Source organism: Medicago sativa, chromosome 8, assembly GCF_051527215.1.
Source record: "Medicago sativa cultivar Bolivia chromosome 8, Bolivia_mono, whole genome shotgun sequence".
Taxonomy (NCBI): domain Eukaryota; kingdom Viridiplantae; phylum Streptophyta; class Magnoliopsida; order Fabales; family Fabaceae; genus Medicago; species Medicago sativa.
The window spans coordinates 16903423-17047601 of record NC_140756.1 but is presented as its reverse complement, the minus strand read 5'-3'; the positions used below and the strand labels follow the sequence as shown (position 1 = coordinate 17047601).

Here is a 144179-nt window from a genome sequence, read left to right as displayed (position 1 = left end):
TACTTATTTAAGAGACCAAAGAGTAATTTTGCTTAAAATATTATTAAAATTACAAAAATATGAATTTAATTTTTTTAACAAATTAAATATACAGGTTTTACAAAGGATGTTTTTTCATTTACATTTTCATATACTCCCTCCGTTCCTTTTTAAGTGTCGTTTTAGAATTTTAACACAAAAATAGCGAAGTGTATTTTTGCACACTTTCTTCTTATTATACCCTCATTTTAATCCACTAATGATTTCCTATTTTCTTGCACACACTTTATCTTTTCAATAAATTTAATATATAACAAACAATTGTTAGTTACTACTCATTTTCTCCAACAAATTCCTATTTTTTGCGCGCTTTATCTTTCTCTCGTAACAAACAATTTTCAATTTTCTAAATCTTATGCATATTTCTTGAAATTTTTAACAAGTACTACTCATGTTATTTATAGAATTTTAACTCTTCATAGAACTATTATCATAGGTAACAAAATTTTGTTTCAATTTGAAGATAACAAGAAACAAATTTTGTTTTAAAATAAAAAAAAACAAACTTTGTTTAAAAAAACAACTGAAGTTTTTCAAATATATAGCATTAATTAGTTTTATTGAAAAATATAAGAATAATTGACAAAAGGTGTAATTGAGAAATCATACCGTTAAAATACCAAAACGACAGTTAAATAAGAAAGAAAAATTCACCCTAAAAAGACACTTAAAAAGGAACGGAGGGAGTAATATTTATTATATTTTTTTAAAAAAAAGAATATTCATTATTTGTTCCCTAAATTCATACTGTTAAAATACCAAAACGACAGTTAAATAAGAACGAAAAATTCACCCTAAAAATACACTTAAGAAAGAACGGAGGGAGTAATATTTATTATATTTTTCTAAAAAAGAATATTTATTATTTGTTCCCTAAATTTAAAGGTCCACCGATGATCTCCTAATTATATATATGAGCTCTCTTTTTTATGTTTAAGGTAATTGTTTAGTGGTCAATATACTGAAATTGAAATTATTATTTCAAAGTAACAACTTACACATTTTACTATATATAGCTTCTGGTATATTCATAGAATATTTTTACTATGTTTAATTTTTTATGTTTAAGGTAATTATTTAGTGGTCAATATACATGTATAGTTTCTGATATATTTATAGAATAATTTTTTAATATGCTTTAATTTTAAAATGGTACCACACACACACTATATCCTATTATAAAAAATATCCATTTAAAATTAGTCAAACCCAGAAAAAGAAACAATTAAAATGATATGAATTAAAATAATAATTTGAATATTTGTGCATATTCAGTTTTCAATAATAACCTTTTTCAGCATTCTCCCTCTACATATAAATAATTATAGATTCTCATCACATTATCCATTGCAAGATATATATCACTTTCATCTTCAAAATTCTAGCAAGATTATAATGGAATCTTCATTGAAGATGATTTTCAAGTTGGTGATATTGCTCTTTGCTATTGCAAGTACTTTGGTAGTAACAGCACAAAGTACTCATCATGATGATCATGATGTCATTGAAAATGCACAAAAATATTCACGTCCATATCTTGGTCATGGTGAATTTGGACATCAGCTAAGATGGTGCTGCAACAACATTATAGGATGGTGCTGCAAACAAACAGTATAAAATCCAATATGTTATTCTCCTCTTGTTTTCTAATAATCTATTCTTGTCCTGATGAAGTCACATCCAATATGTACCAATTGAATTTATAAGATTGAATGATTAATTGATTTTCGTTTTCTTCTATTACTAGTATTATTTTTATTTTTCTATCAAAAAAATGTTTTTTTTTTTCATTTTTCTAGATTCCTAAGCACACCTTTCTCTATCTTTTTTCTTTAACAAGCAAAATATATTATTTAATCTCCGCCAATTTTTTAATTATAAAAAAGAAAAGAAATTAGATTGGGGAACATGAACTCTAATTTCTACCCCATCTTCAATCTCCTTCTTTTCCTTTCTCTTTTTTCAAGTCATAACCATTATCTGAACAATCATCTTCACCATTGATTCTCTGAAATCTCCCTACAGATTCATTGATGACTTCACAATTGTAAAACTATCCGAAGGGCTTCTCCACGTGGCCAATCCATGTTTGTTTGTTCCTCTGTACTCCCTCTGGTCACATTTATTAGCAAAAAAACACTTTTTAGGTTCATTGAATACATAATGTATTTGGTCAATATATAGACCAAATACATTATGTATTCAATGAACCTAAAAAATGCTTTTTTGCTTATAAATGTGACCGGAGGGAGTACTTTCTTCTAAATCTTGACTTTTGGTGACCCTTTTACATTGTGTATTTTACATATGGTTTTTGTTTCTTTCTTCATTGCGTAGTTTAACTAGAAAGAGGGGAAAGAGTGGAAGATTCATTAGAACTACTAATGAAAGGTGAAGAAGGAGAGATAGTTGAAAATTCATTTGACAAGATATAAGAACAAAAACAAAAACAAGATGTCAATGAAGAAGAAGTTGAAATAATTTTTATATTGACTTAAAATAATTAAAAATATGTGAACAATATTTAGAAAATTGACAATTGTTTGATATGAGAGAGAGTGAGAAAAAAATTAGAATTTTTTGGAGAAAAGATAATAAGTGACAAATGTTTGTTACGAGAGAAATATAACATTAAATTTATTAAAAAGATAAAGTGTGTGCAAAAAAATAGGAATGTATCGGTGAATTAAAATGAGGGTATAATAAGAAGAAAATGTGCAAAAATACACATCGCTAATTTGATGTTAATTTTCTAAAAAAACACTTAAAAAAGAACGGAGGAAATATATAGTTAATCATTTCTATTGTTTTAAAATAATATTAATCATTTCTATTAACGACATGAAAAATGAATAATCCAACACACACGCGACGTCACTATCACGTACGTCATTAATGAGATTAACAACTCTCTAAAATTGACGGGGACTAAAAAAAACTCATAAATGTAAAATATGGGGACCAAACTAGTGGTTTTGCACGTAATAATAGACTATTTAATCACAAGTAGGGCTGACAATGAACCAAACCAACTCGATTACAGTTCGTAATTCGATTCGACAGTTGATTCGTCGAACTTGGTTCATGAACCAAATGAACCGAATTTGAGCTGAAAATTAAGTTCGTCAACTAATTGAGTTGAACTTGAACTATATGTAGCTTGACTCGTTTGGTTCACGAGATGACTTGATTATATATATATATATATATATATATATATATATATATATATATATATAACACTTAAATTTTTTTTAATTTATATATAATTGACTATATATATAATACTTTAAAAACTAAGACAAACACTTAGCAATAATAGGATAAAAATGGGTTACTTTAAAATAGTCCTGCATCGGAACATGCATGAAAAATGGACGATACGATTATCTATCTATCTATATATCTATCTATCTATCTATCTATATATATCTTTGAATTTGAAACTTGAACTATTCTTATGCAAGAGTTTTGATGATGTGGCATGTATAAATGAGCTTCAATTTCTCATTATCTATTGATTGAAACTTTGCCACTCTACAAAGAGTTCTTTCACTATTTTTAAACCAATTCAATGTCTAATTATATAACTTCTACAACGAAAAACTGATGCTTTAAATTAAATATGTAAATGTATGTATATTTAAAAGGTTTCATATGATTAGACCCATTGTCTTCTTTGAGTAAAAAAAAATTGTTGCTCTTATAACTTAATATTTAAAAGGTTTGGTTTATCTCCACAAAATGGTCATTAAATCACAACCGATGCAACTCTTGGTGGAATTTACAAGTGGCTTTTAAGAGTTTATTTTTGAAGGAGGATTTTCAGATTTAAGAATTAAAACTACTTTTTTTTTACAACAAGAATTAAAACTACTTAATTATCGTGTGTAGTTTTAAACAAAATATCGTTCCAAGCCAAAAATTAATTTAATAAAATAAAATTATATTAGTATATACAGACATTTATCAAAGAAACGAAAGTAATTTTTTTTATGTGATCTATAAAGTATTTTGACCCATGAGCTTAAATATGTTTAAGACCCACCAATTATTCTAACACATACATAGTTATTCAAAGGTTCGATCATAGAATATATGATAAAAATTCTTTTAATGAACCAATCGTTTTCACATATAAAATCTCACCCTCCATTATTGAATTATGAAGAAAAAAAATCGCATAATTTAACTTCTTTCCATTTTTCACTAACATGCAATTCTTAGATGAAACTCTTCAAATTCTTGGTGATACTCTGGAATTTAGTTTTGTTGTTTTTGTTTATCTATCTTACTCTTCACATATATCTTGATTATTCATATACTACTTTTCTACCTTTCTTTTTTATTTTCTTTTATTGTCTAATATATATGTGACTATTTTTTTCGTGTGAACAAGGAGAAAAGGAAAATATAGGCTTCTATTTTTGCTTTTGTTGCACCCTTGATGCTCGGAAAGCCTTAGAAAAACGATAAATTTATATTAATACTTGCCTATATTGAATTAAATTATGTAATTTGTATTGCAATTGTTTTATGTAGTAAATTTTATAGGTTTTTTCTAAAAGATAAATTTAAATTAATTACTTTAATTTTTTAAGTCATATTAAATTGACAACAAGTTGATGTTGCAGACATTCAATCAAAGGATGACAGACCACGATGAATTTAGGAATATAAACCATGTGTTTTACTTTTAAATATATGTTGTATACAAAGTGTTTGTGATCTATTTGGATGTCATGAGAATGATAGAAACTAAGTGGGAAGTAAAAGATTTTGAAGTTGTCATCCATGTTGTGATATGGTTATTGTAACATAAGAATGATAATGATGGAACTCGACTATTTGGTGATTTTGTCTCTTTTTCTCTCATATATATTGAAAATGCAATTCATGTGCTTATATAACACTCTTTTGGATTTTCCTATCATTTTTAATATTAAGTTAGAATTATGATTATGTGTAACTATTTGAAAAACTTTTCACTTACCCCTATCTAACAATCTCTAATATTAATGTAATTAAGATTCACTTACATTAAAAACTCACTAATCTTTACTTCATTAATATATATATATATATATATATATATATATATATATATATATATTGTGTGTGATTGAATAGTACTAAAAAAAATCTCATCTTAAAATAATAGTGATGTATTCTCACTATAATAGTGCTATATAGTAAACCTTAATAATAAAAGAAAAAAGTCAAACAAATATATTGGAGAACATAAACGTGATCCAAAAAAAAAAAAGAAAAAAAAAAGATTACGCAGAGTGACATGGAGGTAAACTACGTTGTTGACTAAAAATCTCCGGACCAATTATAAAAGTCGGAGTAGAATCCCAAAGATGGACGTATAGGAAACTTTAAAAGAAGCTAATTTTTCAACACAAGAATAAATCTTTTTAATAAATATGAGAGACCTTAAATAAGATAGAAAAACAAAAGTAAGCACTTACGTCACATTGAGTAGTTTTCAAGAACATGATAAATGCGTAGTTTTCAAGAACATGATAAAAAAAAAGGTACTCTTATATAATTACACTATTAGGATAAACTATGACATGTGTTTAAACTATTATAAGATCCATCAAAAATCATATTCACTGTCCATAAAATATTTACATAAACCTACGATGTAAATCATGACGACTTCTGATATTTTTAAACAATACACATATTATTAATATAAATCAATATTAAACATAATCGTATCACTATATTTCAAAAAATATATATAAATCATTTGATCAGGAAAAAAATTACAAATCATTGAATTATATATGAGTATGCTTATCACAATTTTTATTTTCTCATTTGTAAGAAAAAAATGCAAGCACTATTTTAATCAAACCCGTGCAACGCACGGGTTATATACTTAGTATATCTTTGTATCTTTGTAATAGAGCCTTGAGTTGTTCCTAAGCTTCTATTGTGCTGATGTGGCACATCTAAAATAGCTCCATTCTTATGTAGTTGGTGTCTTCTTATATTCTTTAGTTAAGTGTTGTGTATGATGATGTTATTCATTCAATTATTACATTACATTAACGTGAGATTTTAATTCATAATATATTGTTTACACTCCTTTGCTTCCTTCACATTGTAACCATTGTAACATTGAGTGTCACTCTCTATAATTAAATTGTCCCGAATATGTATCATTGCCTTTTAATGTTTTATCCTGCATACATCTGATTAGTCTTCCAATTCAACAATAATAATTCAAAACGGCAGAGTGAATTATATATATATATATATATATATATATATATATATATATATATATATATATATATATATATATATATATATATATAGACACACACACACACACACACACAAGACCTCTCTACATATGGGCATGTACAACTTCAACTGAGGGTTGTGCATATTACAGAAGAATTTTTTTCGTTTGTGATCTCATTGTGGGTCTTCTTTTCTTCAGATTCAACGAGTGAAACTATTTCAGTTTTAGCTTATACTTTTAATAAAAATTAGAACCTAACCATTCATATTTGATACATAAATATTGCCTTTGCTTCCGAAATTTTTCGCTTATGTGGTCTAATTAGTATTTTATATATTGTGTATTTTCTATATTGATTAAGCTTTAGTTTTCAATGGAGTGCAAATAGATTGGTAGATCAAATCATATAAAGTGTACGAGGATCATATACTGTGTTTGAACAAAAGTCGAATGTTAGGAATAGAGGCAAGATCATGTATGTATAAGTTTTGGGTTGTACTTATTTGTATTTATGATGTAACTTTTTTGGAATGTAAGGTGATACGAGGCGTTAATGAAAATTCTCGAAGAAAAAAAAAACATTGATTAGGCCATAAATATTTGCTAAGCTATTTCATTTTTATAACTTTGGTAAAATGCTCCAGTAGGGACGTTTTGGTAGTATTATCTTGAGAAGGGAAAATTTTCCTCATACTTCTGACTATACCATACCAAGAGGTTATGATTATCTTCAGTTCAGTTTGTGATATGAAAAATATCGTGAAAGTGTCCTTCAATATGTTATTAATGGCTTGCATGATTTGTGAAATATGAGCTTGATTTGGTAATTCAATGGTTTCACGAAGAGGATTCCTACGTTTGGGGGTGCCTTTTTTAAGTTTTTTTTTTTTTAGGGAAGGTGCTTTTTTTTTTTTAAGTTAAAAGTCATCGAGATTTTTTGTACTCTTAACGTATGATTTAAAATATTCAGATATAATTGTCACAAATATGTACTCTTAATGTATGATTTAAATACAATCAGATGTATTCGTCACAAAAATACAATAAAATGTATTGTATGATATTAATTACTATGTGTATATTGAAAATGTAAACAAGAATTTGCTGTGGTTGTTTTTTTTTTTTTTTTACAAGAATTTGCTGTGGTTGTTAGAAATTATTATAAAAAAATTAGAAAAATATAATTAAATTTGATACTTTTTTTTACCAAATTAAGATTGATAGTTCTCTCAGGTAACAAACAGTGTTTTTTTTTTATTTTTTAAATAAGAATCCAAAATTATATTAACTATTATAGCATAAGAGGTGCAAATAATAGAAAAGAAAAGTTACAAAAAATTACAAGAGTCGCATAGAAAAAATGCTGCAAAAACCATGAACATCAAGAAAGCTTACAATCAAGACAACTAAACTAAGAGGATTTATCCACTAATAGTTCAAATTGTAACAGAAGCTTTTATATTTAATAACAATCATACCACCGTAGAACAACTCTTAAAAAAGGTTAAATTTCATTCGTTGTGGTGGCTTAAGGCTAATAACACCAAGTTTGTGCATGACACTCAGTTGTGGTGGTCGAACTCTTTGATATGCCTGGGTATCGACTGACTGTAATTTGTAAATATTGTATGACTGTTTCTTTTGTGGGGTGACCGTTCGGTACATCTTGTTCCGAAGCGGAATCACTGCCGGTGTTAATATATTCCATTTTTATGTCTTCAAAAAAAAAAAATTTAGCTCTTATCCACCATCAAGCATGGATTTTCACTCTGTTAGTAATGTGCGGTGAAGATGATACTTAATGCCCAAAAAGCAAATTGTTTTGCTCTATACGCATACTTCAAGCATAAGCCAACCAAATGACTTGGAAATATTCTCAAGACTCCTTTTCAAAAGAACGAAAAATATAAAACATTTGCAGTAATATGCGAATTCTATTGAAAGATGTTATATGATTGTAATAAGATAAAATATAATTTATCTCTTCAAATTAATTTATTAAATACTATAGAACACAACAAAAATAGATATAATCATGGGTTAATATATGTCTAACCCCATGTAATATTAGTTTACCTCATGTAATATTCTTTTTTAGATTTTAACCTGTAATTTGAAGATTTTTTTTTTGTTTTGGAGCTTTATGAATTTTGACTATACAAAATCGATAATATTGCAAGGGGTAAACCAAAATTCGCTCAAATTTCAAGATGCAAAAATACCTTAATTTTTTAATTTTATGCCATGAAAGTACCTATAACTTCTAAAAATTATTATATTTTTATTATATTTATTTTTGATAATTTTTTTATTATAAATCAATATTGAAAATAGTCACAATGTGATGTTATAAAACATGTTTTTTTTATTATAAATCAATATTGTAGAAATATTTTAATCAAACCCGTGCAACGCACGGGTTAGATACCTAGTGTATAATAAGAGAAACGTATGACATAAGAAGGCAAAATTGGATTTGGTGGATGCATACCACGGTTAATTACTATGTGTAATAATAGCTAAAAAAAAATTGACTTTGAGTTGTGTGGCTCAAGTGACTTTACTCATTTCCATACCTAAAGTTATGTGCTTTGAACAAACGAATTGAACCTAATGAGCTGAACCAAACTGTTCGTGAACTTTAAACGACCCAAACTTGAGCTGAAAAAAAAGTTCGTGTCAAACTCGAACCGAGGTTCGAATCGAGCCAATTCTTAATGAGTCAAGTCGAGCTCAGACAGGTTTGATTCGAATCGACTCATTTCCAGCCCTAATCACAAGGAAAACACGATTGATCAGTTGCTGAATAAAGTGAAAATTCATTCATATTGGTTCTGGTGCCTATTTAGGCATCCATTAATTCAGTTTTCTTTGTTCTTTATGCGTAAAGACCTTGTTGTAAACTTTAGTTGTTTTCTTTGACACGTCTTGTGTGAGAGAAACTTCTACTTTGTTGTTAATATATTTCATTTTTGCTTATTCAAAAAAAGTTAAAATGAGAAGACCTAAATTGACATCATTTAGCAAATTCAAATATTAAAATGACTATCTCCCCTGATCTTTTATAATTTTTTTTAAATCACTGAACAATCAAATTCAAATATTAAAATGACTCTCTCCCCTAATCATTATTATAATTTTTTTTAAATCACTGAATAATTGATGTATATCAAAAATCAAATACATCAATCATTTAGGGTATGTTTGGTACTGCTGAAGCAATAAGGAAAGAAAGCAAAGAGGAAAGAAAGGTTGTTGAAAATCATTCTTTCCCTTGCATGGTTGCATTGTCAGAGTGGAAAAAAAGTTTAATTATTGATGGGGCCCACGTGTTAAAATTTTCCGCTCAAATGAGGGAAGAAAGCTTGGCATGGGTTACAAAATGGTAAAATTACAATACTGCTGTTATTTGAATAAAAAAATTACAATGGCATGTGCTTTCTTTTGTTCATATGTGACTTTGGTGGCATTCAACATTTATTATTATTATACATATATACACCCATCCATTAACATTTTTTCTTATAAATTAACGGTTAATAAAATAATTCCCATATAATATTATGCTACTGTTAATTTATTATTTGTTTTTTTATTAATATATATCACTTTATGTAATAGTACAATATCAATTTTTAATGTAAGGATATTTATGTCATTTTAATAAACATAGATCTATCTTTTCTTTATCTTTCTTTCCTCTTTCTTTCATACCAAACGGTCAATTAATTTAATAAATTTAAAAAATAAATATTAAGTTCTAACAATGACATGAAATATATTTATTAAAAAAAAATATATTCATATTACAAAAGTAAAGTAAGAGAATATTCTATATAAACAAATAAAAATATGGATAAGGTAACATCAAACAATAAATTAATAAAAAAATTCTCCTAAAACATAAAATTGAATAAAAATTTAGTTTAGGATTCCCCACGTGTAAGTCTCCTCACCACAAGATGAAAAGCAAGAAAGGTCAATCAAATCAAGATATAATTTTGGATTTGATGACGACGACCCATTCAAAAAATATGTGCCTCAAGTCCTCAACATAAAAACACAGATCGACACGTGTCCTATCAATGGACCCCACAACATAAAAACACAGATCGACACGTGTCCTATCAATGGACCCCACAAGATAACCTCTCAATTCTCAAACACTACATTAAAATAAACCAATGGCTCATATATTTCCACGTCACCCACCAGTAACAACCCTCTTTTTGATTTGATTTGATTTGATCCTTGAGAACAAAGAAAGATTCTTCAATAAAGAAGATATTTTCAGCGTTTTTCGCGGTTTTGAACTTCAACTAAAATTCACCTAATTTTTCTCTTGATATTTTTATTTTATCCACCTAAGAATGAGGTGAATTTTAATTTTCTTATACTATATTTTTTTCTTATGATAATTTTGAAGTTTATGTTTTTTAATATTGATGTTGTGTATGAAATGTAGCTTATTGGAGAATGAATGAAGAAATTGAATTAATAAGAAAAATGAATGAAATAGAAGAGAAGAAGAAAGAGGATGGTGTATTTAAATGGGAAATGTTTCTACCAAGAAAAAATGTTACTGTTCTTCTTGTTGAATCTGATCGTGCTACTCGGAGGTTAATTACTTCACTTCTCAATAATTGCCATTATAAAGGTGAGTTTATTTTTCTTCGTATTGTTGGATTTTACTTAGTTTAGTTATTAGTTTAATTGTTTCTGTTTTTTATTTAATTTCATGGATTGTAAATATGAACATTTTTATAGCACCGACATTTCTGATTGAAGAAGTTAAATTCGGATTCCTCGCAGTCGAGGACACCGGTTGCCGGTTGATCTTGACTGTCCAAAACAAATGTTTGCATATTTTAGGTTAAATTTTATAATTGAAAATACTGAGTTTGAATTTGGACTGTCTCATCTTGATCGAACGGCCACTGATGTGCCAATGCGGGTCCCTTTGAGTTTCTGAGACCGATTACAATGATAATATCAATGTCAGATGTGAATGTGATTCATAGTTCTAGTTTCTAGCGTTGCTTGATGACAACAGAATTCCAAGGATGTTTCTATTGAATTTTCAACCTGTTCGATTTTTTGTAGCTGAAGGCTAATTTATTAATGGTAATATTATCTATGTAGTTATTGCGGTTTCTAATGGATCAAAGGCATGGGAGATGATGAAGACGAAGGCAATTGATATTGATCTCGTATTAACAGAAATGGAGTTGCCGGCTATATCTGGATTTGCACTTCTTTCGTTAATTATGGAGCATGAAATTGGCAAAAACATCCCCGTTATAAGTATGCTTATTTCGTACTTGTTGCCGTTTATTCTTAATTTTGATGTTAGAAAGATATAGATCATAGGAAATGAACTATGATAATCTAATATCGTATAAAAAATATTGCAAGATATTTTATAATATTCTTACACTGCTCCACAAGTTAAAGCTTATGAAATTTTAAGCTTGTTACAAATTATCCTTGAAAAGGGAAAATGTAGCAGTCATGGCAATGACCTGAGATTCATGATTCATAGAAATCGAAGATATTCTAACAGTTTTCGCTCATGGGCATGCAGTGATGTCTTCTCGTGATTCACGTAGCACGGTAATGAAGTGCATGTGTAAAGGTGCAGCTGATTTTCTTATCAAACCTGTCCGGAAGAATGAGCTTACCAACTTATGGCAGCATGTCTGGAGAAAGCATGTTGTATGTCATACTTCTGAATCTTTTTTTTTATGTATTTCCTTCTTTGATCTTGTCCTAGAAATTTAACGTATATGTACTTGTGCTTGTTTTAATCTCGGTCGTATGTTATTTATACAGATTAACAGGCCTCTCCAAAATACAACATCTGCACAAAGTAACCTTAAAATTGCGACAGAAGACAATTTTGCTCGCAACCAATCGACTGATTCTGCTTCTGTGGCTTCCTCACAGAAAAATGATGAATGCAGTGAGAAATTGAGCAAGTCTCAAGTAAGTTCCACCTATAAACTCATCTCATAGTGCAATCTAAATGCATCATTTTTGGTAGACCTTATGTGTTCCGTGAAGTGATTAATGTTTAATTTAGCTTTTTTTGGAATTATACCCACACTTTTCTCTCTCTGCTTGGCTTAGTAACATTTGAAGACATATTTACAATGCATCTCCTAAGTCACTTAGCTTAAGGAAAAATTTCTTTCTACATAAGGTTGCCTTCATTAAATTTCAGTTAGAAACTATAAGTTTTTCCAATTCGTGTGCAGAGCACATGTGCAATGCCATTTTCTGATGCTAAGAATGTATACATGGATAATATGCAAAAGCCCTGTCAGACGAAGAGTTCTGTGAAATTAAGCAACATTGATGTGTTGGAGAATGCAGAGTCCAACAAAATTGAAAGTGGATCAACTAAGCATAATGATGAAACAGGAGGTATTGAAATTTCACTCATTTTCTTCTTTGGTTAGAATTATTGTTAAAATTAATTAACAACTTTTTACAATTACAATTGTTTCATCTTCTAAGAACATTTACTTAAAGAAATCAATTACATTTGCATTAGAAGCTGCATGGTGTAATAAAACTTTTAAATTGACAGATTCAAGGCTAGAACAAGACTGCGGTACTGCTGAAATTGAACCCAAAAGTGAAATATTTAGAGCTGAGTCAAGCAGAGAGAACCCTGATATTGATACCGAGATACGTGGATGTAGTAATGAACTGATAGAACCTTCTAGCAGAGCTGTCGACTTGATTTCCACATTTGGGAATCTCCATATGCCCACTAAGGAAATCCATTGTACTAATGGGGATAAAGAAACCAAGTTTGATTTTGAAAAAGAACTGGAGCTTTCTTTAAGAAGTGATTTTTCTGGCAACTCATGCAAACAAGCAAGTGAAACAACTGAGGAATGGCAAAGATTGAACCACTCAGATGCTTCCGCCTTTTCTCGGTGAGCTCGCCCTTTTCTTTTCACATTTTTAGTTCTCAATTGATATGAAAACACAAAAGCAGGTGCAGTATACATGATTTGATCTGAACTATCAAGAAAACAAATGAGTCAAAAAATGGAAGTTTGTCGTAATTTCTGTTCTTTGTCTTTCACTTTTACTTTGTTTTTTCTCGCTCCTAGTCTTCTATATCTAGGTAAAAGCTGATTATTAAGTGATTTGGTCTAAAAGATAATTGTGAGAGCCTTAGTATGGTTTATCAGAGCAACCTAATTATGGTAAATATAGCTATGCTTTTAAAGATTAAAGAGATAGCAGTGTTTTGCCTTCGTTCATCAGCAATCAAAGGAATGCAGTGAAAAGACTTTGTTAATTAATGACTAACTGAGACAGTCTCCCTTAAGTTTATGTATCAAGTCATCTTTTTACTAACTGTTTAGATTTGATTTTCAGCTTGTATTATTGCATGATGAGAAATCAGTATATAATAATTCAATTTAATAGTATTTTTCATATAGCTTTACTCAAAAATCAACATGCAATATTATTCTTCATGATTATAGTTTTTTTTCTTCTAATAATGACTGGCAAAATTTCTACATGCAGGTATGTTGGCAGTAAGATGTTGCGGCCACTTCTTCAAAACTCCAATTGGAATTCTAACAAGTCTCACGAACTATCTGTAGTTACTGCTGGTAATTGTTTTCAGTATGCTGGCTCAATTAAAATGGAAAATATGACCACTGCAGTCATGGCTCAGTATGAACAACTTGGACTCTCAGCTGATAATGTTTTCCATCACATGTTGACTCCTAAATCAAATTGCCAAAAAGAGAGCTCTCCCTTTCCCTCAAGTTCCTCCTCCCAGTCCAATCCTGAAAGTCACAATTCAGAACATCATCATAATTGCTGTTATGACGCTAACTACAGTTTTCACAACCAAAACCTTACTAAAAAAACTGATTTAGATCATGCAGTGCATGATTCTCCTAGTGCTGGTCAGGGTTTTGGCAATGACTTTTGTCATGCTTCAAATCATATTAATAGTCGTGGCAATGTCGGAGAGGCTATTTCAAATGCGGTTACTAAGAATTCAAGAACTTCTAGTGATGGTAGGTGCTATAATCATAGTAATTATGATTATGATTGTGATGATGATGATGATGAATTTAGATTGAGTGATTCTCATCGCTCCAGTCAAAGAGAAGCAGCTCTAACAAAGTTTCGATTAAAGCGAAAAGAGAGATGCTTCGAGAAAAAGGTACTATGACTAGTGGTATAGCTTCTTTAGGAATTTGCTGTAGATGTGTATCTATGATTCAATTAGTTTGGGAACTCCTATATCATGTCTGACTACAGATCTCAATGCTCTGATTCGTTGCACAGGTTCGATATCAGAGCCGGAAAAAACAGGCAGATCAGCGTCTTCGGGTTAAAGGGCAGTTCGTACGCAAAGTACAAAATGATGATCATCCAAATGTAGATGCTAGTAGTGGTGATCAATGAAACTTTGCTCTTTTTAACTTACATTGGTATTAAATTACCATTGACTTTAGCACTGATTTTTGCTCACAAGGATTAGATTAGGGGGGAAGTGTGTACAGTGAAATAATCTGTTTTTTCTTGAAGCAATAGGCAGTCCTAAAAGCAGTAGTGAGATACCTAAAGGGTACTGTTAAACATTCCTAGGGTTTTCTTCTGGCTTCTTTCTTTTTCTTCTGATTGATGCATTTAGCTTTTGAATTGTAAATATTTAGTGGGATTACTCTGCAGTTTGATTGCAGCTGTTTATATCTTTTCTTGGTTCAACACTATTATGGTCAGGTAAATTATATAGGGTTTAGTTTCAGTTTGAAAATATTCAGTTAAGCACCTGTTGTTTTGTAATCTTGAACATGTTTAAACTCAATTGACACTTAAATACATCCTCTCCTGTTAAATAAATTTGAGATGACTTATCAAGTGAAATCAATTTTTACACAATTTTCACATAAGATTATGTGAATTTTTAACCTGAATATCCATTATTCAATCTGGTATTTCTTTTGTACTAAAGAGGTGCAACATGGCAATAAACATAAAGTATTTTCTAAGCTTGCATGTGCTTGATAACCATTATGCTGCAGCTGCAATTCAATTCACTCATGTTAAAAAGTGATCCTTCCAAAAATTAGTGCAGGGACTTTTCAGAGTGAAAGCATTAGTATATAATAATGCAATTGTGGGACGAAATATGTTTTGGAAGTTTTGGAACAAGACAAGGCAATAGTCCAAGCTAGGACCAGACATAAACGTGTAGAACATGCATCAGTGAAAGGCTCAAATCCAGCCACATAGCCTTGCTCAGTTATTCTCTTGGGTCAATCATACCTGGTATAGTCTCTCTTTGGGTTCATTCTACCCTTTTTCTCCATTTTTGGTATTTCTTTTTGGTTGTGAAAAGTTAAAATAAATAAAATCACCACCGTCATAGCTTTCACATTTTACTGTTACTAAAAAGAGAAGGTATTTCTGCTAATGTTAGCAGACAGGGAATTTGGCTCCACATGTGATTCTTACCTTGAAAAAAAAAAATGAAGCGTAGTCAATTTTTTTGTCTGTTTTCATGACAGTTGTCAAGTGGTACTTGGTTCCCTTAAAACCTTTTTTTTCTAAAAACAAAAATGGATAGAATTTTGCTTCCAAAAGCTTAAGGGAGCTGGATCTCAAGGGCTCACTAGGGTCACAATGGACGAGTATGTAATGCTAACAACGAGAATTGAACTCACACCATTGTGTTATACGAGTCAACTCCTTACTTACCGACTGAAGCAATCTTTGTTGGCCGTAAAATATTTATTTAGGAATAACAAGTAATATGTTATAAAAATATAGATTAATGAAGAGAAAGAGAGAAAAGTGAGAGAAGTTGTATTTTCTTTTATGTATGTTTCTCTTACAAAGCATCCTATTTATAGGGAAAAACAGAAGAGCATGGTAAGTGTAGTGGACATCCACTATAATATATTTATAACACTCCCCCTTGGATGTCCACAGAAAATATGCCTCATTAAAACTTTACTAAAATAAAAACTCAGCGGAAAAAAAAATTCTAGTGAAGGAAAAAGAGTACAATATCCTTTTGAGTGTGAACTGCCTCGTTAAAAACCTTACCAGGAAAACCCAATTGGGATAAAACCATGGTGAAGGAAAAAAGAGTGCAGAATACATTTATTTTTCCCCCTCATGAAGACAAATATCTCTTAGACGGCGAAGACCAATTCTTGATACAAGTTTCTCAAATACATTACTTGGGAGTGACTTTGTAAAAACATCTGCAAGTTTATCACACGAACGAATTTGTTGAATGTTGACCTCACCATTCTTTTGAAGATCATGAGTGAAAAAGAATTTTGGAGAAATATGTTTTGTTCGGTCTCCTTTAATGTATCCTTCTTTCAACTGAGCGATGCATGTTGTATTATCTTCGTAAATTATTATTGCATCCATTCTTCCGGAGGATAAACCACAATTCTTTTGGATGTGCTTAATCATGGATCTTAACCAAACACATTCTCTACTTGCCTCATGTAATGCTAAAAGTTCCGCATGATTTGATGATGTTGTTGTTATTGTCTGTTTCACAGATCTCCATGATATTGTTGTATCTCCACTTGTAAACAAATAACCTGTTTGTGATCTACCATGATGAGGATCTGACAAATAACCTGCATCTGCATAACCAATTAATTCTAGTTTGGGTACTTTAGGATAAAACAAACCCATATTCATTGTACGTCGAAGATAACGAAATACATGTTTGACCTCATTCCAATGTCTTTGTGTTGGTGAAGAACTGTATCTTGATAATAGGCTGACAGAAAAAGCTATATCTGGACGCGTAAAATTAGCAAGATACATTAGTGCTCCTATTGCACTAAGATATGGTACTTCAGGACCAAGTAGTTCTTCACCTTCTTCTCGAGGTCTGAAAGGGTCTTTCTTTACATCCAGGGATCTAACAACCATTGTGGTAGATAATGGATGAGATTTGTCAATGTAAAAACGCTTTAACACTCTTGTTATGTAAGCTTCTTGATGCACAAGAATCCCGCCATTTAGGTACTCAATTTGTAATCCAAGACAAAACTTTGTCTTTCCTAAATCTTTCATCTCGAACTCTTTCTTTAAGCAATCTATGACTTTTGGAAGCTCTTCAGGAGTTCCAATAATGTTTATGTCATCAACATAGACAGCAATTATAGCAAATTCATTTCTAGATCTTTTCATAAAAATGTATGGACAAACAGAGTCATGTTTGTATCCCTCCTTTAGCAAATATTCACTGAGGCGATTATACCACATGCGTCCAGATTGTTTTAGCCCATAGAGAGACTTATTTAATTTTATGGAGTAGTCTTCCCTAGATCCTGAACTATTTGCATCAGGCAAGTTAAATCCTTCAGGGATCTTCATGTAGATGTCACTATCAAGTGAGCCATACAAGTAGGCTGTAACAACATCCAACATGTGCAAATTGAGCCCTTCATGAACTATAAGGCTAATTAAGTATCTAAAAGTAGTTGTATCAACTACAGGTGAGTATGTCTCATCAAAATCAATTCCGGGTCTTTGGGAAAACCCTTGAGCAACAAGTCTTGCTTTGTATCTTGCAACTTCACCATTCTCATTGCGTTTTCGTACAAACACCCATTTATATCCAACTGACTTCACGCCTTTAGGTGTTCGGACAACAGGTCCAAATACTTTTCTCTTATTAAGAGAATTTAATTCTGCTTCAATTGCATCTTTCCATTTTGGCCAATTTTCGCTTTGTTTACATTCTTTAATAGACCTTGGTTCTTGATTCTCGTTATCATTTATCACATTTAGCGCTATATTATATGCGAAAATATCGTCAACGTTGACTTCATGTCGGTTCCATTGTATTTCATTGGTGACATAATTTATTGAGATTTCTTGATTTTCATGTATTTCAAATATCTGATTAGGTTCCTCTGGAACTGAAATATTGATTATGTCAGAAGGCTCTTTTAAAATTTCTATATCCTCGTTTGGACCATCTTTTCTTTTAGCTCCTTTTCTTGCTCGAGGATTTTTATCTTTGGAACCGACTGGTCTACCACGCTTCATGCGTGGTTCAGACTCATTTGCAATTTTAGATTGTCCAACAGCGACATCCATTTTTATTGGAGCATTAGCAGCTGGTATATATGATTTAGTCACACATTTTGGATTAGTGAATGCATTGGTAATTGATTTGCTAAACTTTGCAAATGAATTATCTTTTGAACTTCCGGTTCACATTGTTTAGTTCAAGGATCAAAATGAGATAATGAAGATTCATTCCAACTGATCTCTTTCTTTAGCTGCATTTTCTCTCCCCCTAATATCGGGAAATTTGATTCATCAAAATGAAAATCAGCAAATCGAGCTGTAAATAAATCTCCTGTTGTTGGTTCGAGATATTTTATAATAGATGGAGATTCATATCCAACATATATTCCTAACCTTCTTTGAGGACCCATCTTAGTGCGTTGTGGTGGAGGAATTGGAACATACACCGTACATCCAAAAATTCTTAGATGGGAAATATTAGGTTCTTGACCAGAAACTAATTTCAAAGGGGAAGAGTCATGATAACTTGTTGGCCTGATGCGAATCAATGTTGCAGCATGCAAAATTGCATGTCCCCAGGTGGAAATTGGGAGTTTGCTTCTCATGAGAAGTGGTCTTGCAATTAACTTTATACGTTTAATAAATGACTCTGCAAGTCATTTATTAACTTTTGTGTATGAACATGTGCTACAGGATGTTCAACATCAATTCCAATGGACATGCAATATTCATTAAAAGCTTGAGATGAAAACTCAGAGGCATTATCAAGGCGTATTTTCTTTACAGGATAATCAGGGAAGTGAGCTCTTATTCGAATTAGTTGAGCTAGCAATCTCGCAAATGCCTGGTTGCGAGTTGATAATAAACAAACATGTGACCATCTAGTTGATGCATCAATTAAAACCATAAAATATCTAATTGGTCCACATGGTGGGTGTATTGGCCCACAAATATCACCATGTATACGCTCTAAAAAATTTAGAGATTCGTTTTCAATTTTCATTTGTGATGGCCGAATTATCAACTTCCCTTGTGAACAAGAGGTACATGAGAATTTATTAGATTGAAGAATCTCCTGGTTCTTGATGACTACAAGAATTTTCAATTATTTTTCGCATCATTATATATCCGGGATGGCCCAACCGGTCATGCCAAACAACAAATTTATTATGATTTGTAAACTTCTGGTTTACAATCACATGTGCTTCAATTGCACTTATATAAGTGTAGTACAAACCAGAGGAAAAGGCAGGTAACTTTTCCACTACACTTATTTTATCCAAATTATGTCTCGCTATATAAAGATATTCAACATTTCCTTCATTTCTTGTTTCAATATGATATCCATTTAGATGAACATCCTTGAAACTTAGTAAATTCCTATGAGACTTGGGAGAGTATAATGCATTATTAATGTTTAAATTTGTTCCTCCACACAATATCACATTAGCTCTTCCGGAGCCTTCAATTATTTTTGAACTTCCAGATATAGTACTAACACCGGTTTGTCGCTTTATCAAAGAAGATAAATATTATTTTATCCTTGAAAATTGTATGAGTTGTTCCACTATCGGCGCGACACATATCTCCATTATTGAGGTTAATGTTAATACTCATTCTATCTAAAAATGAACAAATAAGACATAAGTATAAATGTAAGAATTAGATAAGTGTAATGACTAGCAATGACGGTTGAAAGCGCAGTTAGAAATAAATGCAACATAAAAATATAAAACTTTTATTATCATTAGATAAAAACATAACATAAAACCCTTTTATTATAGGAAAATAAAAAGGCATTCTTAAACATGATTATTTATTGGCGGGGTTCTATTTCTGGACACTTCCATCTCCAATGAGATGATCAATCTTTCCATCAGGATCAGCAAAGAAATCACCAGCATCTAAGTGGGTAACATCCATATTACGATAATCATCTTCATCATTTTCACATGCAAAATGAGTTTCAGCCTTTTTATCTTTATTTTGAAGTGATTGTTGGTAAAGATCAGCAAGATGCTTTGGCGTACGACAGGTACGACTCGAATGACCTTTGCCTCCACAACGATAGCAAACATTCTCATTATTTTTGCTAATTTGACCAATCTCATTCTTTCCAATATTTTTCATCTTCTGGTGAGAAAATGTGTTTTTGTTCTGGTGATAGAATGTGTTCTTGTAATCTCCATTGTGATTACGATTAAGACCACGACCACGTCCACGTCCACGACCATGACCTTGCCAATGACCACGACCACGACCATGGCCACGACCACGAGTTTGTCCATAGTGATCATGTGTTGCTACATTCACTTCTGGGAATGGAGCACTACCAGTGGGACGGGCCTCGTGATTTTTCATCAAAAGCTCGTTATTTTGTTCTGCCACAAGCAGCAAGATATCAAGTCAGAATACCTTTTAAAACCTTTTTCGCGGTATTGCTGCTGGAGGAGCACATTAGATGCATGAAAAGTGGAGAATGTTTTTTCTAACATATCCGCATCAGTCACTTTTTCTCCACACAATGTCAATAGAGAAGTAATTTTAAATACAGCCGAGTTATATTCGGTTACAGACTTAAAGTCCTGTAAACGCAAATGCATCCATTCGTAACGAGCTTTAGGAAGAATGACAGTTTTTTTGATGGTCAAACCTTTCTTTTAAATTGTTCCAAAGAACTTTTGGATCTTTTACGGTAAGGTATTCATTTTTCAGATCCTGATGAAGGTGGTGACGAAGGAATATCATGGCCTTAGCCTTTTGTTGATCAGTTGTTTCGTTTCCTTCTTTAATAGTATCTCCATGACCTTCGGCATTTAAATGAATTTCGACATCAAGGGCCCAAGACAGATAATTTTTTCCTGATATATCAAGAGCCTCAAAATCAAGTTTTGAAAGGTTCGACATGATTCTATCTAGAATACAGAAAAGCATAATCAACATTTAATATATATATATATACACTATGACGAAAATAAAAATACCATTTTATTTAATATCAACGATTACAAAACATTATAATATTTTAATCTAAGTCTCTACCAAAACAAAAAGTAACCACACAAGCTAAGCCTAATAATGGTAAAACGCTAATTATAGCTAATCCTACAAAATCTTTTCCTAATTCTTCAATATGAGTGAAAATGATAAGAACAAAATAACAACAAGTAGAGTGATGCATAAGAGAAAGATTTTAGCCATTTTGAAAGTATGGGTAAATATTTTGAGATGTGAAAATTATGAATGAAGGTGAGGTATTTATAGAGTGAATTTTGTAAAAATGACCGTTAATTTCACTGTTCATAGCCGTTGAAAACACAGTTCATGACCGTTGAAATCACTGTTCATGACCATTGAAATCACTGTTCATGACCGTTGAAAATAAGAAAAATATTTTAAGTGTTAAATATCATCTAAGTTAGGACATGATTTTGTTTTCCAAATGGTCTGCAATACCATTTTTTTAGTCCAGTCAAATGCTACAAAGAACTACACGCGGACAAAAGAAAAGAAGTAACACATGGGTTTTTCAGTACCATTTTTCAAGTTGTCACGCAAAGTCTCATGCATTTATTACAGGTTGCATTTTTCTTTCAAATAGTAAACCTATGGTATAGTTTGGTGCAGAAGCATAGGTTGCTAAATTTGAAAGCATTGCATTCACATACAGGTTTCACACTTTGGTTAGATGACTTTGGTGTGAAAGGGTCGCATAGCTTTGGTTAGTATCACTACTCGAAATTATCTTTCGTGATAATATAGTATATATGGGGTTTTAGACCTCCATTAAATATAAAAGTTAGTATCACTACTCGAAATTATCTTTCGTGATAATATAGCATATATGGGGTTTTATACCTCCATTAAATATAAAAGTTAGTATCACTACTCGAAATTATCTTTCGTGATAATATAGTATATATGAGATTTTAGATCACCACTTTAAATAATAATATCCATACTTATTATAGATCACTTGACGAGTTGCCAGTTTTCTATAATAAGAGGTAAAGTAATAATAACAATAATAGTCACTCTAGTTATAAATCACTTGACGGATTGCCAGTTTTCTATAACCGGGGCAGATAATAATAATATTAAGATGATAAAGATAAATGATACATAACAATATTAAGTAATGATATTAAAGTGATGAGTATAGGTAACATACTTAGCAGTAGTGTAAACTTCCGGTAGAAACAATCGTGCTGATAACGTGTTATAAAAATATAGATTAATGAAGAGAAAGAGAGAAAAGTGAGAGAAGTTGTATTTTCTTCTATGTATGTTTCTCTTACAAAACACCCTATTTATAGGGAAAAACAGAAGAGCATGGTAAGTGTAGTGGACATCCACTATAATATATTTAGGGTTAATATGTCTTTACCCTTGTAATTTGGGCGAGTTCCGGTTTTCCCCCTGTAAAAAATTTTGTTAAGATTCCGACCCTGAAATTTGAAGATTCCGTCGAAATCACCCCTGGTCGAATCTGGCACACGCCAGGTGCTGACGTGGAGTGCCAAATCACCTTTTTATGATGACGTGGCACGCTGACTATATAATTATTTTTATTTTTCTATATGGTACACGTGGCATTTTTGATTTTTTATTTTTTTAATAAAAAAATATTTTTTTAATTAAATTTTTTTTAAATTTTTTGTTTTTAAAAGAATAAAAAAATGAAAAAAAATACCGAAAAATTTTAAAAAAATTTGAAAAAATTAATAAAAATGAAAACAAAAATATGGAAAATTTTAAAAATAAAAAATAAAATCTGGAAAAATTAAAAAAATGAAAACATTCTGGAAAAAAATTAATAAATTTCGAAAAATTCATATTTTCAGATTTTTTTCAATACCGGAAAAATGAAAAAAAAATTCATTTTTTTTTTCGGAAAGTACTTGTCATTCAACCGCATATAATGATTTATAAATATGATTAATCTTAAAAAAATTTCATTCAACCGTATAGCATTATTTTCAAAAATTTAGTTTTTGTAAATATGATTAATCTTTTTTCAAAAATTTCAAGATTGGTCATTTTCAAAAATTTGAAGATTAATCATATTTATAAAAATCATGTCCGAATAACAGGATACAGTGTATATTGATTGACACCGGTATATAAATTATGTTATGCGGTTGAATGACAAGTACTTTCCGAAAAAAAAATGAATTTTTTTTTTCATTTTTCCGGTATTGAAAAAAATCTGAAAATATGAATTTTTTGAAATTTATTAATTTTTTCCAGAATGTTTTCATTTTTTTAATTTTTCCAGATTTTATTTTTAAAATTTTCCTGATTTTTGTTTTCATTTTTATTAATTTTACCAAATTTTTTAAATTTTTTCGGCATTTTTTTCATTTTTTTTATTTGTTAAGATTTTTTTCGTTTTTTTTATTCTTTTAAAAAAAATATTTTTTTTATTTGTTAAGATTTTTTTTTGTTTTTTTATTCTTTTAAAAAAAATTAATTTTTTTTAATTAAAAAAATAAAAAATAAAAATAATTATACAATCAGCGTGCGACGTCATCATAAAAAGGTGACGTGGCGCGCCACGTCAGCACCTGGCGTGTGCCAGATTCGACCAGGGGTGATTTCGACGGAATCTTCAAATTTCAGGGTCGGAATCTTAACAAAATTTTTTAGAGTGGGGAAATCCGGAACTCGGCCAAATTACAGGGGATAAAGACATATTTACCCATATATTTATAACATAATATGATATATGAAATTTTCATTAGACTTGTGATACCCTAAAGCATTTAACACACCAGTTACCAACTTAACAAGTAACATAATATGTAAATCCTTCCTAGAATTTAAGTATATCCTTATGAGGTTTTTTTAGGCATTGGTGGCTTAGACTTATCAGTCCTATTTGCAGGAGAGTGATCTCTGATATTAGTCATATTATATTTGGTGTTTGTGGTACTCAATAAGAGTTTGGATTACACTAAGTTGGTAAAAAGAAAAGAAGCTTGGATAAAGAAAAAGCAAGGCACAAAACATAAAGTAACAAACATAGCATAATGTACAGGAACTCATCAGATCAATAATCAGCCATTGATCTAGACAAGAATTGGAAAGTGTTATACTTCGATTCCAAGCAACCTATTTCAAATTCCCTATTCCATTTCCATCTACAATCCTATATACATTTCCTTTCACTTTTTCACTTGTTCACAAACTCAAACACAAGCAACAATCATACACACACACACACACACACACACACACACACACACACTCTTACACTAGCACATACACAATGGAAGAAGAAATAATGCATATAGAACGTCAAGAAGATCCAAACCAAGAACACCATTCACAACGTCATTTCCCTAACAAAATGCCACAACAACAACAACGTCGTCAATACCCCGAAATGGAACAACCACGTCAACAACAACGCCATCAATATCCCGAAATGGAACAACCGCGACAACAACAACGACATCAATATCCCATGGAACACAAAGGTATGGTTCCTCGTTATAGAGTACCTAATGCTCCAAAACGTGAACATTGCATATGCATTACAATCTTCTTCCTCGTACTTGGCATTATAATCCTCATCTTATGGCTTGCATACCATCCCTCAAAACCTCACATCACAGTCACAAGTGCTGCAATCTATGGCCTCAATGCAACTTCACCACCAGACATGTCAATCTCAATGCAATTCACAATCTTCATAAGGAATCCAAACAAACGTGTATCCATTTACTTTGACAGGCTTTCCGCCTTTGTGTCATATAGAAACCATCCGATTACGCCTCATCATATGCTTCCGTCGCTTTACTTGGAGAAGCATGAAACCGTGTCGGTATCACCAGTTTTAGGAGGCGTGCCGGTTCCAGTTTCGATGGATGTTTTGAATGGTTTGGTGTTGGATGAGAATTATGGGGTGGTGGGTGTGAAACTTATATTTCAAGGTAGGTTGAGGTGGAAAACTGGTGAGATAAAATCTGCACATTATAATATGTATGCCAAGTGTGATTTATTGTTGGGTTTGAAGAAAGGTCTTGTGGGTCAGATTCCTCTTATTGGTGCTCCAGTTTGTGATGTGGATACATAAAGCTATGAGAGCTATTTTCATCCTCGTGTTTTCTTAAAAAACCGACCCGTTTGGAAGTACCTTTCTAGATATATAGGGATAAACACGGTTTTTCCACATCGAATGAGTGAGTTAGACAAAACCGTGTTTTCTCCCGTATGGAACAATGTTTCCGAATGGAATCGGGTTTTTTAGAAAACTTGTTGGGAACAAAAAACTGTTAAAATTAAGCTTCATTTGTGTGTAATAAATTATATTAATGTGTGTTAGTTTTTTTTTTTTTTAATGATTCTAAAATCAGTAGGTATTCTTGAATATGAGTGCCTTTTTGTGTAAAAGAAATTGTATTTTTTATGAAATCATTTTTTCCCACTTCATCTTTATACTCTATCCCTAATTTTGTGTATATAGACTGGAAGAGATTTACAAATTGTTGGATAAGATCCGATGATTTGAATTTTATGTTTGTATGTGAGAAATAATTTACTAGAGTGAAATATGAACCATATGAAACGTTGCATTTAATGCAAGATATTTTGAACTCAAATTCTTCATTTATGACACCCAAAATGGAGTATGAATTTTAGTTCATGTAATTGAAAAATATGCCATCAAGTAATTTGGATCATTCAATTTTGATCATATTTAATATTTTGTATCCAAGTATAGGAACACCGAACAAGAGTCATCTAGTTATGAGATCTAGCGATCTTAATTGCATGATTGTAGATTCGTGATTTTTTTATTTGATCCAGACATGAAAGATTCTGAAGTAAAAAATAAGTGTACAAAAAAAATCTTGAGTATTATTTTTTATGACTTGTTTTTGAATTTTAGTGCATATTTGTACTTTTAACACAAGGTGGTTATAAAGTACTTAAAGCCACATTGTGCAATGTCACGAGTATGGGAGAACACCATTTAGGTTTAGTGCAAGTGTTTGATGCGCATAATATGCGAATTTTCTAAATTTGGGCGTACAATTTGATTCTTTCTAAGAAGTACAAAAATTGTACATAGGAAACCCATAATTACGTATGATATTTGGATCTTGGACAGTTGCAAATTGGAATCACTTACAATTTTCAACTATGTTTATGTCAGTTGAGTTTGTTACTTACAATTTTCAACTATATTTGCGTCAGTTGAGTTTCATACTTACAATTTTCAACTATGTTTGTGAAAGTTGAGTTCGTATGCATGCATGGGTTTTCATGAAGCAAACTAAAATAAAAAGAATACTTGCCTCTAACTATCATAAAGTGCTTTGTTTTAATAAAAAACCAAAGAGAAGCATATGTACATTGTCACTTTAGCTCTTGTCTTTACTTCAAGAAAGGGAAAACGGTTAAACTTGTTTACTAAGAAAGGAAGAAACATTTTAATTTTTTTAATCAAGTATTGGTTACAAAACTTGGTAAAAATAAGAACCTTATCCATGGGTGGTCGAGTATTAATTGACAACATTTGTAAATAATTATCTAGTTGGAAGAGTAAAAACTTTTTTTTTGAACAAACTAAAATGATATATTATATAAACAAAGTGGATTGCCCCGCACAAGGCATGCAAAAAGCAAACCACTCAAAAGTATTTACAGTAACAATGTGTCAACAAGAAACGACACTAGCATCAACCAAAACAGAGAAAAAAAACTACAAGTGGACACCCATACAAAGAAGAGGGTTGTTCCACCAGTCATGGTAACTGTAACTAAATAACCCCTGTTTTGATTTTAACCATAAGAAAGAATTTAGTTTCACCTTTGCCATAAGAATTGAAAAGTCAGAAGCCGTATTTTGGAATACACAGTCATTCCTTTCCTTCCATAAAACCCAAACAGAAACACACCAAATTATCCGAAAGAAGAGATGTGTTGATCGAGGCAAACCCGCATAATTTGTAACCTGAATAAAGTGTTGACGGAGATCACCTGAAGATAAAAAATCAATACCCAACCAAGACCAGACATGATGCCAAAGAGAACTAAATATATCACAACATAAGAACAGATAATTTGTTGATTCCAAATGTCCACACCCTGACACACAACCCGCACCATCAATAGGAAGAACACGTCTTCGCACCAAATTTTCCTTTGGTGATCGACTTGTTGTTATCAAATTTGTCTTGCCTTCGTTTCTGGTTTATTTTCTTTCCTTCCAAGACTCCTACATGTGTCATTTATTTAATTAAACCCCTCTTCAAAAAAAAAATAATTGTGGGATGAGAGTGCGGAAATTTGGAAAATTCATTCGGATAAGGCTTGTTCTATTAGAGAGATTGGAGGGTTGGGGGGGGGGGGGGGGGGTCCAAAGGGTTATGATGTTTAATTTGACGTTGTAAGGGAAATGATGTTGGAGGTTTTATGTTGATTAGCGAGGGTTTTGGTTCAAAGTAATGGCAGCTAACTATGGGATTAATGGTGGTTGTATTAGGGGGAGGTAACAAGGTGTCTGGTTGGTGGAAGAATTTATGTGGCATTAGGGAGGGTGTTAGAAGTGAGTGAAGTAGGGCAGTTTGAGGAAGTTGTGGTACGTAGAGTGAGGAATGGTGAAAACACTTCATTTTGGAATGATCTTTGGTTAGAAGGGGGTCATTTGCGTTCTATATTTAGTTGTCTTTTGAATTATTTGTTGATAGTAGTATAATTATTTATTGATAGGTAGCTAAGATGATGAGGGTATAATGGGGGTATAGAGGGTTGGTGTGGAGGTGGAAGAGAAAACTTTTTTCTTGGGAGGAGGACCAGGTAGTCAGTGTGTATCTTTGCTAGAGAATTTTGTTGTATAGGGTAATTTTGCAAAGATTGCTGACAAATGGATTTGGAAATATGTATCAAGGTTGATTATTCACTAAAAGGTGTTTATCATATTCTAGCGCATAGAGAGAAGCACGATAGTGATTCTCATTCAAACTTAATATGGAACAAATAAGTGCCCCTCAAAGTCTTTTTATTAGGGTGGAGAACTTTGAACAAGAGGATTTCGACAAAAGAGAATTTGGTACGCCGTGGAGTGGTTCCCTTAGGTTCTTTGTTGTGTTCATGAGTTTGTAGGAATGAGGAATAAGTTAATCAACTTTTCCTGTATTGCGTTTTCTTTGCTAGTATTTGGTCTTTTGTATTGCACTGGTTGGGGATTTCTTGTGTATGTCTACACACATGCTTTATAATTTGATGGTTCACATTTGATCAGGAAGAATATCCTTCTTTTCATTCAAGTGATCTTATTGGCTTGTACTTGGTTCTTTTGAAAGGAGCGTAATTTGTGGATCATTTGCAATAAGGAGTTGTCTCTTGATCAGTTACTTGACCGCATCAAACTTTTCTCTTGGTGGTGGTCGAAGTCAAAAACCATGTTCATTTTCCTTTTTTCATTCTCGATGGACTAATATGTCAGTTTGTATTGGTTATGTCGCCATGTAATATTGTGTTTGGTTTTCAGTTTTTGTTTTAATTTTTGTGTTTCTTTGTATTTCTTGTGACCAAGTTTGGTTCCCTTTTTGACACCCCTTATGCTCAATCGGAACTTTTCTTCATTAATATATTACATTTGGCTTCTTAAACAACAAAAATTACAATAAATTTAAAAACATCTATCTATAGTGATTACAATATGGCCCAAAGGAATTATATTATATTGTAAAACTTAAAAAAAAAATTTATCAATTTTTGGAGTTTAATATCGTATAAAAAATTTATCCTAAAATATATGCATAAGAAATATACATTATATGAATATACATTTCTCTCAAAAAAAAATACATTATATGAATTAAAAATAAATATTTATTTACTTTTAAAAAAAAATAGAAATTATTAAAATACACAAAAACACACACACACACACACACACACACACACTAAAAATATATATCTTAAAAAATGTTTATGAACAATATCACAAAATCATATAATTAAGAATATATATATTATATTCCACTTTTTTTTATAAATTATTAATTTTTTTTATAGAATAAAAAGCCTTAAGGATATGATTATTAAATAGATGTTATAATTTCAAAGGGTATAACATGTTTTATATATAGTTCTGAAATTCATAATTAACAAATAAATATTTTTTTGACAAAACAAATAAATATTTTATATTCATAATTAACAAATAAATATTTTTTTGACAAAACAAATAAATATTTTATAGTTTGAAAATATATACTTTTGAATTGAATCCAAATTTTTTTAAAGTAGTAATTGTTAAAGAGTTTGATATCGGCCCAAATAAAGTATCCTTTTTTTATTTGGAGCAAAAAGTATCCTTTTTGACTTGTTTTTTTAGTGGATGATTTAATTGTTTCCAAATAAAGTATTTTATATAATTTTTTTTGAAATATATATTTATAAATAGTATAAAATCTTTTAAAAAGATTATTCCCAAATGAATATAATTACAAAGTAGTTATTATTGTGTTTTTAAAATTCATTCAAAAATTGCAGTCAAAAAAGTATATTCATAAATTTAATATTATTCTTCATTCGGATATTTTTAACATTTTAATGAGACTGTATTAAAATTTGAGATTTAAATAATTGCTAAAGATTTCCTAAAGAAAAAAGAAGAATTGTTAAAGATAAAAATAGTGTTGTTACGTCAACAACTTTTATTGGAAATTCCCTAAAAAATACTTTATTGGAATTTGTTTTTTTTTCCGGGAACTTTTATTGGAAAGTGTTGAGTACAAAAAACTTTTGTTTTTATATGAAAAGAAATTTTGAAAATTGGTCAATTTGATTCTTACGTTGTACAGCTTAAAACAATTTGGTCCATAGCTTTTAAAGTTAATTTTAAAAAAAAAAGTCATAAAAAAAAAACTTTTAAAGTTAAATAATTTGATCATTTAACTTATGTAAGCTATTCAAACTTGACCCCTTAATATATGACAATATATTAAGACTAAATTTTTTAAATTTACATTAGCGAAAAGACGAGCACTCACGTGTCCGTCTTTCCGCTCTTTTGATTGCGCTAGCGTGTAGAATATCAACGGTATTTTATAGAAATTTTGCGTGTAAATTAGGAACGATATCTTTTATAAATTTTTTGATATACATTAAAATTATAAGTATAAATATTTGTGAATTTCAAATGTAACAAACTCAACAAACAATATTTATCTTTTTCAATGACAACAATAATGTAGCAAATATAACAAATAGTATTTTTATCTTAGATTAAAATTATAAGTATAGATATTTGTGAATTTCAAATGTAACAAACTCAACAAACAATATTTATCTTTTTCAATGACAACAATAATGTAGCAAATATAACAAATAGTATTTTTATCTTTTTTTTGTTACAATTCTTATTTTTTTTTTTAATAATACCAACACTATAACATTATTATAAAAAATTTTGTTTAAAAGTATAATTGAAATAACAAAAAAGTCAACCCAAAATCCTCCCAAAACCCCCTATTCTCATTATATATAATATAGATAAAATAAGTGCCAAATTTGACTGATTTTTAAATTAAAAAGGATCAAATTGCACCTACATAAATTAATGATCAAATTGATCGATTATAAAGTTAATAAATTCAATTTTTTGTGTGTCGACCTTGTTCTTATAGGAAAAGGACTTTGATAATTTGGAGTTCGGTCAAAAAGTAAGTAAAATTTTTTTAAAAAAATATTTCACTTATAAATTGAATTTAGATTTTTCTAATTAAGTCGTTTTGATGTAACTCATTAATCATCTAAGTTCAATCGTTTGATTAATAAATCCAACTTTGAAAATAAGTTAAAAGGAGAAAGAAATATTTATAAAAAAAAAGAAAAAACAAATATTATCTTGGTGATATATACCTTGGTGTCAGTGTGGTCAATTCCTATTTTTCAATGATTTTTTTCTTTTACAAATATCACTATCAATGATACTTTTTACTCAAATCTTTGTCCCATATATTTGTCCTATATATAGCTTTGTTTACTTTTCAGAATACTAGCCGCTGAGAACAAACCTAAACAACACAACAACAGAGGATTCAGAATCATCACACTCTGCTGTCAAAGTACGTTCATAGCATTCTTCTACCTCTTTCACACAAACCCTTTTCTTTCATAATTCTTTTTCATACCTATTGTTAATAAAAATTGAAACTTTATTTTTTTTCTGCTGAAAAATTTGTGTTTTTGATGATGAATTTGGATACCCTTTTGAAAAACTAAGCGAATGATATAACTTTTGTGATAAGATTGAATACCCTTGTCACATTTGTTTATTGTTTTTTTTAATGTTAATATGTTTTGTTGTTTGGTCTTAATGCTGTTGTTTTTAGGCCTGTTTTGCACTTTGCATGTGTGCTGAGTCAGTGTTTGTGTCTGTTTGTGTTATGCAATTATTGTTTCTTTAGGTTTTGGTTTGGTTATGGTACTGTTGCAACTTTTTGGTTTTTCTTTGTCGTGGTAGGTTCTGTTGTATATTGTATTAGGTGTTAATGCTTGATGTGAATGAATAATTTAGATGTTTGTGTTATTTATCTATATCAATTGAGAGTGTATTCAACTTTTGGAGGGTAGGTTCATTGTACTTGTGTTGATTATTGATATTCACCACCTTTTTTGATTGATCATGCCAATTTTTTTAATTTTTTTTTTTTTTGTGCTTCAAGGATTATAACAATCCAATTGTTTGCCTCTCTTTTTGTTAATGTTCTTTATCTTGATAAGGGATGCTGGATTTTCTTTATGTATATGTTTTAGATTTATGGATCATGTGTTTGGCATGGTTTTAACTTTGAACTTTGAAGAATGTTCATAATGGATTGACCCTGTTTGCTATTGTTTGTGGCTGCTTTGTTTCATACTTTTGTTAATAATGTATTGAAATTGAACTGAATCAATTGGCTGCTTTGTTTATTATGGATTTTGAAGGAGTATTAGTGTCAGAAGGCTGTCTGGACAGCAGTTTCGGTACTTTTAGATTGTAGAGTTAAATACGTGTTGTTTCGTACACGCCATTGAAATTTAATAAACGGTGAAATTTTAAGCCGTTTTTCAATTTGACGAACTATTTGAAAAGGAAAATTTGTTTGATACTTGTTATTTCTTGAAGATAACAACGGTCTTAGACGTTTTACTGGATAATGGTTGATGCAGCATCACATATCTGTTTGTTTTATCAGATTCAGACCTTACTCCTTTTTTGCCAGCTTTCGTTTAATTACTTATTCTACTTATGGAGAAATATATCTATGGATTAGATTTTCAAAGAAATCATGTACTTGTCATGTACAAAGTTTCTGATGGCTGATTCAATAATTTATTGCTTCTGTTTAATGTTTAGAGTACTGTATGCTTATGTATTCTGGTTTATATCAAACTCAAGAAATAATCATTTTCATTAATATATTGCAGATGGATGCGCACAGCTCTCAGCACGGGCAAATTATTGAAATCAACGCAGATCTTCCTGATGCTGGAAGGAAGATTTGTGGTGAAGCGCCATGTGGATTCTCAGATGCTGGATCCATCTCTATGGATTCTAAAGAACGTTCAACTTCGATGCGAAAGCTTTTGATGGCAGTGATACTGTGTGTGATTTTCATGACTGTTGAACTGGTTGGTGGGCTCAAAGCAAACAGTCTTGCAATACTGACTGACGCAGCGCATCTTCTTTCAGATGTTGCGGCTTTTGCCATCTCCTTGTTTTCTTTATGGGCTGCGGGATGGGAAGCTACTCCTCGCCAGTCGTACGGGTTTTTCAGAATAGAGATTCTCGGTGCTTTGGTGTCTATCCAATTAATATGGCTGCTTGCTGGGATTATTGTATATGAAGCCATTGATAGACTCGTCGCTGGTCCTCAAAACGTGGACGGTTTTTTAATGTTTTCAGTTGCTGCATTTGGTCTTGTGGTTAACATCATTATGGCTGTGTTGTTAGGTCATGATCATGGCCATGGTCACGGTCATGATCACGGCCATGGTCATGGTCATGACCACGGACATGGTCATCATGGCCACAGTCACGGACTTACAGTTTCTACACATGATCTTACAAAAGATGAGCACCACCATCATACTCATGAAGATCACATTCACCATCACGCACATGAAGGTGTTACCGAACCACTTATCGGTGAATCAAAAGAAAAATCCAAGAAGAGGAACATAAATGTGCAAGGGGCTTATCTCCATGTACTCGGCGACTCTATCCAAAGTATTGGAGTAATGATTGGAGGAGCAGTCATATGGTATAAACCAGAATGGAAAATAGTTGATTTAATTTGCACTCTATTCTTTTCGGCAATTGTTTTGGGAACAACTATCAATATGCTGCGAAACATTTTGGAAGTTCTGATGGAGAGTACGCCTCGAGAGATTGATGCTACTCAACTTGAAAGGGGGATATTGGAGATGGAGGAAGTAGTGGCTGTTCATGAGCTCCACATTTGGGCCATTACAGTTGGGAAGATTTTGTTAGCATGCCATGTGAAAATCAACCGCGATGCCGATGCAGAAATGGTGTTGGACAAGGTTGTTGATTACATCAAAAGAGTTTATAACATTAGTCATGTAACTATTCAAATAGAGCGCTAGTTTCTTTCCTATTGATTGTTATAATGAGAGGAAATTTTAACTTAGACTAGTTGCCATTGTGTTTCTGGAACTCAATTCTCTCCATGGCAATAATAATAAATAATAATAATAATAATAATAATAATAATACCTTCTTGCTCTTATTTCTAGTTGTTCAAGAGTGTAGGTTTGAGCATTTATATTTGCATGCCAATTTTTTTTATCCATATGATGTTATTGTTAAATGCTTCATGGCCACTTTGTTTTTGTCAGATTTATAGCTGGTGTTTTGGACCCAAAACAGGCCCAAATATGAGTCCATGGGCCGCAGGAAGTGTCCAGACCAATTCATAAACTTCTAAGAGATTGTTTTTTCATCAGCATACACATTTTTGGTTATGAAATGCAGCACAGATATGAGTAACTCACTCATGCTTTGATCTCTCATTGACTTGTTTGTTGGAGTCTCTATAGGTGTCTGTCATGATCTCTCTGACCTTTATACTGTTTTGCTATTATGGGTGATTTAACTTTTTTCTTGAGTTGATAATAAAGTGAGAAAATCTGTGATTAGTATTTCAAAATACCTAAATTATGCATGTGAATGTAATATGAATAATTTTGATCTGTTTATCAATAGTTGAGATTACTTAAGTTGTTCACTTTAGAGAAGCTAAATTGTAGCGACGAGTCAATACTTCTTTCCATATCTCTCTAGTTAACAAGTATTTTATTAGGTCTTGTTTGAAACTTTATTTGTTTACTTTATGTGTTCGATTAAATCGAGTATCTTTCATGCGCAGTCGTGGAAAGAGATCTCTTGAACCGAGTAAGGCCGGCCTCTATGGACAACAAAGTTCTCCGTAAAAGTTTTGATGCTACTATATTTCTAAAGTTGGATTCATACCTATGATCATAAGTTGAAAGATCTGAATCATGACATCTAAATGTTGAATTTTGTATGATTCAAATGATATCTTACAAGCATTCCTACTATTATCCAAAAGGGTCCCTAGTCTCTGTCCCCACTTGAGCAACAGCCAACAACCATTGTGTTTTGGATTGTATTACTGACAAATCATGTGTTTACATGCAAGGGCCTGAGATTGTAAGGGTTATCAGTTTGTCTGATTTAATGATAAGTCTAGTCTCAATTGAATTTGTTGGTGCAATTATTATGAGAAAGTCATTTAAAATTGTAACATAAATTTTGCCATCCCATGATGAACATGCACTGGTGGTATTACCTTAATGCATGAGTTAAATTGTGTTGTAAATAAGTTTTGAAATTTGGATTTAGTGCAGTAATTGCATTACACAATATTCAAGTCGGCCGATCTCATATTAACTTTGTGTTAAACGGATTTCGTTATTGTGTAATCTGAACCGTCTGATCTCGTCGAGATGGAAATATGCGTGTAATTGCGTGCTTTTTTCAATGCAGGGAATCAGTGTCCAAAGTTTTGCACGGTTATAGTGATAGAAGAACATGCTTCTGATTGTATGATGCAATTAAAATGATGAGTTAGAATATGATGCAACAATTCTGAGCCAACAGCAAAATATTCTTACAAATTTATATGATTTTGGTATTTTCTAGTTATTTTTTATCTGTAAAGAGTAATAATCATACGTAGTGTAGTGGGCATTGAATCATTGATTACGTAGTATATACTACAAGACAAAGGAAAACATCCTAAACTGCTCATGCCCCAAGAGTGAAGGCATCTACAGGCACACAGTAAAACCATTGAACAAAGTTATTATCACCTCAAAATTATACACAAACAAAATTATGGTTTCACTATATTCTTACTATTTTTCATTTTAATTAAGATAAATTTTAACCTCTAAAAAAAAAAAAACCTCTACTTGCTTAAATATTTTTGGTTTTAACCGTGCTGCCAAAAAGAGCACCCTATTAATCTAAAATTCAGTCGAGCGATAAGTAAAATTTTATCAACAATTATTTCAACCAAATTTTGAATTTGGATTCTCTGGGACATTTTATCTTTATTTGAAGTTCGTTAGTCATTTGAGTTCAATCACTTAGTTGCTAGATTATTTACTTTTTTTTTTTTTTTACTTTGGCAACATAGGTTTTAGGTTTGTTGTAGTGACGGTTGGAAAAAGTTTGACAGTTTTTAAATTAGAAATTATGGGGAAAAAATATAAACCAAAATATTTTCTCTTATAGACTCTAATTGAGTAAAAAAACAGACTCTAAATAACGTTTTTAATTTATGAGTGTGACATATAATTTGCTACAGCAATATTTATCTGAAGCTAGTGAAATATATGAAGCCACATTTCCAATTTCCAATTTCCAAGCCAACAGTTAAGATACATAGAAATGAAGATATTGGTTTTTCCAAAGTTTTAAACTTTGGTAATTGATTAGTATTACAAAAGATATACTCGCTCCGTCCCTTAATGTAACCCCCTTTGCATTTTTCACATTTCTTAAGAAAAGTTGTCAGTGTAATTAATGTGTCTGTTATGTGTATTAATATTACCAAATTGTCCTTTGTTTGTATGTGTATTAAATTTGACTATTCATATTTCAAGACAAGTTAGAAGTATTAATTAGGGGTATGTTTAGGAAAAAAGTAATAAATGCATCTAGTAATTTGAAAAGGGGGTTACATTTAGGGACAAAAATAAAATCAAATGGGTGGTTACATTAAGGGACGGAGGGAGTATGACCCAATATAAGCTGCCTCTACCCCAAGAGTAAAGGCAACAACAGACACACCAAGAATCGACCATTTTTATTTTTTTTAGTAGGCAAATGTTAACTTATGCCCTCAATGACACATGTTAAGGAACTTATTATAGAATTATATGTATCAAAAGTCGTGCATTCAACTTTTTAAAAGTCAAAATATTATGATTTCCAATGCAAAGTTGCTCTTTTTAGGTTCCTTAACATATGTCCTTAGGGCACAAGTTAACCTGACCCTTTTTAGTAAATTCTTTTGTTTTTTCTTGTTTATCACCCAATTCGGTTTATTATAAGTGTTATATAATTTTTCACAGATTAATTTTTTTTTTATAAATTACCAAAAATAATATAAATAAAAGTAAGGGAAATAACTTTATCAAATTAAGGATATTCAACATTTATCATAATATAATACCATTTCATTTCTGTCGAAAAAAAATAAAATAATATCATTTCCAAAAATAGACAGTTTTTTTCAACAAAAAAAAAAAGGATACATAAAGTTAAATAAAGAGTACAATTGAAATAAAATATTGAATATTACATTAAAAATAAAATTTCATTTATCTAAAAAAAAAACTTTGTAAATACGACTTATGGAGATGAACAAAAATTTGTTGATATAATTTGTCGACATATCACATATGCAGAAAAAAAAAAAACATATGCAGCCAAGTTACTTAGTAAGTTAGTAGGGTCATGGAAAACCAGGTTGTGTTCTTAAGACAAAAATGCTCTACGTACCGACTTGCTTCATATCATTGATGTAGAGTGTACGTATAATTTTGGCACTCATCAGAATAAGCAGGAAGTAACTATGATACATTAATTAATGTGATGTGATTTTAATAATTATTTAAAGTTCTTTTTTATTTTTTAGTATTAATTATTTCATGATTTATTAAATGAAGCTAGCATTGAATGAAATAGTTGATGATGCACCTAGCTATATTGTATCCAATAGAACAACAATTGAGTACTTGCATATCACACTAGAAGTTTCATATCACTAAATTTATTTATTTTAGGTATAAAATTATAAATATTATGAACTAATGAAACTATAAAAATATAATTTATTTTTTAATCGATAATTATAATTTCACATTATACTATGGTTTAAAAATACATCATTCAATTTGTCCAAAAAAAAAATTACATCATTCTATACTAACATGGTGTTTGGGGAGTTGATAATGTGAATCTTTTTTTCTTAAAAAAAAAAAAAAAAAAGTGAATTCGATTATGGAGTCGTCAATCTGAAAAGTAGCTCAACTCCGTGTTAAAACAACAAATTCTCCTATCGACTTGATGATTAGTTTCTTAACAGGTCTAAATAACTTATGCTGTGAAGATACTTTGAGTTTGGGGAGTTTAGTCTATTGGAGTCAAAAACCCTAATTATGGTGAAAAAGAAAACAATACTTCACACTAAATTAGGCAAATCTAAGTAAAACCAATGGAAAAATGAAATGCATGGAACTAAAAAACGCCTTATACGACAGAATAGTAGCTTGTGGAACACTGGACCGCGTGAATGGGTTAACAACAATCCAAGAAAAAATCATCACACACATTGGATTCAAGATATCTTGCACATGGTTGTCTTTATTTAGCCTCTACATAATTTGAGACTAAAATTGAGTAGAAGATTTTGTGAAAGATCTTGATTGTGAGTCTTGCCAATTAATGTTTCATAAAAATGGATAATGTATTTGTGCTTTTGAGGCTAGCTATTAATGTGCCATTTTCTATAGTATTTCATATAGATACGTGGTTATAACTTATAAACTAATACATAGTTATCCAAATGTACTATGTTAGATAAATCAGTTGCTACCGTCCACACTTTATCTTATCATGAATGTCAACTCTAACATTGAGGATGAACTTCAATGAAGGTAACCCAGTTCATATGATAATCGGTGCAGGATTCATGACATAATGGTGATAAGGTAGTCCTACATGTTTCTGTGTATATATGAGATAAGGTAGTCCTATGTTAGATGAGATTCCCAAATGATTTTTTCGCACATTTTTAATTGTGTATCTTATAAAAATGTAAAAGTCAAGACCTATTTTAGCCGTTGACGAAAAATCCGAGAGCCAATTTTGTCCCTTACATAAAAATTACAAAATTTATCACTTCAATCTTGTTAGATTATATAGAGATTATGGCTTGGAAAGAAACTTGACAGTCTTGATTATGAATATATGTAAGGAATAAATCACTTGATAGATATCTGATTAATGAAAAATGGTACTATGAATATAAAAATCTTCATTAGATTTCAACTTCAAAGTTGCTGATATTTGCTGGACCAATGCTTGTGACATAGGAAATACGTACATAATGGAACATATGTTATATGCAACATATATAGATTTCAATCTAAAAGCTGTTGGTTTTATTAAGATATATGGAGATGAATATGGAACACATATAATGTTGTTTTTGGATTTCCAAACTGTTGTATTTGGATTTCCAAATTCTATTATCTACCGAAGTTGTTACTAGATTGAGTCACGACCAGGTCGCTCTCTTTAACACGTTTCGTGGCACTGCCCAAAATTGTGCAAGGCAGACTATCAACCACGCCGCCTCCAGGATAAAACAAGCCCAGCTACAACTGTGCGGTTAACTACTGCACTGTAGAAAACCGTTCGAGAATTACACCTCCAATATGGTACCAAGACCATTCTTTTAATACTGAAACCACTTTAATATGGTACACTCTGTTATGGTGCTGAGACCACTCAAATATGGTGTTATCACCATTCTAACTTTAATTTCTCCAAAACATCAATATGACACTATGACCACTCAAATATGGTGATACCACCATTTCTCCTCAAATAGAAAATTATTTAAATAATTTATATACCGTTAAGATCATTCTTAATTCCGACGGGACATTATTATTACGAAAAGGGACTATGATCTTAATAGTACTCTTTATTCCGAAGGGACTTATATTATCGAAGGGACTATGTTTTTAAGACCATTCTAAATTCCGAAGGGACCTTAAACCGAAAAGGGACTATGGTCTTAAGAACACTCTTAAATCCGAAGGGACAGAAAAAGGAGATGAAGAGAAGAAAGACTCGTCAACACAAGTCAAGAAAGGGAGAAGAGAGAAAGAGTTCCCGACAACTCAATGAAACTCTTTGGTGTGTAGAATGCACTGTGTGAGCTCTCTATTTATAGAGAAAATTCACAACTAATAAGTGAGAAACTTTGGGAACAAGTAATACATTACTTTGTGATTAAGTAATTCACATATTAGATCTAGTATAAAAATATCTCAATTGAGTACCAAAATATATTATATTATGTACCAAAATATATTTCAGATCATGCACTAAAATATATTAGATTGTCTAGCAAAATATTTCAGATTGTGTTCCAAAATATTCTAGATTGCGTTCCACAATATTTTAGCAAAACTTGGGGACTAAGAAAGCACTTTCTAATAATGATTAAATTAATTATTTAATTTATCATTTCCAAATAATAAAATATATATCTATATATATTTTTTCTCTAGTGCTTACTTCGTTCACATAATTATGTACCCCTATTAGAGGTACACCCCCACTATATAAACACTACTAATGTGTGTGTTCCATCCGATGTGGGACTATCACTTTTTTCAATTCACACAACACTAGTTCTACGCAACGTGGGAATTTGTGTTTAATCTTTTTACTCAATTTCCATACATGTTCCAACAATCCCCCACCTGAATTTTAAAAAATGGTTTCAGAAATAACGTTAAAAACGTCTCTATAAGATTTGCTAGTAAACAAAGGTGTCGCCAACAACTTGAACCTTTGCATAGCGGATAATATTCCGATTTAACAAGAGTTGCTTGCAGCATTGAACTCTATCTCAGACATAGAACCCGCACACAAACCTTTTCCAAGGTGTATTCTAAAAGCCCGTGTGTTTATGGCCATGCACGTCTGTAACATCCCAGACTCCCGCACACAAACCTTTTCCAAGGTGTATTCTAAAAGCCCGTGTGTTTATGGCCATGCACGTCTGTAACATCCCAGACTGCTTACAGGATTGCTGACTAACCCCACAAACCAACACGAGTCTTTTCAGCATGCTTTGTCCTCACTCACATGCTTACCGGGAAACTTCCCGGTAGGTCACCCATCCTAGTACTACTCCAAGCCAAGCACGCTTAACTGTGGAGTTCCTATGGATTGAGCTCCCAAAAAGAAGATGCATCTTGTTGATATGGGTAGTACCTAACAATTATTATAAGCCTTCCTTCAACCATGTAGTCCCATACCTACACGGCCTCCGGATCCCTCTCATTCCGATGTGATTCGGTTCCTCATATCAACGTGGGGTCATCCTGTAACAGCCCGACTTCCCTGGGCTACCCGGCCTTGGCCGACTTCCACTATGGGCTACCCGGCACTGTTACTGGGCCACGTTGTGGGTGTTACATGCCCACCAGCTTCCGCCTGGTTCGTCCCCGAACCACACCGTACTGGGAGAGGTCTGCTCTGATACCAAGTGTAACATCCCAGACTGCTTACAGGATTGCCGACTAACCCCACAAACCAACACGAGTCTTTTCAGCATGCTTTGTCCTCACTCACATGCTTACCGGGAAACTTCCCGGTAGGTCACCCATCTTAGTACTACTCCAAGCCAAGCACGCTTAACTGTGGAGTTCCTATGGATTGAGCTCCCGAAAAGAAGATGCATCTTGTTGATATGGGTAGTACCTAACAATTCTTATAAGCCTTCCTTCAACCATGTAGTCCCATACCTACACGGCCTCCGGATCCCTCTCATTCCGATGTGATTCGGTTCCTCATATCAACGTGGGGTCATCCTGTAACAGCCCGACTTCCCTGGGCTACCCGGCCTTGGCCGACTTCCACTATGGGCTACCCGGCACTGTTACTGGGCCACGTTGTGGGTGTTACAACGTCTATCCCAGTTTTAATGAACGCTCTAGGTATTCTGCCCCGAATTCCATAGAAACCGGCCTCAGTTCCACATTCGTATAGGTGAGTCTATCAAGAGTACTCCTGTAGCTATGTACTCCACTCAACATAGAGTATAGATCTCATTAAGAGTTTCTATTATATCATCCTTCTGTCGCTGCAGGATTCATGCTTTCTTAATTTTCTCATAGCATGTTCTATCACTCATGACTTGTTATTACCCATTGAACCTATTTCTTGGGATCTCCAGTCATGTAGGTCGGGTTACCATCACTTGTGACCTTTGGGCATCAGTCCCATCCTACTGGATGTGTTTAGGACTTTCTTTATAGTAATTCCTTTCGTCAAAGGATTGACTAATTCTTTATCAGTACGTACATGATCTACTTTAATCGTTCCCTTTGAGAGTAGCTAGCTCTCTAACCCTTTATGTGTTCGTTCCTTAATCATTGTCTCTTTCCATTGTACTAACGATTCTCAATTTTTGTAATAGCTGCAGTACTATCACAATGAATTAACACTTCTGGAAACGGTTTTATCCACTAAGGATTCTCAACAAGCAAGCATCTTATCAACGACTTGCTTCTCCACTAGTTTTCTCTAGTGTTCTCATCTCAGATTCATTCCATAGTGGACTGAGTCAATATCATTTGTCTTAACAAACAACTCCTCCAGTGATGCTCAATGTGTAGCCACTGGTCGCTAAATACTCATCTGAAGATGTTATATTTTATATCTTGTACCATTTAAGTGCAATAGGTTACTCCTCAGGAGTAATCCTAGAGTCATAGTCTTCTTAAAGCACCTCATGACTCTTTCTATAGCATGACAATGCTTCTCATCCGTATACTAGTAAACTTGCACAAAAGTTTCACGACATCGATAATGTCGGGTCTAATACATTTAGTGGCATACCTAAGTACTGCCAATGATGCTCGCATATTCTGTTTTTCTAACTCCATCTCAAGTGTTCTTACACTTGGATCATAATATATGATTGCAAGTTTACGGTCAAATAATTACATTTCCTTAAGATATTCTCAACTTTGTGAGATTCATCAAAAAAAAATTCTCTTTTCTGATCTAGTAATCTTGAAACCAAGAATTACTTCAACTTTGTATCGGTCTTTCTTATCAATGTTGTTGATAAACAATGATTTCACATAATTCATAACATGAATCTTTAAATCAAATATGAGCAAGTCGTCTTCATAGAGACATATGATCGTGCAAATATTATTTGTCACTTTCATTCACTTCATACTCATTCGATAACATTAGAATGTCAAATTTTTCATGTCATTCCTTAGGAGTTTATTATAGACCTCACAAAGAATTATTTACATACCTTGTTTTCCTTGTCCAAGACACGCAAAACTTTCAGGTTGTTTCATATATATTTCTTCTTCTAGTTCACCATAAAAAAGGCAACTTTCACATCCTTTTGGAGTACTATCGAGTTATGAACAACGACTAAAGGGACTAGTACTCTTATGGATATGATTCTAATGACTGGTGAATGAGTATCAAAGAAGTCAATATTTTTCTCTTTTTCTAAAACCTTTGACTACAAGGATAGCCTTGTATTCATCAACCGTACCATCAGGTTTTAGTTCTTTTTCCTAAAATCCAAATACAACCGATTAGTTTGCAACCATGAGACAAGTCGACAAAGTGTCATGTTTTGTTAGACTCTAGAGAATCCATTTCATCGTTTATTGTTTCTTGCCATAATTCAGCATCCAATGAGGATATAACTTCTTAAAGGCTAAATGGATCTTCTTCCAATGTATAAACCATAAGGTCCATACTCTTTAGCAATTCTTGCTTTCTTACCTCTTCGAGGTTCTATAACATCTCGTTTGATGTTTTCATAACTATTTATGATTACTGGAATGTGATCAGATATAGTGCCCCCACTAGTTCATATTTTTTAAAGGAAAATAAATTTTCCCCCACTAATGTCGCGCCTCCGTTAATGCCCCCACTATTCTTTATTTAAAGGGGTACTTACTTCATAGAAATCAGCATCTTTTAATTTTATGATCACTTTAACATTTAGGTCATAAAACCTATATGTTTCACTATTTATAGCATAACCAATGAATACACATTCATAGGCTCTACTAGTGAGTTCAACTCTCTTGGAGTCCAGAATCTAAATATAATCCAGACAAACTCAAGTTCAAAAATAAGACAAGTTGAATTGTCTTTTCTTCAAAAAATTCTTAATTAGAATTTTTTTTCTTAGACTTGAGTACTCTATAAATTTCAATTTTCATTATAAAAATTGAACATATCAAGCTTATCAATTTTATTTTCCAAAATTCACAGTCATCAATAAATATGATAAAATATCATTTTTCATTTCTAGTTTATGTGCCATCGAGTTCACACATATCATAATTTATTATGTTTAGAGATTCATATTCTCTAAATTCTGATTTATATGAACTTTTGGTTCATATATCTTGACTGCAATAAATAAAATTGTCTAATCATATAACTTTGGAATTAAGTCCAAGTTACTCAAGTTTAAAAATTAAACGCTTATTCACGAGTCAAATATTAAAATCACACAACTAATAAAATAGAATGAGAATTTAATTTTGAACATACCATCAAAGGCGTAGTCTTTCTCCACAAGATGATACACAAGTCTCTCTTTAAGTCTGAGTCAACTCAGTTTTATTCAATAGAAATCTGAAATTCAGATTCTTTCTTATTTTTATATGAAATATTTGAAACAAATTTTCTCATATAATTTCCATTTCATCAAAAAAAAACTTTTTTCAATTAGTTCATTCTTTGATTTTTCAATGTTCACTTTTCAACTCACACATATAGCAAAAGGACTGATGAAATTGTCCTCCTATTACTCGGTACATTCCAGCTATTCAAAATTAGCTTTGATTAGGGGCGGTCAAAAGGCTATTCCACTAGGCAACCGGAGCCAAGGCACTTCGACTACTCACACACCATAACCGATTGGTTACGAATTTCACGGTGTTGTTTGCATAACTATCAAAGAGAGGAACACTTAATCCTTCTATCAAATAAATAGGATTTAAATTGCATAATTTTTGCCAAAATATATGGATTTGCCGAGACAATTTTCTATCCACAATTAACTCCATGCTTTACCATTAAAAGCGACATGTGAATTTCTTAGTGTTGTTGTTGTAACAACAAACACTTCATTGTTTCAGTGGAAAGATGTATTTCTATAACTTGATTTATCCTTGTTTTATCTAGGGACAACTAAACCTTAATAAGTAACTTCTTCGGTAGACATGACAGTTCGAAACGTCTTAAAATTGTTGTTTTTGAATTTCCAAACTGTTGTATTTGGATTTCCAAATTCTATTATCTACCAAAGTTGTTACTAAATTGAGTCACGACCAGGCCGCTCTCTTTAAGACGTTTCATGGCACTGCCCAAAATTGTGCAAGGCAGACAATCAACCACGCCGCCTCCAGGATAAAACAAGCCCAGGTACAACTGTGCGGTTAGCTACTGCACTGTAGAAAACCGTTCGAGAATTACACCTACAATATGGTACCAAGACCATTCTTTTAATACTGAAACCACTTTAATATGGTATTGTTACCACTCTGTTATGGTGCTGAGACCACTCAAATATGGTGTTATCACCATTCTAACTTTAATTTCTCCAAAACATCAATATGACACTATGACCACTCAAATATGGTGATACCACCATTTCTCCTCAAATAGAAAATTATTGAAATAATTTATATACCGTTAAGATCATTCTTAATTCCAACGGGACATTATTGTTACGAAAAGGGACTATGATCTTAATAGTACTCTTTATTCCGAAGGGACTTATATTATCGAAGGGACTATGTTTTTAAGATCATTCTAAATTTTGAAGGGTCCTTAAACCGAAAAGGGACTATGGTCTTAAAAACACTCTTAAATCCGAAGGGACATAAAAAGGAGATGAAGAGAAGAAAAACTCGTCAACACAAGTCAAGAAAGGGAGAAGAGAGAAAGAGTTCCCGACAACTCAATGAAACTCTTTGGTGTGTAGAATGCACTGTGTGAGCTCTCTATTTATAGAGAAAATTCACAACTAATAAGTGAGAAACTTTGGGAACAAGTAATACATTACTTTGTGATTAAGTAATTCACATATTAGATCTAGTACAAAAATATCTCAATTGAGTACCAAAATATATTTCAGATCATGCACTAAAATATATTAGATTGTCTAGCAAAATATTTCAGATTGTGTTCCAAAATATTCTAGATTGCGTTCCACAATATTTTAGCAAAACTTGGGGACTAAGAAAGCACTTTCTAATAATGATTAAATTAATTATTTAATTTATCATTTCCAAATAATAAAATATATATCAATATATATTTTTTCTCTAGTGCTTACTTCGTTCACATAATTATGTACCCCTATTAGAGGTACACCCCCATTATATAAACGCTACTAATGTGTGTGTTCCATCCGATGTGGGACTACCACTTTTTTCAATTCACACAACACTAGTTCTACCCAATGTGGGAATTTGTGTTTAATCTTTTTACTCAATTTCCACACATGTTCCAACAGATAATAAATTTGAGAAGCATATAGAAGTCTCAGAACAAGTTGTGCTAAACATGGTTTTTTTTTTTTGGTATATGTGCTAAACATAGTTTAATGGAGGTTCATGTGTTTTTGAGAAAAGATACAATTTTAGGATTTAAATCGGGTATAAAGAATATAAAGTTAAATATGTTTTTAGTTCTCATAAATATACCAACTCTTTGTCTTAATTTTTTTAAAAAAATTCTTCAACTTTTAGTTTCTTAAAAAAATTTCATCACTACTTTTGGCTTCTACTTTTAAGTCAACTCGTGTGTAGTTTTCGTATTTCTAAATGAATTTTTTTAAGAATGTTTAAATATTATAAGAATTTTTCTAAAAAGATTAGAAGTTTTTAACAAAACATGAATTAAATATGAAATTTTATGTTTTTGACGTTTAAAAATTCATATTTAATTCATGATTTGTTAAAAAATTCTTACTTTTTTGAGAGAGATTGTTATAATATTTCACACATTTCTGCAAAATTTCATTGAAAAATATGATGGTTACACATGAGTTGGTTTAAAAGTATGGACCAAAAGTGATAATAGAAACCTTTTGGGGACTAAAAGTTGAAGAATTTTTTTATAGAGACTAAAACGAAAAGTTTGTATATTTATAGGGACCAAAAACATATTTAACCCAAGAATAAATTGTCTCCTTTTCAATTATTGTCAAGTACTATGATGTCCCTTAAAGCAATCACTTAACACGTATGCAACATGGTGATACAATGTATTGACAACAACCCAAGAGCGCTTAGATGAGATGGCGGGGTCTCTTCTAACTTAACCAAGGATCTGAGTTTGAATCCAGTCTTGAGCATGCAACAATAATAAAACTCTTATGAAGAGTTTGCCGTCCATTTACGTCCCACAAGGATTGAGGGAAGAGGATACATGGTTTACATCAAAGAAATGTATTGATAGCAAAATGAAAATAGGAAAAATTACTCAAGAGGTCATTTATCTTACTTAATTGTAACAAATCAGTTTTTTATCTTTTTTTTTTCTATATAGTTTCTCTATCTTTTCTCAATCATTAAATTTCACGACACCCACTATTCTCTCATCAACAAAAAATTAAACACCACCGCCTTCAATGAAGTTCCTTTCACCCCTAGGTGGAATCAACAAAACTATATTCCTTATGTTGTTTAGGAGCTAATCATAACGTTAGAGAAAGACAACGAAAAAAGTTTGTATCACGAAAAAAGAAAAGAAAACGACAAAAATAGAATTTTGGAAACACATCAACAAGAATAAACCCTAAGAGATATAAGGATTGTTTGGTCGCTAGGGTGGGGGAGTTAAAAGGTGTAGTGATAAGGATCCTATATGTTTCAAAAACAAACAAGACTTATCCCCTTTTATTAAAGTTATTAGAAACATTTCGTTTAAATCAATCTACTCCTTCCACCATTTCACCATTAAGATTAATGCTTAAGGTAGCATTAATATTTATTTTTATGCTTTTAACCAAGCCATTAAAGAAATTTGTGTTTGCATCATCTTCTTTCATCCATATAGCTAGCAATACAATCACTAGGAAAATAGGAAATGGTAGTCACACGTTGTTTTGGCACAAGCCTTGGTTTGGTGGGGATGTGTTAAAAGATCACTTTAATAGATTATTTGTTTTAGCGATGGATAAGGAGGTTTATGCAAAGGATATGGTGTCTCGTAGTAGATTAAAGAGAGTATGTTGAAGAATAAGTTTCTTTGTTTGAGAGAGAGAGAGAGAGAGAGAGAGAGAGAGAGAGAGAGAGAGAGAGAGAGAGAGAGAGAGAGAGAGAGAGAGAGAGAGAGAGAGAGAGAGAGAGAGAGAGAGAGAGAGAGAGAGAGAGAGAGAGAGAGAGAGAGAGAGAGAGAGAGAGAGAGAGAGAGAGTTAATGGAAGAATCTACGGTGTTATTATCTAACATATAATGTGATTGATATATGATTATGATTTTGGGACGTTGATTTCTTTTATACATTTTCAATCAAAGAAGCTTACATGTTGATATCTAATTTTGAAGAAATCTTAGACTCCCTTTTGTATAATGTCACTTTGAACAATTCGATTTCATCAAAGTTATCGTTGATTATTTGGAGATTATTAAATGATCAACTTTTAACTAAAACTAATTTATTTCGAATAAAGGTACAAAATATAGCATCAACTTTGTATGTGGAAGAATATAATTCGAACAAAACTTTTATGAAAAAAATACTCTTTTCTTAAGTTAAATAAAATATGTGGTGAAAAATGCATTTAAACATTAATTAAATTTCATTGTCATCATTTTTAACAAAAATTAATTAATTCAAAATAATTTTTTTTATTGCAAAATGAAAAAAATAAAATATAAGAGGTTTTTCCTTTACCTTCGTACTTGCACGGCTTCCAGACTGCCCCCATGTGCAGACATGCAGTAAAAATTGACTAGTAGAACTGGCGGATAAACAAGTGATGGCATGTGCACAAATACGTGCTCTTGAACTTTAACAGAGTTTTTTTATTTATTTTTTCTTTAGAAAGAAAATTGTTTTTTTTTTGAAGGAAGAAAATTGTTATTATACACCTGTAAAATTTAGGGTTAAATATTTTTTGGTTCCTAGAAAATTAGGATTTTTTAAGTTTAGTACTTACTTAATTTTAATAGCTTTTTTAGTCTTTATAAAAAAAATTTGCACTCACTTTTAGTCCATAGTAAATTCAAATTTGTTTATTTATGCTTAAACTCTTAAGTTTTTGAACAATTTTTTGCAGATGCGTCAAAAACATTACTAAAAGTTCTTCTGCAAAAAATTATCTCAAAACTTGATTTCTACATCCAAATTTTTGGTACTGTTAACTTAAACTATTTTCGTTTAAATCAATTCATATTTAATTCATTTCATGTTAAAAAATTCTGAATTTTAGTAAATGAACCTTTAATAATGTTCTAAACTTGTCTAAAAAAAATCATTCAAAATTTTTAGAGTATAAGGATAATTAAACAAACTTTATTTTAGCAGAGACTAAAATTACATGTAAACATTTTTTGTAGAGACTAAAAATGCTATTAAAATTTAGTAAGAACTAAACTTAGAAGTTTCAAATTTTATAGGGAGCAAAAACATATTTAACCCTAAAATTTATCTACTAAACTTTAGGAAAATGTTTGGGGGTACGTCTTTGGTATACACCTTAAATTAAATAAAAACTAAAGTGATATATTATTCTAGATGTAATAAATTTATGATCTGATACAAAAAGATACATAAAGATAAAACGAAGTGTTAAATGAATGTATTAAAAAAGTAAGATGTTCAAATATTATTGTCCAAATTTTATATCGGTATATACAATTTTTTTTATAAGCTTAAAAGTCTTATAAAACAATAGTGGCTTTGTTTATTAAATTTATAAGTTGTGATTCATTGGTATGATATATTGGTATTAAATAATGGAAAATGCTAACAAGTTAAGAACCGTAAAGAAAAAACCTTCTTTTAAAATGATGCTCCCTCCATTCCATGTTAGATGACATATTTAATAATTTGTACTATTGACCTGACATACTTTGATCATATTTTTTTACTAATATACAAAGATAAATAATATCATATAAGATGTTGTTGGATTCGTCCCGATCAATATTTTAAAATTATTAAATTTTCATAATTTTTTCTAATAGATATTAAAGATAAAAAATGTGCATTGGTATGTTTGACGGAATCAACTGGGTCACTTAATATGGAACGGAAGGAGTACATTCAATGCTTTGAAATTTTAAAAAGTTATTTCTTTTTAAATAAAACTTATCAATTATTTCTCTTCTTAAATCTATAACAAGTGTCCTAAGGAGTAAGGACATTCGTTAGCAAAACCCTTAAATAATTCATTGAAATATTATCATAATGGTTTGTCTAAGAAGTGTCAACTCATTAGATTGGTTTTGTATTATCAAAAGGCAATGTGTAAATTGTTGGTTCATGAGGGGAACTAGATAGATCATCATAATGGATTAAGAATAACTGCATAGTGAGAATTGAACATTATATCTTCACTTAAAACATTAAGATATTAAGTATGTTAGTCATCTCATTTATATGTTGTTCAACTTCCAGTTTCAATCCAATTTGGGACATCTAACTCACATATGTCACCAGCAATCTCTTCAAGTGTAGGTATATTCATTCATTTGGATATGCTTTCCTTCAAGTGAAAGTGTATTCCATACACTTGCATTGTCGCTACTATGTTAATTAGACACTCGCTTGGCCATCATTATTAGAGAGACTATTGATACAAGTAAGTGTCTCTTTTAGGATAATCATCAACCTTGATACAATTCAATATCATGAAGAGAGTTTGAAGGATCGTTATATTGAGATAAGAACAACAATAAACAACAACAAAAAATCTCTTAATATCTTAACCTAAAACTTTAAGACATTAAACATATATGTCATCTATATTGTTCAATAGGTACTTTTCCATCCAAGGATAGATTTCTATTTCACTTCACAATCACAAATCACACTAGTTGTAAGTCGTAAAATGATGGCTAATATTAGTGTCAATACATATATTGGTTTGTTTAACCAGTGTTCAAGAATATTAGTTATCATTTTCCTTAATATAATTGTCCTATCGAGGCGGTAGATCCACTCTAAACATACCCATCATAATATGGGACAATACTTGGGTGCCATTAATGGCACTGTGCCATTAAATCCTGGCAATTGATGGCACCTAACACACACATCACACACACACTTGGGACAATGTGTGACCCTGATCTAATGGCATGGTGCCATTAATGGCACCAAAGTGCCACCCCATAATGTGTAACTAAGATAACTAAAAAATATTGCAAGTTCTATAATTTGGACTTATGTATAAACTAGTAAATAGTCTATAGAAAAAATTGATCTATCATCATCAAACAAACCACACAATCCACATAAAACCTTTCCAATCTTTTCCAAAGTTTCTTTCTTTTTCATCTTTCAAGAGAGAGAGAGAGAGAGAATCACAGAGAGATGGTGAAGAGTCCCACAACTATCTGTCCCTGCTGATAGACAACAAAACTGCCACACACCCCGCCAATAATGCTTGGGACCTTACAAATCAGACAACCCTTCTCTCTCTCTCTCTCTCTCTTACCAACTCTCTCTCACACACACCTTCAAATATATATCCTAGCTTAGCCTAGCATATCTCTTGCAACCCCATTTAAGAAGTTTCCACCTTTCATTTCTTACCACAATCCCTCTGCTTCTTTTAGATCAACACTATTCTCTCTCTTTTCACACACACACACACAAAAATTATCTTTCCTTTGTTGTGAGACTTAAGAGTTGTTTGTTGGTTACTAACAAAGCATTTATTGTTATATTCTATATAAGAGAGTATATCAATCATATCATAAAACAAAAGAGTATATTTTTTGGGGTATTACTCATATGGGGTCTTATTCCGCTTCTTCTTATGGTTTTACATTTATTACCATTCTTTTGTTAGTATAAATCATTACCATACGGAATGTTGGTCACCCTCATTGAAAGCTAAAGCATTAAATTAATTTTAAGTGTGACATATACACCACTTTGATCATGGAGAGGCTTCAAGGACCCATCAATTCTTGTGTATGTATTTCTTTCTCTTAGTTTTGCATTACATTTTTTTTTTCTCTTGGTTCTAATCCTATTTGTAGAATCAAGAAAGGTACTGCATTTACTCTTCAAAATTAAAACTATAGCATTGAATGCATTATGTTACTATTTTCCTAAAAATTACATTTCTCTTCTCTTGCTCTCTTTTGTTGACATACTATTTTTGTTACTATTTTATTACTTACCCCTTTCTCCATTCTTACCAAACTCCAAATTCATCCTCATTCATTAAAGCATATATTCCTTACTTCTTTTGAATTATTTAGTTTGAGTTTTGATAGTGAAATCTAACCAAACACTACTTCACTTTTTCTTTTAATTTTTTCATTATTTAACCAATTAACACATCTTTTTTCAGTTCTTTGGTGAAGTGAATTGTTTAGACCAAACATTACTTGATGAACAAAGTTTGAGATTTGAAGAGGAAGAACAATTTCTCATATCAAGTTTAGAAGATAACATGCCATTTCTTCAAATGCTTCAAAGTGTTGATTCTCCACAGTTTTTTCCTTTGAAAGAACAAAACTTTCAAACACTTTTAAGGCTTCAACATATGAAAAAACCATGGGAAGACATAGCTTACATTCCTAGAATGGATTCACAACAAGTTCAAGGCGCAACATTGGAATTTGAAAGCTGTGTAACACAAGAAATGTTGGAGATGCAATCACCAGTGAAATCAGAAAGCAACAAAGTTTCACTTTCAACTTCATGCATTGAGAAATTAAGCTATGAATGTAACCAACAAGAAGAAACAAAAACAGCACAATCATGTTCCAAATCTCAACAAGGAACAACAAGGGAAAAGAGAAAGAGAAAAAGAACAAGACCAGTTAAGAATAAGGAAGATGTTGAGAATCAAAGAATGACACATATTGCTGTTGAACGTAATAGGAGACGCCAAATGAATGACCACCTTAGTGTTCTTAGGTCTCTTATGCCATCTTCATATGTTCAAAGGGTATGAACTTTTTAATCATTCTTTATGAAATTTGAAGTCAAATTCTTATACCCTTTTCTTCAAAATCCTTTCTTTTGAGATTTTCATGTTAAAAATCCAATCTTTTTTGGTTTTGTATACAAGGGCATGTTTGGATTTTCTTTGAGTTTGATATAATCACATTATGTTAATGATATTTTAGTAAAAAATAATTTTTTAGCTTCAATAAAATGTTAGTGTCTAGTGATTTTTTCAATTTGTTTTTGTGTTAATTTTGTCAAACTCATTTTGTTAAATTTAAACTCTATTTAAATATACACTAAAATTTTTGTTTTTTTATTTATTTTTTTATGTTTTAAAAATCACTTAGGTAAAGATTTTTTTTTTTTTTGTTTTGATTTGTTTAATGTTTATGTGATAGGGTGACCAAGCATCAATAATTGGAGGAGCAATTGATTTTGTGAAAGAGTTGGAACAATTGCTTGAATCTCTTGAAGCACAAAAAAGGGTAAAAAAGAATGAAGATTTTGGGCCCTCATCATCATCATCACCACCTAGTTATGGAATGAAATTATCACCTTGTGAAGAAAATGAGGTAAAGGCAGAAAACAAATCAGAAGCAGCAGATATAAAAGTAACATTGATTCAAACCCATGTGAACTTGAAAATTGAGTGCAAAAAAAAGGCTGGTCAATTGATAAAGGTTATTGTTGCTTTGGAAAATCTTAGGCTAACTATTCTTCACCTAAACATCACATCTTTTGAGTCTTCTGTACTCTACTCCTTCAATCTCAAGGTATTATTCTGTCTTTTCACTCATCATAGTGTTTTCTTTTTAATTTTTAATTTTATTTTTTTAAATGTGGTCAACTCACTATGGTATCAAGTCAGAGTACTGTTCTTTTCTGACTTGCTATCTAAGCAAAACCTGGCTTCCTTGGTTCCAACATTGTTTATCATTATAAAATTAAATAAAATGCATTTTGATAAATTATTACCATATTTAAAATTAGTAAATTTATATATATGTTAAGAAGAGTTGAGTTTGTCCACAAGGTATAAGCTGGAGCTAATGAATGCTATATGAGTATGAGGGCACAGAGTTCAAATTTTCTTAAAAACTAATATTAAATAGTTTTTAATGTTACTTTAATTAATAGCCACTTCTTATTTCTCTAATGTTGTTTCTAGAACACATAGAACACACTATTTGAAAGGGGAACTATGATCATTGTTGCAAGTTTTATTTGCTCACAACACTTGATAAAAAAAAATTTAGCCATACACATAAATGAAAAAAATTAAACTAAAATAATTTAATCGGATCATTTAATTATTTGAACTATTTATTCATCTGCACATCAGGATATTACATAATTATGACGATTATTCATAATTGTAAAATTATCTTTAAACTATATTATGTCAACTCTAATGTTGAGTTTGTGAGGAGACAAGCAAATGAGGCAGCTCATAGATTAGCTAAGGTGGTCACATCTTCAGCTAGTTTCTAGATTTTGGTAGAAATACCAGATTGTATTAAACACATTTTAAGTAATGAAATGATACAAGTTTCTTTCTTTAAAAAAAACTTTTTATAATTTTTTTATTAGTTGTTTTTGACAAATTTTTTATTAGTACTAACTATATTAGTACTAACTAAATTTTTTAAGGAGTACTATTTATTATCATTTGATAAATAAATAAATAAATAACGAGCTGTATATAAATAAATAACGAGCTGTATATATGGGTGATACAGATTGAAGAAGACTGTAAGCTAGGCCCAGCAAATGACATAGCAGAAGCAGTTCATCAAATATTCAGCTACATCAATAATGGTAGCTAAAGAAGCAAGTAGCTATAAGCCTAAAACCTTGGGGGGAATGGGTTGTTGCAGAAGAATAAAGGACAAAGAATCATTGAAGGGATGGTGGTAAAGTGTGGCTGGGGTGACGGGGAACATAGGGCACCATTTTCTTGTCTACATATATCAATGTGAGATGTATCATGTTAATTAGGTAGCTCACAAAATAGAGATAGGGCACATGATGTTAACGTTTGTTGTTCAAATAGTTTCACTCTGTTTATTAATTGGAATGTTAGTTGGTAGTATTGTATACTCTTGTCTTGTGTGTTGCTTATTAATTTCTTGGTACTTTCATGAATTGAGAAATTAGGTTGATTGATCGACTGCGATTGATATATATGGTTAGACTTTTCGTTCGCACTCATTGTGACTTGAGTTTCAAGTAAAAAATTTATAATTTTTAGATTATACATTAATTTTGTTGTAAATTTTCTCTAAGATTAATGGTTCTATGTAATTTTATACTATAAATTATGTCTCCCTTAATTTAATTTTATTTTGTAAAAGAAAATTTGGTGAATACTCCCTCCGTCCCGGAATAACTGACCCATTTTCTAAAAAAAAGTGTCCCAAAATAACTGACCCATTTCAATTTTCAATACAACTTTCATCATTTTCAATACAATATAACACTAAATAATACTATTTTTATCATTCCCAATACAATATATTCCACTTTCCCCTTCATTAATACACTTTTCTTAATCTGTGTGAAAAACCAAAGTAGGTCAATTATACCGGGACGGAGGGAGTATTTTTTATCTTTATAAAGGCACATGGTGGTGGACTTGGGGATAGAGGGTGGGGCCCAAATATGTCTACATAAGAAGGAGGGACCTAGTTTGAAAATTTTGGAGCAGTCATGATTACAACCTAAGGAGAAGAATATGATAATGCATCTCTTTTTACATTGACTTTGTGTGATAAGCCGTATACTATAAATGATGTTTCAGAATTATTATATGTCCATACCTTACTTTTTTATCGGTTCTTTTTGGCCTCGAGTTCATGGCAGCACTATACAAACTACTCATAATCAACCAAATAAGTACAGTAAATGGTTGTCAAGAACAAACTAGTACTTGTTTATTTTTTTTAATAAAAAATGTTACTCCAATTTGGTTTTTCACACAGATTAAGAAAAATGTATAAATAAAGGGGAAAGTGGAATATATTGTATTGGGAATGATGAAAGTAGTATTAATTAGAGTTATATTGTATTGGGAATGATGAAAGTTGTATTGAAAATTGAAATGGGTCAGTTATTTTGATACACTTTTTTTTTTAGTAAATGAGTCAGATATTCCGGGACAGAGGGAGTAGTACATTTTTCTTGTTGTCAAAACTTTGACAAGTAACTCCTCAACTCTTTTAATCATCTAACTTAAATCGGTGGAATCGAGTTACCTAACCTTCAAAACAAACTAGTATTCATTTTGTTATAAAAAATAGAACTCTATTGAATTAAAAAAAAAAAAACCTTGTTCAACCGGTCAAACAACCCTGTCATGGTGATCCAAAACTTTACTAGTCAGATTGACCTTTGTTCAACCCTTTCGCCTCATTGCAATCTTCAACGAAAAGAGACGATCTACGTGGGTTGGGATAAACGCCCTAAAGGATGGATAAAACTTAATAGTGACGACGCTTGCAAAGGTGGTGGAGAGAATTCAGGTTGTAGTGGCCTTTTTCGCAACTCTAATGGAAGATGGTTAAAAGGCTACATTAGAAAGGTTGGAGTGTGTGACGCGCTTCATGCTGAATTGTGGGGCATGTCCCTTGGTTTGGATATGGCTTGGCGAGATCATATTCCACAACTCATTGTGGAAAGCGACTCTAAAACTCTTATTGATGTGGTTATTGGTAGTTGTAAGTTTAGTGGAGGCATTCTCACATTGGTGCGAAGTATTCACAACCTTTTGGCTTTAGATTGGCATGTCTAGTTTCGTCATACTTGGAGGGAGGGTAATCGTTGTGCTGATTGGTTGACAACCTTTAGCCTTTCTCTAGAATTTTTTGTTGTTATTAGATTGGAGTATCCACCTAGTGAGCTCCATAAATTTCTTTTTGATGATATTTTTGGGACTTGTTTTCCTAAGCATGTTCAATTGGTTGATTAATTTTCTGCTGGGCCTTTAGCCATTTTTTGTACAAAAAAAAAACAGTAGTTTTAAATTCATCCTTAATAAATATCAGTTTACACTTTACATACTTTAGAAGAGAAATCTTATTGTTGTTTAATTTCTATCGTAGTATTCGTTACATAGTTCAAATAACTAAGATAACTAAGCAGAGAATTTTATAGTTGAACTATGTAAAAAATTTAGAAAAAGAAGAGACCCTGGAAATCATTTATGTTCAGGAGATGACAGTAAGTAAGCTTTGAAAAGAGGTGAACCCATCTAAACGTGTAGTCGATGGACAAAGATCGTCCATCTTTAAAAAAGTTACATACCTTTCTCTCTATCTTTCTCGTATTTTATTTTTACTCTTATCTTTTACATGTTTATCCACTTTTTCTTTCTCATATCTCTCTCACTTTTTAGCCCAAAGTCATCAAAAGAAAGAGAACCCAGAGATGGTGAATCCAAATCCGTGGTCGACCCACATCTTTGAGCCACAAATTGTTCCAAAAACCGATAGATGACCCATCACTGAACCTCCAACAATGATTCTCGCTAACTTCATTCCAAACTCTACAAATACCTCACCATATATTTGATGAATTTTTTTCTTTTTCAAAAAAGATATTTGATGAATTTTCTTTACGAACTGATATGAGGAACAAGCTCTTGACCAAATTTATTTAATAACTTTTTTTGTTGCTTATTGAATAACATTTACTAACGTTTAAATTATCCAAAAGTAGCTTTCACAGTAAAAATATTAATACGATTTAATGGTCAAATGTGTAAAATCAATATTCGAAATCAATTTTTGAAGAAATTTATATATATATGAGGAGAATTTTATTTGTGTTCGATATATAACCAAGATTTTTTTTTTAAGGAATATATAACCAAGAATTAACAACAACAAATTAAGGATTTTGTATATATATCCTTATGAGTTAAAAAAAAAAAATTATATAAGCGATTTGGATCCAATTAAAAACTTTCAATTGTCCTTGCTACAACCTAGCTAGTAGTTTGGTTGTGAGAATTTTCATGTGATATTTCATATTCGAATACAATTTACCACATTTTTTTTTCCATGTATATTTATTTAAATATGTGTTGGCCATTAAATCAATAAAAAAAATTAGTTCCTTTAACTAAACATATTACATTTCCCCACTAAGAAGTAAGAACCCATCATTCGGTATGCCAACTCAACTAAATTAAAATATATATTAACTTTTAACACTTACTATTGACATATTTTTTTATTCTTACACTATATGTATAGTAAAATCTTCTTTCAAAAAAAAATGTATAGTAAAATCTTTTTTTTTTATTAACACATAAAATGAATTCCTACTATTTAAGCATCCCTTTAAACAGCAGTGGGGTTACTTTCTCCATCTTGTATTTCCCCCTTCTTACAATTGATATTATTGAGATAATGAAGTAACATAAGGGAGCCATATTAGGTGAGACACAAGAAGGTACACTCCTTTATACCTCTGTCTGAAGGGTTGAAAATGAATTGTTATTTTTTATAAATGCAATACCAAAGAATAAAAAGCTACATCTTCCGGTCACTAATATAAGTAAAAATCTATTTTCTAGATTCATTCAATGAATGACGTATCTAGCCTATAATAAAGACTACATACATCATTAATTGAATGAATCTAAAAAGTAAATTTTTGTTTATATCAGTAATCAGAGGACGTAAAAGAAAGAGTGACTAGGTGGAAAATTCCTTTGATAAAGGTATTTGACAAGAAACTATATCAGGGTTTAGTGAAAAGTCAAAATAATGATGAAAGGGCAATCCTACATCTAATCCCCATAGTCCCACACAATTAGGGGTGTTCATGGTTCTAAACTGCATTGGAACTGAACCACATTAATGGATACAATTCAGTTTTTAAAACCACTTTAAAAAAAACTGGTTTATTTTTCAAACCAGTTCCAGTTCGGTTTAAAACCGGTTCAGAACCGGTTTACAGTTTTGAACCGGTTTATTTATTTCGAACCAGTTTCGAACCGGTTTACAGTTTTAAACCAGTTTTTGAACCAGATTATTCTCGAACTGGTTTTCAAACCGGATTTTAGTCATTGTTTATTAGGATATCCTTTTTCAAAACAACTTATTTACGTAAAACAGCTTATTCGGATCTCCTTTTTCGAAATAACTTATTCAAAAAAGCTTATTTACGTAAAACAGCTTATTAGGATCTCCTTTTTCAAAACAAATTTTTCAAAACAACTTATTTATGCAAAACAGCTTATTAGGATCTCTTTTTTCAAAACAAATTATTCAAAATAGCTTATTTATGCAAAACAGCTTATTAGGATCCCTTTTTCAAAATAACTTATTCAAAACAGCTTATTTATGCAAAACGACTTATTAGGATCTCTTTTTTCAAAACAACTTATTCAAAACAGCTTATTTATGCAAAACAGCTTATTAGTATCTCTTTTTTCAAAATAACTTATTCAAAACAACTTATTTATGCAAAACAGCATATTAGTATCTCTTTTTTCAAAATAACTTATTCAAAAGGGCTTATTTATGCAAAACAGCTTATCAAGATCTCTTTTTTCAAAATAACTTATTCAAAAAGGCTTATTTACGTAAAACAGCTTATTAGGATCTCCTTTTTCAAAACAAATTTTTCAAAACAACTTATTTATGCAAAACAGCTTATTGGGATCTCTTTTTTCAAAACAAATTATTCAAAACAGCTTATTTATGCAAAACAGCTTATTAGGATCCCTTTTTTCAAAATAACTTATTCAAAACAGCTTATTTATGCAAAACGACTTATTAGGATCTCTTTTTTCAAAACAACTTATTTATGCAAAACGACATATTAGGATCTCTTTTTTCAAAATAACTTATTCAAAACAGCTTATATATGCAAAACAGCTTATCAAGATCTCTTTTTTCAAAATAACTTATTCAAAACAACTTATTTATTCAAAACAGCTTATTAGGATCTTCTTTTTCGAAATAACTTATTCAAAACAGCTTATTTATGCAAAACGACTTATTAGGATCTCTTTTTTCAAAACAACTTATTCAAAACAGCTTATTTATGCAAAACAATTTATTAGTATCCCTTTTTCCAAAATAACTTATTCAAAACAGCTTATTTATGTAAAACAGCTTATTAGGATCTCTGTTTTGAATAAGTTATTTTGAAAAAAGTGATCCTAATAAGCTGTTTTGTGTAAATAAGCTGTTTTGAATAAGTTTTTTTTTTGAAAAAAGAGATCTTGATAAGCTGTTTTGTATAAATATGTTGTTTTGAGTAAGTTATATTGAAAAAAGAGATCGTAATTAGTTGTTTTGCATAAATAAGCTGGTTTGAATAAGATATTTTGTAAAAAGTGATCCTAATAAGCCGTTTTACGTAAATAAGGTGTTTTGAATAAGTTTTTTTGAAAAAAGATATCGTAACAAGCTGTTTTGTGTATATAAGCTGTTTTGAATAAGTTATTTTGAAAAAAGTGATCCTAATAAGCTATTTTGCGTAAATAAGCTGTTTTGAATAAGTTATTTGTAAAAAGTGATCCTAATAAGCCGTTTTACGTAAATAAGCTGTTTTGAATAAGTTTTTTTGAAAAAAGATATCGTAATAAGCTGTTTTGTGTAAATAAGCTGTTTTGAATAAGTTATTTTGTAAAAAGTGATCCTAATAAGCCGTTTTACGTAAATAAGCTGTTTTGAATAAGTTTTTTTGAAAAAAGATATCGTAATAAGCTGTTTTGTGTAAATAAGCTGTTTTTAATAAGTTATTTTGAAAAAGGAGATCGTAATAAGCTGTTTTGCATAAATAAGCTGTTTTGAATAAGTTATTTTGAAAAAAGTGATCCTAATAAGCTATTTTGCGTAAATAAGTTGTTTTGAATAAGCTGTTTTTGAAAAAGAGATCCTAATAAGTTGTTTTTCATAAATAAGTTGTTTCGAATAAGCGGATTTTTATAAAAAGAGATCCTAATAAGCTGTTTTGCATAAATAAGTTGTTTTAAATAAGCAGTTTTTGAAAAAAAGGTCCTATTAAAATTTTAAATTATTTTTATATATTATATTATTTAATTAAAAATTAATATAAAAATTTGAAGAAAAGAAAGTGTACTAAAAAAATATGGTTCAAATATATTAAACTGGTTCCGAACCGGTTTTAAAATTGAACTGAATTGTTTTTGAATTTATGGTTCAGTTCATAAACCATTTAAATGGTGCAGTTTTTTTTGGTCCAGTTTGGTTCAGTTTATGGATACAATTCAGTTAACCACATTTTTTGCACACCCCTACACACAATAGCCCTATAGCCTTTAAATAATACATTTGTCTCTCCCATAATATATCTTCACTATAGAGATAAAAAATCATACAAATATACATTTGTCTCTCTCACAAATAGAGAAAAAAATATTAGTAATATAGTAGTATTATTGAGAGCAACAAAAGCAAGCAGCACAACACCCATCCCCATGTGCAAATGTGTCAGAAGGACAAACAACCCTCTCCTTTTCAGGCCCAACCTCAGCCTTAAGTCCTATTCATTTTTGGTCCTCGAGTTTTTGCAACTAGTACTATTGCCTAGTGGGGGTGTGATGTGCCTCATCTCCCATTGTTGATGGATCCATCCTTAGCTTTTTTCTTCTATTTCACCCTTTTTCCTTTATGTCTCCAAGAGGTGTACAAACTACAAGGTCTTCCATTAGTTTAGATTAGAACTCATCATGTGCACTAAGGTCACACTAACTAAGCTTCACCACTCTTTTGGTCACTCTTTCTACTTGTCATGATTACTTCATTCTTTCTATTTTGTCTAGGATATGCTAAACAGTGCCCTTAAGACATTGATTATAAACAATCAAAATAATTAACTTTTTTATAAAATGTAATATAATTATTACTTAATCAAAAGTTAAAACTTATATTTTCAAGATAAATTTTTTATTTATAATTTCCTTAATCATAGTCGTGAGGGCACTAGTTAGCAAGACCTAGATTTATCGAGCCAATAATTATAAGGACATTTTTTTTAAAATAATACTCCCTTCGTTTCAAAATGAGTGTCGCTTTAGCAAAAAAAATTTGTTTCAAAATGAATGTCGCTTTACATTTTCAATACAACTTTAATTTTTTTCTTCCAACTTTACCCTCTTCAACTTTTCTCTCACACAATTTTCAATGCAACTTTAAGTTTGTCTTTTTCTTATAAAGTAAGGGCAGTTTAGTAAAAGTGTTATGTCTAATGATTATTTCATTCCATTCCTTAATCTGTGTGCAATGGGCTAAATCGACACTCATTTTGAAACGGAGGGAGTAGTACACATTATTGATAAATTTATTGCTCTTTTTGGTATAATGATAAGTTTATTGGGTTGTGTTCGAATGACATTGAGTTTTTATGACATTGATGACATTGTCTCCATCTTTCTCTTAATAAATCATTCTATCTCATACTCCCTCCGTCCCTTAATGTAACCACCCATTTGATTTTATTTTTGTCCCTAAATGTAACCCCCTTTTCAAATTACTAGATGCATTTATTACTTTTTTCCTAAACATACCCCTAATTAATACTACTAACTTATCTTGAAATATGAAAAGTCAAATTTAATACACATACAAACAAAGGACAATTTGGTAATATTAATACACAAAACAGACACATTAATTACACTGACAACTTTTCTTAAGAAATGTGAAAAATGCAAAGGGGGGTTACATTAAGGGACGGAGGGAGTAAAAAATAATTTATTTTAATTATTATTCATCATTCTCTCTTATTAAAATATATTAAAATCATCAATATCATCAAAATACAATGTTATTCAAATATTTTCCAAGTTTATTATTATTTTTTTGGGAATGTTAACCGATGTCCCCGGAGCATTGGTTAAGCAGCTAAAAGAGGTAAGATTTTATTAAAAAGTTGTGTAATAATTAGTTAATCAAAAGTAACCGTTTATATTTCCCAGATAATTTTTCTACTTTTGGATTCCTTAACCAGTGTTCGGGTAACAAGACCCTTATTTTTTTGACAAAAGCAAAACGATATTCATTCATTTAAATTGATAGAATACATCAGATACAATAACATGATCAATATCGTTAAAAACGTAAAGTGTGAATATGCGAACAAACTCACATCACCCAAGTTGCATACAACGATAAAATGCCTACAAATAATATGATAAAATCTAAATTACCAGATTACCCATGCTTCCAGATCTGCAACATTGACACTCAAATCATTGATTGAATCAGTGATTGACTGAAGTTGATCTTTTAATAGGAACTAAACGAATACCGCAACAAGACGCAAAATCAAACAACGTCGTACAAGACGACGAACAACACAATGCCGCACCCAGACAACGAAATCACAAAAAAAAACACAAAAAAACTTTATATGTGGAAATCATTTATTTAGATTGAAAGAAAAGGGAAAAAAGATGTAGAGGGGTGCTTCTAGGTCATAAAATGACCTAGGACCACCTCTCCTCGATGAGTGAAAGAGAAAGAGAACTTAGAAAGAAGATAGAATTTCTCTCACTAAAAAACTATGGCCTGTTTTTTTTTCTTCCAAGTTTATTGTTATCAACACATAAAATCATATTTCCATATACTCATAAATTAAGAAATGTTTTTTTTAAGGGTCATGCTAACTGGTGTCCCCCGATGCATTAGTTAAGAAAACAAAAAAGTTAACTTTTTGCATTGGAAAGAATAATTTCTATACTTTTTAATGTTTGGTTACACAAATTTCAAGAAATTCCTATTATATTTGTTTTCTTAACTAGTGCTTGAAGAATGCTAAAGAGTGTCCCAAAGATATTGGTTAAGCATTCTAAATAAGTAAATTTTCATAAAAAATGGTATAATCATTACTTTATTAAAATAACATAATATATTTTCAATACAAAGTTTCTATTCATAAATCTCTTAACTAATACCGTGGAGCACTCGTTAGCAATACTTAATAAATGAAAAATGGTGATGGTGATGGTGATGGTGAGGGAAGTATTAGATCAATATTAGTAACTTTTTATGGTGGCATCAATATCTCGGGCAGCAAACATGGATGAACCCCCAAAAAGAACTTTGGTCAGAAGTTCTTGGACTAAGCGATGTTTTATTGGAAAAGAAGACACATCCTACAAATTTACCACTTAGTCTAGCATTTACACCGTATCCTTAGCATGATTGACTATATGATTGACTATATACTTGGTCTATTCTAAATAACTCGCACCGTTTTAAAAAATAATTGTAGTTATATAGAATTTTATTATCGAGTGTCTTAAGGATACTTTTTAAAGATTTTATAATTAAGAAAATGTTTATTGATTTTTTTTAAAGAATTTTTTGAAAAAATTAAATAGTTTAATTTTCAATGCATTAAATATATTATTTTTTATTAAACTTACTATTTAAGGTTGTTAAAGAGTGCCTTTAAAACACTTTTTTATTATTTTCTTTATATTTAATGATTTTGTCAAAAGACATGACACTTTTGTTAAACTAACCCTATTCACAATTGATGTATTTTCACCGTCATAACTACAAAGTGAAATATAATATTTTGAAAGTAATGTTCACAATAACAAGTAGAAGGTACAATTGAAAAAATAATAATCAAACATTAAAAAATATAAATGACATTCATTTCAATTAATATATATATATATCTTTTCTTGTGAAAATAACACTCTTTAGAAACGGAGGGAGTACATAATTTGATATGCAATATTAAGCTTATTAGACGTTAAAAATCCAGTTTTATATCTAAGAAAAAAATTGAGTAAAAAAAAAACTTGATATATTTAATATAGGACAAAACTTCTCTTGTTTTTTTTCCTCTCAACAATAATATGTGTACATCAATTAATTTTCTATACTCATTCAACATTTCATTTTCATTTTTTAGATTTCTCTTCTCTCGCATCGCCCACTCATCACATCCTTCCTATCTCTTTCTCTCTCATGTATATATTTTCCTTGTTGGAGATGGTGAGGGAAGTATTAGATCAATGTTATCGTATACTCGTATTTATTAGTTGAAATGAAAAATGAAAAAAATATGAAAACTAAATGCCCGCAACGGAATTGGTTATTCTTACTTAATCATACTATATGGTTATTCTTACTAGGGTTTAAGTTGGACAACAATGAGAAGCAAAAGGCGAAGATATTTGCTTTTGCATGCGATGGGGGACCGCACTACTATACTATACCAACATTTTATATCATAACCAGAATCTAAATTAACATTATTGAACCATGCCATGCCACACTTGGCTTCTTGGTTTGGCCACGGGTTACGTGACTATGCATAATGCATGTATAAGACTACGTCCCTCACAGTTGATGGGGATGGGACAGGTGCATGAACATATATAATGCATCAAATCCAAATCCTTTTTCTCTTTTTGGATTTATAAAATAGTAGTAGTTTACTTTTTAATAAGTTCACATTACACTTTCATTTTAAGTCAAAATCTTTCAAGTGTCAAATCGAAAATTATACAAAACAGAAGTATTTGAATTCTCCTCTTTCTCTAACTATTTGATTTAAATTAGAGTTTAAATGCGTGTGAAATACTTAAAATTTGAGCCTGCCTTGTGAAAAGAATGAATGGTTTGATTTGAACTTTAACTTGTTAAAAATTAATGAGTAGGGCTTGATTTGTTAAACTCATTTATATTTTCATTTTCTTTTCAATTATACAAATTTTTCTTAGTCTGGATTATGATAAAAAAAATTCAAAACTAATTTTAACACTATGAAGTATAAACAAAGTGTTTTACACATACAAATAACAAAAGTCTATATAATGCTTTTGGACAATTGTTTTTTTGTTTGTTTTTGTATTGAGCTTATAACCAAACTATTCATGAGCTGTTCATTTGAGTTTTACGAGCTTGAGCTCATATCATTTAATTTTCCGAGTCTAATATTAAAAATGTACTTATTTATTTCATTAAACAAAACCAACTTGATCTAGTATTTAACGAACCGAATTCAAACAGTTCATCAATATATATATCTCAGCTCATTTACATTCCTAATGTACTATTGACATATATACATGCTCAAGTCACATTAGAGAAGACTACTTAATTTTAGGATGGAAGGTTTTTTTATTTGTTAAAAATATTTTTATATAATTAGAAAATATTAGGTGATAAATAGCTAGGGGATCGAGTTACCATTTCAAAAAGAATCATTAATCTCAAAGAAGTTACTATGCAATATTTTATGTTAAGCGTATATGAAACATACATTTCAAATTTGAACCCAAGTTATAACTAGTGAAAATGGACTTACCATTCAGTTAAATTATATTTGTAGAAGTGATTATTCTTTTGCAGTATTTTGCACTACTCCTTATTCAGCACAACATGTGTATTTATACAAGCATCTTTGATGTTTTGTTCTTCTAACATAAATTTTGCGTCTCATACAAATATTAGAGTTTATAAATATTTGCTGCGCGGTATTTTTTTTTTACTCTCAAGTTTGAACAAAGTTTTGCTATATATGTGTTTGGATCCTATATAACTAAGTTATTTACCTACAATTAATTAAGAGAAATGTTAACTAGTGTCCATGGGACACTCTTTAAAGGTTTAAATGATATATACCTACAATTAATTAAGAGAAATGTTAACTAGTGTCCATGGGACACTCTTTAAAGGTTTAAATGATATATAATTTTTTAATGAGAATTCATTTATTCAATTGAAAATTGTAATATTTACTTTTTGAGAGAGTGATGCATCTCAAAGGTGGTAGTTTTTTCTTGAGAAATGATGCTTTGTCACTGATTGTCAACTAGAGAAAACTTGGTTACTCGGAGAGTAGTAGTCAATGGGAGTGTGTTGGGTTGTCATTGGTCCTTGGATTCAAGGAAGTCAGATGAGAATTTATTCGTAACTTGTAGGGAGAAATTCTTAGGTGGTCCAGGACCAAGAAATTTTCTTTGGTCACAACCAAAGAAAGAAGAGAGAGAAGAGAGAAGAGAGAAAATGGAAAGTACACCATCCGGTCACTAATATAAACAAAAATCCAATTTCTAGGTTCATTCAATTAATGATGTATGTAGTCTTTATTATAGGCTACATACATCATTTATTGAATGAACCTAGAAAGTGGATTTTTGCTTATATAAGTGACCGGAGGATGTATTTGTTTATTTGTGAAGAGAGAGAGAAGACAAAAACTTTATGTGTGACCAAACCAAATTTCTTGGTCCTGGTTCACACAAGAGTTTCTCACTTGTAGGTTTGCAAGTAAAGTTTATTATCAAATTTTTGGTGTGGCTAGGTGTTTTGATGGTACTTCTGTAGGATCTATTCACTTTTTATGAATTGTTTCTTTCTTCGTCATTAGAAGATATCCAAAGGCCGTTGATATGGCATACAACTAGACATGACACCGAAACCCGTATCCATAGGTACATGCCCAAATCCACCTCGATTTGATGGATATTTTCCGTTTTAACTAAGTTTGGGTATGAGTTTGAGTTTCCTCGATGTCAAAATACAGTATTGCATGGGTAACAGAGATATAAGTACCCATTCCGAACACATACCCAAACACATTCTCGAATGTTAAAATTACTTTATTACTCTCTTTATTTGGTATGCCATTTCCATGTTATTTGGTTTGATAATCGGCATATTATAAAATTGACATTGATATTTTTAAAGGAGCAACCAAATCATTTGGTTAATGAAATGTTAAAGTAAATATATTGCTGGATAATGTATTACAAAATTGTCTGTGGGACTCGAATTATTATTTTTTTTTAAAAAAAAGAAAAGATTCACCGTAGGTACGAAGAAGGGGCGAGGATACCCAAACCCGCTGTATGAGGATGTGATTTAATTTCTCATTCCCAATGTCTATGGGTATGATAACGAGTAAGTGTATGAGAATCGAGGATGAGATTAGAATTTAAAACCCTAATTACAACCTCTAACAATTACAACCACTTTCATATCGAAAAGAATATCATTGCACTCCAACTAAATACACTAAACTGAACCCATGTTAAATGAGTCGGTTTTTCTCTCGTTCATAGTGTGAATTTGGCTTAATCCTCTATGGTCACAATCAAAATTTTGTCTTTGACTTGTCTGTGAAATAATTTAGACTTGTACTATCATGTTTTCAGTGGGTTTGGTAGTGCGTGCCCTTATTTTTTTTGTAGCATGAAAATATATAATGATGATAAGATATTCTGCATTTTGTACGATCTTTCTTGGTATGTTTTTATTGACAGAGATACCAAGAATTTTTGGGAAATGTTAACTTGTGCCTTAAAGATGCCTTAAAGATACAAGTTTAGAAGCCAAATGTAAAAATAATATATTGAAATGCATGCATTAAATTTAATCTTTAATATTTTAATGGATTGAATGCACAAAGTTTAACGAAATATTTCTTTTTTTAGATTTTTTAACACGTGCCCTAAGTACACAAGTTAAGACTACCCAAAATCTTAATAAGTTTGGATGTAAACTGGAAAATCAGGCAAACAGTACCATTAGCATATAGGTCTAGTTTTTCTGGCCTCTGGGTGCCTCAAATTCCAAAGAGAACCTTTCTTTTCTGCCCCTTCAATCTGACTTTACTTTTGACTGTTGATTTTTATTGCATCGCGGTGAAAAGATCAAAGGGTTAAAAAATGTACTATATAGGCCCCCACACTATTTTGCATTAAATCCATCGATTAATTTGATTTAGAATACGCAATTAATTAATATAATGAATGTCTTGAATTTTTTTTGTAAGATAAATGCAATTTATAATATTTAATTAAATTCATACATTTACAAAATTTATGCATGACTAATGGTACCTTACCTATAAAAGTTGAATATGTTTGAAGTTTGAACTATCGTTAATTTTTTTTTGGTCAAGTAGTACATCATGTGGGAAGAAGTGGGGATCGGAGGTTCGAACCTCAATCCATGTACATAATATCTTTGGTAGTTACTCCCTCCGTTTCAAAATACATGTCTACTTTTTGCAATGTGCACTATTCACTTGACTTACTTTGACCATACTTTTTAACCAATGTATAAATTCAAATATTAGCATGTAAGATGTTGTTTGATTTGTCTCGACAAATATTTTCAAAATATTAAATTTTTATAATTTTTTTACTTTAGATAATTAAAGATATTAACGGTCAAAATTGTGCATTGGCATATGTGAAGTGGTTGACTTGGACATGTATTTTGAAACGGAGGGAGTATCAATTAAGCTACATTTAATGTGTTTGGATTAACAGTAAACTTGATAAAATCTACTCCCTCCGGTCCTAAATATAAGAGAAGAATATTTTTTTAGGTTCATTGATCTATTAATGCATCTAGACTATATTATTAACTAAATACATTATTAATTCAATGAACCTGAAAATGGAATCTTCTCTTATATTTAGGATCGGAGGGAGTAATTACATCAATTATGACTTGCATCAAGTATGATATGTTTGGATTAACAGTGAACTTGATAAAATCAAGCTGGTACAATGAGTTTGATAATTCCACTATCATTCTAAACATGCTTTTTTAAGAGGCAAAAAATTCAAAACATGCACTTAATGTGTGTTTGGTTTTGTGGATAAAATTGATCGTAGCAAATTGATTTTGATAAAATAATTAAATTTGTTGGATGTAAATTGATTCATTTATATTTTAATACATATCATAAAATTGTGTTGAACAATAAATTTTGTAAAATAATGTTTAAAGCCAAAAATTATAAATTCTAACTTCCAATTATAATCAATTTTTTAATGCAAAATCATTTCTACAAAAAAAAAAACATCCAAACAATTTAAAATCAACTTTACATCTTTTGAATCAATTTTTACATCTCCAAAAATAAAACCAAACAAATACTTTAATAAGTTATACCGATTTCACTATAAATTCTTGTTGAGATATCCAACTCTCTATGACCTTGTATGAGTTTACTAATACTGAAAAAGTAAAATACTGGTCCAAATGTATATTAAGTGCTGTCCATGCTAGCTAAAAATATTGAACTTGAATGATGAAGAAACCTATCCTAATGGGTGTAGGGCCTGTATTAACATGTCTTTTGCTTTTATATTTTGTCTCTGTGTGTGATGTGTTTTTAACAATATATTTGGTGGGTTAGGAAGTGTCTGTGAAAATATAGGTGAATGTGGGGGAAGGAAAGAGTGGGAAGGTTGGTCAGAGATGCGAATCGTGAGGTATGCAGATCATTGACAGAGATAGTCCCTTAGACTATACTACTCATCAGATTTTACATATGGTTTTTACAAACCTATGGTCGCAACTTTGTGTTCTATTCCTAGCTTAGAAATATCATCAAACCTCACACATATGTAGTACACTTTCTCTATCAAATTTTGATTTTCATTATACCCATTCTTCCCTCTCCTAAGTCAAGTAAAAACTAGCCCTAACTTTCTGCCCTAATCTTGCATTTTCCTTCGTTATGTATTCTTGTGCATGGATAATATATAATGTGGAATTAATGTATTTGGTTTTTAATGCGGATAAGTTAAATATGAAATGACAAAAATAATATGTTGTTAGATTAGTATTTAGGTTTCTCAGTTAAAATAACAAGTGTAAGATTGAGAGGAAAAAAATTATAGGCTATACGCGACTCAAACTAACTTATCAAAAAATGTTATAAATTAGTAAAAATATGATATGAGTGTGTGAGAAAATGAATGTCACCAAACGAGTTTTTTTAATGATATGAGTTTATAAGCTATAAACTATTAAGTATAAATTAGCTTATGGTGCTTGCCAAACAAACCATTAATTTGTTGGGTAAAATCAATAGTATATCTAGAAAGTGGTTGCTATAAATTAAAGTTAACAGTTGTGTTAAGAATCCCATATTAGATGTGATAAGATCTGAAGGTAAGTTTATTTAAGTGGGGCTATGCCTATCTAATTTGAATTTAGGGTTAATTAAGTTTTTAGTCCCTATAAAATATTCACAGTTTTGTTTTTAATCCCTACAAAATAAAATCACACTTTTTAGTCCCTATAAAATTTTCCATCAACATTTTTAGTCCCTATAAAATATTTCCATCAGCATTTTAGTCCCTGTCAAAATTTTCCATCAACATTTTTGGTCCCTAAAATGCTTAAGGAAAATGTCACAGGGACTAAAAAGTGTGATTTTATTTTGTATGGACTAAAAACAAAACTGTGAATATTTATAGGGACTAAAAACTTAATTAACCCTTGAATTTATAAGGATTGAGTAAGACCTTCTATTCTAAATTCTAAGGTATTATGGTCTATTTAAGATTCATAAGTATATAAATGACGTAGTCTTCATCTTAAAAATTGGTTCTGTAAAGGTTAGAGTTTAGTTCAACTTAATTAGTAGTATAATAATATGGGAGAATTGATCAAAATAATAATAATAATATGAGAGATTGTATTGTTAGAACAGATAAATGAGTTAAAGTATTCGTTATATTTTTTTACTTAATTGAATTTTCTTATAAAGAAAAATAAAAGTGAAACTAAATTCGTTACAAAATAAACAAATAAAGAAAAGGATAACACGTGCCCTTAAAACAATTACTTATGCCCTTAGAGCATATAAATATCGTATTCTTTTGCTTAATTGAATTTTCTTATAAAGAAAAACAGCTTAATTGAATTTTCTTATAAAGAAAAACAAAAATACAAAATAAGCAAATCAAATTAAACAAATACTTTTACGGATCTTGTTGTGCACTCTCAACTCCAAAAATATATAATTTTTTTTTTTTTTTTTACAAAAACGATATAATTATTTCAACTCTTGTTTTTATTTTTTATTTTTAAAGGAACTCTTGTTTAATTAGGTAAGCAAAAAAGAAAATAACACAAATACAGTCGGTTCTAGTAAAGAATAGGTCATATAGCTTAGAATAATGTGTGTACATATATATAGACATATACATATATATGCATATGCATATATGTATATTTCTCTTAGGATCACATCATTAACATATTTTTTTTTTCTTATACTCTCTATTCCTTTAAGGTGTAGATCAATAGATATTAAGTGTTCAAGAAATATTTTCTTAATATATATGTAGGATGGTGGTGTACAAGGACCACTAGCTAAATATTGTAAACCTGAGACCGATGGCGATGAGCTCATCTAAAGTTTGTGGAGGGTTGTAATGATTTTTCTTTTTTGCATGTAAGAATGTGTGTCTGTTTTGTACATGATCAAGATCATGAAGAGATTCGCTGCATATGAAGATGGGTTCAATTGAGATAAACACAGAGAAGATAAAAACATATTTGTACAATGGGACTCATGAAAGCTTAGTAGGGATATGGCCAAAAAATAGTAGGGAGAAGTGGGGGGTGTGGGTTGGGGGGGTCCTCTATAAGTGTTTATATAACATACCCAAAATGACAATATGGTTCTCCCATCAAAACGTTTTAATTATTGCCCAATCATAAATATATACCAATCATTAATTATTTCCAGCTTACTCAAACAGAGTTACCAATTCCACAACATGGTAAAGTTGTGAGATCAAAACTGCAGTAAAGGTTAAAACATTTTTTTGGCTTTGTTTAGCCTTTTATAAGATGCAACAAATGTTAGCATTTTGTATTAGTTTTTATCACATGTTGTCATATGGTGTTTTTCAGTTGGTTTTTATGTGTTTTACTTTAGCTTTTCGTTTTTGAGAGAGCTGAAGCTGAAAAAGACAAAAAACAAGAAGACCAGAAAAACTAAAACCGGGCCACGATTTTGACCTGATTTTGAGGAAATTTTGATCTTTTTAATTTGACAAAAATCAGGGCACGATTTTGACTTTACAAAAACTAATTCAATAAAAGTCAGGTGTGTTTTTCAGCAAGGGTTCGAAATTTTAGAGGAAAAAAAGGCACATTTGAAGCTGGAGATCTGAAGAATAAATGAGAGACCATCAAAACTCATAGCCATGAGTAACTAAATCCATTAAGATTAGGTCATAGATGATTATGTTCTAGCTTGTTGACTATGTAATCTGTAACGTTATGATTGCTATTCTAGTTTATTCAGTATAAATTGTGCATAATGCTTTTATGATTCTGACCCAATATAATTGAACTTAGAGAATATATGACCGCTGACACCAGCTTATAACTTTGATCTATTTATGCTGTTCCAATTAACAGACAATCTAGTGATATAATTTTTTATTTATTTTTTGGACAAAATCTAGGGATAGAAAGTTGTTAGGTTGTGACTCTTAAATTAATGGATTGTAAAACCTTTGATGATTATAGATTTGCCTAAGGGATTATGGAATTATGATTAGAAAAGAGGGCTCTAAGTCAAGTGATTGACCTAAGTTATTTTGTTAATTGCCGTAAACTAAGTAGCAATTATATAATTTAGGTGCATATTACTAATGAGTGATGAACAAATGATTCGAAGACCTATAATCCTTTCTCTAAATATATTTCAAAACCAATTTTATTCTTTAGTCATTTATTTATTATTGCAAGAAAACCATTTTTCCTATGGCAACCAGGGCCGTCCCTTGGGAATCCAAACAGCTCTATAGAGCTGATCCTCCAAAATTTTGGAACCCAATTTTTTTTTAAATTTTTTTAAATATATAATGCTAGTAAAAAAGGAATATATACATATAACGTGGGAACTAAAAAATATTTTGTAGGCGCTGCCCAACGGGTGTGTTTTGTGTTGGAGCTCCTTTGGTCATAAGTTCAACTTCCAAGAAATCCAATTTTTTTTTCCTTAGAGAGTTGTTTTTGTAATTTCCTGTCCATACAATAACAAAGCTCCAACAACAAACATTATAATTTTTTTTCTTAAAAAAAATCAAACATTTTAATTGTTATAAAAAAAACATCATAAACTTTTTTTTTGCCTATGTACTAACTAAGGAAAATAACAATGTAAGATATTGATAAAGATGTTCGTTTAAAGTTGTATTTTTATATTATTCATTAGAATATGGATTTTTTTGTGAGTTACATGACTATATTTTATGTTTATGGATGTTATTTTTGATTAAACAAAAGATTATTCTTTGAAAAAAAATTTATTTTATCGGGAGCCTATTTTACTATATGAACCAGGTCTCCAATTTCATAGGAATGACTGGCAAACCCCCCATTTACAAACAACCTGAATATTAATGAAATTACAAGTAGAGATTATAACAATTTCCGTAGATACGATTCGATATAAATTAATACACTTGTTAAAATTGTATCAGTTTTGATTTCAAAAATCCTAACAGGATCCTCATATCTGATGAAATACCATAAAATCCCTATCCTTTATCCATATCATCCCATTATCAATTTATCAAAAAAATAATAATATCATAACATTATCCAGATGCAAAAGAAATAAAAAAAGAGTGGTTCTGCTTCACTTCAATTTGTAGGAGCAGGATTTCCACATTCATTTGTAAATTATCAAAGCACAATTGAGACTAATACATTAGAAACAAAAGAAACATATTAATAACTTAAGCTATATTTTAACTGCGAAAAAAATATATTTTAGTTTGAAAAGTGTTCATTAATTAATAACAATGGCCTTAATCTCCTCTTCTTCTCTGGCTATATCCTCTTCATCCAACTTCTTTGATTGCAAGGCTTCTTTTCAATCATTACCTTCTTCTCCACAATGTGTGAGCCTTTCCACACTTCCATCACTCCCTTTGTTGTCTCAGAATCATGCACTGAAGACCACTCATTGTAAGTGTAGTCGAAATATCAAGCATTCACACGATCAGTCAATCATAACTATTGATGAAGATTAGACGGTTCATATTTCAAGTAGTTTTTAAATTTTAAATTCAACTTACCGAGCTTAAAATATGAACCGTCTAATCTTCATCCGACGATTCCAAATTACATCCATCTATATTGCTTACTTCTTCTAGGGCTTGATATTACCTAGGAAGAAAGTTAATATTATGTTTTATGTTTTTCAGATCGAAAGATTGCTCGTGATGTTATGGTAATGGCAACAGGAGATGCACCAACAGAAGTTGACTCAACTGAGTTACCTGAGTTTGTTAAGAATCTTCAAGAAGCTGTATGATACATAGGTTGTTAGAAATTGTAATGGAGTTTCTTTTTCCCTTCTTAATGTTTATTATTGACCTAGAATTATGTTATTTATTTTGTTGGCATCATAGTGGGACAAATTTGATGATAAATATGCAGTGGGTTCATTGGTTGTAGCTAGTGTATTTGCACTATGGAGCTCAGCTGGCTTTATCTCGGTATTAAGTTATTTAAATGCTAATTTTATTTGCATTATTTGATTATCAATTTATTAGATACAGATGATAAATGTCATAAGCAATTACTTTCACTTGTAACAGGCAATTGATAGACTTCCTTTGATTCCTGGAGTTCTTGAGTTAATAGGAATTGGTTACACTGGGGTAAGTCAAATAAATACACTTAGATTTAAATATATGACTGGTCCCTGCAAATATCGCGTATTTGGTTTTTGGTCCTTGTATTTTTTTTTTTGAAATACATCTTTGCAAGAAAAATTGTTTTTTAAAATGATCCCCGGTTCATTTAAGCTGATAGGTGGCAGTCTGATGCTTACGTTACACATGGTAAAAAAAAGTAAAAAAAATAAAATCTGAAACTTAGTTTAAAAAAAAAATATAAATAGATTTTTTTCATATGCCCAACATTATTTCACTTGATGCATTGATATACATGGTTGATGGTCAGGCCTTATACACTATTCAATGCGGGACTTGGATTTTTTTTTATACACCCCCCTCCCCTCATGTCAAATACTATTGTTCACTATTCAATGCAGGCCTTATAAATAGATTTTTTTCATATGCCCAACATTATTTCACTTGATGCATTGATATACATGGTTGATGGTCAGGCCTTATACACTATTCAATGCGGGACTTGGATTTTTTTTATACACCCCCCCTCCCCCCCCTTCATGTCAAATACTATTGTGCACTATTCAATGCAGGCCTTATAAATAGATTTTTTTCATATGCCCAGCATTATTTCACTTGATGCATTGATATACATGGTTGATGGTCAGGCCTTATACACTATTCAATGCGGGACTTGGATTTTTTTTACACACCCCCCCCCCCCCCCCCCCCCCCCCCCCCCCCCCCCCCTTCATGTCAAATACTATTGTGCTTGGTGCATTGACATATAGATAGGGGATGACCTTATAGAAGATATGGGATGACCTTATAGATAGAGTCCGATATTGTAATACATTTTTATATTTAGACATAACTCATCCTTACAAATTGATAAGATTAGAGGTGTCACTCTTTATAAACTCATCTCAAGCATTATATTTATTCAATGTGGCACTTAGTTTTTTTCCAGTAATTTCTAGGGTTTTCTTTTAATCCTAAATACCATCTTAAGAAAGGCATTTGATTTCATGACAAATTACATATATACTAGCAAAAACAATATATATATATATATATATATATATATATATATATATATATATATATATTATTCATCTTTGGATTCATCTATAAGAAAACCTAGTATTCATCCTCTATATTTCACCTTGCAGTGGTTTGCATACAAGAACGTAGTTTTCAAGCCAGAAAGGTATGCATAATTTGTTATGAATATCTTCACTATAATTTATCACAATGGATCATTTGTTTTTCAACAAGTTTCCCCTGAATAGTACTTGTGTCTCTAAACATGCTCAATGGAATAACAGGGAAGAACTTATACAAAAACTAAAGGAAACAATTACTGAAATAATTGGGAGTTAAAGGAATTGGACATTCTAAGATGGTGTTGACATGATAGAGTTCTATCTAGCAGCATTCTATTGAAGATTTCATCAGGATTCATTTTGTGGCCATAAGCTTTTTGACCAAACCTTATCCCATGTAATTTATTATTTTCTTGCAAAAAAATTGTATCTTCTTATAAATATTAATCCACTTTAAAACAATCTTATTTTCTCAATCATCTTTAGTGCATAAGGACATTTTGGTGCAATAAAACCTATCATGGCATGGTCCAAGCAAAAGTAGGCTCTTAGCCTTAGGCTGGCTCAAGAGCCAGACGACTAAAGTCCGATCGAATAAATTATCTCGTACTCCTCAAATTATACCTACATAATTTTTGTTGTTATGAATCTTGTATAGAGAGACTAATCTTTCGAATTAGGTAGACCATAATAAATGATAAATATATCGCTTAAGAGATTTAACATTACTGCACACTTAAGATAATCCCTCACCATCTCATCAAAGTGCTTAAAATACATCATAAGAAACTTAAAAGTAGAAATTCTGTATTAAAAAGAGTGACATTTATATATTTAAAATTTGGGTCCCTATAAATATACCAATTTTTCGTTTTAGTCGCTCAAAAATTTTCCTTCAACTTTTAGTCCCCTAAAATTTTTTCATCTTCACTTTTGGTCTCTCCTTTAAGTAAACTCATATGTAGATTTCATATTTTTGAATAAAAATTTGCAGAAAAATTCGTAATATTATAAGAATCACCCCCAAAAAAATTAGAATTTTTCAACAAAATATGAATTTTTATATTTTTTACGGTTAAAAATTCATATTTAATTTATGTTTTGTTAAAAAATTCGAATTTTTTTGGGAAATATTTTTACAATATTTTACACATATCTGCATAAGTTCATTAAAAAAAAAAATACTAAAATTAACTTAAAAATAGGGATCAAAAGTAGTGATTGAAAATTTTATAGGGACTAAAAGTTGAAAGAAATTTTTAGAGGGACTAAAACGAAAAGTTGGTATATTTATAGGGACTAAAAACATATTTAACCCTTAAAATTTTTATTACACGGCTTTTGAAACAAAATTACAATATGTAGTTTTAACATGTGACCTTAAGACACATATTGCCATTTTCCAATAATAAAAATTAGTGAAGGTTCTTTATTTTCTACTAGCGGAAAGACGGGCACTATCGCGCCCGTCTGTCCGCTCTTTCTACTGCGCTAACTCATGTGATTATTTTATTATGTTTGTTTGTATAATTTTGAATAAATTTTTTAAATTTTAAAATATTATTGGAAATTAATGATATATTAATTTATAAACAAAATATTGTAAAAGAATATAACAAAATTATTTTTGAACTCAACATATTTTAGTTTGCCTGCATATAAAATTAAGATAAAATAATGATCTTTTATTGTTTATTCTAATAGTAATTAGTAACATCATAACATAAATGTATAAATGACATGTTATGTAAAAGAAACATTGTAATGATTGCGATAAAAGAATATCCTACATTTTTCGTAAAGTCTCCTTCTTCTCCTTCTATTTTCCCTTCTTTAATGAGAACTTTTGTTGAATTTTGAGAAACTCCTCTTGATAAAGCTACATATAATTGACCATGGCTGAAAACGTGTCGTGGAAGATAAATTCCGACATTGGGAATGGTGTGCCCTTGTGACTTATTTATGGTAATAGCAAAACATAGTATAACGGGAAACTGTTTTCTACTAAGCACAAAGGGAAGTCTTGAACTCGCATTTGTTTTTAATTTTATTATGGGCAAGAATGCTCTTTTTCCACCATTGCTTCCGGTTAGGATTTCCACATCCAACATATTCTTAAATAAACCACAACATAACAATCGTGTCCCATTACACAGGTCATATCCAGGGTCTATGTTTCCCAACAACAACAACAGTGCACCTTTTTTTACCTTTAAAATATATGGTGGGATACTTCCATGAGCAGTTTAGGAATTCATGTTGATATAAGTTATGAGTATCCCCTTCAACCTTGTCAAATGACAACAAATTATGTTCTTCTCCTGGAAACTGATTGATAATTATGTCATTCAATTTTTGAACATCATCATTTGTAGGTGTAATTATGGCTCTTTCGACCATATACGATGCATCCATCCATGCAAATCTAATTGTTGAAAAATATGATCAATAAGAGTTTGTATTGACAGTTCTCCTTCCCATGGTAATGCAATTTGAGGAGATATCCTCACCATATCATTGGGTTTGATAGGTTCAACATTGTCACCAATTCACATAAGAAATCGTGCAAATTCAGGATCATTCATTGATCACATATTTTGTACTAAATGTAGGACCTTGGTATTAGCACATAAATAACACCTAATAATACATGCAGATATCATTTGTGCCTTACTACCTTTTTGAATAACTGGAAGTATTTAACGAAAATCTCCACCCATGATCATAACTTTTCCACCAAATGGAGCATCACAGTCTAAAATATATTTTAATGTTCGATCTAATGCTTCTAAATAGTATTTGTTTGTCATTGGGGCTTCATCCCAAATTATGGCAGCTGCTACTCTAATAAGTTTTGCAAGATCTTTTTGCTTTTTAATATTGTAGATGGAATTTGGTTGGAGATCAAAAGGTAAATTAAATAGGAAGTGTGCAGTTCTACCACCTGGTAATAATGTTGCAGCTATACCAGATGATGCGGTTGCTAAGACAATTTTTCCTCTATTTCTCAGAGTTGCCATTAATGCTCGATAAAGGAATGTTTTACCTGTTCCGCCTTGACCATCAACGAAAAATACTTGACTCTTTTTATGATCAAAGGCATTCATAATGTTATTGAAAGCAACCATTTGGTCATGATTTAACTTCTCAATAGATTCGATGTCTTCGTTGGGAATTTGGATTGATAGCTCCTCTTGAATAATCCTTGGAAATGGATTATCTTCATTTATTTCTGCTGGTAATTCTGGAAGATCATATAATGTGATATCTTTACCATGTTGCTTCAAGAGCTCATTTAAATTCCTCAATAACATATTAATCAAGCTTGGTCCCACGATATTGTTTATTGTTTGATAATCTTCTATCATATGAGTGTAAAATTCATCATAAAGAATCTGACATCAGTTGGTTCACCAAAAACTAATATAATCACAAACAACCTCCTTAACACGTTTGGCATTTTGAGACTTGATGCATCAATCAAGCATTGACGAATGCTATTTTTTTTGCTCACGTTTGTTACTAATCTTTTTTTAGAGAATTAAAAGTCTAATCTTTAACATTATTTTTTGCTCACGTTTTTTTACTAATATTTTTTTAGAGGATTTAAAGTCCAATCTTTAACAATATTTTTTGTTCACGTTTGTTACTGATCTTTTTTTTAAGGATTTAAAGTCCAATCTTTACCATTATTTTTTGTTCACGTTTGTTACAATTGATCAAAGGCTAAGGAAGAGTAACTTATATTAATAAAGTAATAAAATAATATGGAAATACTATTTTTTCTGGGGAAGAGATATGAAAATACTTGACAATCTTTGTCGGTTGTATTGAGGGGAACAACACAGATGTACAACATAAAATCGGCTGATAAAAAAGTAACATGAGTTTTTGTTTTGTGCTAGTTTTTTGTGAGTTTGATATGTGGTTAACGGAGGTAAAAAGGGTTAACGGGGAAGATTAGTGACATGGATTAGTAATCCACGTGTTATTTTATAATTGGCTAACAGGAAGAACAATTCATAAGGAATTGTGTGTGAGTTTTCTCCTTAAATTAAATTTATTCTTATCTATTTGTTACATGTGTTATTTGTATTTAAAATAAAATTAAAATTAAAAATTAAGGGTATTTTTGAAAAGAAAAGTTTTTATTACACAACTTTTGAAACAAAATTACAATATGTAGTTTTAACAATGTGTGTTGAAAGGAGTAGTTTTCTTTATATATAGTATATATATTTTAAATTTTTATTACACGACTTTTGAAACAAAATTACAATATGTAGTTTTAACACGTGACCTTAAGACACATGTTAACATTTTCCAATAAAACATATGAATAAAAAATTAGTGAAGGTTCTTTGTTTTCTAAACTGATCTTGTAAAATCTTAAAACTTAAATGACAATGTAGAGTCCAATAAAAAGAGTCAAATCCAAATCAAATTCTACCACATAATCTTAGTTGTGTTATCTTACCACCTACGTTTCCTTCCTTGTTTGGTCCATTCCACCTCAATTCCCAACTGTAGGGTGCAGCCAGCGATGTAAGTTTGGTAACCTATAAAAAAGTTTTCAAGCACCTATAAAAAAGTTTTTCTCTTTTCAAACGGAAAAAGAAAAAAAAAATCTTGTTAACCAGCACTAGTTATGCAATCTTTAAATAGAAATTTTGTTTTGAAAATGTAACTTTTTACTTTTAATGAAGTAATAAATACACTACCTTTTTATAAAAGCTTACCAATTTTGGCTGCTTAACCAATGCCCCGGAAGCACGTTAACATTCTCAAAAAAAAAAAAAAAAGGATTAATACGATTATACGTAACAAAAGATATGTCTAAAGCTAATTAGCAAGCACACATGATAAATTAGGGTAGTTGTATCTAAAATCACCAATCTCACCAAACTTCAAGCTTTCAACTTGCCAAAAATATATGCAGGTGTTGACCTTCTTGAAAGGTTTGGGACAAAACCACGATCCAATCTTGATTAAAGAGTTTTTAATCAGGCAAATCAAGTTATCAAATTTATGCAACACATTAAGGGGATCACACGAACTAATTAAAATTATGCAAGGAGTCTGAATAGCAAGCAATCCACCAAAAATTAGTTAACCAACATAAACTCAAACCTTTCAAATAATAATTGCGACGATAACATCATTTTGATCAAACGTCTGAATTCCTAACTATTTTTTCCCTCTATTTTTCACCACAATTAAATGTGTAGGCACGATAGGAAAATTAGAGTATGTCCGTCCTGATCAATAACGAGGACCAAACTAGGATATGGTGCAAAAGCCCTCAACATATTGGGACCAACCTGAGGGGCACACTTCTTTAATGTTTCTTTAATTAATAAAAATGAAAAGTGCCTTTAATCGACTTTCTAACTATTAAGTGATTTCTAACTGTTATTAAGTGGTCATAACGACATTTAATTTAATTTAAAAACATAAAGAAAATTAATGCCAACTAAAACTTGTTGGTGTTGGGTTTATCTAACATGTGCAATATTGAATATGTTAAAGCAACTAAAATTAACAAGTTTTTAATGAAAAACAACAATTGTTTATTAAAAAGTTATATATTGAATACAAAATGTACAAGTTTAAATATAAAGTTACTATTTTAAACTTCTTAACATGTGCAAATTTGCACATGATAGAAAAACTCTATGGATGCTCTTGAAGAAACGTGTCTATTGAATGGCAAGCCAGTTGATACTCCTATGGATCTAAATGTCATATTTCTACCTAATCAGGGGGAGCCTCTATCAAATTCAGAAAGATATAGGAGATTAGTTGAAAAATTGAATTATCTCATAGGCATTCGTCCAGACAATTCCTTTGCAGTTAGTGTGGTAAGCCAATTCTTAAATTCTCCTTGGCAAGAACACATGAATGCTTTAATTCAGATTCTTAAATACATAAAAGGTGCTCCAAGAAAAGGCCTCATTTACGAGGATAAAGGACATACTATGATAGTTGGTTACTCGGATGTTGACTGAGCAGGTCCACCCATTGATAGGCGATCCACTTCTAGGTATCGTGTAATTGTTGGAGGAAACCTGATACTCTGGAAGAGTAAGAAACAAAATGTAGTTGCAAGATCAAGCGTAGATGCAGGATATAGGGCCATGACACTAGTAACATGTGAGCTTATTTGGTTGAAGCAGTTACTCAAGGAACTTCAATTCAAAGAAGCACGGCCAATGGTGCTTATATGTGATAATCAAGTCGCGCTGTATATAACCTCAAATCCAGTCTTCCGTACGAGGACCAAACATATTGAAATAGACTGACATTTTTTCAGACATTTTTTCAAAGAGAATATTTAATTAGGGGACATCGTCACATGCTTTGTCATTCAATAACTAATGTATTTGTCCTATAATATAGGTCACATACATCGGTTATTGAATTGGATCTTAAAAATATTAAAAATCATTTTTAAAGTTCATTCAATAACTAATGTATTTGCCATATAATATAGGTCACATATATCAGTTATTGAATGGATCTTAAAAATATTTTTTTTTGTTAATAATAATGACTGGATGAAGTATTCTTTATAAGTATACATAAATTGTCGAAAGCAAAAGTTGTTGGAAACCATGCATTAAAAATGAAAATAAACATAACAATAATTAAAAAAATAATTGAATGTTTAAGTTACAGGAATATTTATACCCTTAACCATTTTTGTTTATTAAATTTTCATAATTAGAGGAATCGTTGAATTAAGGGACCTTATGTCTTCTGATTTTCGGAACCTGGCCTTGATCAAAATGATTTAAAACTATTATATAATCAGTATATTTTTTTTTAGAATAACTAGGAATAGACCCGTGCTTCGCATAACCTTGCGGTAATCATATAAAAAATATGTTAATATTGTCAAATATTTAAAGATATTAAATAAAAATTATCAACATTAATATAATATTTCTATTGAATATTTTTTTCCTTATATATAGAAAAATATGTTAAATATTTTAATCTCGTATGTTGTGGATTTCATTTTGTTATGTACGCGAAAACAAATTTTTATATACATATACGAGAAAGTCAATAAAATAAATTTTTTAAAACTCATGATTATTTTTAAAATATCAAAATTAATGTAATGTTTTTATTAAATAAATTTTTATTTTATATGCAAAACGTCGTTCAATGTTTGCATCGCACCCGCTGCAGATTTTATGCTTTTTATCTGTAGAAACAAATTTTTATGTAAATGTATGAGAAAGTTGATATGATAACATTGTGGAAACTCATTAATATTGTCAAAATGTAAACATTCATATTCTAATGAATATTTTTATTTTATTTTATATGCAAAACATCGTTCAATGGTTACACCGCACCCGTTTTATGTGCTTATATATGCATAAATAATTTTTTATGTATATATATATATATATATATATATATATATATGAATAATATAATCAATATATTATAAAGTCATGCTAACCAATGCTCCAATGCTCCAATGACATTAATTGAGAAAACTAAAAGGATTTTTCTATTATACACGTGCAAATTTGCATATTAAATTACTACTGTTAGTTGCTTTAACATGTGCAATATTTTGCTTAAAAAAAAACATGTGCAATATTGCATATGTTAGACAAACCCATATAAAACACTAAAGAAAAAACAAAAAACTTGCAGTTAAATTAATATATTTTTTTATGCAAAGGAAAATATATAAATAAAGAGAAAATACAAAAAGTTGTGGAAGATAAACTTGACCCAGTAAACCACCACCAAATCAACCCTAACGTTTTTGCCATAAAATGACATGAAAGTAAAAATTACAAGGAAAATTCTTTGAAACCTTAGAGTTTTGGGTATCAATAACATGCAGATCAAATAATTGATTTAAAATTTTGATTCGCTTTAAATAATTAAATATAAAATATGATATGATACTCAATTCAGAATGAAACATAAGCAAAAGTGGTAGTTGAAAAGTTAATGTATATGGTTACAAACTTAATACACATACATCAACTTCTTACCTATTTTGTTTTTGCTTATATTTAATTTTGAAGGGAGTATTGCATAGCCATATATTGTATATATACCAAACAAAATTCTAAGGTAGCGATTTTGTTAGACCAACAAATCTGTATCAGGTTGTGCGTAAGCGTATTCGTGATTATCACCTTGCCATGCAGGCTAATAAGGTGATCTTGGTGATGCCTCAGAGTGTGGTGCTAGTTGGTTGGAAGCCTCCGGCGGAGGGGTGGGTTAAATTGAATACCGATAGGGCTTGTAGCAGCAATGGTGTAGCTGGTTGTGGCGGTATTATTAGAGGTTGTGATGGTGAATGACTAGGGGGATTTGCTAAAAGTATTGGGATGTGTTGCACTTATATAGCGGAATTATGGGGAGTTCTCGAAGGCTTGAATTACGCTAGAAATTTGGGTTTTCGAGCCGTTGAAATGAATGTGGATTCTTTAGTAGTTGCTAATTGTATTAATGGAAATGGGCATGGTAGCCCGAGCGGGAGGTCGTTGGTTTTTGAGATTCAGAGGTTAATTAATCTAGATTGGGAGATTGTGGTGAAGCATTCTTATAGGGAAGCTAACTAAGGTGCAGATGCTTTAGCAAATTTTGGATGCTCTCTAACGGGTGAAATTACCTTTTTTGAGTCTTGTCCGGCTCAATTTAGTCATGCGCTCGCAGTTGATGTTATAGGGATTTCTATCCCACGTTTGATTCCTATTTAGTTCTCATTTCCTTTCGGGCTTCGGCTTTGTAATAAAAAAAAATCTAAGGTAGCGGCATGGGCACCAAATTACAACAATGAGCATTACAAAAGTTATTCAAAAACTAAATATTTATTTTTTTGTCCAAACAAAAAACACGTACACATCTTCCAAGTTTTATGTGGAAGTAATTTATGTATACACACACCCCCTATGATCTTACACTAATACCCAAAATGTCTAAACCCCATCTACAAAGCTCCTTAATTATCCCATAAAAAAACCCTTTTATTTTGGCCCTTTGTTCCAACCCATTTTTATTGTTTTTGAATAACAAAATAAATATATTATATAAGAAAAAGAAAACAAAAAAAAGTTCTTTTTTTGTTGGTGGCCGGGGTTCGAACCCCAGACCTTGCATATTTTATGCATTGTCCATACCAACTGAGCTAAGCTCACGAGGACAAAAAAAAAAGATGGATAGGTGTCCAAGGAACCCACCAAAAGGAAAAAAAAAAAAAAAACCCACACACCCCCAAAACAACACACCCACAAACCACCACAACAAGAAACAAAAACCACCAACTAAAAGGACACATAAAATCCCCGGTAGGAAACCGAAGAAACCCCCCTCTCCCACAACAAAGGCCAACCCTAAGTGGAGAAGGACCAAACCAATTACCCTAAGAGAGAGACACATAGGTAAAGTAATGGTTTCCGCCTCAAGGAGGTATTTCACAAGGTACCCATGCACGGAAGAAACAAAGAAGACCCCTTTCTTACCAAACTTCCAAGCCTAGTAGTCCACCCCTACCAATACAAAATACTCCTCCAACACCTCCAGTAACTCAATCACATGCTCACATTCAAAATAAAACAAATCCTCCGCCACCTCAGCTCCCACACCCACCTAGGGACACTACAGAGGAAGATATTTGGGTCGATTTCAGATAAATCCTAGGGAATCTCACTTTAAGGGATGCCTCCCTAACCACATCTTCCTAAAAGGATGTCTGGAGACCATCTCTCGTTATCCACACTGAGAACCAATATCTGGAACCCTCAAGCAGATACACCCCTTTCCACCAAGCAGAAGTGTACCTTAACAACAATAACAACAATCAAGCCTTATCCCACCAAGTGGGGTCGGCTACATGGATCAAATGACGCCATAGTGTTCTATCATATACCAGAGGCGTACCTTAAAATCGTATCAAATCGATGTTGAATTTCTCTATATCGGCACCAAGAAATTTCAACCTTTTGTGGCTTTACTTTAAGGAACTTTTTTGGTATAACGAAGTTTTGTTGGGTACTAAAATTCTGTACAAACAAATTAATTCAAAATTTAGATTTATTTTAAAATGAATAAATATAAAAAAAAATGATAAAGACATTAAACAATTGGATGTTGAATATCATATCAAACAAAAATTTATGAATTATAGTTTTGAACTTAAGAAAACTTAAACATATAGATGATTATCTCTTGCGGAAAATGAAAAGAGAAGATTACATACAAGTATGTAGAAAATTGGTCAAGTTCAAACTTTCAATGCAAATTAGACCACTTTATTAGACCACATACGTAAATTCTATTTTTCTTAAGAGGCTAAAATGAAATATATTACCAAATTAAAATGTTCTACCTAGCATAAGGTGTGCCAAGGAAGAACATAAAAGTCAACCAATATTTACAAAACAGAACCAAAGAAAACATCAAAAGCAAAAAGAAATAACAACTAAACAATCCCCAACATTGCAAGCGGACTAAGCCACCAACCATGATAATTGAAAGGACAATCAACAAATATCGCCTTCAACCACCGATAGGAAAGTAGCTTTATTTTATCCACTACCTGCGTTGTCGAACACTCTTTGCCATTGAAGATCATGTTATTCCTTTCTTTTCATATTTCCCACACAGTAGCAAACCAAATTAAATGCAAAATAGATTGCCGCACCCTAGTGCCGCCACCGCCATAGCTGAACTGAATAAAGTGACCCGCTGCAACATATGGAACGAAATACCAAGCCAACAATAAATATAGTACCAAACAGCCCCAAAAATAGAACAATGTAAAAATAAATGATTGAGGGTTTCCAAAGATCCACATCCACTAGCGCACATGCGAGAACCATTATTTAAAATGCCGCGCCGAAACAAATTATCCTTTGTAGGCAGTCTATTACGAAACAGACGCCAAACAAAAATCACTACTATTATAAATTCTATTATAAATCTCTAACAAATAATTTTCCTCAAAAACAACAAACATACAACGACCGGTGGTTCTCCATGGGGTAACACTTCGATAATGTTACACCAATAACATTTTATCAAATACATAATTTATAAAATTCACAATTGAATTGAATGTTTAAATTGTACATATTATCTCTATATTTTTTTTTATATAAATGTCCTATTATTTGGTATGTCACTGATATATATATATATATATATATATATATATATATATATATATATATATATATATATATATATATATAATGTTGTTAATCTTGACATATATACTCTTTTAATTAAACATGAATTTTCTAAAATATGTATCTAATTTTAAAATAAATGAGACCAATTTATAACAAATCACCCGGTATATAGGTGTGTATGGAATATGTAATAGGAAAAAAAAACAAAAGTAGATAAATATTTTTAATTTCATTGCAATTAGGCAACAAATACATTGATAAGGGCACAATGTTTTTGTTGTAAATTTTGCAGACAATACTTCACAACTGGGATGATGAACATTGTTTGAAGTTGTTGAAGAATTGCTATAAAGCAATTCCAAATGATGGCAAGGTCATTGTTGTGGAGTCAATTCTTCCTATTTTGCATGATAATACAATTACATCCCAACTTAATTCTCAACTTGACCTCATCATGATGACTTTATTCCCTGGAGGAAAAGAAAGAACTCAAAATGAATTTATAGAATTGGCATTAGGGTCTGGATTTAGTGGCATCAACTTCGTCAGTTGTATCTCTGGCAGTTGGGTTATGGAATTTTTCAAGTGGACACATAGCTACCAATTATGACTCATAGTGTTCTTTTATATATCATCTGACCTACCATTATAATTATATATGCTTGATTATATCATTATTATTGTATACATTATATGCATTGGTTATCAATAACATCCACTATAGGGTTGCCTTTGGAATTGAATAACTCCTATTTAAATGATTATTGTCTCTATAGTGAATAATATTAGAGATATTATTTTCAAATTGCAATTGTACTAGACATCTTATAACGATAAGAAAGTCAATTAAAGACACTTGTCTTGAATTAAAGAATTGTTCACCCTTGATTAAGCTTCGTTTCCCTTATAGGCTTCGCAACAACCTATATATGGTTTGGTCCTTATTATTGATTACTGATTAGGATATAATAACACACTCGAACTTCTTCTCTAGACTCTACAGATTCATTGCCGGTGAAACATAAGGGAGTGAATTTTTGCACCTCAATATTAGTCACAATGTAGGCATCTAGAAGACAATGAAGGTTGTTCAGTTGGTAAGAATTTGACTTATAAATTGTGGATTCAAATCTTGTTGTCGATGTGATGATCTTTTTAATGAGTATTTATAAATACCTCTATAAATACTCTTTAAGTCTTGATACATGCTCTAATCCAAAAGAGTTCGAGAAGCACAATTCATCTAAACTTTTTTCACAGAAAAGATTGTATGCATCCAAAAAAATCATTATACTTGTAAGGCCTAAATGTGTATTTTTAAACTATAAATGCAGTCCAGATATACACTTACAAAAAAATATCAGAGATTTTTCAGTAACAAATACAGAATCAACTTCATTACTCGCATCACTTTAAGTATTTAATGATCGACTTTATGTATTATGTAGTTTAAATTTTGAATGATCGATTTTTTGTTTATTACAACTTAAATGTGTTGTATGCAATATGATATATATATATATATATATATATATGTGTGTGTGTGTGTGTGTGTGTGTGTGTGTGTGTGTGTGTGTGTGTGTGTGTGTTAATTTATTTTGATGGCGGTCACCCAAATTTTTTTTGTCTGGTTCCGCCACTGTCACCCACAAAATGAAATATCCATATTAATTGCTTAATGCGTTGATGTTGAACAAGATTACCGAAGAGATACATTGCGCTTACGTTATCACAATAAACTAATGTGGCTTTGAGACACCACAATGTAGTTTCAAAAGAAGATTCCTAAACCAACATGCCTCATATACTACATTATTGTCTCCATGATATTCAACTTCAGCATTGAATCGAGACAATGTAGGTTGTCGTTTGACAAACCAACATATGAAGTTCTCCCCAAGATACAAAATACCTAGACGACGTGGACATTCACCACAGTCAAATGGTAAAAACAAGTCACATATGTTGAAGTACCTCTAGTACTAGAACAAAATAAAAATTGAAGTTTAAACTAATAATAATATTAGTTACCACTTAAGATAGTAAAATGTTAAAAAAAAAAACACATTATAATATAATAAATAAAGTTATTTTTATAAGTATATCTAAATTTTGTTAAAAAAAAAATGAGGGGCCCACCGCCTCTATAGGCCCACATGGTCCCTCTACAACTATGAGAGGGGTGGCACTTCAGTACCATTGAAAAATTAATGGTATGGTGACATTACCAATCAGAGGCTGACACGTGGCACATAGTCATTAAAATAAAACAAAAAACAAAAAGTCATTTTAATTGAAAAAGAACCAAACGTGATATAAGCTTTCCTCCTTCTTTCTCCCTTGCCTCTTCAACCCAAAAGCCACCACCACCACCACCGGTTTTCTTCACCGTCCGCCGCAATAACCTTCAACCACCACCCTCTGCCGTACCTTCGAACATCAATCTGTCACAGGCCGCCGGAGATTCATATCCCTCCTTGTCAATCTCATATTCACATCCCACAGATTTTATCCATCAATAATATCATTTTTTTTCAATTTATTTTTTGTTTAGTATTCTGCTTTCTCATGGTTTCTTTAGAACAATAAAATCAATTTTGGTTGAATTAATGAGAAGGTATACTTGTGATGATACTGATATAATAATGAAAGTTGCATACTAAGCTACATACGATTTTGAAAGAAAAGAGGAGGTAATGAAAGTTGCTTGAAAACCATAGATCATAATAATTGGCCAGTGAGGATTCAAATAATTAAAATGAGAAACACATTCATTCTGTGGCTGGTTAGGAGGTGCAGCTGTTGTCATGACAGTTTGGCTGCCCTTGCTGTGTTTAGCTCGGCTGCTGTCATGAGAGCACATGTTTTGTTGGCCGAAGGTGCTGGTTTTGGGGCTAATGTTCACTAATTTCTGCCTTATTGAAAAATATGAACAAGATGGTCAATTTAATTTCAAGCTTTAGATCACTAAGTATTGATATGCTGTTTAAGTATTGATATGCTGTTTAGTGTTTACTTCAATGCTTCTGTACACTCAAAAGAGACAAATATCTTCAATTTTGCAAGCCATATCAGTTTTATATGGAATAGATTCTCACTTAAAATGGCTTTTGGATTGAAGAGGCAAGGGAGAAAGAAGGAGGAAAGCTGATATCGTGTTTGGTTCTTTTTCAATTAAAATGACTTTTTGTTTTTTGTATTATTTTAATGACTATGTGCCACGTGTCAGCCTCTGATTGGTAATGTCACCATACCATTAATTTTTCAATGGTACTGAAGTGCCACCCCTATGAGAGAGGATGCATTTTATTTGGTTAACATGCATTTTGATCTATTTAGAAATCACGTAATCATGAGTGTTATGATCATCAATAGCAAATCACTGTGAGCCAACGTCTTGAGACCTTTAAATTTCTCTCATGCATCTGAATTAAATCCAAGTTGAAAGGTTTCATTCATGGATCACACACCAGTGGTTTGTGCAACCTTTGCTTTGTTAAGGCGTTTAATAATGTTTAAGCCCGAACTTAATTGTTTTGGTTTTGTGCATTGTTTTGATTGTGTATTGTGTGCACCGGTGCATTTATTATTACTGGCGAAAAGACGGACACTTATGTATCCGTTTTCCACTTTTTTTATTGCGTTAAAATTTAAAAATTATTAAAGGTGTTCTTTTTATGAAATTTTGATTTTGATTAAAATTAAAAATATAAATGTTTGTTGCTAACAAACCAAACTAATCATGATTATTTATTTCAATGGCACCAACAATATAACAAAAAATATAATCAAAATTATTTTTTAATGACACCAACAACAATCTTTATTATAGAAAAAATCGTTTAAGGGTATAATTGGGATAATGAAAAAGTAAGTATAAATATACTCATCTAATTTGTTACACTTTTTAAATGATAATGGAAAACAATCATATATATATATATATATATATATATATGTGTGTGTGTGTGTGTGTTTGTTACATTTTTTTTAATATTTAAATTTATTCTTATCTATTTGTTACATGTGTTATTTGTATTCAAAATTAATGACATTATTGAAAAGAGAAAAAGTCAGCCCAAAAGAGATGAAAGTGTTATTTTCTTTATATATAGTATAGATTTTTTTTTTTATGACTTTTATATTCTTAGCATATTTTGTGCTATGAATAGTTTTGTTGAATTTATATTTTGGCTTATTTAAGGGTTTCCATTGACTCAAGAGTTTTACACCAAATCACGAACAAAATAAAACAAAAGAAACTATAAAATTATGCCGCAACAATTAAAGGGTGCAACCATCAATTATGAAAATTAAAATCTAAACAAAGATTCTTAGCTTCCAACCCCACCAGAAAACAATAACATGTCTCTATTCAGCAGTTGAACAATTGACTCGTCCTTATTTATAAAGACTCAAAATACAATTTTAAGATCAAGACATTCGAAATAAGACAATACTCACCATTTTACATCGCAAAAACCACTCCCAAATAATAAATATTGTGCAATATGATAATTATAAAGCAACAACAATTAAAAGACTTTCCTAAAAAAACAATTAAAAGACTTAACAATACACAATTTTGTACCACACATTATAAAGAATCTACTTAAAGAATTCCATAACACAAAAACCAGAGAAAGAGCATCCATATTTGATGCCACTAAATCCAGATTCTAATGCCAATTTCATGAACTCATCTTTGGTTCTCTCTGTCCCTCCTGGATTTTGAGCCATCATCATGACGTCAGCTTGGAAAACATTCTTGGCAACCGTTGTACTCTCGGGAAAATCAGGAAGAATTGAGTCCACAACAATCACTTTTCCATCATTAGGAATAGCTTTATGACAATTCTTCAATAACTTCAAACAATGTTCATCACTCCAATCATGAAGTATCCACTAATGGTGCAGAAATTAAGTTATCAAGTTAGTAAATATAATATGGAAAATGTTAACCAGTGCCCCTGGGACAGGGCACTAGTTAAGGAAACTAAATATAGTATGAGTATCTTGGAACTTGTGTAGTCAAAGTTTAAAAAGTGTAAAAAATGATGTTTTCAATGCAAATATTTATATTTTTGTTTTCTTAACTAGTGTCCGCCCCCGGGGCACTGGTTAACAAAACCCATATAATATAATGTACTTGTTGGTAATTTGTACTAGTAAAAATATTTAATTTGTCATTTTATGAGAAATTAAATTTAACTTGATTACACTTACACATAATAGTCGATAAAAATAAAAATATTTTACATACACACCAAACTTTTTCCCAAATAGAGTTTCTATTTTTAGTATGGACATGTATATATAAATAACTAGATAGACTATTGGTGTAAATGCATGAATTCACCTTCATGAAAATGACATCTCCATCAGGAACACTCTCAAACATATCTCCTCCTACATGTGTCACACCTGCAACATTAAAATAAGTAGTTTTCAATGAATAATATTCAAATGTAGTGGCAAAAAAAGTATGTGTATCTTTATTTCCATCACTATTGTAACAAATTTGTTAAATGACAATGAAAATATACCGTCATAGGTAGGTGCACGTTCTAGGACGTGAGGCAAGTCAAAATTGACACCATGTATATGAGGATATTTAGAAGTAATTAGCTTGAGATTGATCCCAAGACCACCACCAACATCCACAAGTTTATTGATGTGTTCAAAACCTTCATAGATCTCAAGAACCCTCTTCATGACTATAGTTGTACAATTGACCATAGCATTGTTGAAAACATCATTGAACCTTGGATCCGTAAGTGTGTATTCAAATGCATGCATGCCATAAACCCTATCGAATGGTACACCTCCTTCCAAAATTGCTCCTTTCATTTCGGTCCTTTATTAAATCAATTAAAATAATTTATCATTATGAATTTATTAAAAGACTCACACACACACCATCAATCTAATTGGCCTCTTTCAAAGCAAATCAAATCTTATTAGGCTCAATATATCAAGAAATGTTTTTAATATATCCATTTTGAATTACTCCATCCGTTTCAAAATGAATGACGTTTAGGGTTTTTACACACATATTAAGAAATGAATTATTTAAAAGAAAGAAAGGAGTTATTTTACTAAATTATCCTAATCAACTATTGGTTTGTTTTTTATTAAAGAAAAAATAATACTTTGGAAGTAGTGTATATAGTATTAATTGAAGGGTACAATTGAAAAGAAAAAGTTATTATTGCATTGGAAACTGAAAGTGACATTCATTTTAAAGCAATTTTTTGGTTAAAACGACACGCATTTTGAAACAGAGAAAGTATAATTTTGATGTATTAATTTGTTTTGCAATGCAAGACAAGCTAATAAAATACCTTCAATTTAGCATTATCATTTTAAAAATTATACTAACCAGCTTCCCAAGAAAACTTTGTCGAGTTGTAAATTTAATACTGGTCCAAATGACACACCATCAACATCTGTCACAAAATACTTAGAGGCAGGGGCGAGGCTATAGAGCCTTTTAGGAGACTCAAGCCCTTGTTGATCTTCAGAAAGCGAGCAATGAAGCATGGAATGACTTGCCAACAACCTCATAAGACGATCCAACATGACGGGTGCTTCTTGGTTCTTTGATTTAATCTCAATGGCTATGTCATTTGCAGAGAGCTTGGCATTTTTTCCTGCTTTGGCTAAGATGTCAAAGATGCCAAGCTCAACTGCGGATCGAACGGTCATTGGAAGCATGATAGAAGTAATCAAGTTTAAACCAAAAACTATGCCATCCTCTTCATTTTGGACATCTTGTGTGAGGTGGTTAGCTTCAACATTAATGGTTTCTAGAGAAGGAGACATAATAAGTTTTGAATATTAAAGAAAAACAAATTAGGAAGAAAAAAAGAAACGAGTAGCAACTATGTGTAGATGATATGCTGAGAATTAATTGAAATGCATTGGGCATATATATGGCGTGAATACGTGTAGTTTTTTTTGGTTGAAAAGCCAAAATTATATAAGCAGTTGAAATAATAATGATGTGCATTCCATCACTCCCAATTATTGTTTGTGATGAAATGGGGGTTGGTGCACAATCATTTTTTTTTTGACATAGTCAGGGGCGTAGCTACCTTTTATATATATATATATATATATATATATATATATATATATATATATATTGGTAGTAACCAGTGTATTTTGTGTTTAGCAACCTCAATTTAATATATTTAACTACCTTAAATAAGTTTATTTGTGTAAAATATTTATTTTATCTTATTTTGACATTTTCGATATCTTAAGCAACTAAAAAAATAATATTATTAGCAAAGAAAATTGTAATGAACTTGACTCTTTGAAGTGTTGTTGAGCTTTTTTTTTTAATAAATAGCTATTTTTGTGTTACTTTAATTTACATTTTATAAAGTAAAATGATTGTGATTTTTTCTTATGAATTAAATTTAATATATTAATTTTAAAAAAGTTCTTATGTTTGGCCACTCCGCCAAAATTGGCTAGCTTCGTCGCTGGACATAGTGCACCATAAAAATATTAAACAGGATTATTAATATATTAAATATATTTATGTTGAAAAAACAAAAGTTATTTGATATGCAAACTATAACTTCTTCATCATCATCATGGTGGTTTAGAAGATGCAATTGGGTAAATATTTAAAAAAAAGAAAAGAAAAAGAAACAAAGGTGGAAGTGTGAAGACTTATTGCTTGTTATCTATTCCTTTGGACAAGTTTGTGTCTTCACTTACGAAGTACTTCCCATTGATCAATTTTATGTTGCACAGACGAGTTAACTCTTGTGCCATATAGTTATTTCTCACATTTGATCAATAAGTCATATCATTAATATGATATGGTTTATTAATTCAATGATATAAAATAAACTTATGTATGATGCAACATTAATTTATTATGTATATTAGATGAAATCCTCATTTGATACTCCCTCCATCTCGTAACAAATAAGTGATTCATTTGTAAAAACAATTGTCCAGAAACCTATTTCATTTTTCAATGCAATATTAACTAACTAGTATGGTGGTGTTGACTTGAAACTTTGGAGTGTGCTCCTTTTTAAGATCTCAAGTTCGATTTTCTCGAGCATCAATTTGTTATTAGCCATATGATTACTAGGGGAAAGGAGCGTTGTAATCTAGAGTTCGTCCACAAAGTAAATAAAGTTTGACAAAGAACTTTTCACCTAAGAATCAAACTCAAATTCTCCGAAACGATTTGTTCTTTAATACTAACAAATTATTTTCTACATCATCACAAAGCCTTTAAAAAAAATTACATCATCACCAAGCGTGCTACAAATAAAAAAAAACCACTAAAAAAGAGCCAATCCAAGATTAGATTTGATAACTCTAGTAATTATTTTCTTTATAGCTTTTTCCGAATTGGCGTTGAATAATCGAATACAGTATGATAATCTGAGAGAGGAGAGTAGTATTAATTAATCTCAAATTTGACTTTGCTTAAATTGCAGTGTCACAAAAGTAAACGATCCAACTACGTGCCCATATCGTGCAAATAAGCAGGGCTCAAGACTGTATTAGCAAATGGTTTAAAAAATGTGCTAAAGAAATGCATTTCAGACAATCAATCAGTTTTTGTTCATGATGATCTATTTTGGACAATTGTACACTATATAAAGTAAAAAGTCAAAGGAAAAATAGGTTATGTAACGATAAAGCTTGATATTGGCAAAACTTATGACAAAATTGACAGAGATTGTTTGAGAGGGGTTATAACAAAAATGAGTTTCTCTCATCAATGGATGAATTGGATCATGATGTGTGTTGAACCAATTAATGGAGTCAAAGTGTGAAATTAATGACAACACTGTTGGTCCCACTCAAGAAAAGCAGAGGCAAAGTGTGAAATTAATGGAGTCAAGATATGCAATAATGCACCAATTATATCTCACATATTGTTTGTTGATGACTGCTTCTTGTTCTTTTGAGCTAATGTTGTTCAAGCTCTAAAGATGAAAAATAATTGTGTCCACTTATGAGAAAGCGTCAGGTCAAACTGTTAATCTTCAAATGTCTAGAGTTTTTTTGTAGTAGAAATGTATCGTTTCTCGAATATAATATCATTGCTAACATTTTTGGTGTACAGGATGTACTAGGTACTGGTATGTGTTGGAATATTTTATTATTTTATTATATTCTAATATCATTATGTGGGCAAATATCGTAATAATAATTATATTAGTTATTTATTAATTTGGAGTCTTAATTGATTAGTGATCAAATTAAGTAATAAAGCTTATTATATTTCTTTTTTTTGAGCAAAAAGCTTATTAGATTTCTATTTAGAGTATTAATTAATTAATCAATGGATATGGACTCAATATGGGTGGATGTCCGGATGGCCCATTAACGGAATAATGGGAAACCCTAATGGTCATCCAATATAAAAGAGGCTATGATCCCCAATATACCATACACGGAAAACTCTCTCTTCTCCGGAAATTTTACCCTATACCCCAACACATGTACTTTCACCCCTACATATTTTCAAAAATTCCAATTTTATCCACTTTATTATTTTGCCTTTTACACATTAATTTCTCACCCTTACTTTTTAAAATTTGCCATGAGTTCACCCCATATTAACTTCTCACCCTCAATTTTTCCTCCTATAATACAGTATCTTTCTGAAATTTTTCCAGAACCTCCTATATTATGTTTCCAATATTTTTCCGGAAAGCTTTGCATATCCTTGACACACAGGTACACAAGAGCTAATATTTGTAAGTATGCGATTTTGTTGTTCAAGAATTAATAATATTTAAAACCATTCCTCTTGTAACAAAACAAGTACACGATAGCTTATACACAGTAACAAATTAACAAATATCAATTCTTAAGAATCTAATTAGAACAACAATAATTCCCAATTTGGGTCTCAATTTTAACGATGCAGTAATTCCCATCGCAATTTCTTTTTATTTAAAAAGTTTGAGAATAAAAAAAAAAGAAAGAACTTAAGAAAAAAGTGTCTGCACTGAAGAAACAATTCTGAGAAGCATCAACCGGAACTTTGCACACGTTTCCGGGATTTCAACCGGTACGCTTTACATCCGTTTCCCTGGAATCAAATGATTCAGAGATCAAATTTCGTGAACGATTCTGATAAGGTAGGGTGAAAAGTGAAATGGTGATTGTGTTTTATTTTAAATGAAGGGTAAATTGGTAGTTTATGTCAAATGTTGGGGTGAAGGTATAAATGTAGGGGTGTGGGGTATAACTTCCCTCTTCTCCTCATCTGAAGAGAACTTGATACATAAAGGTACCGGTTGAAGAAGAACCAAATCAGCCGCCGCTAACGTTCTTGTTTGTTTCAGATCACCTTTGCTTACCGTTGTCGTTGAGAGGGCTGCCATGAAAGCTTTATCAGGTATTCCTAATACTCTAATTCTTAATATCCTTGATAAATCAAACATGTCGTAGATCCGTTCATATTCATGTTCAATGGTTTGTTTGCTTCCGCTATTGATTCATAATTATTGAACATGCTCTATGAAATCTGTTTTTATTAAGACATAAATTTCCAACAAGTGGTATCATAGCGGTCTTCATGTTTGTTTTATTGGGATTTTTTGTGAACCTGTTTTTTTTTTATTTTGGTGCTTTTGGTTTTCTCAAATTCGTATGAACCCTAAATTGTATAATTTGGGTTTGTTAAATTTCTTTTAATTTATTCGCTGCTCATACATTGATATCGTGCAATCTATTGCATGTGTGGATTCATTGTCTTCATTCATTAATGCATAAACTTGAAAATTCATGTCCTTTTGTAATTGTGTGTTGTGTGTATACATGGATATGAAAGCTTCGCATACGGTTTTAAATTTTTGGTTGCCATATCAACCGTATTATAATATCTTTAAGCTTCATTCAGTATCTTACGGCTAATTGAGTAACAAATTTTTTATTTTCTTGAGAAATTGAATGTTTGTGCCTATTTTGTTTTATGTGCACATCAAGTTTCAATTTTTTTTTTTGTTACTAATTTCCAATACATATAAACATGGACGTGAAGTTTTTCTCTTATTTTTATATAAGAGGCATGTCTTCTTAGATCAACATGAAGTTGTTTGTCTACTTTTGTGATAAAGATTTGAGTTTTATACTTAAATAATAAGGTTTAAGTGTTTCTTTATCTCCGATGGCTTTATTTTTATCGTTCTTTTGAATTGGCCTTTATTTTTTTTTTTGCCTTGCTGAACAACTTTTGGGTGGTTACCGCAAAGAAAGTTGATTATAGGTATCGATTTGACCTTCTTTGGTAAATATGAAATTAGTCCATATGTGGTCAATAATTGAAGAATTTTTGGAATATGGATATGATAATATTTAATTTAAAATTGAATATGATTCAGGTGATTTTCAAATCAAATATTTAGTTTTGACTTTATTTATAAAGTTTGATTGTGTTGTTATATCTTTTTGGTACCAGGTATAACAAATATAAATGTGTTGTTTGATAAATAAGTATTTGGATTTGATTTGACATGATTTTCAAATATCATTATCATATCTTGTATCTTGATTTCTATTTGAAATTGTAAATTGATTCACAAAATTTTGTACATAAAGTTTATTTTGAGAAATAGGTCAATTGAGTTACAATATATTAATGATATATACGTTGCCTTTTAATAAGGAATCTCAAAATATCATGAAGAAATTTTTAAAACAGAAAGTAAGAATTTGATTCTTTAAAGTTTGAGAAATTATAATTCTAGTTTTGTTTGTTTATTTATAAACATATAAAGTTTGTTTTCTTGTTTAGGAAACAATTGAGTCTAGAGTTATTCATTATTTTATTTAAAAAATTATTTGGTATATGTGAATCAATTGTGGCATTAATATTTTGGTTTATATAAGATTCAATTTTCTTTTGGTTTGAAATTGAATATATTTCTTATAGCATGATTATGATGTTATAGTTTATTGTTATTAAGTTTTCTTCAATAATATTTTGTCTTATCATGCATTTTGAATATATTTCATGTTATGTTTGTTGTTGCTTTTATGCGATATATGTAAATGTATTGTCATACACACATTGATGTGATTTGTGACTTGCATCTTCTTTCAAATTCATAAGTTTTTCTTCACACTTAAAGTATTGTCATACACACATTGGTGTGATTTGTGACTTTCATCTTCTTTCAAATTCGTGAATTTGTCTTCACACTTAACGGTTGTTGAGTGACCTTATGGTTACTTAGCAACATAATGGACTAATTCAACCTACATTATGTCAGTAGTACCTAGTAAATTTAAGACCATTCCCATTTAATTTACTGTAAAATGTCTAGTAATTGTGGTTGTTTTGGTTGAAACAACATGTTGCCAAAGTAACCTCTGTTGTGTAGATTTGATTCAACTGAACTTACAAAAGACGTAGTATGGAATTATTCATGCCAGTTGTCGTCGGCCCTAAGGGAGGCACAATTTGGCCGGATAGTTCCGTGCATATGATAATAAATGTGTGGTGATTATAAAGTAATTTTCCATGTGAATAATAGGATACCCTAAGGTGACTATTATCTGACAGGACTTATCACTTCATTTAATATATATTAAGATTATCTAGTAATTGCGGTTGAGACGGTTGAAACAATAATGTTGCCCAAGTAACCTATGTTGCGTAGATTCGACTCAACTGAAGTTACAAAAGATTTAGTGTGTAATTATTTATGCCAGTTGTCGTCGGCCCCAAGGAAGGCACAACTTGGCCGAATACTTACATACCTGTGATGGTAAATATGTGGTGATTATAACGTAATTATCCACGTGGATAGTAGGATGCCCAAAGGTGACTATTATTTGACAGGACTTATCACCAATGTTTGATCATTACATTGAGAGTACCGCTTGCAGTTAATTCTTAGCAATCCAAAGATTGTTTTTTAATGGTGCGCTTGGTATCTTGTTAAGGTCTTTTATTTACAAATAAAGAAGCACATTTCTTTAATATTGTACTGACATGTGTGATGGTGTTGTGTTGGTGTAAACTTATTTAATTATTTAAGAGTTTACATTCACATATATTATGATAAACATATGACAATTATAAGAATTTATTCTTTGTCAAAGTGAATTGTCCTTGTTTGATCATTGCTGTAAAATACCACTAGCAATTGATATTATTGTTTAAAGACTTGATATTGATGGTGCACTAGGTATTTTGGTGAGTACTTTAACTACTCTTGTTTTCTTTAAACTAATATAGTTTATGTATCTGCTAATTTGAGTTAAATTCTAATATAGGATTTAAAGAAGAACATTAACATTGTTCTTGGATCTAGACCTTAAATAAGGTTGGTGAAACTCACATTCTCTCACAAATTCAGCAACTAATGTGAGAATTAAGTTTGACAAGTGAGTATACACCAAATCTCATAGGTCACGTGAGATCATAAAGCTAAAATATCATATGTATTAGAGGTGTTATTTAAGATGACAAATTTTTTGTCATATTTTCTTTGCATAAAGTGCTTTTAAAGCAATATAGAGAAAGACAAGCTCTCATTGGAGAATGGATATTTCATTAAGGTTATTAGGCAAAGAAAATGTTAGGAGCACATTATGTAAACATTTAATCTTGCTGAGACACTATAATGTCGACTATCATATGACTTGTTCGAAAATTCAGTAATTTCGACTATCATATGACTTGTTCGAAAATTCAGCATTTTGTACTCCCTTTGCACAATTAAGTTTATAACTATTAAAGTTAGAAATGATCCTTTAAAGGATCAATTCATAAAGTGTGCAAAATAAAGAAAAGTTGAAGCAAGAGAAAATAAAATAGTGCTCATTCGAAAAATACCTCAAAAGTTAAGGGCAAATAAAGTAAGATAGTCTTAACTGACTTATGTCCAATGATGTTGAAAGATATATCAATTTAAAATGGACAAAGTCGATAAAGATTGCTTTATTCATTTTTGAACTATTTTTAGATTGTCGTTACTAGTTTTTTTTTTTATATTTAAAAGACAAATTGGTGAATCATTATTTGAATTAATTTTTTGTTTTAATTTCTTTTTAAATAAATCAATATATTTTGAGTTTTATTTTCAAATGATGATTCAATGTGTCTTTTAAGTTCAATTATTAGAGTCAATTCAGTTATGACTTGTGACATTCTATAATGTTTAAGTTTTTGAATACTATAAGTTTTTCGTCCCACAAATTTAGGAAATTTTGAGACATAAATTGTTAAGTTTACTTGAGGATATTGAGTTTGGGGGAGAGACATGGTAATAGAACAAAATTGAATGAGGAAGAATTAGTTCTAAACTAATTTATATAGTTACCATTGTTATAGTTTATTTGGAACCTCATGAGGACATTATTGTTCTTCCTCTCCATCAAATTAAGAAGTTAATTCATGTAGATCAAACTCAACACCCTCGAGAACTAGGGATTCTAGTGTCATGAAGAATTGACCGAAAAGAGAAATTCTATTTAGTTTAATTGAAAGACTCTATTAGGACAGTCATGATACTAGTTTGCTTATTATAATTTTGGAGCTGCATAAGATGGATTTCAATATAGTGTTTCTTAATGGTGACATTAATGATACGATATGATGCAACTGAATAAAGTTTTTGTTTCAATTGATACAAAGTTGATAGTTTGCAAAGTCATGAAATCCACTTATAAGTTAAGAATTTTGTCCCTTTAGTGTTACCACAAATTCTCATAAAGTAATTCTCTCATTTGGTTTTGAGATAATATTCTGGAAAATTGTGGATTTAGTAAGCTCAGTGGGAGTAAATTTATATTTTGAGTTTAATATGTCAATTTTATTTTATTTAGTCAACGATGATATATGTTTGTTATGTGAAACCAAGGAAATCTCTAACAAATGTTAGTGATAAAAGATCTTGGGGACACCTCTTTTGTATTAGGCATTTCAATACTTAGAGAATCTTCTATAGGTATTATTCGGATATCACAAAAGAGTTATATCAATAAAGTTGAGAATGAAATGACATAATTTTTAGATGATCTCAATCATCAAGAGAGATTTTTCAGTCTCAAATATTGCCCATTAGGAAATTTATGAATTCAGAAATTAAGTATTTTCCTACGCTTTGCCTATAGAATTCTTATGTATGATCTTATTATATGCATTTGAAAATAACGCATATAATTAGATTGTTTGGCAGATACTTTAACAATTCAAAGTTTGAATGGTTGAAAAGGCAACCATAAGGATTATTAAAGAGAACAAGAGAGCTTATGCTCACATCAGAGATCTAACAATGTGGAGATCATTAGTGTGTTAGAATCTGACTTTTGGATGTCTGTATATAATAGACATCCTAACTCAGAAAATGACTGTAAGTATTTATGTCACTTGGTTTCATAATAAAAAGGCACAGAAAGACCACTTAAGTTATATAGTGACATAATGTAGTCATATAATGTTTTAATAACAAAGTTTATAAGATTCATTAACTTATAAATTATTGTTGTTAAATGATAGAACATTAGAGACAAACTTTATGCTAGCTAACCCACTAATCAAAGACTTGACACCTAAGGTCTTTCATATTGTTGTTGTCATTAAGGATGTCTTGGATTAGTGGGAGTCTCTTTTAATCTATGTTCTATACTTTTGTTTTGGTATTGATACATATTTTATGTTATGATTTTCTAACCATTTCTGTATCATTTTGTGCAAATATTGAATTTGCAAACTTCATTTTGATCTCACTAAAGTTTTCAGTTGTATCAGTTGGAAATAGACATGATTCAGAGATCACATTGCATGAAATTTCCATGTCACTCATCCATATCGATCTATGTCATCAAGTGCATTGATATGGTGGTCGTCGGGGTTCCGTCACGTTATATGTCAGTGACGACAGCCGCGGTGGTCCCATTATTAATGTATGAGGTGGACCAGATTGTAAAGTTGAAATCTAAAGATAAATAGCATTCGGATGCGCGCCTAAAGAATTATGATATAATTATTAAGATATGTAGCCCAAGTGGGAGATTGTTGGAATATTTTATTATTTTATTATATTCCAATATCATTATGTGGGCAAATATCGTAATAATAATTATATTAGCTATTTATTAATTTGGAGCCTTAATTGATTAGTGATCAAATTAAGTAATAAGGCTTATTAGATTTCTATTTAGAGTATTAATTAATTAATCAATGGATATGGACTCAATATGGGTGGATGTCCGGATGACCCATTAACGGAATAATGGGAAACCCTAATGGCCATCCAATATAAAAGAGGCTATGGTCCCCAATATACTGTACACGGCAAACTCTCTCTTTTCCCCATCTGAAGAGAACTTGAGGCATAAATGTACCGGTTGAGGAAGAACCAAATCAGCCGCCGCTAACGTTCTTGTTTGTTTCAGATCACCTCTGTTTACCGTTGCCGTTGAGAGGGCTGCCATGAAAGCTTTGTCAGGTATTCCTAATAACCTAATTCTTAATATCCTTGATAAATCAAACATGTCGTAGACCCGTTCATATTCATGTTCAATGGTTTGTTTGCTTCCGCTATTGATTCATAATTATTGAACATGTTCTATGAAATCTGTTTTTATTAAGACCTAAATTTCCAACTGTATGTACTTAAGATTTCCATCTATGATAGGGAGAAGTATAAAAGTAACTTTTAATACAAGGTATTGAAGAAAGTCAATTCGTGTAATAGCAAATGTCTCTCAAAGGTCGGATGTGAGATTTTAATCAAATCGGTTATGCAATTTATTACAACCTATTTCATGAGTCTGTTCATTCCCCCCTCATCACTTTGTGATGAAATCGAAAATACAATGAATTCTTTTTGGTGCAGTCACTCAAGAGCACAAAATAAAGGTATATACATTGGCTCTATTGGGACAAGTTGTCGATGCATAAAAAAAAGATGGAGGTATGAGTTTTAAAAGTCCTGACACACTTGTTTCTAGACTTTTTTTTTTTTTTTTTTAAGGATTGTTTCTAGACTTTATAAGGTGAAGTATTATCCCCGTTGCAATTTCTTTGAATCCAGTTTGGGACATTAATCTAGTTTTGTATGGAGAACTATATGCAATTCTAAATTTATTCTTAAGGCGGGTAGCAGTGGGGTATAGGAGATGTTGCATCTATCCTAGTGTGGAATAACAATTGGATCTCTGACAATATCTCTCTTATGAACACTAATCCTTGTAACTTGATAAACCAAGGACATGATAATGTTGGAAGCAACAGAATAATAACATTTGGAATGATGTGGTTGATGTTTAATTTTTTGTTTTAGAACGAGCGAAAATCATGCTTCATGATTGGCAAGTGGCTCGCATAATTCGACACTCCCCTACTATTACACAAATGCCCGTGGGAAGTCCAAAATGGGTGAAACCAAGGGAAGGAAGACTTAAGAGCAATATTGATGCATTCTTTTCCAAAGGAACAAACAAAGTTGGGATAGGCATGTGTATCCGAGATGAGACATGTGCTTTTGTGATTGCAAAAACTAAATGGTTTGAACCTATATGCAAAGTTCATGTTGGTGAAGCTCTTAGACGTTTATCAGCTTTTGAATCGGTTCACGAACTAAATTTAGGATAAGTAGATTTTGAGTTAGATGCAAAAAGAGTGATTGATAGTTTTTTGTACCCAAAACATGATATTACTAAGTTTGGGGTAATTATTCAAAATTTTAAAACTCTTTTCACATAATATTATGAAAATTTTAGCGTTCAATTTATGTGGAGACAAACAAATGGGGTTACTCATAAGTTAACAAAGACAACCTCATTATCAGCTAGTTTTCAAATTGTGGTTAACATACCACATTATAGTAAACACATTCTAATTAATGAAATGCTATAAGTCTTTTTCTTAAAAAAAAAAAAACTCAAGAAATCTCAAGTTTTCTATTAATAAATAACATGCATGCAACCTCTAAAAAATGCACCAAAATTTATATAATTTTTCCGCTAACATGTCCTTTTGATATATCCTCTAGAAAAAGTCATTTTCATATATAATTTCTTGATAAAACATAAATAACAGTGTTTGGTTTCATTTGAATGGACTAAAATTTATTTTAGAAATGTTGAATTACTTTCTGATATGTTTGGTTGTTCTTGAGTAGAACTGATTTTGTATTGATAATTAATTTTATTTGAAGTTATAAATTGAAGCTTGCGATTTTAACACTCAAATTTATTGTTCAACTAGTTTACACAAATGTATCCAAATATAAATCATTTTATCTTCAACACACTTTTAATCATAATTAAGTTTAAAAAATCAGTTCACTAAAAATCAATTTATTTTTACGCACAACCACACAAACACTTAACAAATTCCTCATATGATAACATTTTTGTACTTTTCTTTCAGAGTAATATAATTATTCCTTTATAACTGTGTGCCTTGAGTTAGGTGCATGACAATGAAATAAAACCTTTGAATTGATAGCACACCAAACAATACCAAGAGACAACCTAATTCAAAGAATTATCTCCTCTCCAATTTAATTCACATCGCATAAAATTTGTTCATGTCTAGAGCTAAGTTAGGTCCTATAGATTAACCTGGCCTAATTCATCTCCTACTTATCTCTTATGTAAAAAATATTCAATCAAAACTACTAAAAGAATAGAATTTAACTTAAACATAATGTGAGTTTTGTCAGTAATTTCGTACCACACATCAATTCCTTTAGGCTTTGTTTGCGAGTTTGGAGGGGAGGGGAAGGGAAGGCTTCTAGAGGTGGAAAATATGACGAAAAATGGAGAAATCTTTCAAAAAAATTAAAAGAGTAGGTTTTTAGATAATGATAAATTAATGCATATGATTACTATATTCTTAATTTTAAAAATAATATAACAACATAGATTAAATTTGAAGAATTCATGTGAACCCTCCAAAACCCCCCAAAACCTCCTCCAATACAATTTTTTAGTTCCCCCAAATGAGGAGGGTTTAATATTATGAAGAAAAGTTAACCCCCCAAAACCCTCCCCTCCCATTTTCCTCTATTTCATCCACTTGCTCATTCCTTTTTTCCCAAGCCTTCCCCTCCCTTCCCCTCCAAACTCGCAAACAAAGCCTTAAAAGAGCCATGCATGTTTGAGTTTGAATACATGGTAAAATAAAAATATTTGAACTCTAATTTCCATGGGAATGTGTTTTGTCTTAAAAAGAATAAATAGTGATTTCAATTGCAAAACATAATTTATTCGAAACTATGAACATTTAGGGTTACCTGTCATTTGTTCACCCCTTAATTGCTTGGAAGAATCTCCTGCACTTGTGTCTGTTGTTTACTTAATTTTTGGTCTCTCTCCCACACATGAATCTAGTCCAAGCATGTCCCTTTTAGGCTTTATAAATATTTTAAACTTATTAGCTAAATATTCATTCACACCCCCACTAATTTAGTATCACAAACCGTTGCTCCTCTCATAACCATTGTCTTGTCCTCTTTTCTCTCCCAAACATGTTAATCTACCATCATTCCTACCGAAAAGAAAGTCAAAATAGCTAAACCAATAGAACAAATTGCAAAATTACACATGTGTATCTTCACTTAATTTCGATCATGTCTTCTTCTTTTTTTACGTCATTTTTATCCTTTTTGTCTGGTTGCATGTGACTATTCAAGTTTTAAATTTGAGATTCATGTGAAAATATGATTGAAGAACTATAGATTTAAAGACCGGTAATTCACAAGGAAATAAAACCATAGATTTAAATCTTACAAAATTCATACATAAACAGACCAAAAAGACCAATGACGTGAAAGAAAGAAAAATAAAGAACCAAATAGTTGTTTAAAATGATGCGACATAATTTGAAGAAAAAAAATCTAGCATCTTCAATCAGCATCCATTGTATTTTCCACCTGATTTTGACCATATACACGTTACATCATTGTCAAAATTTGGGGTGTTCAAAACCGAACCAATCCATTAAAAAAACCACAAACCAAACCAATCCAAACCAAAACCGTAAAAAACCGCACTTGGTTCGGATGACTTTAGCACCGAACCATGCGGTTCGGTTCGGTTTGCAGTTTGCATCGCAGCAACCGAACCAAACCGAACCGCAAGAATAATCAATATTACTTAAATTTGTACTAGCCCAATTACATAGCCCAAAAATAATCTCTTTTGATTCGATTTTTCCATTGTTGCACCATCAGGTTCGATTCTAATTCCTTTCCATCTCCTTCAATTCATTTCCAGTAATGGATTTGTTTCCTTTTCTTCCCAATAATTTGTTTCATGTTGCTAAAAAGTAGTTAAATACACCCAAAGGTGCATGTTGCTAAAACACACCTTCATAAAAACTAGTGGGTGTATCTTAGCAAATTCACACACACACACACACACACACATATATATATAGGGGGCTGTTAACTTGCACCCACCTAAAAACACTAAGGTGCAAGTTAACAAGCTGCACCTACTAGTTATTTACCAAAACACCCATGTTTTTCTATTATAAACAAATATTATTTATGCTATTTACAAAAATGTCCTTTTAATTAAAATAAAGTTTAATAGAGACAAAAGGGTGTTTTAGTAAAGTACAAGTAGGTGCAGCTTGTTAACTTGCACCTTAGTGTTTTTAGGTGGGTGCAAGTTAACAGCCCCCACTGTTAACTTGCACCCACCTAAAAACACTAAGGTGCAAGTTAACAAGCTGCACCTACTAGTTATTTACCAAAACACCCATGTTTTTCTATTATAAACAAATATTATTTATGCTATTTACAAAAATGTCCTTTTAATTAAAATAAAGTTTAATAGAGACAAAAAGGTGTTTTAGTAAAGTACAAGTAGGTGCAACTTGTTAACTTGCACCTTAGTGTTTTTAGGTGGGTGCAAGTTAACAGCCCCCATATATATATAGACACACACGAACGATCATGAAGTATCATTTTCTTAAGTCCAAAAATTACACTCTTAAGTAAAAAATCTTTGGTGGTTGATTTAGTTGTTTAAGTTATCCATTGGCTTCCCCATGCACAAAACTTGTGAGTTACTCCTGTTTTATCTTGTTTTATACTTTTTGTCTAATATCTTATGTTTTGCGAATCAAACACACCGTATGTCTTGGATGAAAAAAATAATCTTGTCAAATTCAAAATAAAAACAATCGATGGAGGTATGACAAGGTATCATGAAGTTCAAATTTCATTTTGTCCAAACATGGGGGCACTTCGATAAAGCAGGTAATGCGCATCAAAGATGTATGCCGACCGGTTAGAGAGTAGATGTGGATGTTGGAGTTATAGACATTGTAGTAAAAATTGTCTATGTTTGAACATTGGTTGGAAAATTATAGGTTGGAAGACTAACTATCAAGCTAGTGTAGTGTGAATTAAAAAAGTGAAAATCCACATTGAAGTGATCACACAAATTGGTAATGTTTATATAGTTGGAGAGGGATCTCCAAAGGTGTGTCTTTGGGGTATCCATTTTGGTGAACAGTCACACACGCGATGACGCTGCCGCTGTCTGTCCGATCAGACCTGGGCTTAGGCTGCATCGTATTTATTTTTTTAATAATGATAAATGTTAAGATTATTTAATTTTAACATTCTTTCTGCGTGTGTTTTTCATGTCTATCTGCTACAAATACTCTTGTTTTTTTTTCTTCCGATTCCTTCGGGTATGGGGGTTATATCCGCGCATGTCATATTTCCTCCCCAAGTTTTGCTGAACCATTTTGTTACCTGAGCTGGTATGTTTCATGCTTCTTCCCCAAATCTAGCTCAAATTAAGTGTGAAATCTCTTTATAAATAAAGCACTCGCTCAGTTCATTCGGGACACCACAAAGTCTTATCAAATTTTTTCAGATAAAATGGATAATCGGTCTTAACGAGTTGGACCGTCATGAAAACCATGAGAATTGAGAGCCACGTTGGTAAGAGTACATTCGTTTTTATTTTATTTTACTAGAGATAGATTAATTGATACATTAGAGATTATCTCATCCTAAAGCTTGTCTTCCCATGGTAAAAGAAAGGAAAAAAAATAGAATTTGAAATGTTTGTTGTACCAATTAACCCTAATGAATCTGGGGGGTTTTAAATCATTTGCATATTTTGAATCAGCCTTCAATCATTCATCTTATAAAATCCAAAAAAAAATTTCAATTGCATAACTTAGGAGAATAAGGTACCATTGAGATCCAGAAGTCCATGTGTGGATTTAATATTATTCTTATTACGGCGACAATCTTGTACACTTGTTGGTCCATCAATGTACTGTCCCAAATAGAATTGTAACAATCTTGTACGATTTGAAAACGCAGGAAAAAGACACATATAAAGAAATGAAAACTCACAAAATCGTGTGATTCAATCATTAATCTTTAACAATAAGCATATCCTTTGGAAATCTTGCATTGCTCAAATAATCTCTAATGTCTCAATTACTGCAAGTAACTCTAAGCTGCCAGCTAGTTCAGCTATGTCATAATTTATAATTTTTAAGGCTTTTCATCTCAAAGAGCTAACATTATTGAGGAAGTCTTATGGCAGCCTCCCATCAGGGCGGAGCCAGCTTGTATCCAGGGGATGCAGCTGAACCCCCTCAACCCATTGATTTACACCTATTATTTTGTGTTTCTTTCATCTTGAACCCCCTTAAATATAAGGCTTGCACCAACTCTCTCTCATCTGTAACCGTTAAGTTGCACACATTGAACATTGCTGTCCAATAACATGGCGTAATGTACATATCTTTTGACTCTTTCAAATTATTTAAGGCTGACATTAATCTTTTCTATTGAGTTCAAAGCTTTTTCTTACACCTACCTAGCTTTTCGCTTGCTTAAATAACGTGTTGTTAGTATTATTACTTTTACAAGTCCTAAATTATATAAATCATATTGACAAATGACAATTCTACACAAATTAAAAATATAATTTTTTTTATATGTATAATAGAAAAAGTAACATTCAATATGTCATTGGTATTATAAAACGACTTACTCCCTCCGTTCTAAAATATAAGTAAAAAATGAGTCATATGGGGGATGAATAAATAAAAGATTGTCTCATGACTTATATTGATAGAAATGTGTTCGAAAACATAAATAAACAATTGATTATTTAACACATTCATAACATAAAACTGCTTAGATGACAATTGTAGAATATATTTGCAAAAAATCTATGACAATTGTAGAATATATTTGCAAAAAATCTAGTACAATGTAATTTTTTGAATATATTATTTTTGTATATATCATTATAATTATTAATTAAAGTACAAAGGTTTGAACCCCCTGACCCAGGGTCCTGGCAATGCCACTGCCTCCCATTCTCAACTGGATTAAATGTAAATGTGTTGGGATTTCTGCAGAGAACATAGCTTCATGTGGGGGAATTTTCAGAAACAAAGAAGCTCTTTTTCTTGGGGGTTTTGTTGAAGGTCTTGGTCTGGTGCAATGAGATCTATTGAAGCGGCAGATTCAAAAAACTGGAGAAACTTGAGGTTGGAATCAGACTCTGTTGATTGTCAGAGCTTTCAAGGATATGCTAGATTTGTTCCTTGGAGGATCAAGAGTATTAATCAATACATGCAAATCATATGAAAATTTATTTTTATTCAACTCAAGTCCAAAAGGATCTATTATTAAAATTAAAAAACTGAAAGACATTTCATCTAAAGTTCATATTGTTCATGTGTGCCTCCACTTCAAAAGGAGATGAAATCTAGAAACTACTACAAATCTAAACCTTGAACATGTCCACACAGGTTTCTTTTGAAAGTCCTCTATTCCAGAATTTGTTGTAGTATTCATTGTATTGAAACTCTTTGTATTGAACAGTATGATCTTTGTCTATGAGTTGAGGAGCTGGTCTTATGACTGCATCTGGTGATGGACAGTAGAACGTTGGAATGGACATCCTCTCTTTCTCACTATTCACCAATGCTCGATGTAGCACACTCTTGTATCTATCATTGCTTATCACCTATTTCAAATCCACATCAACATGCATGCATATATCACATATAAGTATTTATGAATAAATAAATTATAAGAACTCAGGATTTTGTTTTTTTATTATAGTTCTTATAATATACGGCAAATATCACGTGAATCTGAGGCGGCAAATTAGTACCTTTCCGATGTTAAGTTAAATTTAGGCTCTGTTTGGTAAAAATAGCGGATAGCTGATAAGCTAGTTGATAGCTTTTAGCTGATAAGCTAGCTGATAGCTTTTAGCTGATAAGCTAGCTGATGACTGATGACTGATAAGCTAGTTGAAGTGTTTGGTAAAATTAGCGGTTCAACTAGCTGACTAGTGTAAAATGACGTAAAAGGACATTCTTAATTCATAGTAAAATTTATATCAATTAATATTCAAAATATTTTTTTGACAAAATAGTTAAGATATGTAGAATTTAGTAATTTAATATGTATTATGTATTATTATTAAATTAATTCCTTTTCAATGAAATTTTGTTTTAAATATGTTTCCATCTATTCATTTTAAATTATAATCTTACCAATAAAATTATAAACTTTTCTTTAAAAACAATTCGATACACATTCAATTCATTATTCATTTTATTTGGAAGGGTACAATACATAAGTAACAAAAAAAAAACGGTTAAATTCATAAGCAACGTAAAAAAAAAACTGTTTGTTAAATGAAACAAAAAAATTCAGACAAAAAATTGGGGATGAAAATCACTTCAGCTTAGCGTTTATTTTATTATCGACGTTTCAGCTTTGAATTGAAAACATATCATGTTTTAATTATAATAAAAGTTATAAAGGGTAAAAATGAGTTTTAGTTAAAATGATAAGGGTAAAATAGGAACAAAAAATGATAAGCTATAAGCTATAAGCTCAAACGCTACTTGGAATAGCTTCTTAAAAATAGCTTATAAGCTCGTGAAATAAGCTATAAGCTCATGGTGAAAAGGTGTTACCAAACAGAGCTTTTTTTGTCAAACGAGCTTATAAGCTATAAGCTATAAGCTATAAGCTCTTTCGGTGGCCTTACCAAACAGACCCTTAATATTCTTTTTTATTTGTAAGAATAATTTGGATTGACATATGTATGATGCAATGCATGTACTATTAAAAACTATACACTCGAGTTCCCGTAAACATAACTCAGTTGACATAAACGTTACAGTTTACAGGTGTGCGGCGTTCAATGAATATGGTCACCTATTTTAAAAGAAAAAATAAATTAATTAAAATTCAAGCATGAGTTTTGACTGAAATACCTGAATTTGGTCACCAATATTGACAATAAAGGTATTAGGAACAGGGTTAATAGTTACCCATTTACCATCCTTAAGTACTTGCAAACCAACCACGTCATTTTGCAACAAAATGGTAATGACATTTGGGTCAGCATGTGCTGGCAAACCATATGTTAGGTCTGGTTCAGGACATGGAGGGTAGTAGTTAATAGCCATGTGTTGTCCATGTTTGCCAAGTGCTTTGTTTATGTAATCATTTTCCAAACCTAAACTTTCTGATATTGCATCAAGCAATCTCAATGCTAGCCTTCTCAATTGTCTGCTATACTCTGCTACATCCTCTCTAAATATCATAGATAAATTAATATTGTGAATAATAATTTGAAAGAAAAAGAGAAAATATAATAAAACACAATGAAAAGATTATCATAAGGATTTAAGTTATGGTCGAAATGTGGTTGCATCATATATAATTCTTTTTATACGACGGTATAGATTGTATAAATGCCGGAAATATATTATTTTCGATTTCATAAAAAACCTATATTTCACGGATCTAATTGTATTTGTTAAAAATTAATTAAAACATTGATTATTATTTTTTAATAAAAAAATGATTTTATATATATTTTTGTACCTGAAAGAAGGTGGGTTGGCAGGCCATTCATGAACATAATCTTCAAGAGGATGACAATGAAGTCTCAAGTAGTCTCTCCAATTTGAAACTTTCTCGGTCTTCACATTGAAACTAGTGGAAAGTCTAGTTGTCTTTAATGGATCATCTGAGTAATTCTTCATTCTTTCACTTTCTGGTAAATTGAAGAATTCTTTTGACACATTCATCATGTTATTTATAACCTCCTCTGGAACTCCATGATTCACAATCTTAAAAAAAAAAAAAAACATAGAATAACAATCAAATATCTATCAAAACAAAATTAGATCACCTACAACTTCATGGTGCAACAACTATAAAGAGTTTAAATTTAATTTGAAATTAAACTAATGTGGTGTGTATTAGAGTGTGACAATTATTATATTTCATAATTGATTAGAAAGTGTCTGCTAAAATGTTTGTTGTTAGCATTACTCTTCACGTGAATAAATTATAAATTATTACAATACTCATAATAAAATAAACAAGTGGTTTCGTAAGTGCAGATGAAATAGTTGTAAACATTTCATATGTTGGGGTTGAGTTTCAAACTTGCAATTTTCAACTTTCAAGAACTATGCCTATGAATTTTGCGCTAGGCTATTAAGAACTAAAAAAACAAATTTTTTATTGGATAAAGAATATACTTGAAAAAAGCCATAATTTTGACATGCATGTGCAATCTTTTGGATGATTTCTGAACGATTTGATGCATCAAGGCCTTGAAGATCAATGGTAGGGATAGAATCTGTGGTGGTGAATTGAAGTTGAAGATCTGGACGATCACCAATGGGTCTGATGAAATTTGAAGGGACATGATTAAGGGTGGAAACAAGGTCGGTTACCAATGGCTTCATTGTGGCCATATTGGAGAATGAAGGTAGCTAGGTATCTAGGATTTCACAAATTGATGTGATGAAACAAAACAGGAAAATAATGTGAGTATTTGTAAACAAGGTTTATCGGTGGAGTTTGTCTTGTAATAGATCATGCTTATGGTATTTGCTTATGTCATCATTTCTTATCTCATTTGTGATGTCATATATTATAGATTTCAATGCTTATGGTATTTTCTTATGGCATCATTTCTTATCTCATTTGTGACGTCATATATTATGGATATTAAAATGTCTAATTATTAAAATAAAAAGTATAATTTGACTGATACACCAAAAGTTGCCAAGAGAACAATAATAGTTTTTGGAGAGGATAAGAACAACAATAGTTAAATAGTCATGGATATTTGGTTAAGATAATATTAGATCTTTTCAAATTTATCCAGAATGTTAAGACTCTTGATATATTTTATCATTTATAATCGTCTTATTCGGTTCAACAAATAAGTAAGTCTATGTGATTATGTGTAGAAGATACCGATTCAAAAATAAATAAATATATTCGTATATCTATCGAATATAAAAAAAATGACATGGAAAAAATTAATTCAAAACTTAAATTTATTTTAAAATATTCAAATATAAAAAATAATAATACCACATTCAATGATTTTTTTTTTTTTTTTAAAGATCCACATTCAATGATTAGATGTAACATATTACCGTTTGTCAGAAAAATGTTACTATTACCAACAATTTTTTTAAGGTTTCATACCAACAAATTTCTTTATTTTAAACAATACCAACGTCCTCGTGAGCTTAGCTCAGTTGACATGGACAATGGATAAAATATGCAAGGTTCGGAGTTCGATTCCCGGCCACAAAAAAAAACAATACCAACAAAATTAGACTACTAAAGTATTCGTAAAGTATTCTTTTTTTTTTTTATTTAGGATTAAATACATTTTATATCAAGTACCAAACCTCAACTTATTTGTTTATGTGTATTTCAAACTGTTATTGTTATTTAGTCTATTTACGAAAAAAATTCATTTATGACTAAATAATTTTTTTCAAAAATATCATTGAATGTTCTAAACTTTTTGATAAAATTCATTTTGCCTAAATTTTAATTTTACTCAAGCACTCTATCATTTGTATTGTTTCTCTTCTGTATTCAAAATATTTAATAAAATGTTTCTATTAAATATTTATATCTTTTATATGCAAACATATGTTAACTATTTGAACTTTGTTTGTTGCGTATTTTATTTATTGTCTATATTTGCGGAAGCAAATTTTTATGTACCGGTATGAGAAAGTCAATATGATAAAATTTTAAAAATCATGACTATTTTAAAAATATCAACATTAATGTAGTGTTTATATTATATATTGTTATTTTATATGCAATCACTGTTAAATATTTGCAAATCATTATTGTTTTTAAATTATCAACATTAATGTAATGTTTTTATTAAATAATTTATTAGTTCTTTTATATGCAAAACAATGTTTATTTTAATGACTCTAGTCAAAAGTCTTACTTTGATTCATTAGAAAATAATAAAGCATAAATTTGACTTGTTTAATTTTTTTATAACTTTATTATTTTAAAGTATTTCAATTTGTATGTATGGAAAGAATATAATATTTACTCAAAAAGGAAAGGTTTTAACATTATATAAAAATTTAGAACAATTAATATTTTTTTTACAATGAATATATATATATATATATATATATATATATATATATATATTAAAAAAAACTTCAATTTCTACTAAAAAGTTTGAATTACCAAAAGGGTCATAGTTAAAAATTAAAAATAAAAATAAAAATCCTTTCAAAAATAAATTAATAATAATAAAAACTACATCTATAATTTTATCAGTAACTATTAGAGGAATTGGGATCTCTCAAGTAGTTGAGACCTCCATTTTAGCTTAAAACTAGTTATACAGCCTCCATCCTAGCCTCCATCCTAATGGTCACAGAGACTTATAAATGGGTTTGGATCCTCGAAATTTAGAATCATCTTCATTTTTTCAATTGAAGAGATAAAGACATATATGGGTTAAAAAATATAAAATAATTAATGAAATCATCCATTTATTTTGAGAAATGAAGAGGATCCAAACCCTATAAACAACCGAGTAATGCTTAACATCGCGAAATATTGTTTTACGACAGGTTCACGAAACATGCATATCATTACTTTGAGACCAAACAAATACCACTTTTTAATCACTTGATACAATAAAAGGGTCCTACTACTCTCTATCATAATGGGAAAAACGATTGGAAATAATAAAATTGGTTTTAAAGATGAAAAAAAATTTGTTTGTCCAAAGCCAAAGGTAGGTGGTGGAGTAAAGTTTTGGATGGACAACCACGTGTGTTTGCAAGTGAACAAAATCAAAATGGATAAGTCTTGCAGTGTGCAAGACTAACTTTACTTCAATTGGTAATTGATTTGAATTCTTTGTTGAGAATTAATAGCTATAGAGTTTCGTGATCAGTTCGTGAGGAATTTTGTCGGAAGATATAGCAGTGCTCGAAATAACCTCGGTCCCCAACACCCCCATTCCAATGTTTTAATTAATAAGAAAAAATATGTACCTAAAAAAGAGATTTAGATCCTCTAAAGATTAAATTGAGAAAATTGAGGGTTTTATTTTAGCAAAAATAATGGGTATTAAAAAAATTTGTTTGAGTAATAAATTTATCTTAAATGTATGTTAGTTTTATATATTTTTTTTTTTTGAAAAGTATTCTCTCCACTGTGAGAAGTAAGCTTTTTCTCTCATTCTCTCCGCTGTGAGAAGTATTCAGCGTGTCCTTGCCAATTCCCTCCCATTCGATATTTACACATTCTTCATGGCCTCTCTCAATCAACTTTCACTAAGTGATGAGGAGGAAGAGCTTGAAATCCAACCTGATATCCTACCCTCACAACCAGCAGATCCAAACCTTAGAATTATAGGCCGTTTCCTCACAAATCGTCCCATTCGTACTCATATGATGATGGAGATGATTGAAACATTCTGGAACCCTGTCCGCTCTGTCAAGATAGAGGAAATTGAATCAGGCCTATTCTCATTCCAATTCTTCCATCATCTAGATTTACAAAGAATTCTTAAAAAGGGTCCTTGGTACTTTGACAATCACCTCCTGGTTCTAGGAGTTCTTCCAGAAAATAGTGTCCCAAACCAGGTCACCCTCCAGTCTGTTCCTTTTTGGATCCAAGTTCATGACCTCCCTATAGGCTACATGTCCGAGAAAGTAGGGAAAGACATCGCAAACTTCATTGGTGAGTTTCTAGAATATGATGCAAAAAACAACTCGAACTATCTCCGTTCCTATATGAGAATCAGGGTTCTGCTAGATGTCTCAAAGCCTCTAAAGCGCATGAAAAAGATAAAGAGACCAAGTGGAGAAACAAGCGTCATCAAATTCAAATATGAGCGTCTTGGGAACTTTTGCTATTTTTGTGGTATGCTGGGCCACATAGAAGACTACTGTGAAAAGTTGTACTCAGTGGATTCAGATGACGGTACAAGATTATGGGGGCAAGAATTGCGTGTTGAGAAACAGCGGTCCAACGGCGGTGGATATCAGAGAGCAAGGTTCAATGGCAGCTCAGCGGTGGCAACACCATCAGTTACCGTTCAACCAAACAGCACTGTAACATCCAAATCAGCAGTTACAGATTCTGCAGCCTTAGCCAATCTGTTACGTAATCTGCATTTAATGCGCCCTTCAAAATCCATAAACTCTGCAGAACAAAATCAGAATAATGAGGAACAAATGTTGGAGGAGAATAATGAGGCCATGATTGCTACAAAAACAAAACGGTCAAGGGGATTAACTGAAAATGATGACTCAATCACTGAAGTGAGTCATCATCCGCCAACTCTTGCTGACATGGAAAACAAAAAATCTGCGCCACCTGCAAGCACAAACCATGTCAACGCTGACAGCAACAGTACTCCCATGGACATCTCTAAGTCATCTGAGAATTTTTTATCGGCAGAGCCTGGTTCACAGGCCTGCCGGAAGAAATGAATATCATATCTTGGAACTGCCGAGGCTTGGGAAACGTCAAGGCAGTTCCTGCGATTAAAGACCTGATCCGCGTCTATAAACCGGATATTGTAATCTTAATTGAAACTTTAGTTGATGGCAATAAAATTACTGAATTATGTTACAAGATTGGTTTTGAAAATCATTTTTCTGTTGACCGAATCGGAAGAAGTGGAGGTCTGGCTATTCTATGGAGAAATACAATAACCTGCTCGCTGTTGAACTATTCTCAGAATTTTATTAACTTGCATATTCAGGATCCTATAAACGGCAACTGGAGACTTACTGCCTTCTACGGTTACTCAGACTCAGGGAGACGCCGTGAGTCTTGGGACCTTCTCCGCCTTCTAAGCAGTCAATCAAATGATCCATGGTGCATCATCGGAGACTTCAACGATCATTTATCACCAGCTGATAAGCGCGGAGGGCCTGATCGTCCGCCATGGCTCATTCGAGGTTTCCAAAATGCGGTAAAAGACTGTCAGCTCTTTGACCTCCCCCTCCTTGGCTACCAATTTACTTGGTTCAAAAGCATCGGAACGAACCATTCAAAAGAAGCCCGACTAGATAGAGCTTTGGTATCCTCCTCGTGGCAAAACATTTTCTCTGATGCTGTCCTACAAACATTGGTTGCGCCAATATCTGATCATACTCCACACTTCCTGCAGCTCAATCCACTCCCTTGGAGGCAGCCACACCGCAGTTTTAAATTTAACAATGAATGGCTTCTTGAACCTGATTTTATTGAGTTGGTGAAGACAAATTGGGCACACTATCCTCCAGCAAATATCACCACAAAGCTTCAATATTGTATTGATGACATGACAGCATGGAGCCGTAATGCTTCTCCAAATTTTAGGCGCCTCATAAATAAACAACGCTCCCAGATTGAAGATTTTAGAGCTGCAACAGATGATGCAACAGACCCTCAACTTCTAAATATGCACCAAAATCTTGCCAATCTGTTGTTACAAGAAGAAAGCTACTGGAGGCAACGTTCGAAAGTCTTTTGGCTATCTGACGGAGACTCAAATAGTAAGTTTTTTCACGCATCAGCTTCTGCCCACCGCCGGAGAAATACAATAAAAAAATTGCGTGATGATTCCGGGAACTGGTTAACAGCTCATGAAGACCTTTGTTCTCTTATTCATAATTATTTCACCACAATATTTGCAGAGAAGCAAGGTGACCATACCGACATCATCTCTTGCGTTCAGAATAAAGTTTCGAATGAAGATAAAAATTCTCTCACGCAACCATTCACCGAGCAAGAATTTCATGAAGCAATATTCAGTATGCATCCTGATAAATCCCCGGGTCCAGATGGTCTGAATCCCGCTTTTTACCGCCGTTTTTGGAAGGAATTAGGTGGAGAAATATTCACTGTTGCTTCCTCTTGGCTCACTTCTGGTTCCTTTCCCCCTGAGTTGAATGCCACACACATCGTGCTCGCTCCAAAAGGTGACAACCCGGAATCTATGAGAGACCTTCGCCCCATCTCCCTCTGTAATGTCCTATATAAAATTATTTCTAAGGTGCTGGCTAATCGTCTTCGTCCCTTGATTGATAAATGGATATCTACAGAACAAGCTGCTTTTGTTCCTTCCCGTTCAATCATGGACAATGCACTCATTGCTTTCGAAGTTCTCCACTACATGAAATGCAAGCGCAAAGGAAAAACAGGTGACATAGCTCTAAAACTAGACATTTCAAAAGCTTTTGATAGTGTCAGTTGGTCCTATTTGCAAGCCATATTACGCAAGTTGGGTTTTGCCCCCCAATGGATCTCTTGGATGATGATGTGCATATCTACTGTGGAATATCATGTAATTTTTAATGGTGATCGTATTGGTCCTATAATACCAGGGAGGGGTCTCCGACAAGGCTGCCCTTTATCTCCATACTTGTATATTATTTGTGCTGAAGGATTATCTGCCATTATTAAAAATCATGAGTTTCAAGGGAAAATTCATGGAGTTCGAATATGTCGTACATCACCGTCCATAAGCCACCTTCTCTTTGCAGATGATAGCTTTCTCTTTTGTAAAGCTACAGAATCAGAAGCTCAATATCTTAAAGGTATTCTTGCTAGCTACGAATGTGCCTCAGGTCAAGCAATTAACATGAGGAAATCTGCCATAAATTTTAGCTCAAACACACCCCAAGACATCATTTCCTCCATTACCGCCTCTCTCGGGGTTCACAATAATATTGGCAGCGGTAAGTACTTGGGATTGCCTTCTATGGTAGGTCGTAACAAAAAGGCTATTTTTTCTTATTTGAAGGATCGGATATGGAAAAAATGTCAGTCTTGGAGTGCCCGATCATTATCTCGTGCCGGTAAGGAAGTTTTGATAAAATCTGTTGCACAAGCCATCCCTTCTTATTGTATGGGAGCCTTTCTCATCCCTGCCTCGCTATGTGAAGAACTTGAGCGGATGATGAATTCATTTTATTGGGGTTCAAAAAAAAATGGTCGACGAGGTATCAATTGGATGCGTTGGGATAACCTCACACTTCACAAAAGTCTAGGTGGCCTCGGCTTTCGAAATTTGGAAGCCTTCAATCTATCTATGCTCGGCAAGCAAGGTTGGAAACTCTTATCCGACTCCTCCTCTTTACTCACCAGAATCCTCAAAGCTAAATACTTCCCTAGACGGGACTTCTTGGATGCAACCCTCGGTCATAATCCAAGCTATACTTGGAGGAGCTTATGGAGTACTCAATCCTTACTTACTTTGGGCCATAGATGGAAGATAGGAGATGGTTCTAAGATTAATGTGTGGAGTATGCCGTGGATCCGCAACCTTCCCTCTCTCAAACCATCCACTTCTCCGCCGCTACACCTAGAAGACCTTACGGTAAATTCTTTGTTCAGTGCCGACTTGAACTCTTGGGACACTACTTTGGTGCAATCTCTTTTTAATGACGCAGATGCTGCTGCCATTTTGTCAACTCCACTTTTTGCTCGTTCCCTTTCTGATATTCGAGTTTGGAAAGCCACTGTGGATGGTACATACACTGTCAAATCAGCTTATCGGATCTGTTCTGACTTACTTCTTGCTGCCACCCCTGTCCGCAATAATCTAAGCTGGAATACTATTTGGAACTTGAGGATTCCACCCCGAATTCGATCTTTCATGTGGCGCCTTGCTCATCAATGCTTGCCTACTAGAGTAAATCTTCTCACTCGAGGCATCCCTTGTGAGGAAACTTGTGTGTGTTGCGGTATCTTAGCTGAATCACATATGCATCTGTTTTTCGTTTGCTCCAAGGCGTCAAATTGTTGGAAGCAAATTGGCCTGCACTCTCTCGTTCAGAATTTGCTCTTAACGGCACAAAACTTTTCTGTTATGATCTTTGATTTATTGAACAGGTTGTCGTTGCAGCAGCAATCCTTGGTAGCTACGATCTTGTGGAGTCTATGGAAGAACCGCAATTCAAAGCTTTGGGAAGACATAGACAACTCCTCGGAATTCATAGTTACACGAGCAAAGACTACAATTAATGAATGGAGTTGTATACAAAGAGCAAAGTTACCGATGAATAATGCGAATACCTCTCTTACTTGGAGTAAACCGCCGGAGGGCACAATCAAATGTAATGTAGACGCCGCTTCCTTCAATAATAACTCAATCATGGGGTATGGTATATGCTTCAGAAACTCTTCAGGTGTTCTCATTATTGGCAAATCCGGTTATTATTATGCCTCCACTACGGTCCTGGAAGCTGAAACCATCGGCTTGTTGGAAGCTATCAAAGAGGCCATTTCAACTGGAATGCAAGCTGTCATATTTGAAACTGATTGCAAAACAATACCTGATGCACTTTCTGTCAATAATATCCCCGAAAATGAATTTGGTGACCTCATATTTCAATGTAAGAGTCTCTTGCTCAATAGACCCGACTTTGTAGTGTCGTATGTTCGGAGGCAAGCAAATAGGGTTGCTCATAGTATTGCTAGAGCTTCCTTATGTCATCCTAGCCCCCATATCTTTAATGTTGTACCTTCTACTTTGTACTCATTAATTATGAATGAAATGGCTTAATATAGCCTTTGCTCAAAAAAAAAAATATTTATGTTTTTCAGCGATCGATTAAATTGTTAATATATGTGAAATTTCGCCAATGGTTTTATTTATATTAAGGGACTAAAAAAATAGTGAAAAGGGTCTTTTTTGTGACAAAAACAAAGCGATATTAATTCATTCAAATTGATAGAATACATTAGATACAATAAGATGATCAAAATCGCTAAAAACGTAAAGGGTGAATATGCAAACAAATTCACAGCACACAAGTTAATAGCATGCAACTACAAAATGCCTACAAATAATATGATAAAAACTAAATCACCATAACACCCATGCTTCCGGATAAGCAACGTTGACGCCCAAATCATTGATTGAATCGGTGATTGACTGAAGCTGATCTTTCAATATGAATCAAACGAACACTGCAACAAGATGCGAAATCACACAATGTCGCACAAGACGACGAACACCACAACGCCACACTCAGAAAATGAAATCACGGTAAAACACAAAAGAAATAACTTGATATATGTGAAAATCACTTATTTATGTCGAAAAAAGGGGAAAGAAGATGCAAATTGGTGATTCTAGGCAAATGTTCCGCGAATCGAGTGTTAACTCTCCGAGTTTACCGAGTTTACGTTTTTAGGTACCAAAATCGTGTCAACTTGGAGGTAAACTCGATTTCTGGTAAAATCAGAATGTTTGACGAGTTTGACTCGAGTTAACTCGGTAAACTCGTGTAAACTCGACCAATTTTACCGAGTTTAAGTCTAAAAAAATTAGGAAAAATTGGGCCATTTTTTTTTATCCATTTTGTTTCAAAGCCCAATTTCTTTTCTTCAAGCTCAGAGACTGAATAATTGCCTTTACGTAACACATTGTTTGGCTTTATGAAATGAAACATTTCTTTTTCTTTCTTCTCTGAGTTCTCAAATCATGAACAAAGGAGCACATACCGGTTAGGGTTACGGTGGTGGAAGGAAAACTATTTCGATTCCGAGAAGAATTTGATGAAATTGGAGATGAAGACATAGATGAAAATGATGTTATGGAACTTTAGAAGGATATTGATCTTTTGAAGAAATTAACTAGTTTATTTTTTCGATAGTTTTATTAGCAACTTTAGGAGTAACTGGTTTATTTTTTGGAGTCCTCGTGAGCTTAGCTCATTTGGTATAGACGATGCATAAAAATATGCCAGGTCCGGGTTCGAACCCCGGCCACCACAAAAAAAAAGTTTATTTTTTGGATAGTTTTATTAACAGGATAGTTTTATTAACAACTTTAGGAACTTGTGAAACTTGCCTTTATGGATGGTTAGGACTTAAGAGACTTATAATCTTTCAAGTTTATTTTATATTTTGATGCTTAGTTGAACATAATGCTTTATTATGGTGGTTGAAAACATTTATAATTTAGTCATATTTTGCACTATTGACTATTTATAATATTATATTAGTTTACATATGTCATGTAAATAATAAATTTTATTCAATTTTAATTTTAGGTAAACTCGTACGAGTTCTCGAGTCAAGGTTTACCTAAGCAATACAAGTTGAAGTAAACTCTCTAGTCGTAAAACCTCAATTCTAGGTAAAAAAAATGACTTAAAACCACCCCAAATTGATGAGTGAAAGAGAGGTCTTAATATATTTTTTTTTAATTAATGATTTATATTATTAACTTTATCTTTTAAAATGAATAACTCACTTTGGAAAAGTTGGATCCCTATAGAAGAGAATTTATCATCATATATGTCTATCATAATATAAGTTTATCAAATTAGTTTTATATATTTTAATTTGGTTTATTATACTTGTTTTATATTTTAATTTGTTTTTATTTTCAAATATTCATTTATTTTTCAAAGTTATATTATTGTTGTCAACTGTGTATGGGATGACAAAAATATCTGCATCCGTGAATATCCGCGGATAAAATCCGTCACGGACACGAGACAAATACCTTAATTGATATCCATGGTTAAAGTAAACGAATATTTCAACTACCCGTTGTTTAATGGATACAAATACAAATTTATTCCATTTTAAAATAAAGATAAGAGACCAAATATAACTTACCTTTGGCTTATTATATAGATTGAAAAACTCTCATATAACACAAATCTTATGTCTCGAATGCTCATAAACAAACAAAGGTTTTTTCAATTCTTTTGTTATCTATTAATGTAAATATGTTTTTTGTTTTGTTAGATTTTATTTTTTTAACAAAACACAGTTTTAATTTGTTTCGAGTTTCTTGTTGTGAGTCATGTGATTCTTCTGCATATCCTATCTCACACCAATGTTGTTGCCAATCATCGAATACCAGGATCTCACTTCCGCTCTTTCACAAAGTCGAACAAGAGCTTTAATATCACTTTTTAGAGAGTTCGGGGGGCATCAAAAGAAAAATGCTTGATAACACGACATATTGACAAGCACGAAGCGCACATGACATTCTTAAGCCGTTTGATGAATCTTTTTTCATTTTATTAATTATTTATTTTCTGCCACTTTGTTTTGCCTGCGGCATGATTTGTGTTTCGTGTATTGTCGTGGGGGTAAAGAGTCGTGCTGAATAGCACTTCTCGCATCAAAAACAACAAAGGATCAGCGATCCAGAGTACACAAGATTTCGACATAATGACATAATATCTCCACCCAAACTTTAAGTTACCGAATATATATCAAACATTTACCTCGTTCATAGTCAAAATAATAGTTTACAATTCAACCTAACTGATCAATATGTTGATTACACTTGTTGATTAATCATGAATTTATTATTTAGCTAACAAAAAAATTACTCCTTCCTTCAAAATTTTTTTTTACTCCAATAAATTAATTTCTTTTGTCAAATTATGCTCTTTAAATTTGGCCTCTATTTAAATTCCTTTATTTCTAACCACCAATCACACAATTAACGTACCCCATCACGCGATCTTGCATAGACATTATGATGGAAACCTTGGAACAAGATTTGTTAAGAGGGATTAATTAAGGATTAGTTAGCATTTTCCTTAATTTAGTACTAAAATTCAACCCAACACTTCTTGTTAATTAAGAGGGATTAATTAATTTGCAACCTAATCTTAATTTCAAGTCTTATTTTTATCTTGGAGCAAAACCCATCAGCTCATTCTGCACCAAGATTGATTTTTGCACATCATTTCATAATCTTTCTATTCAAGTCTTATTGAAAAATAATTGGTTGCATATAGTTTCATCTTCCCCCTCCTTCGATGTACCTATATTGTTTATCTATAATTCTGCAACTTATGAATCTTGTCATATAGATGTGTGTATTATTTCAAATTACACGACTCCTCTAAAGTGACTAACTCGCGTCAAAGAGTAAAATAAACATTAGTAATCATTTATCAACAGATTAAACGTAGATATTACTATTAGAGATGCATATATTATAACAAATAACACCATAAAAGTGCTTTTTCTACAACCAATAAATTAAAATTCATTGATCACATAGTATTTTTCAAAATTGTACAACTAGGCTATACAGTACACTATTTGCAAATTCCATGTCAAAGAATGAACATGATTATTATTTACATAAAATCATTCAATAACAGCAAAGTCCCTCTACAAAGTCCTGGCAAGTGGTTATGTATGTCTATATCTATATACAATATTGCATCTGTCAAAGGTTGCACTGTCCGCATTAATAGGAAGTCGATATATAAGTTGGCAATAAACTGCTTCGCCAATTCCAAAAGTTGCGATGCAAAGAACATTATGTATATACAAACCAGTTATTTTTCATTTACGTTCACGGAAGAGTATGGGGTTCCCTTGAAGAGGACTCTGACAAAGAATTTTTGTGAAACTGCAAGTTGCGAATATATTGCATGATTCACTTCTGATCATCAGCAAGTAGTGAAAATGGAGGATTCAGTGGAAGGCTCTCTGCTTCTCCCACAATAAATGAAAGTAAAAGCATTGCTTTTGAGTAAGATGCAGCAGACTTATCTTTGTTATTCATATACTCATCTAAGTAAAAGCGGGTACATAGAAGTAAAGAACAATGGCACATTAGAAAATAAAGACTAGACTATGGACTGGTTTTGAATGCTATAGTTTATTACGAGGGATGTTTATGTTTATTTACAATGGCATATGTGCAACTCGGGAAACAACGATTGTAACGAGGAGTAGTGCTATACATTAGAAAATCTAGGGTTGGTATCGACTACTAGGAAGCTTTAACATTTTCACATCAGTCTTCTCTAAAAATGACGTCAACAAGAATCCTAAACAAAGACAATACAGTTTTCAGGCAACATAAGTTACACATAACATAACCCACCAACACACATGATTCAAAACTATAATCAAAAGTACTTTAAAAAGTGCTTCTGCATTAAAAACTGCTTCTCTTTCTCTTGCTCTCAGTCCTCATTCTTTTTCCCATGTCTTTACTTTTCCCCTGGGAGCTTACCAACGTGAAAACATTTCTCCCACCTTTCTTCATACTCTTCATCCTTCTGCAGGTTTAGAGATTGATAATAAAGAATTCATATATGCACATAGAAACTAAAAACTAAATTTGTGAATATCAAAATCATGTAAGGCCACAAACTTTGTTGAGATGTCCAAAAAAACTTGCCTCATCATTGTCGCTGAGGTCATCAAGACAATCATCGTCGTCGAGGTTATCAAAACAATCATACAACGGCCATTCCTCATAAGTACTCATATCAACATTAGTGCAGCGGCGACCCCAAGGACAAACCCAAGGAATATCTCTCTTATGAGTGAAGCGGGTATCCCACCATATCGGATCACTAAGAGGATCATCGGATTCTAAGCTCTCTACTTCTGACTTAGCAACTTCTTCTATTTCGTCTTTTGAATGGGGCTTCATAGCTACCTCTGTTTATATATTGTTTTGATCAAATAAGAAACCCAAGGGTGAGGATATTTAAATATGGCTTAAAGTTAAAAAAGAAAAAGACAAGGCAAAACATAAAAAAAGACGAACAAAACAACTAAAAATTATTAATAGACAATGAAATGGGGTCAATTCTTCAAGTCTAGCAACAATAACAAGATAAACATAACCAACATATGTGCATATTAACACTCAATCAAGAGCTAGCATTTTCACATGACAATAAAGCAAAAAGAATTGTATTTTCCCATGGTTCTACCGTCAAAATTTAAATCATAACAGATATATGAAATGCAAATTAATTCAACTGCAAAGAACATATTAATACAAGACTGAGTAAAACTTACTTTCTACTTCCTGTATCTCGGGAAGAATCGGGTTGGTTGTCACACGAGGCTTTTCCTCTATGTTATCTCCTTTTGGCTTCTTAGCATTTTCTGTTTATTGTTTTGATCAACCAAAGGGTGAGATTATTTTAATATGCTGTAAGTTAATACACCATTACAGCATTGCGAAAACTTACTTTCACTTTCCTTATCTTAAAAAAAAGGCAATAACGTAAGACAATCAAGAATTAAAAAAATAAATACAATCGGTTTATAAAATAAAAGAGGGGATTTGAGTTACCCATTTGTGACGCTTGTGAAATATTCAAAGACGGACATTCCTGATAAGTACACTCATCATATGTACGCTTTGAGCTCTCTCCTCTCTCTACTTCTGACTGAGCAACTTCTTCTGTTTTGTCTTTTGAATCGGGCTTCTGAGCAACTTCTTCCTTTTTGTCCTTTGAATCGGGATTTTGAGCAACATCTGTTTATTTATTGTTTTGATCAAATGAGAAACCTAAGGGTGAGGATATTTTAATATGGATGGAAGTTCAAAATGAAAAAGACCATGCATACATGAAACATCCAACAACTCTCTTCTATTCTTTCCTAACTATCCGAAATCTATTTCCTATTAATATTTCCAACACGTAATACGGCAAATTTTAAAAAATGAAGGTACAAGTACATTGATAATAAAACGTCAAGAAAAAGATTTTCCAAGTGAGTTACTACCATTGTTGTTGTAAAAACATGGTTAGAAAAAAATCAATTATAATAAATAAAAAAATAGTATCATACTATGCATAATTCAATCATGTGTTTAACCACACTTCTATCATCTAAGTAAAAACAGGTACGGTTTGGTACGTATGGTACAAGTACCGTATGCGTACCCAGTGCGGGTGGGTACGCATGCTTTAGAGTAGAGGACAGACACAACAGCCAAAAAAATATTAATAGAGAATGAAATGGGCTCAAGTTTTCAAGTCCGGCAAAAATAACAAGATAAACATAACCAACTTGTGTGCATATTAACACTCAATCAAGAGCTAGCATTTTCACAAAACAGTAAAGCAAAAAGAATTGTATCTTCCCACGGTTCTACGGTCAAAATCTAAATCATAACAAATGGATGAAATGCAAATTAATTCAATCGCAAAGAAATATTAATACAACATTGATCACCCAATCAAGAGTTTGCATTTTCATAAAACAAGAAAACAAAAAGAATTGTATCTACACAAAGTTCTAAAGTCAACATCTAAATCATAAGAGATGGATCATGAATGAAGTGCAAATAAAGAACATATTAATACAATATTACAGCATTCATTGAGATAACGTATTCTCAAAGTTTCCTAATCTTTAAAAAGACAATAACATGAGAGAATCAAGAATTAAAAATAAAAAATAAAATAAAAAATACAATTGGTTTATAAAATGAAAAAGGAGGTGATTTGAGTTACCCATTTGCAGAGCTTGTGAGATGAAGATGATTGAGGAGATAATGAAATGGGGCTCAAAGTCTAGCAACAATAGCAAGATAAACATAAATATTAACACTAATTCAAGAGCTAGCATAACAATAATAGTAATAATAATTGAGGTTTTAATTTAATCAAAAGAAACTCAATTTCTGGACAGCCTTATTCAAAGGTTTTAAACCTTAATCCCCAAACCGGCTTAAACTAAAAATGCGAGAAGATTTGAATATTTCCAACCTTCACAAAACAGATTCGAATAATAATAATAATAATAATAATAATAATAATAATAATAATAATAATAATAATAATAATAATAATAATAATAATAATAATAATAATAATAATAATAATAATAATAATAATAATAATAATAATCAGTGTGTTTAATGGTTTAATTTCATCAAAACACACTCAAATTCTCAAAATCTGTCGCATCCCCCAATTAAAAGGTTTTAAACCCAAGGTTTTAAATAACGGCCGTGGGCAAGGTCGCGGTTGCATATTGGATTTAGCAATTTCAGTTGTTACGCATGTTGCGTTACAGATAGTGGTTGTCGCGGTGTGATTATCACAACATTGCTGTGGCTGTCGCGAATTGATTACCACAACATTGCACAATAATGATAGTAACATAAATAACTTAAATTAGAAATAGATATGAAGTTATAAACTAGATAAAGAAAGAGATAACATTATGTAATGGTGTTTCGTCGCGTCTGTAACCTAGTTTCGTCGTGATTTTTATTCACCCTCTAAAAACTGTTTTTTAAAACCTTGTTTAAACCCTAATTCCCCAAATCCAAGAAAAGTCTAATCAAAACAGAAATGATTCAACTATCAACTAGATTTGAAAAAGAGAGCAAATACCTGAATGGTGAAGAACGAGGGGAAAACGCAGAAGAGCAGAATGGGACAAGCATACCATAGTTAAATAACCGTTCCTATTGGTTAAATTAAATTACACGTAAATCTTTTTAGTTATTTAATTCTAATAAATTTTTCATTTAAGTTTATTTCGTACCACTTACGTCACTTAAGTTATTTATTTAAGGGAAATGTTAACTTGTGCCCTTAGGACACATGTTAAGAATTCCACTAATAGAAATTATGTATCGGAAATTGTGTTAATTTATTGCTCAAAATGTTTAATATAATCTTTTTTCAATAAATTCTTACCATTAATAGAATGATATTAATGCTTAACATGTGCCCTAAGGGCACAAGTTAACATGACCATTTATTTAATTGTAACAAGTTGTTTTCATGAGCTTAGCTTAATTGGTAAAAACAATCCATAATATATGCAAGATCTGAGGTTCGAACCGAGACACCACAAAAAAAAAAGTAGGCTGAATAACTTACATTTCTAAGATCTTAAATTTCATAAATTGTTATATTTAAATGATTTAAAGGACCTAAGTGGTAGAGAAAAAACAACTTGTTACAATTAATTAAATAACTTAAAACCTCTAATGTAATTTAACCGATAAAAAAATAACTTAAAACCTCTAATGTAATTTAACCAATAATTTTTTATCGTACACTTTGTTAGCCAAATAATATCTAACGTTAAAATAGTTATTTCAATGTTAATAACATTAACTTTTTTTAAGTAGGTATTGATATGAGAGTAAGTAAATAGTATTGAGAGGACTATTTTGACTAATATAATGAATTATCAAAGATTATTTTGAAATTTTAAATTGTGACTAATCGTTACATATTCAAAGTTACATATTCAAAGATTAAAATGATTATCACCCTGCAAAATGGGTTAGTTTGTTACCTGGCCCAATTTAATCTATTCAAGTCTTATTGAAAAATAATTGGTTGCATATAATTTCATAGAATAATAATAGTTATCGCGACGGATAAACTAGCGAAATTTTCACGACAACTAAATTGCACTAAATGTATTTTTTTCTTAATTCCAAGAATGCCCTCCAGTGTATTGTGGCAGGAGCAAAATTATATGATTGCAAAGGAGTCGTGATTCCGTCGGGATAATATGCCTTGCGATGTATAGCAATGCCAAATTTCATATTCCCCTCCTTCGATGTACATATATTGTTTATCTATAATTCTGCAACTTACGAATCTTGTCGTATAGATGTGTGTATTATATCAAATTACATGACTCCTCTAAAGTGACTAACTCACGTCAAAGAGTAAAATAAACATTAATAATCATTGATTAACAGCTTAAGGGTAGATATTAGAGATGCATATATTATAACAAATCATATCAAAACAGTGCTTTTTCTACAACCAAGAAATTAAAATTCATTGATCACATCAAAATTGTACGATTGAGCTATACAGTACACTATTTGCAAATTCCATGTCAAAGAATGAACATGATTATTATTTACATAAACTCATTCAATAACAACAAAGTCCTTCTACAAAGTCCTGGCAAGTGGTTATGTATGTCTATATCTATATACAATATTGCATCTGTCAAAGGTTGTCACTGTCCACATTAATAGGAAGTCGACATATAAGTAGGCAATAAACTGCTTCGCCAATTCCAAAAGTTGCGATGCAAAGAACATTATGTATATACAAAACAGTTATTTTTTATTTACGTTCACGGAAGAGTATGGGATTCCCTTGAAGCAGATTCTGTCAATGATTTTTTGTGAAACTGCAAGTTGCGAATATATTGCACGATTCGCTTATGATCATCAGCAAGAAGTGAAAATGGAGGATTCAGTGGAAGGTTCTCTGCTTCTCCCACAATAAATGAAAGTAGAAGCATCGCTTTTGAGTAAGATGCTGCAGACTTATCTTTGTTATTCATATACTCATCTACCTAGAAAAATGGAAGAAACCTATTTAAGCACATACTAATTAATTTAGGTCCAGTTTAGATAAACAACTTTATTAAGCACTTATATGATAAGTGCTTTATCATTTAAGTGCTTATGTATAAGTCATTTATATAAGTTATAATATACTCTCATAAGCTATCTTGGCGAGCTTATATAACTTCATAAGCTATCTTGGCGAGCTTATATAACAACAGCTTATGGAAATAAGTTGAAAACGGCTTATGGACATGTCATAAGCCATTTTCATCAGCTCTCCCAAAAAGTCCCACAAGCGTTTATTTCGGTAGATAAGCTCAAATAAGACAATTCAAACAGATTCTTATAATAGTGAGCCTGACTCTTTTATGACTATAGCCTTGAGGAAGACAAGAAAGTAAGGTTATGAGAAAATTGAAAAATGAAAACTGTTGGTCTACTTACAGCAGCATTTGTCCCAACAAGGAGTGCTTGTTGGAAGATAATGTCCATTGCATCTGGCATCTCAACTGCACCTGCAAAATGTTTTACCATTACATGTTTACGATTTATTTATACGATACGAAAGGAAAGTATTAAGTTTGGAAACAAAAAGAAGTCCTACCATCCATGTTTTGAATATGACATGATAGTTTCTCAGCACGATCAACTGCAATGACAAATCCATGCTTGGCCCACAAAGAGACGGAGGAATGGTCACTAAAATTTATTTTCTGTTCCATGGTCTGTGATAAGCTCGCATCTCCACCGGCAATTATGGACTCATTAATTGAACTGCTTCCATTCAACTCACCCTCGGATATGGGGACTGACCAAGTGCCACAGATGTCTAGAGCTTTCTTCCATATAGCCAAAACCACCAACTCAACCGCAAGCGATTCTAGATATAATCCCGTGTTATACTGCAAGAAATAACAATTAACTAACTAACAATGTCAATGAATATTTTCCATTTAAAATTGTGTAGCCAATCAATAATTTTTTTGTGATGGCCTATGTTTCAATGAGAAACACAAACGAACCTTTTCTTGCGAAAGTTCACCAAGGACTTGCGCATACTGATCCAACATCTCTAACCTGTTTGAAAGGTGCAGGAAAGAAAATTCCCGGTCTTTCTTTAAGGTAGCAAATTCACAGGATGCTACAAATGCCTCGAGTTCATTGCTTTTAAAATTGTCTAACCCATCAGTTGAAGAAGACGACGGATCCTTAGTTTGTTTTCCAATGTCTAGGTTAGTCCCCTTTAAAGGACAGAGAGAAACGCCACTTGAGGGATTATCTTGCACAGACGCCTCAAAGTAGTCAGAGAAATCCTCCAATGATGTAAAATGAGGATTGATGAGGACATAACCTTTCTCAATGGACTCCATTAAATGTGAAACTGAATAGAGAGCAGCATTTAGAATTAGGAAATAAAAATATTAAGTGTGGAAAAGAATGGAAAATGAGTAGAGTATTATTAGACCTCGAGCTTGGTTTGACAAATTAATATCAGTATCAATGGACTTCCCCGGCTTATCGTGTGCATTAGTTGGATTCAATCCTTTAGCACTCTGGGTGTCAGTTGTGATCTTGCCACCTTTTCTTTGCAAAAGCATGGTTTCATTGACCGCTGAACTGACTGCCACAGGATCATCTACAAATGACTCAACATGATGCACGGAATGTGGTTGAGACACCTCCTCAAAGGCAGAGCCAACTAGTTGATTAACCATTGAGCTTTCTGATTGATGTGAATAAAACTGCTCAATATTCACGATGCACCTATAAGTGATGAATATAAGAGATTACTAAAAGTAGCTACGACATGGAAAGAAAATGCAACAAGGATACAATAAAAAAATTTCTTATAAAGAATCTTCAAGGAAAATTATGACCTGTGTTCCTGTAGGAAGTTGTGACTGAAGAATGCCTTGAATGTTAATCTCTCATCTGCAAATTAAAGTCCAACTTTACAGAAGTTCTCTACCAGAGCTCTAACTGTCATTTAAAACATATGTATAATAATAATTTGAACCACAAACCCATCATCACCTTTACACGTTCACAAAAAACTTAGCAAAATATACAAGCACATATTGTACACAACTTATAGTATAGTTGTAATAAATACCTGGATCTCGACGTAAAAGGCTTCTGCAAAGATCCACACAATCAGAATGTAGCTCTTTTAAAATTGTTGGTGGAAAGTGCAGTTCAGTAGATGCCAATATATTTTGAAAAAGCTGCACTAGAAAAATGATATTGAAGGAACAGAACGATATCTATAATAACAAAAGATAACTAACTATTTCCAAAAACTAAAACAGAACAAAAATACTTGACCAGAATCTTTAAAAAACATGGATAAAAGAAACAAAATATCACGGTTTAGTTCACAACCTGCAATTGACTATTTCCATCAAATGGCGGTTTGCCGACAACTAGCTGATACAATATTGCCCCAACACTCCATAAATCAGCCTGAAACAATAATGCTACCTTAATTATTATACAAAAGAAAACAGGAACAAGAACAACAGATATCAGTCAATAAAATTTGATCTCATTCTATCTTTTGTCACCTTTGCATCATACTTCTGACTCTGAATTATCTCAGGTGCCATGTAATAAGGTGAACCACATAATGTATCTGCCAACTGCAGAGGTGTGAGAGACCTAGTACAATAATACATCAGTAAACTACAAAATGCAAGAAATACAAAAACTACTACTTTTTTCATTATATATTATTGTTATGTTATATAGAGTTATCAAAAAAACTACCCTACCGTGCAAAACCAAAATCTCCTATTTTCATAAGTGGTGTAGCTGAAGTAGTTGCCAATAGTAAGTTCTGCATGTTTAGAAGAAAAAAATTATATAAAATTAAGACATGAACCAATTAATATATGTGCAATAGTAACTCAAGAGTCAAGACAATTATAGGGCTTCACAGGGAGTTGATATATGCAATCAAGAATGCTCATATCATAGTTTATAAACCAAGTGCAAACTCATAATTTCTTTTATCTAATTTTCTTCATGTAACCAGTGTTATCAAATATGAACGGCAGACCACAGCGGAAAACCAAAGATCCATCACTTTATGCCGCCATGAAAACGTCCTGGCACTGCCAATCTTAATAAATTGGCCATAGCGGTAGTAAAAAATAAGCCACCAGCGCAATCTGCCATGGCTGATATTTGACAATACTGCAATTAACATTGTGTAACTATTCATTCTTTCAGTAAATTAAGTATACCAGCTAGCCCCTCCCTGGAAAAAAAAAATTATAAGGTTGCACGAAATTACTAATTAGTCCTTCTTGCATTTATTTTTTACTGCAAACCTGTTTATCTTGCCAGGCCATTTACCTTAATGTATTTTATGCTTTAGGCATGAAGATGTGATAAAATGGTAAATAAATTACGTAAAAATAAGGTAACGTCAAAAACGTGTACATATGCTCTCCCTAGTGTGAAAAACTTATAGAATTAGACAAATGCAATCATTGACAGTGTGAAAAACTTATAGAATCAGACCAATGCAATCATTGACAGCAACACTCAATTAATATATTCCAAGACAAACATATGAGTAGGTACCAAGACAAGTTTATTTTTTCAAACGATACACTCAAATACCTGTGGTTTTAAATCTCTATGTATGAGGTTCTTTTCTTGAAGCACCTGCAAACCGGCAGCTACAAGCAGAACAAACAGATATAAGTTTATACATTGTCAACCAATTAACACAAGCAATGCATAGTAAGGACGAGAGGGGCAAAAAAATATCATGTTTGGACACAAAAATGCCTAAACCATTCACAAAATACAAATGAATTGGAAATTATCTCGCTCCAAAAATAATCTAGAAAGAATACGACAAAGCATCTTTTCTTTTCATTCAATATTTGCAAAGAAGAATCATCTACTCCTGAAATTGTAGTGTTAGATTGTTTTACTGATTTCGTCTCGAAATTGTAGGTGTGTAGCAATTTGGTCCTTATCAAAATTTTAAAATGATCCCTAAAACTGAGACTTCTCGATCACATTATTTCTTTTGTATCGGTCGGTTTAGTCCCTAAATTGCAACATATGTACTAATATGATCAAGCATTTTCAATTCTTGAGAGATCATTTTCAAATTTCATTATTTCAATACCAAATTGTTTGACTATTGCAATTTCAGTCAGAAACTTAATTGGTGATTCACTCCTAGTTTATCAGAGTCAGGTTTACGATAAAATTCTAATACTCAGCAGAGCTAGGCTTTGAATATCAGATAATAACAAAATTATGTCATGAAATCAGTCTACAAATATGTTATAAATCAGTTTCTGAAAGATAACAAAATTGGTCCTATTAGTCCCTAAAATATGTATTCCATTGATCACACTAATCCCTAACTTAATAGCATAAAGTATATTGATCAAATTAGACCCGAACTTAATAGTGTAAACAAAATTGATCTCAATCATCTATGTAAAGCGTGGGAGTATATTGTTCAAGGAATTTAATTCATATACTACTAGAAAAACCAAGTCCCATATAGCACCACTCACCTTGAAAGCCGGTTTTGTAGGGGTTGGGTTAGGACCAACCCAAATTTTAGTATCGTATCAGAGCCTATCAATTTGGGTCACCCACCACTTATAACCACGCACCAAGCCCAATATTGTTGGGTGTAAGGGGGTATATTGGAAAAACCAAGTCCCACATGGTACCCCTCACCTTAAAAGTCAGTTTCGTAAGGTTGAGTTAGGCCTAATCCAAATCCTAGTATAGTATCAGAGTCTATCGATTTGGGACACCCACCATTTATATCCAGTATCCTTGCACCAAGTCCAATAGTGTTGGGCGTGAGGAGTGTATTGGCCAAGTACGACATGGCACCTCATATGTTAAAAGTCGGTTTTGTAAATTTGAGTTAGGTTTAACCCAAATCCTAATCAATATATTATTTTTTCATGTTCGTTTAATAATTGATATATCTGATCTATATTATAAACTAGATACATCAATTATTCAATGAACCTGAACAAAAAGAATATTTGCTTATAACAGTGACACAAGGGAGTATACTATTACACTTTCAATCAACCATAGCCGTGAGTGAGATCATTGAAATCGGTTCACTTCAATCATAACTATTTCTAAAGTAGTCAAACATATGATTGGTCGTAATTCGTTAACAATGTAACATTGTACCAAAATTAAACTCAATGTTCAAGCATTACTCACCCAGTTGCCTCATGAAATGTCTAGCAACAGATTCAGAAACTCTCCCATATCGCTGAATATAAGCAGAAAGATCACCTCCACCACAATACTCCAAAACAAGATAAATCCTATCATTCGTCTTAACCAACAAAAAGAAAACCGTTAAAAAAACATCACAATCAAACAAAAGACAAAAACAAAAACAAAGAAAGAAACAAACCTGAATAGCTTCAAAGAGTTGAATGATATTAGGATGATGAATAGTACTAAGAATAGAAATTTCTTTCATGAGATTATCTCTAACTTTAGAACTCAATTGGGTCTTATCAATTTCCTTAATTGCTACCTCCAAACCTGAATTTCGATGACGTGAACGCCACACCACTGCAAATGAACCTGAACCGATACGAGGACCCAGTATGTAATCCCCGACCAATCTGGTCATTGTGGGTCCCACCAAATCCATAACTGATCAAAACTGTAGAAGGAAGGAACTAAACTGCCATGGATTTCAGTTGAGTGTTTTTTTGTTTCTTTAAGGTTATTGTTATTGTTTTCTTTGTTTTGAGGATGTTTGGTTTTTTTCGTTGTTGTGAGTTTTGGTTTTCTTTGACAATTGTATTGGCTTGCTTGCTACTCTCAACAATTGTGTTTGTTTAGTTTATTAAACTTTGTGGATAAGACAAAGGTAAAGGAATTATTTATTTTTTTTAAAAGGACGATAAAGGAAATTATAATTCCACAAAAGTCAAATAAAATTGAACCCTGAAATGTTTTGAAATGGGTTTATCTAATCTTCATGCTTCCATGAATGCTAGGGTGAAATAAAAATTTTATTGATATTATAAGTGTTTAAATTTTGTTTTCAATCTCTATAATTTTTTAAATTTTGTTTTTATCCTCTCTAAATAATTTCTACATTTTTTAGTGTTTCAAAAAATTTCTATCACCATTTTTGTTCTCTGTTTTTTGTTTGTTAAATAGTCTAAAATTCATCTCTTAAGTTGAATAAGTGGGAAATCTAGGGTTTGAATCTCCGACTAACCCCAGCTCTTGGATATATAATGTAATATCGTTATCAACTGAATTAAGCTCATGATGATTTTTTTATCTATGTTTTTAAGTCACGTCATATTTTTTAATGAGTTTTTTCAATAATGTTTAGAATATTACAAGAATAAACAAGTTTTTCACCAAAAAAAAAAAAAGAATAAACAAGTTTTTTTGTTAACAAAATATAAATTAAGTATGAATTTTTTAGTGTCAAAAACATTAAAAAAAAAAAAAAAAAAAACTATGATATCGTCCCTATACTTTGCTTGTTTTGTTATCATGGAAAGGTAAGGTAGAAGATATTCAAACCAAACTGGTTCTTACAATTTGTTATTAATGATGAGAAGAATTCAGTTATCCAATTATGTAATTAATTTCATGCTGCTCTATAGCTTCTGAATTTATTTCTGACCTGTTGATTGTTAAAATAGTTGGACAGATGGATTAAAAGGTTTATTTAGACAGATAGCGTGGATAACAAGAAGCTGGTGACTTTATCTTGGAATAGTGTGTACCCGGGAAATACTTGTGTGACATTAATGTCACGGTGACATTAAATCTGAACCACACATTGGGTGACATTAGATGTGTTGTGTGGCCCAGATGCAATGGCAATGGCAATGTGTGGCCCAGATGCAATGGCACGGTGACATTAATGTCACCAAAGTGCCACCCACACCCATAGCATGCCTAAAGCTAAAAGATATGAACGAAGTTGGAAGCCTAAGCTTTGTTGGGGGTACACTGAAATCAAATAAACAATGGGCACACTTCATGAAAATTAAATGACTAGTACTACTTTTCCCACCCTGTATCCTTCCTCGCGCACCCTATTTTTTCTCAAAATACCCCTTGTTCGGATAACAGAATCCGAACACATTCTGGACTATTAACTCCGGATAAATTCGTGTATTTTGTCACTTCATCCACCCTGATGGATGATGCCAGTTATGAATGTATTGATTCGGATTATATAATCCGGAAATCGTAGATAACTTCCAGATTATATAATCTGAAACGTGTAAATCACCCCGTTGAAAGTCAACAAAAGGGGGTGGTGGACGATGGTTCCGGATTATATAATCCGGAAAGTGATAATCCTGTCCGGATTATATAATCTGGACTGCATCAGTACAGAGGCAAAAGCCATTTGTTTTGGCTGAGCCTCTGTTTTAGAGCAGATTCAGTCAATGTTTTTGGCTTTTGACCATATGCAAACCAAAAAATCAAATTATAACATCAAAATTAACAACACAATATAATTTTCAAACTTTAATAAAAATTAATTATCCAAATGGTACATAACATAATTATCAAAAATATTCAAACATTAAAATTAAATAAAATACAATCAACCCCTAATAACTACACCCCAGCACCTCTGCCACCACCCCTGCCACCACCTCTGCCATCCTCAATAGCTCCCCGACGACGGTAAACTTTCCCATCATGCACCTCTTTCAACGCATCCTCCAAATGTTGTCATTCCTCAGTCCCTTTCGGCACGAGACCACTTCTCATCACATCAAAGAAGTGGTCTCTGATGCGGCTCATCCTTCCGCTAAGCTGTAAGTACGCAAGGTCTCCATCCTCCTGAGCAACTCACGCTCTGGTGGCCTCGGCACCGGTACCGGCATGTCTGGAAGAATCATGCGTGGATGAGACACCCGGTAAAACCACTCGATGTATCCATCTACTGCCTCCACATAATGAACTGCAGTCTCTCCCAACATCTGAGGTGTCAGCACATAATCAAGTGCATGCTGAAAGCGGTTTGTGATCTCCGCCAAATTAACACCAGTAGGTGCACTCTCAAGGGGATGTCTCGGTATGGTCTGAACCCACCCAAACTGACGAAGCACGCTCTCCACAACAGGCCAGTCCCGTGTGGGCCACCGGGATAGTCATCTAGTGGCTCAGAGTCCACCACCTTCTTCTTTCGCCTTTCCTGTGGCTCGGCATCTTGAATTTCCTCGTCAGCCTACAACTCCTCCTCAAGCATCTACTCCTCCGTATGCTGCAATTCCACATCAAACTGCTCCTGCTCCATGTCCATATATTGTTGCTGCTCCGGCTGATGCTCGACATCAGGCTCGACATCAGCACGACGCCCTCTAGCACCCTGACGCCTCGAAAAAACACCACCTTCCTCCTCCAGCCGTTGGCGACGCTCTCTCCTACGGGAAGCATGCCCTGCCTCCCTTACGCGCCGAGTATTAGAGGTTGAACCTGCTGTGACATGCATACAACACAATTAACACAGAGCAGTAGAAAACAGACGGCCAAAACCAATATCGGGTGTTTCCAGAATTTATTTTCCGGAATGTAACAATACAGTCCGGAAAACGAATTCCGGATTGCTTCAGTTCATTGGGAAAAAAATCCGAACAAATTACTTGCATGCATACAGAAATTGAACTAACCTTCCATGTGATGTTCCTCAAGGATTCAAATGCGGTCCGCTTGAGCAAGATTTCACCGATTTTGGTTTGATTTTTGCAGTTCGGATTTTGGGATTAGAGAGGGAGAGAGAGTAAGTGAAAAGTGAAACTGTAAAAATGGGGGGTGAACGCCCTTTTATACTTCGAATGGGTCCGGAATATGTAATCCGGACCGGTAGTTAATATTCCGGAATATGTATTCCGGAGGGTAATTTAGTCATTTTTCCAGGGCGCGTGAGAAGGGCATAGGGTGGGAAAAGTAATAGTCAAATTAAATATTTCATAAACTTAAGGCCTATTAATCATGTCATTTCTTCTTCTATTTGGCCTGGTAATCATATGATAATTGCTCTTCTCCTATCTCTTTTGCTCATTTCCGTCCTACGTGGGTTAATTCACGTTAAAAATATATCTGCTTGATTTAACTCACATTCGACTATTTAATGGAAATGAGCAAAAATAGATGGGAGAAAAGCAATTACCTAATCGTATTGGGATGGGATGGGATGGGATGGTAATCATGTTTCTCCTTGGTAGGACAACTAGCTTGGAACTAAACTTTATGATTTAATTCCTTCTCCTATACCTAATGCAATCCTTCCTAGAGGACAAGGTCACTCCACATCAAGCTTTCATCTACAGGTTTATCGACTTTTGATACTCTTTTCTCAATTTGCAATAGAAGCTTGAGTCCTCTAATCCATGACCTTGTTCTTGCAGCAACTACTCATATTCTCTAGATGGCTTGGAAATGCATAAATGATTTGAGGTTTCATAACATCTTTCCTAAATTCGATCAAGATTCAAATTATGTTAATATATAGTCTTATTCACTAGTCAGATCATCACTCTAAAGTCACATATTTTCTTCTATGCAAGAATTTTGAATTTTTACACATTTTAATGTGCAATGTCACTCCAAAAATTGGATATATTGGTATAGATTCAATAATTTTCTAGCATATTAAAATTCTAGATTATCTATATGAATAAGTAAAAATCTGATTCAATCAACATAATATTAATATTGATCTTTATCGAATAAAAAAAACGATTCAATTAAATTCATATTCTTCTATCGGTTTCAATATAAAGTTTTATTCTTCTTGCAAAGTTCACAATTGAATCATATTTTTATTCCCTTTAATCCTCTATGGAATAAAATGGTTGGTGGTTAACGTTTTAATTTAATAGCAATAGTTCAAAATTGTATACGCCATATACTTAGATTGTTTTCACCGGTGTATTATCGTGGGTTGTTTAGGAAGAAGGAGTATGAAAACTTATGCTAAGGATTTGTAGTGATTAATCCCAACCATCAATTAATATTAAAATTAATGGCCATAGACTAACTTTTTATACTTAATCTTGGAGAGCCAACAAATCCCTCTTATACACGCGCACACACTATTTTTCTTATACTCTTGTGTAGAGTGTTGTGAGGTTATATATTTTCTTTGGAGGGTGCAGGTGTATTAAGGTAGTCGGATCGTTGAAGATTTGCTATGTGTCGTAGAAATTTTCACAGTGTTATTTTCTTATTATCATTAGACAACGTTCATGATTTTTTTCATGTTATATTCTTGTTTTCTTTTATTTTTCGGCCACGTTTAGCATGGGGCAATTGTAAAACTTCCCCATCTTAGGCTCATCTAAATTGAATCATTGATTTAATATAAAATAATGAGGACGGTTGAGATCCTATGATCTTTTTTACCTGCAACTTGTACGGCTCATCAACTTGACTACATGGATTTTTAAAAAGTAAAATGGAACACAACTGAACCAATTTGAGGGAACTGGTATTTTTTATTGTACTTATTTTTTTTCAGAATTTTTCATTATATACTTCATAAATGTAATTTCCTTTTCCTATGACTATAACAAAAATATTTGATGATTTCACACCGATTAAAAAAATTATAAAATTAAAAGAGAAAGAATACTACTTTTAATGTATCGACAATTGTTTTTTTAAATAAAATTTAATCACCGTATACTCTCCTGATACGTATCTGGGTGTATCGAGCACGTATCGTTGCATGATACGTATCGGATACATGTGCGTCCTCAATTTTGAAGTTTTGTGCTTCGTAGCAGGTCATACTTCGTCATTTTTTATTGATTTAATCATTTATATTATAAAATATCAACATCGTTGTCATTCTAAAAAAATCATCTAAAGTTCATAAAAAACATCAAATCTTCATCATACAAACTTTTTTTTAGGGGATTCATTATACTAACTTAGAAACCCAAATTTTATTGAAAAAAATCTCATGAAAAAAGATACAATATTGACATATTATAACATAAATAATAAAATCGTAGAAAAACATATTAAGAACGAAAATATTACTTAAAATTAAGTTAAAGGTCAAATTATGTAATATTATTACTTGGATGTATCTTATGAATTAATCTATTCTTGGGTTGATACCGAGTTTTTTTTAAAAAAAAATACTTGAATATAGTGTAGGTAATATTTTAAATAATTTTATAGTAATAGATTGTTTTTAAAATTTATTTGTTCTATAAATTTGCTTTTGGTTCTTTGACAAAATCTGGTGTAAATCATTTACAAGTGAAATAAATTGTTCAGATTGACAAATAGGTTCATTTTTAAAATAAAATATAGAACCCTTCTTTGTTGTTGACATTACAGAACCCAAAACAAATAAGCCGTATTTTCTTTCAATTGGAATTACAGGTAACAGCCGGTAAGAAATAAATAAGCCTAAGATGGGGAAATTTCTCAATTGTCCCATGCTAAAACTCGCCTTATTTTTCTCTATGCTTATTTTTCCCAACACTTTCTCAGACATGGACTCTCAACAAATATTCCAACGAGTGTTGAACTGATGCTTATCATTATGATCCATCAGTCTCCAAAGATCCGAAGCAAATCTTGGATCTCACTTCGATAAAAAGTTTGAGATATTCCATTTAAGCTTGCTATAATTTCTTTGATATAGCATCACATTAACATCACATTCTACTGAAATGCTCTTGTATATGGATGCTAATTAAAACTTTAACCATGCCCTACGAAGAAAAAATGTGGACGAAAGGTAGAATGTCTAAAAGCAAACTTTCTTATATCCTTTTCATCCATTTATTTACACTTTTGTTAAATTGTCATCACATCGCATATTTTCAATTACCACATCAGTTAAAAATCAAGATCAAAACCACATATTTCACCTAAGTGAACCTAACACATATAAAGATTACCTTAAAATTCCACTTTTTTGATTCTATAGAAGAATAAAATATTACTGGTCACATGGTATTAGAGAAGAGAGAAGAACATAATGGGTAAGCACTTTAATCACCAAAAAAGGATTTCGATGCTGATTTAAGACAATAAACTCTTCTTTTTTTCTTCTTCCTTTGAGTAAAAAGTCCACTTAACTTTATTCTAACCCAATTAAATTAAACACCATCGATATATACTTGGCAAATAAAAAAAAAATGTACCATGATTCCTATATCAACAGAGTTGTT

General features: G+C 31.6%; 11 protein-coding genes and 1 pseudogene across 16 annotated transcripts; 6 read left to right on the top strand and 6 right to left on the bottom strand.

Moving 5' to 3' along the window:
• Positions 1-10608: 10608 nt before the first annotated feature.
• On the top strand, positions 10609-15107 carry LOC146897416 (two-component response regulator-like APRR9). Its single transcript, XM_085731276.1, has 9 exons — positions 10609-10679; positions 10770-10961; positions 11447-11608; positions 11889-12019; positions 12137-12289; positions 12562-12730; positions 12897-13251; positions 13856-14510; positions 14636-15107. The coding sequence occupies exons 2-9, from the start codon at positions 10781-10783 to the stop codon at positions 14753-14755; spliced, it is 1926 nt and encodes a 641-aa protein (XP_085587402.1). The 5' UTR covers positions 10609-10679; positions 10770-10780; the 3' UTR covers positions 14756-15107.
• Positions 15108-20197: 5090 nt separating this feature from the next.
• On the bottom strand, positions 20198-21274 carry LOC146897415 (uncharacterized). The gene is made up of 3 exons (XM_085736416.1): positions 21062-21274; positions 20793-20952; positions 20198-20748 (listed from the first exon to the last, which is right to left on the bottom strand). Exons 1-3 carry the CDS (start codon positions 21272-21274, stop codon positions 20198-20200), a joined length of 924 nt encoding a protein of 307 aa, XP_085592542.1.
• Positions 21275-24292: 3018 nt separating this feature from the next.
• Positions 24293-25810, top strand: LOC146897414 (NDR1/HIN1-like protein 26). The gene has a single exon (XM_085735945.1). It carries the CDS (start codon positions 24639-24641, stop codon positions 25446-25448), a length of 810 nt encoding a protein of 269 aa, XP_085592071.1. The 5' UTR covers positions 24293-24638; the 3' UTR covers positions 25449-25810.
• A 5474-nt stretch (positions 25811-31284) lies between these two features.
• Positions 31285-34128, top strand: LOC146897413 (metal tolerance protein 1-like). 4 transcript variants are annotated; one of them, XM_085731231.1, is made up of 2 exons: positions 31285-31458; positions 32804-34128. In XM_085731231.1, the coding sequence occupies exon 2, from the start codon at positions 32804-32806 to the stop codon at positions 33983-33985; it is 1182 nt and encodes a 393-aa protein (XP_085587357.1). In that variant the 5' UTR covers positions 31285-31458; the 3' UTR covers positions 33986-34128. The 4 variants fall into 4 exon arrangements, with proteins under 4 accessions (XP_085587357.1, XP_085587359.1, XP_085587358.1 ...); XM_085731233.1 differs by lacking the exon at positions 31285-31458 and adding an exon at positions 31624-31852; XM_085731232.1 differs by lacking the exon at positions 31285-31458 and adding an exon at positions 31837-31962.
• A 17334-nt stretch (positions 34129-51462) lies between these two features.
• Positions 51463-54981, top strand: LOC146897412 (basic helix-loop-helix (bHLH) DNA-binding superfamily protein). The gene is made up of 4 exons (XM_085731230.1): positions 51463-51892; positions 52278-52880; positions 53281-53655; positions 54622-54981. The coding sequence occupies exons 1-4, from the start codon at positions 51860-51862 to the stop codon at positions 54706-54708; spliced, it is 1098 nt and encodes a 365-aa protein (XP_085587356.1). The 5' UTR covers positions 51463-51859; the 3' UTR covers positions 54709-54981.
• A 19401-nt stretch (positions 54982-74382) lies between these two features.
• Positions 74383-76887, top strand: LOC146897411 (protein CURVATURE THYLAKOID 1B, chloroplastic-like). Its single transcript, XM_085731229.1, has 6 exons — positions 74383-74634; positions 74874-74977; positions 75081-75167; positions 75270-75332; positions 76478-76515; positions 76634-76887. The coding sequence occupies exons 1-6, from the start codon at positions 74469-74471 to the stop codon at positions 76686-76688; spliced, it is 513 nt and encodes a 170-aa protein (XP_085587355.1). The 5' UTR covers positions 74383-74468; the 3' UTR covers positions 76689-76887.
• Positions 76888-77074: 187 nt separating this feature from the next.
• LOC146897410 (uncharacterized) lies at positions 77075-79639 on the bottom strand (annotated as a pseudogene).
• A 12328-nt stretch (positions 79640-91967) lies between these two features.
• Positions 91968-106945, bottom strand: LOC146897409 (cathecol O-methyltransferase 1-like). Of its 2 annotated transcripts, XM_085735052.1 has the most exons (5): positions 106839-106945; positions 93968-94394; positions 93132-93442; positions 92945-93009; positions 91968-92490 (listed from the first exon to the last, which is right to left on the bottom strand). In XM_085735052.1, exons 1-5 carry the CDS (start codon positions 106843-106845, stop codon positions 92194-92196), a joined length of 1107 nt encoding a protein of 368 aa, XP_085591178.1. In that variant the 5' UTR covers positions 106846-106945; the 3' UTR covers positions 91968-92193. The 2 variants fall into 2 exon arrangements, with proteins under 2 accessions (XP_085591178.1, XP_085591177.1); XM_085735051.1 differs by lacking the exon at positions 106839-106945 and having other exon boundaries at positions 93968-94489.
• A 4232-nt stretch (positions 106946-111177) lies between these two features.
• LOC146897408 (protein DMR6-LIKE OXYGENASE 2-like) lies at positions 111178-114425 on the bottom strand. Of its 2 annotated transcripts, none has more exons than XM_085734200.1 (4): positions 114119-114425; positions 113454-113701; positions 112838-113159; positions 111178-111567 (listed from the first exon to the last, which is right to left on the bottom strand). In XM_085734200.1, exons 1-4 carry the CDS (start codon positions 114335-114337, stop codon positions 111325-111327), a joined length of 1032 nt encoding a protein of 343 aa, XP_085590326.1. In that variant the 5' UTR covers positions 114338-114425; the 3' UTR covers positions 111178-111324. The 2 variants fall into 2 exon arrangements, with proteins under 2 accessions (XP_085590326.1, XP_085590327.1); XM_085734201.1 differs by having other exon boundaries at positions 114146-114395.
• Positions 114426-118371: 3946 nt separating this feature from the next.
• LOC146897407 (uncharacterized) lies at positions 118372-119582 on the top strand. The gene is made up of 2 exons (XM_085736415.1): positions 118372-119357; positions 119570-119582. Exons 1-2 carry the CDS (start codon positions 118372-118374, stop codon positions 119580-119582), a joined length of 999 nt encoding a protein of 332 aa, XP_085592541.1.
• A 7010-nt stretch (positions 119583-126592) lies between these two features.
• Positions 126593-130169, bottom strand: LOC146897406 (uncharacterized). The gene is made up of 6 exons (XM_085739338.1): positions 130031-130169; positions 129143-129202; positions 127972-128157; positions 127692-127781; positions 127060-127325; positions 126593-126937 (listed from the first exon to the last, which is right to left on the bottom strand). The coding sequence occupies exons 1-6, from the start codon at positions 130086-130088 to the stop codon at positions 126869-126871; spliced, it is 729 nt and encodes a 242-aa protein (XP_085595464.1). The 5' UTR covers positions 130089-130169; the 3' UTR covers positions 126593-126868.
• Positions 130170-131420: 1251 nt separating this feature from the next.
• Positions 131421-137813, bottom strand: LOC146897405 (Protein kinase superfamily protein). Its single transcript, XM_085739337.1, has 13 exons — positions 137399-137813; positions 137200-137317; positions 135601-135659; positions 134745-134809; positions 134538-134631; positions 134356-134436; positions 134087-134198; positions 133851-133905; positions 133439-133737; positions 132996-133354; positions 132578-132875; positions 132418-132488; positions 131421-131978 (listed from the first exon to the last, which is right to left on the bottom strand). Exons 1-13 carry the CDS (start codon positions 137642-137644, stop codon positions 131754-131756), a joined length of 2082 nt encoding a protein of 693 aa, XP_085595463.1. The 5' UTR covers positions 137645-137813; the 3' UTR covers positions 131421-131753.
• Between the last annotated feature and the right edge of the window lie 6366 nt (positions 137814-144179).

Coding starts and splice junctions, on each gene's coding strand:
- LOC146897416 (XM_085731276.1), top strand. CDS start 10,781: ATGAATGAAGAAATTGAATTAATAAGAAAAATGAATGAAATAGAAGAG. Junction 12,020..12,136: donor ATGTCTGGAGAAAGCATGTT/GTATGTCATACT, acceptor TTATTTATACAG/ATTAACAGGCCTCTCCAAAA. Junction 12,731..12,896: donor GCATAATGATGAAACAGGAG/GTATTGAAATTT, acceptor TTAAATTGACAG/ATTCAAGGCTAGAACAAGAC.
- LOC146897409 (XM_085735051.1), bottom strand. CDS start 94,410: ATGTCTCCTTCTCTAGAAACCATTAATGTTGAAGCTAACCACCTCACA. Junction 93,443..93,967: donor AAAGTTTTCTTGGGAAGCTG/GTTAGTATAATT, acceptor GATTTAATAAAG/GACCGAAATGAAAGGAGCAA. Junction 93,010..93,131: donor ACGTGCACCTACCTATGACG/GTATATTTTCAT, acceptor TTAATGTTGCAG/GTGTGACACATGTAGGAGGA.
- LOC146897405 (XM_085739337.1), bottom strand. CDS start 137,644: ATGGATTTGGTGGGACCCACAATGACCAGATTGGTCGGGGATTACATA. Junction 133,906..134,086: donor CCTTTTACGTCGAGATCCAG/GTATTTATTACA, acceptor TTTAATTTGCAG/ATGAGAGATTAACATTCAAG. Junction 132,876..132,995: donor GTGAACTTTCGCAAGAAAAG/GTTCGTTTGTGT, acceptor TATTTCTTGCAG/TATAACACGGGATTATATCT.
- LOC146897408 (XM_085734200.1), bottom strand. CDS start 114,337: ATGGCCACAATGAAGCCATTGGTAACCGACCTTGTTTCCACCCTTAAT. Junction 113,702..114,118: donor AAAATTATGGCTTTTTTCAA/GTATATTCTTTA, acceptor TTTTTTTTTAAG/ATTGTGAATCATGGAGTTCC. Junction 111,568..112,837: donor ATATTGGTGACCAAATTCAG/GTATTTCAGTCA, acceptor GATTTGAAATAG/GTGATAAGCAATGATAGATA.
- LOC146897411 (XM_085731229.1), top strand. CDS start 74,469: ATGGCCTTAATCTCCTCTTCTTCTCTGGCTATATCCTCTTCATCCAAC. Junction 74,978..75,080: donor TTAAGAATCTTCAAGAAGCT/GTATGATACATA, acceptor TTGGCATCATAG/TGGGACAAATTTGATGATAA. Junction 75,168..75,269: donor GCTCAGCTGGCTTTATCTCG/GTATTAAGTTAT, acceptor CACTTGTAACAG/GCAATTGATAGACTTCCTTT.
- LOC146897407 (XM_085736415.1), top strand. CDS start 118,372: ATGAATATCATATCTTGGAACTGCCGAGGCTTGGGAAACGTCAAGGCA.
- LOC146897406 (XM_085739338.1), bottom strand. CDS start 130,088: ATGGTATGCTTGTCCCATTCTGCTCTTCTGCGTTTTCCCCTCGTTCTT. Junction 128,158..129,142: donor CTCACAAGCTCTGCAAATGG/GTAACTCAAATC, acceptor ATAAATAAACAG/ATGTTGCTCAAAATCCCGAT. Junction 126,938..127,059: donor ACCTCAGCGACAATGATGAG/GCAAGTTTTTTT, acceptor CTAAACCTGCAG/AAGGATGAAGAGTATGAAGA.
- LOC146897415 (XM_085736416.1), bottom strand. CDS start 21,274: ATGTCGAACCTTTCAAAACTTGATTTTGAGGCTCTTGATATATCAGGA. Junction 20,953..21,061: donor TGAAAAATGAATACCTTACC/GTAAAAGATCCA, acceptor TTGCGTTTACAG/GACTTTAAGTCTGTAACCGA. Junction 20,749..20,792: donor GCAGCAATACCGCGAAAAAG/GTTTTAAAAGGT, acceptor TGCTTGTGGCAG/AACAAAATAACGAGCTTTTG.
- LOC146897412 (XM_085731230.1), top strand. CDS start 51,860: ATGGAGAGGCTTCAAGGACCCATCAATTCTTGT. Junction 52,881..53,280: donor CATCTTCATATGTTCAAAGG/GTATGAACTTTT, acceptor TTTATGTGATAG/GGTGACCAAGCATCAATAAT. Junction 53,656..54,621: donor TCTACTCCTTCAATCTCAAG/GTATTATTCTGT, acceptor TGGGTGATACAG/ATTGAAGAAGACTGTAAGCT.
- LOC146897414 (XM_085735945.1), top strand. CDS start 24,639: ATGGAAGAAGAAATAATGCATATAGAACGTCAAGAAGATCCAAACCAA.
- LOC146897413 (XM_085731231.1), top strand. CDS start 32,804: ATGGATGCGCACAGCTCTCAGCACGGGCAAATTATTGAAATCAACGCA.